The 105797-nt window shown below is 62.9% G+C and overlaps 9 protein-coding genes across 12 annotated transcripts; 4 read left to right on the forward strand and 5 right to left on the reverse strand.

Annotated features, from left to right (window-relative positions):
* The first annotated feature begins 6131 nt into the window (after window positions 1-6131).
* On the forward strand, window positions 6132-8920 carry LOC104554043 (homeobox protein box-5-like). The gene is made up of 3 exons (XM_062019043.1): window positions 6132-6423; window positions 7623-7816; window positions 8669-8920. Exons 1-3 carry the CDS (start codon window positions 6132-6134, stop codon window positions 8918-8920), a joined length of 738 nt encoding a protein of 245 aa, XP_061875027.1.
* A 6672-nt stretch (window positions 8921-15592) lies between these two features.
* DLX3 (distal-less homeobox 3) lies at window positions 15593-18369 on the reverse strand. Its single transcript, XM_062019105.1, has 3 exons — window positions 18051-18369; window positions 17486-17676; window positions 15593-15934 (listed from the first exon to the last, which is right to left on the reverse strand). The coding sequence occupies exons 1-3, from the start codon at window positions 18367-18369 to the stop codon at window positions 15593-15595; spliced, it is 852 nt and encodes a 283-aa protein (XP_061875089.1).
* Window positions 18370-22387: 4018 nt separating this feature from the next.
* On the forward strand, window positions 22388-38058 carry ITGA3 (integrin subunit alpha 3). Of its 3 annotated transcripts, none has more exons than XM_062018904.1 (26): window positions 22388-22645; window positions 28953-29074; window positions 29179-29261; window positions 29459-29708; window positions 30827-30910; window positions 31166-31373; window positions 31585-31778; window positions 32082-32170; window positions 32323-32459; window positions 32637-32723; window positions 32802-32869; window positions 33088-33224; window positions 33512-33658; window positions 33754-33851; window positions 34024-34189; window positions 34272-34340; window positions 34449-34528; window positions 34780-34857; window positions 34963-35065; window positions 35140-35310; window positions 35450-35560; window positions 35700-35813; window positions 35947-36045; window positions 36137-36262; window positions 36739-36896; window positions 37142-37233. In XM_062018904.1, the coding sequence occupies exons 1-25, from the start codon at window positions 22461-22463 to the stop codon at window positions 36847-36849; spliced, it is 3117 nt and encodes a 1038-aa protein (XP_061874888.1). In that variant the 5' UTR covers window positions 22388-22460; the 3' UTR covers window positions 36850-36896; window positions 37142-37233. The 3 variants fall into 3 exon arrangements, with proteins under 3 accessions (XP_061874888.1, XP_061874889.1, XP_061874890.1); XM_062018905.1 differs by having other exon boundaries at window positions 36739-36849; window positions 37142-37228; XM_062018906.1 differs by lacking the exon at window positions 36739-36896 and having other exon boundaries at window positions 37142-38058.
* A 490-nt stretch (window positions 38059-38548) lies between these two features.
* On the forward strand, window positions 38549-44422 carry PDK2 (pyruvate dehydrogenase kinase 2). The gene is made up of 11 exons (XM_062017449.1): window positions 38549-38691; window positions 39962-40103; window positions 41026-41097; window positions 41315-41499; window positions 42000-42089; window positions 42397-42474; window positions 42573-42649; window positions 42733-42831; window positions 42925-43047; window positions 43479-43592; window positions 43675-44422. The coding sequence occupies exons 1-11, from the start codon at window positions 38574-38576 to the stop codon at window positions 43813-43815; spliced, it is 1239 nt and encodes a 412-aa protein (XP_061873433.1). The 5' UTR covers window positions 38549-38573; the 3' UTR covers window positions 43816-44422.
* A 265-nt stretch (window positions 44423-44687) lies between these two features.
* On the reverse strand, window positions 44688-50452 carry SAMD14 (sterile alpha motif domain containing 14). 2 transcript variants are annotated; one of them, XM_062017451.1, is made up of 10 exons: window positions 50418-50452; window positions 49371-49422; window positions 48111-48262; window positions 47773-47872; window positions 47582-47669; window positions 47163-47237; window positions 46937-47024; window positions 46399-46512; window positions 46171-46326; window positions 44688-45354 (listed from the first exon to the last, which is right to left on the reverse strand). In XM_062017451.1, the coding sequence occupies exons 2-10, from the start codon at window positions 49408-49410 to the stop codon at window positions 45199-45201; spliced, it is 969 nt and encodes a 322-aa protein (XP_061873435.1). In that variant the 5' UTR covers window positions 49411-49422; window positions 50418-50452; the 3' UTR covers window positions 44688-45198. The 2 variants fall into 2 exon arrangements, with proteins under 2 accessions (XP_061873435.1, XP_061873434.1); XM_062017450.1 differs by having other exon boundaries at window positions 46937-47093.
* Window positions 50453-50862: 410 nt separating this feature from the next.
* On the reverse strand, window positions 50863-60035 carry PPP1R9B (protein phosphatase 1 regulatory subunit 9B). Its single transcript, XM_062017448.1, is given in 11 exon segments — window positions 50863-51999; window positions 53220-53316; window positions 53939-54168; window positions 54653-54706; window positions 54820-54972; window positions 55122-55257; window positions 55624-55728; window positions 55873-55993; window positions 56082-56214; window positions 58763-59141; window positions 59143-60035. Coding segments are annotated over 11 exon segments (2355 nt in total). The 3' UTR covers window positions 50863-51945.
* Window positions 60036-62879: 2844 nt separating this feature from the next.
* SGCA (sarcoglycan alpha) lies at window positions 62880-66396 on the forward strand. The gene is made up of 9 exons (XM_062017607.1): window positions 62880-62919; window positions 63412-63549; window positions 63996-64138; window positions 64232-64304; window positions 64390-64588; window positions 64696-64858; window positions 64940-65145; window positions 65304-65330; window positions 65804-66396. The coding sequence occupies exons 1-9, from the start codon at window positions 62880-62882 to the stop codon at window positions 65985-65987; spliced, it is 1173 nt and encodes a 390-aa protein (XP_061873591.1). The 3' UTR covers window positions 65988-66396.
* Window positions 66397-68878: 2482 nt separating this feature from the next.
* COL1A1 (collagen type I alpha 1 chain) lies at window positions 68879-84143 on the reverse strand. Its single transcript, XM_062017445.1, has 51 exons — window positions 83960-84143; window positions 82276-82470; window positions 82081-82115; window positions 81950-81985; window positions 81775-81867; window positions 81621-81689; window positions 81226-81270; window positions 80867-80920; window positions 80598-80651; window positions 80415-80468; window positions 80206-80259; window positions 80049-80102; window positions 79907-79951; window positions 79595-79648; window positions 79444-79488; window positions 79193-79246; window positions 78771-78869; window positions 78638-78682; window positions 78461-78559; window positions 78156-78209; window positions 77953-78060; window positions 77630-77683; window positions 77325-77423; window positions 77043-77096; window positions 76861-76959; window positions 76525-76578; window positions 76134-76187; window positions 75976-76029; window positions 75795-75848; window positions 75469-75513; window positions 75269-75367; window positions 74967-75074; window positions 74490-74597; window positions 74323-74376; window positions 74157-74210; window positions 73924-74031; window positions 73793-73846; window positions 73314-73367; window positions 72995-73156; window positions 72747-72854; window positions 72491-72598; window positions 72242-72295; window positions 72030-72137; window positions 71731-71784; window positions 71511-71618; window positions 71357-71410; window positions 71076-71183; window positions 70713-70995; window positions 70039-70229; window positions 69718-69960; window positions 68879-69639 (listed from the first exon to the last, which is right to left on the reverse strand). The coding sequence occupies exons 1-51, from the start codon at window positions 84039-84041 to the stop codon at window positions 69493-69495; spliced, it is 4362 nt and encodes a 1453-aa protein (XP_061873429.1). The 5' UTR covers window positions 84042-84143; the 3' UTR covers window positions 68879-69492.
* A 13917-nt stretch (window positions 84144-98060) lies between these two features.
* On the reverse strand, window positions 98061-104457 carry RETSAT (retinol saturase). The gene is made up of 12 exons (XM_062017609.1): window positions 104292-104457; window positions 104004-104186; window positions 102732-102961; window positions 102040-102235; window positions 100839-101036; window positions 100615-100740; window positions 100201-100339; window positions 99784-99893; window positions 99431-99597; window positions 98977-99136; window positions 98657-98833; window positions 98061-98107 (listed from the first exon to the last, which is right to left on the reverse strand). Exons 1-12 carry the CDS (start codon window positions 104455-104457, stop codon window positions 98061-98063), a joined length of 1899 nt encoding a protein of 632 aa, XP_061873593.1.
* Window positions 104458-105797: the final 1340 nt, after the last annotated feature.

The following is a 105797-nucleotide window of genomic DNA, read 5'->3' on the forward strand; positions in this document are numbered from 1 at the left end:
CTCTTTCCAGAGAAACACTGACAGGTGTTGCAGCCCTTGGGCTGTTTAATTCCTCCCACCCAACAGGCAGCAAGGTGGGCACCAGACCCTGCTGTGTGCATGTGGTAGGGCTCCAGGTAAGGGCTCTGCCAGCACCTGCAATGGAGGAGGATGAGGGGGAGGAAACACCTTTGTGCGCACCCACTGGGCACAGCTGAAAGGCAGAGGAGATTGTACCACTCCCAGGGTACCACATCAGGCACCTTTACCATCTCAAACCAGGGCATTAAACCCTCTTCCTCTTGGGCTGGTATCTATGAAAGAGGTAAAGTAGGTTCTGCCCATTTCAATCCTAATCCTAAAGTTTATAAAGCTGCTGTTGTAGAGATGTGTGCCTGCAAGAGGTTGTTTTAAAGCAAATTAGTCAGGTTCGTTGGGTCAAATTCTCTGCTGAGAGGCTGGCACTGGATGGTCCCTCTGTTTCAACGCTGCATCCAGCTACTACTAACAGTCTCGTTACACTGTTAAAGTTTCAAACCCTTAATGGTCTCACCAAGGGGAAAACAGCAGCTTCTTGAATTAAGCGCCTGAGATAGGAAACAAAAAGACCATTTGTGCCAAGAAGAGTCTGCTGGAAATCATGTAGAAAACCTGGACCAGGGCTCAACTGAGCTCATTGTAAAGCTCATCCTTAGGGAAGAAAACAGCCTCCAAACAGCCGTCCAAAAATCCAACCCAAACCCACACTGTCCAGTATTTCAATGCACGATACATTCCGGTTATTACAAAAGTAAATACATAAGAACCAGTATATCCCCAATATTTAGCTGCTCAGCTATCTGTCTTGCCAGATGTCAAGAATCAGTAGATTCAGGTTCTTCTTTTTATCTGCCCCACACGAAAAGAGGCATCTTTGCGCTGCCAGAGGCAGAGAAAGGGCAGAGGGAAGCACATCAGCTTAGAGAAGACAAGTAGAGCTTCATCCTGGTGCAAGTCCAGGCAATGGGGTTTGGTGTGAATGGGAAGAAAGGAAATGCCACTGGTTTGCAATGCTCCTGTATTAATGCCAGAAGAGGACAGAACACCCATGGGTGCTCAGGCCCGTTTCACCCCCACGCACACAGACCATCCCCTTCCAGCTCCGCACTGATGTCACTGCTCTCCAGCTCCCTGTGTTGAGGGCCGGGGAAAGCCAGGGGAGGGTTCAAAAGCCTCTTTAGCTGGTGCTCTTGTCAAATTAGCAGGGCAAGGCGCTGAGGCCAGGGCTAATGAATGGAATAATTGATTAAATCTGTCGTATTTCTGCCTAGCAGGTTCACACCTTCCCCAAAGGTTTCCAGATGGGGCATAATTATCCCCAAAACTGGCTTCACATGCCAGGGCACAAGAGGAGAAACGGTGACATGGGGAATTTAGACAGCAGAAAATTGCTCCCACAATTAATCCCAGGCACTTCATAAACTCACCAAAGAATAGCAGGGACAGGGTGATGCTGGTGGGAGTTTTCAGCCTCTGCGCATTTGAGTAGCAAAACTGGCGCCAGTTTTGTTTCTCTCCGAGCAAGATGCCCCTTCTCCTTTGCTCCCTCATTCATGCCTCAGTGGGGGCCAAGGGCTGAAGTGATGTAAATCACGGGCACTCTGTGCCCCTCAGTGAATTGCTGCTGACTTACATCAGGGTCCTTCTATTCCTTTGATTTCCAGCCGTCAGCCCTGTGAAAATCAAACCCAGACCAAACCTACATCCTGGGAAATACTTTAAGTTCTAAAATAAAGTATTTGCTTTATTGAGGGTGGATGAAGCTGATGGAGCAGGGCGGGGGTAGGGGGTGGGATATGATGACTTGTCGTAAGAATTTTCAGCATCTATATGATTTCATCTCAGCTCCAACCAGTGCCGAAGCTGGGCACAAATCCTGGCCACTGTGGGGGAAGTGCTCTTGGGGAAATGCTGATTTACACCACCTTGGATGGCACCAGGCTGACCTGCGCCTGATGCAGAGCCTCTGGGTGCTGGAAAGAGGAAACCCCCACACCCAAGCCAGGGAGCTGGATTGCCTGGCTGCCTTCCTGAGGGTGAGCCATATTTTAGCATCTTTTTACAGAAAAACCCTTTCAAATCCCTTCTGGAGATGCTGGAGCTCTGCAAAGATAAAGAGGGAAAAATCACTACTGTGAACTTTATGTTCCCTTGCATCTGTCTGAAACCTCCCTGCTGAAGCTGCATCCCAGACCCTCCTGTGACAGCCACATCACTGTCACCTCCTGGGTGCCTTTAGGTCACCTCCCCACCAGTAGTTCCCACCTCGCCTCACTCATCTGGGGGTGTCTAAACCAATCCAGAAGATGAATCCTGGTCTCTCTCTTGTTGGTGCTCCCTGCGGGGCAGGAGAAGGAGGGAGCACAGCCTTTCCCCTGCACTACGACCTTCTTTGGTAGATCTCCAGCCTCGTCCCAAGGGAAGCTCCCCTACACCCTCTCAGCCTCCCATTTCCTCTGGGATGCCTTCTGCTCCTGTCAACCAGTCTCCAAAAAAGGCTGGGGAGAAGCTGGGCGGGATCCTCGCTGCGCAGAGGAGCCCGGCTCCCGCTGGCACTCCGCGCTGCCCCGGGATTACTGACGGGCTGGAGATAGCGCGGTTGTTCGTTAGTGTGGCAGCGGTGGCGTGTGGGAGGGCAGACGCCAGGCTGTCTGCTCCCACTTTGTTCGGCTTGTTATTAACTTCTCCTTGGGTTGCCATTAACCCAGAATTCCTGTACTTGGCTTCAGGCTTTCCCCGCGCCGCTCTATCTCCAGCTCATAATTACAGCTGTTGGGATCTCCCTTTATCTTGGAGGATCTTGTAGGTTTGTTACCTGGCACACATGTTCTCCTGCACCCCCCGCCCCCCTTCCCTTCCCTGCACCTTTTTAATCCTTCCTGCTTTCATCAGCCTCGGCAGCCGGTGCTGGCAGGTAAAAGCGCGAAGCCGCATCCCGCACGCTGCGGGGGCAGCGGCGGGCGCGGGGCGGGCGGGCGGCAGCCGCGCTCCCGCGTGTCCCGGCGGCAGCGCCCGGCGCTCCCCGCACCGCCAGCGCGGGGCTCGGCATGTGTCGGCACCTTCCAGCCCCGAGACCGAGACTCTGAATTGGCTCCCAGCACGGCCTTGATTTATTTTTTTAATTTAATACGAGCTGACTCGATGTGTTGATCTTGGCGGCGCGTTACCCCCCTCAAACCCCAAACCCTGCTAAAACAGCGCGCTCTGTCCCCTGTCAGCCCTGGCCGACGCAAACAGGAGGGCTGGGACTTGACCCTCGGAGTGTGCCCTGGGCTCGTCCCCAGGCAGGTGCCTGGATGGCACCGGCTCCTGCCCTGGAGCTGCCGAAGCCGCCGGGAACGGCCCCCCGGAGGAGTGGTGGCTGGGAGCGGCGAGTTTTTGACAGCCTGAGGGTTTGCTGCCAGTGTCTTATCCCGTCTCCCAGGGGAACGTGGAGCGGGCAGTGCTGTCCCTGCACCCGCCCCGGTGTGCTCGGAGATAGGGCGTCCCCTTGGCACGGGATGGGAACGCTGAGACCTTCAGACCCAAAATTCCGCCTGTGCCAGGCTGGAATGGAGTCGAGGAGGCGGGATGGGCTGCCCCTTGTCTGATGTCACTGCCGTCTCGTTGCTCGTCCTGGGCTGCCCCACGCTGCGAACCCTCTTGTCGGACACCAAGATCTCTCCAGCCCCAAGGCGTGGAGGGTGGGATCCCTCCTTGACATCACCAATGAAACAGAGCTGCGGTTCCTTGCCCCGGAGGGGATTTGACCCTGAGGGTCCTCTTCCTCCTGTCAGAAGTTACATACTGTCCCAACACATCCACGGGGACACCATCCTTCCACCAGCACTCGGCACGGAGACTCCACCTCCTCTGATACGTGGTGGACATCTCGATTTCAGGTATTTATTATGTCCACCACCTAGCAGAGGGATGGGAAGGAAGTCCAGGTCCCCTCAGCACTTGAATCTCCTGAGTCCAGCCCTGGGAGCCTCCTGGCTGCCACGGGCAGCCTCTACTGTAGAGGCAGCCGCAACTCCCACTCCCAGCATCTCCCTTCCCCTCTCAGCACCGGGCCAAGGAGCACCAGAGGGAGCAAAGCCTCCAGTAGCTCACCCCAGCAAGCCAGCAGCACCCGTCCCCAAAGCTGCTGAGAGCTGAGTCACCCCAGCAGGGAAAGTGAGGAGCAGAGAGAAACACAGATCAGTGGAGGTTTACTTTGATACTAATGGCAGCTACGCTTCAACCTCGATGCCAGCCAAGCTGGGCTCCCTGGGGATGCCGTGGCCAGCCCAAGCAGGGCTCGAGAACATCTGCATTTCTACTTGTGCCTCTTTTTATTTGCTGCTTCATCCTCAATTTTGAGCGGATGAGGCTGAGGGATTTTCCATGTTGGCCTCTGGAGTTTGGTATCCTGGACAGAAGTGGCAAGACAGCTTCTCCCTGAGCCCAGATTCAGGGCTGCCAGAGGATTTTGAGCCCATGTTGCCCCAGTCCCGGGGACACTGGTGCTTTGCCCAGCTCCATACTGGGATGGAGGGTCATAGGCACTAGCACTGAGGTGCTGGTCTGTGGGTCTAGCTGCACTGGAAATAATCCTTACAGTGCTGTGAGAGAATGTTTAGAGAGGCTGTGAAGGAGAGAGAGGGCAGAAGCCACCAGCAACAGGGGGTGAGAGGTGGGTCAGAGGAAGGGTTGTTGGATTGGGAGTTTGGGGCAGGTCCCAGTGTGTCCTGGGGTTAGCCAGGAGCTCAGTTATTTATATCGCAGCTCCTGGCCCCTGCACGGAGTGACTCAGGCCCAGCATGAGCGCCAGATGGAAACATGTTTTGAAGATGGTCTAATGTGAGGGTGGGGACACAGACCCTCCCTGCCAGCAGCCTTGGCCACCTCTTATCCCGCTCCCTCGGGGCTGTTCCTCCTGGGCAAACCCCACTCGGGGTGGCAGCTGAGACTTTGTAGCCGATGCTCAGCATGGGCCACCCGGCCCCCTTCCCCTCTGTGTTACTCCAGGTGTCCCCAAACCCAACACCACAGTGCAGCGGGAGCTCATAGGGGTGCAAATCCTCCCCATCAGCGCTGCCTGGGGCTCTGTCTGGCTGTCCACAAAGGTGGTGGCAGTGTCCCCCAGCCCTGGCAGGGGAGTTTGCCCTCGTTTTTGCTCTGGCTGGCAGCCAGGGTGGAGGCTGTGGGGCTGCTGCGAGCCCCACGCACCCCACCGGGGTCAGGGCTCCCCGGGGTAGTGGGAGGGAGCGGTCGGGCAGGTCGGCGCCTGCGCCGGGAGCGGGGCCCCGCGGGGACGGGAGCTGGCGGGGACGGGAGCTGCCGGCGCCGGGGAAGGGGCCTCTCGCTTGCCAGGGCAGGCGCCGACGGTGGCCCCGGGGCTCCCACCCCCCCCGCCACTCCCAGGGTGTCCCCCCCAGCACCCGTGAGCACGAGGAGCGGTGATGCAAAGGGCCTCGACGCCCCGCGTGTCCGTCCCTCTCATGTCCTTCCCTCCCGTGTCCGACCCTCCCGTGTTCTCCTCCCGTCTCTTCTGCCTCCCCCGTCCCCGCAGGAGTGATCTGAGCGCGAACGGCCTCAGCTTCTCCCGACCCTCCGGGCTGCCCTGTGCCCATCCCTCAGGGGACGCCCCCTCCCTGGGCCACGTGCGGGGGGAGTCACCGTCCACTCCTACGCTCCGATGTTTCGGTGACCCTGAGAAAGGGTGTTCCCCCCAGCACCAGATTACCCCTTACCCAGCGGGGGCAGGAGCACGGGGGTCAATCCCTCCCCCTCGGGGGAGACTCATCCAGGACATGAGGAGTCTGGGGTCCCCCCCGGGGCTCCTCCCCGAGGGCGCGTTGCTCCGAGACGAGGCACAGACGTGATGGGGAACCTCGGGGGGAGGTGGAGGGACACACAGGGGTCTGCCCCCCTGGGGGCTGGGGGGGCAACCGCGAAGGGTGGGGGGGGGGGGGGGTGCCCCGGGGCGTGACGTCACGGCGGGCGGGGCGGGGCGGGGCGGGCAGGGGATCCCCCGGGCGCGGGGCCGCGGCGCGGCAGCGCGGAGCCCGTCGGGGGGCGGCGGGGCTCAGCGCGGCACTGCGGGCTCCGGGGGCCGCCCGCCCCGGCCCGGCCTGGCCCGGCCCACCATGACCATGAGCTCCGTGGCCGAGAGCCTGCTGGGGCCTGACCCCTCCAAAGCCTCTTTCCTGGAGCTCGGCCACCCCTCGCCGCCGCACTACCCGCTGCACGGCCTCCACCCCGCCGGCCACCCCCAGCACGACCCGTCGCCCTTTGCCTCCTACAGCCGGCCCGGGCCCTACGCCTACCCCGGCGGTGTCCCCCCGCCTGCCCACGGCAGTCCCTACCTGCCCTACCCGCCCCCCGGCGCCCAGCACCCTCCGGCCGGGCCGGCCCACGGCGCCAGGCTGCAGGACGCAGGTAAGGTGGGCGCGGGGAGCTCGGCGCTGCGCATCCGCCCCCGGGCACCCACCTGTGGCGGAGCGATGGGCACGCACCGGGATGCGCCGGGACGGAGCCGTCGGAAGCGCGTTGGGGTTGTGCTGGCCCGTCGGGGCGGCGGCGATGCGGGACTCGGCCCGGGGGGAGGTCCCCGAGAGTACCCGCAGGGACCAGGGGTGAAGTCCCGCGGTTCCCAGGGCACCCGGACGCGATGGAACCCCGTGAACTGGGCGGCTGTGTGACACCAGAGGGATGAGGAGCATCAGCCCCCTGGCTGCCCGCATCCAGCCCCCTCTGAGCCCCCGAGCAGCACATACGCTGCCCTCAGCCCCACATGCTCCCACCTCAGCTCCCTGCCCTGTCGCATCCCCACTCCCTGCTGTTTTCCCCTACAGCCGATGCAGTAAACTGCAAGCTGAGTCGCTCCAGAGAGAAGCAGCCTCCAGGCTGCCCCACCGAGGGGTCCCGAGTCCGGCTGAGCCCCCAGGCTCTGTTCACTCATCAGCTCCAGAGAGCCATCCATGTCTGTGGCCAGAGCAGACTGTGTATGTGGGTGTGCAGAGACACTCACACCCATGTCCTGCGCTTGCTCACATCAGCCCTGTGCTTCAGGGCTGGGGACCCCTTTGTCCCCAGTGGGTTTCAGCCCCAGTGTGTTTCTACCCCACACAAGCCATGTGGCCCTAGAGGGGACCAGGAACGCTGAAAGGCATCAGGATGAGGGAACAGACCTTGCAGTGAGGGGGCTTCCCGGGGGCTCACTGACACCCAGGGGAGCAGCATGCCCACAGCAGTGGCCATGGGGGCAGGTGGGGAGGGTCTGCCCTGTTGCACCCTCCATCGTCCCATGGGGTCACGCCTGGCCCCCACACAGTTGGGTGCATAGCAGAGGGGCCTGTGGCCTGCCTGCTTTGGGGCTAGAATAGTGATATTGAATGAGTAGTCCCATCCCTCTCTTCCTACTCTTGTTTTTCCCTTTGCTTTACTTGAGGCTTAGATGAGCCAGTGCAGCAAAAACAAGTTTCCCTCCTGCTTATTCCCCCTCTCCTCCAAAACTAACCTCCCAAAAGAAAAAGCCCATTGGCTCCCTCAGGACCGGGATGGGATGGTTTGGGGTTGGTTGGCGTTGTTATCAACCTCCCGGAATGTTTAACTCTCTGCTCCTCTGCCACCCCAAGAGCACGAGAAGCCCCCAGCCGTCACCAGCGGGGAGCTGCGCATCAACGGCAAGGGGAAGAAGCTGCGCAAGCCACGCACCATCTACTCCAGCCTGCAGCTGCAAGCCCTCAACCAGCGCTTCCAGCAGACCCAGTACCTGGCGCTGCCGGAGCGCGCCGAGCTGGCGGCGCAGCTGGGGCTCACCCAGACCCAGGTACGGCCCCTGCCAGCGGGCAGAGCTCTGGGCCCCAGGGATGCGCCGTGGCGGCAGGGGAGGCTCCTGCCCTTTGCTGCTCGGGCCGAAGGCTGCGCCAGGGTGCCGGGGCGCGCTGGAGACGTGCCGAGCCGTGCCGTGCCGCGGTGGGGGAGCCGGCGCCGGTGGGCCCCCGGGGCTCGGGTTCAGGGCGCCCCTGCTCGCACCTCCCAGCGGCACCGGGACTTTCCCAGCCCCGGAGCCTGGCTGCGGGCCCGGCCGTGCCCGGCGCTGGGCGGCCCTGGGCCGCGGGACGGGGTGAGTGGGTTTTTGAAGGCGATGGGGAGAGACAGGCAGGCGGCAGCGGTGCAGCCCGGAGCCAGGGGCGAAGCGAGCTCATAAAGCTGGGGAAGAGGAGACAAGTGGGAACCTGCCGGCAGCGCGGGGGGGACCGTGGGGAGGAATGAGCGGGGCCACCACCCCACCGCGCCGCACCCCAGCCCAGCCCCAGCACCCGGCTCCCGGCGGGGGGCGCAGCCCGTGCCGCGGGGGGGACGTGGGGACACACGGGCATGTGCACAGCTGGGGACTCCTGGGCAGCTCTCGGTTTGTTGCGTGTTGGTCCGGGCTCCCCGTGCCTCTTCCCACCGTCTCCTCCAGCTGCCCTCAGCGGAGTCTCTGATGGCTTGTAAAGGCTCAGAGCCCGGCTTGCCTCACAGACCCCCACACCCAATCTCCTATGGCTCTGGGGAAGGACAGGTGCAGATGGGAGGGACCCCGGAGGGGTCTGTGAGTATTGATGCTGGGGGTTTGGGGTGGGGTGGCATTGGCCTCACACCTCATTGTCCCTGCTCAACCCTCCCTGTCCCGCAGGTCAAGATCTGGTTCCAGAACAAGCGCTCCAAGTACAAGAAGATCATGAAGCAGGGCTCAAGTGTGCCTGATGGGGAGCACCTCCACACCACCACCTCCCTCTCCCCTTGCTCTCCCAACGTCCCCCAGCTCTGGGACATCCCCATGGCAGGCAAAGGGGCTCCCCTGGCCCCCAGCAGCTACATCAACAGCTTTGGAGCCTGGTACCAGCCGCACCCACAGGACACCATCCCCCGGGCTCCCATGATGTGACACTGCCACGGCTCCAGCACCCCCCGGGTGCGGGAGGGCCAGCAAGTGTGGGGGATGCTCCGCCACCACCTCTGAGGCACCGGAGAGCCCCGTGAAGCCCTTGAGGAGCCCAGCGAATGGAGTAGGAAAAAGAGGAGGTGGAGGAAGGCAGATACTGTCTGCAGAAAACTGGGGATCACCTGCTCCATCGCTGTCTGAAGTGAGAGAGCTCTGGCACACACCGCAATGCACCCGTCCCGGCGGAACAGAACTCGGCCTCCAGCCACTGCCACGAGTCCCTCTGCTCACGGACATGAGGCAGCGGGGCTCCGAGAGGCTGGGGTGTCCAGGGACTCCCCAGCCTGGCTTTATTTATAAATACTGTCCGTTATTGTACGTGCTCCTCCGTTTATAAATAGGCTGCACACTTGTAAAGTAAAGCCTGCTGCTTCCTACCTGCTGCTCCCTCTGAGGGTTGGGATCTGTCCTTGGTTTGGGGGAAATGCTTCGGCCCCATCCCTTGGAGACTGCTGTCTCCAAAAGCTCCTGGGGACAGGGGCACTGGAGCAGGGGCCAGGGGTTAGGGCTGTGGTCCCGTCACCTTCCCAACCCAGACATCTGTGTGGGACCTGCTGCTGCTCTCAGACACCTGATTGCTCCCCCAAAATGGAGGCGCAATTATAGTAATTGTGGACCCGGGCCCCTCACTGAGGGGCTTCTCGCCCCCTCCTCAGGGTAATTACAGGCAATTTGGAGCTGTTGAAGATGTCTCCTTTAATAGGAGCCGGGGAAGGAGGGCGAGGGACACAGGGCAGGCTGGGGACTCCGGGGCAGGTCAAGCCTGGGGTTCCTGCCCCATGTCTCCAGCAGCCCCCGTGGGTACTTGGCCTTGGGATCGAGAGCGTTTTGAGAGTTTGAGCTATTGCTCTGCTGCAGGTTTGACGGCGGATCACCTCTCCCCTTGTGCCTTTCTGAGGCCAGAACCCAGCTAGAAAACATATTCTCATTATTTCCTACTTTTCCCCATCCTGCTCGATGTGTTTGTCACTGCAATGGGGATGAGACCCTCAGTGGGGCAGAGATTTGCCGGTGCTGCCTGTCCATACTGAGGTTTGCTCCATTGCACAAACAGGCCACAATCCTCACTCCAGATATTCCCACCTCGTATTTCCACAGCTCCAAGGGTCCTTTCCTGCCCCAGGGACCACCCGTCTCTTTCCAGCTGGCTCGGTCAGGGAGGGAGTGGTGCTGGGCACAGCTCTGTGTGTTGCATCTTCGGCAGCACACAGGGACAGAGGTTTTTCTGAGTGCTTGTTTCTGACCTGAGGAGTTGGGTTTTGGGGCAAGCAATCGATAGCTGGGAGATGGACAGGGCTGGACATGTGATGCTGAGCATGGGCATGGTGTGTCATAGGGCCAGAGGTGTGTGGAATCGATCTCCTGCTGCCCTGACAGCTGTCAGCAGGTTTGATCCCTCAGCTCAGAGGTTTGGGGTGCTGACAGTGACCCTGCTGGCATGCAGGTACAGTTGTCCCCAGTTGTGTCCTGCAATGGCCTGGGCACACTGCAGCAATGGCACGTGGAGGGTGCAGAGCCCATGGGCTGGCTCAGCAACCTAGGGGACACGGTGGGCAGGACTGACTATGGTCCAGGACCAAGACGTGATGCATTGTATCCCCTGCGTGGTGGATGGTGTGCACAGGTCTGACACAAGCAGGGGGCTGTGCAGGACAAGGTTGACTTTATTTTCCCTGAGCAATAGAGCCCATCTTCCCCACTGAGGCTTTAGGAAGGAGGATGAATTTGCTCTGTGACAACACTGGAGGAAAGAGTGCCTCATCCCCTCAGAAACTAGTGAAAACCATGGATGGGCTTTACCCCAGGCAAGGGCTTTGGCCTGGAAGGGGCAATTTTCCTCCAGGAGTTACTCTCCAGCCAAGGAAGAGACTGAAACCTGGTGTGGTCCCAGCTGCAAAGGGCTCTTGAATGGCTTGGGGTGCTGCTGTGGAGGAGCTGATTGCTCAGCACCATCTCAGCCCCATGCATTTGGAGTAACCTCCTGCAGAGGTGGAGGGGGCTTGGTGGTGTGGTATGCCTGGGAGGGGAAGGATCCGACGGGGTGGGGGAAGCAGGAGGCAGAGGCCACAGTGCCTACTCGGCTTTCCTGATGGATGTGCTGCCAAAGGACCTGCAGCCAGAGCCACTCGCAGGTCCTGTCTTGCAGCAGGAGGGACGCAGCAGCCCTTGGCTCTCAGGGCTGGATCTGTCCCGCTCAGCATTCACAGTGCAGTTGGGACAGTGGCAGGGCCCCAACCCCGCAGAGGTGATGCCTGCGCCCACAGCTCCCACCTACCCCTGGCCACACATATGGGACCCCTGATGCCTGGGAGCAGTTAGGGCACCCTTGAGTGCTCCAGCCCATCTCTCAGGCACCCAAGGGAGCCCACTTGTACTTGAGTCCTGCTCAAGACACTCCTGTGGGATGGGGGTGAGGACAGGGATGGGGTCCTGTGCCCTGGGGAGGGGTTTTAGGGGTTGTTCTTCCCTTTCCTCTGCAGCCAAACTGGGTGGTGACCATCACTTTCCTCTGCACCTCGGGAGAGGGGTGGCATTGCCAGCATGGCATCACTGGAGCTGGGCTTGGCTGTCCTCCACCAGCCAAAAGTGTCCCCATCTGGGCACACTCAGAAAAGACCAAGAGCCACCCAGATATCCCAGTGTGGTAGCATTTAACCCCCTGGATGGAGAAATCCCACCAGGAACAGAAATGTCCAATGACTTGTTCAGGTCCCTCATCTCCAGTGGTCTTCTTCAGCTTGCCAGGGCAGGAATTAGGCAGTGGTGAGGGAGGACTTTGTGTCCCCTTCCCATCCCCAGCCTGGGTAGGGTGCTGGGCCATGGACTGGGGCAGACAGGGAGCAGGCATCCTCGAGGCCACTCTGAAGCTCTTCTGTCCTATTTTCCAGAGCTAAGGGAGACAATGGAGCCCCAGCTGGCATCAATGCCATGGCTGCCTGGCATCGCTGCTCGACTCTGGCTGCTGCACACCAGGTTAGCCAAGAGCTGGGGAGGGGATGAAGCCATGGTGGATGCCAGGCCAGGCCGTGGGCGGGCAGCTGCCCCCGCGCTTTGTGCTGGCAGCAGCGTGACGCAAGTGGCTGGAAGCAGCATGTTGCAACGGGGCAGGAACCGCGTGCAGCATGGAGAGGGCTGTACATCAGGGCTTGTGCATGTGGGGCAGAGCAGTGCAGAGACACTGCTGCCCCACAGCTTGGACCCATAGGGGCTAGAAACTACATCTGAGCTCTTGTCCTGCCCATAGTTACTGCCAAGATCCTCTCCAAGGGGCTGGATGTCCACAGCATCCCCATCCAAGTACTGCCCAGTGCTGCTCTCTATCCCTGGTGCTGGAAGAGGATAAAAAGGATAAATGGTGTAATAAAGGATGGTCATTTAATTCCTGTGCCAGGGCTGGGTGAGGGGTACTGGGAGGTGTGAGGTGATGGGGTGATGTTCCCACCCTTGGAGGGTCCAACTTCCATCTCTCAGGCCCTGCTCTGCTGTTGACAGTGCACTGGGGAAGCAGCTGCAGGCAGGGGGAGTGGGCTTGTCCCTGAAGAGGGTGTCTGGGTCCTGTACTCTGTTTTGGGGAGCTCTGGGGGTCTTGGCCACTTCTGGGCTGGAAGAATGCAGGTAATGCTGGTGGCAGACCCCACTGGGCTATTGGAGCTGGGGCTGAGTGAGGAGGAACAGGGGAAGGCAGCCGAGAGGGGCCATGCGTGGCTCTGCCACTGCTCAGTGGGCAGGTGCAAAGAGCATCTGCACCAGCCGTGGCTCCTGGTACCCAGCCCACCCCACGGGCTGTGGGTCTGTGACCCCTGGGTGCCCCCAGCCCCACACAGGCTCCAGGACACGGTCTGTAGCTGGGACCAAGGAGTGGGAAAAGAATGATGTGGGGGCTACATGTGCACAATGTCTCCCGTGGTGCCCATCCCCGGGGCCTCAGGGCTGGCAGCACACGCTGCCGGAGGAGAGCTGGATCAGTGCAGGTCCTCGGGCAGTGGTGCACCCGGCATTTATATAATCCAGGGATATGTAACCTTGTCTTTTTTCTTTTTTTCACACCCCCCCCCCCCGCCTCCTAAATTAAAAAATGCGAAAAATAAAATCAGCCCGCGCCAGCTCAGCCGCGCTCCCCACTCCAGGCAACGCCGCTCGCTCTTCCTCCTCTCCCAACCCGCCGCCTCCTCGCTCTTGTTGGCAGCTTCCCCTTAATAACCCCCGTGTCTCCAGCGTGTCTGCCGGCTCCGCGGCGGTTTGCACGCAGCCTCCAGCCCAACCCCAACCCCCCGCGCTGAGGGACGGGGACCGGCAGCCCCGGCCTAATCCTCTGCAACCGGCCCGGTGCCTGCGGGTCCGGCTGTGCGCTGGTACCCAGGGGTCCGGCTGTGCCCGACGGCAGCGCGGCTGGAGTAGGGGATGGGATGGGGAGTCGGCGGGTGTAGTCTGTGGGGGGATCTGAGTGCTAAGTCGGCCCTTCGTGGGCTTGGCTGTGGGAAGGGGAGACGCTGAAAGTTGTCCCGGCTTTGCCCGGGGTGCCGGTCCCCACTGTTCCGGGGCCGGCCCCGACGGGTGCAGGGGAACCATCCCCACAGCCACTCCACGGGAGGATGGGGGCTTCGTGGGGAGCAGCGCGGGGAGCTGGGGGGGGCCCTCCGTGACCATAGACACAGTGATCCTGGGGCCCAGATCCCCTGTCCCGAGCATGGCAGCACTGGGATGGGGGACAGAGCTTCAGAGCTTCCACCCCTGATCCTTTGCTGCACCCCTGCCCGTGAAACGATGGAAACAGCGGGAACAGCGAGGCAGGGTGACCAGCACGGTTCAGCCCCAAGGACTGTCACCGTCCCCATCCTGTGGCCCCACGTCTGGGGGAGTCTTTGGGTCACTCGTGCCCTCCTGGACCCATAATGCTGGTGGGGATGGTGAGTGCTAGTTCCGAGGGGTCGGTGCCACGGTGGAGGTCCGGTCCCCTGCCAAACTTTCCTCATGGTGTGTCCCCAAAAGAGACACCGAGGCAGACCAGCCACCCTCCCAGTTTGCATGGCTAGGCGCCTACTGGTCCCAGTACGAGGAGCAGGAGGGAAGCGGTAGGTCTCTGAAGGAAGACTCCGCAAACCAGCAATAAAAATCCCCCGTCCCCAAGTTCTCACTCAGGGGGCAAAGTGGGAACTGGCAGTGGCTGTGCCCACCGCCCAGTGCCACCTTCAGTCCCCATCCCCCCCCAAAAGGAGGCCGCAGGGTTTAACTGCATTGCCACAGCCAGAAAACCGCCGAGCTCCTCTCTCTTCCCCCCAAACCTCCCAAAAAACGCTGTTCAGAGCCGTCAAATTCAAAGCACTTTTATTAACGTTTCTAGATCAGCTTTGGGAAGCCACAAAGGACCTTCAGGGGAGCCCCCAGCCTTACGGGGTGCTCCTGTCAACCTGGCTTGATAGGGGGTTTTTTACCTTACAAAAACAGTGAACAAAAAACCAGACCGAAACCAGTTTGGTTTGGATCGACTTTATAGAAATGAACTTTATGTACACTCTTTTTTTCCCCCTACACCCCTATTTATATAAGGCAACATAAATAAGGTCCTCGGGACTGTACAACACATACGAACACTTCTTAAAACTGCACTTTCTGCGTTTAAAAAAATAGTGTCATTCTCTTAAAAAATAGTAAAGAGGGGTGTTTTTTTTGATTGGTTTTTTTTTGTCTTTTTCCTTAAAATGTGTTGTCAGTTTCTTTAAAAAATAGGCATTCTGCTCTGTCCGTAGCTTAACTGGCACAGATGGAAGCACTGCTAGAAAATGGACATGAGCACGGGTTTTCTTTCTTAAAAAATAACTTAAACTGTTCCTGAACTGTTTAAATATTAAAATATTTTGTCCCCACACACTCCTTACTTCGCTTTTAAATATCCACCTTACTGTCTGAGCATTGTCTCTGGGTGATTCCTGTGACGCTGTCACAGAAGCGGCCAGGTTGGGGGTCTAGGTTTGTTCCCATGGGGTGTCCGTAGCACACCCCTCATCCCCACCCCCAGCCTCAAACAGCTCCCCAGATTTCAGGTGCTGCGAGAATGAAGCGTGCTACACTCCTTCAGTGTCAATGATGGGCACTCACATGCCACGATGTTGCGTTCTCCACCCCACGGGCTCCATCCCAAGTGGGGGGCAGGTGCTCCAGGCGCCCCTCCTGGGTGCCCACTCGTGCTCGGGGTAGGGGTAGCATAGGATAGGGTAGCTCCCCCACACCACGGCAGCTTACTGGGGTGGCCCCAGGAAGCAGAGCTCCGGCGAGGGACCTCCGGTGGGATGTGGCTCCTCAGGGGCCGGTTTTATTAGGGGTGATGAAAAAAGGAAGAAAAAAAAAAAAGCATCAGAGGAACTGGGCACTTTTTCCTCCCCTGCCCTGGGCTGGGAGCTAATGAGCTTAACCCTTTGCAGTCCTCTTGTTCCTGAGTTGAGCTGGGAGAGGATAGGATATATAAGTGTATATCTAAGGGTGCGTGTACATGGGTGTCCTTTTGGGTTTTGGCAAAAAGAAGGAAAAAAAAAAAGCCAAAAATAGAGGGGAAAAAGAAAAAAAGGAGGCAAGGGAGTTCTGCCACTGTCTCTCTCATTCCTTTTGTTGCCGGGGCTGTTAGTAGACGGCGCCGGTGTTGGCGGGAGGCCCCGGGGAGGTGTGATGCATCGCGGTGGCTGGCGGCGGTTGGTGGGGTCCGTGGGGTCCGCTGAGGGTCTGGGGGTGATACCAGGGGTTGTGCTCCTCCAAAAAGCCGGGGGAAGAGCTGTAAGGAAGCGGCTGCGGGAGCGGGGTCCGGCCTGGCGCGTTCCCGTGCGAGTTACTGTCCCAGACGGCTGGGGAGGGGGGCGAGTTGCAGGCCATGGAGTCGCTGTTGTTGGGGCTGTGCTCCAGCGGCACCTCGCCGTTCTTGTACAGCTTCTTGAACTTGGAGCGGCGGTTCTGGAACCAGATCTTCACCTGGCAGGGAGGGAGAGGAGTCAGCGACCACCAACAAAAGCAGACCGGGGTGGGGGTGACACAGGGACCCCAGGCACACAGGAAGGAGCCAGGGACATCAGTGTCACGGGGAGCCCAGACACACAGCGCAGCATGGGAAGGGACGAGGGACGTAAGCTTCCCACACACAGTGCCGGTGAGACGGGAACCCCCTGGCACGTGGGTGCCACAGGGACCCCAGACACACGGTGCAACACAGCAAGGCACCCGGGGTGTGGATGTCAGGGGGAACCCAGACACGCCACGTACCGTGGGAAGGCACCCACGACACGGGTGCCATGGAGACCTCGGCACCACGGTGCATGGCAGGAAGGCCCTCCGGGGCCGGCAGCGCCGTGGGAAGCCTGTCAGGCCACGCAGCACAGGGCGCCGGGCGTCGGGAGCGGCGCTGGTGCTGGGCGAGGCGGCGGCGCGGCCGCCCTTGGCCCCTGGGGACAGGGTGGGGGTGGCAGTGGTTGTCACCCAAACAGGATGTCCCTCTGGGAGCGGGTGACGCGCTCCGTCAGCCTTTTGCCTACTGTCCCCGATTGCTTCATCGCCCAAGGGAGGAGGAGGAAGGCCGGGCGCTGGCTGGGGAGCGCCGCGCCAAGGGCGGCACAAGGACGGGGTGCGGAGGTGTCGCCCACTGCGGTGATGGTGGTGACAACCTGCTCGCCCTCACACCAACAGATCAGCAGGGACAATCTGTCCTGACGCCAGGCAAGCCCCAAAAGGAAGGGTTTAGCCCCAAACCTGGGTGCTGCAAGGGGAGAAGCCCTTTCCTGCCCTTCCAGTCCAGCCTAAACTGCCACTTGCAGCACAAGGTCCCTGGGGGGGCATGTGGCTCATGTCCCAAAATCCCTTCTCTCTGCCTGGTTCAAGCAGGATGGGGGAGTTGGAGCACCGAGAGGATGGACCCAAGGGAAGCTCCAGAAAGCTCGTCTGGGGCGAGCCAGATCCAGTCCCCAGGACCCCATATTCCTGCCGGACTTGGGGCCAGGACCTGCTGCTGGGATGGGGCCAGGACCTGCTGCTGCACCCTGTCTCAGGCAACCCATCCCCAGCACTGAGAGTGCTGTCCTGCCTGGGATTTGTTGTCCTGCGTTCCTGGGGAGCTGTGTGGGTTGCTGACCCAGGACTCTCCCAGGCACTATGGCAGGATTTGGACAGATAGAGATCCGGGATGGGGCTGGCTCCGGAGTGAGGGCAACAAACCCCAAAACCTGGGGAGTGGAGCACAGTAGGGGTCTGACCTCTCTGTCTGCTCAGTCCCTCCTCTCCACCTCTTCCTCAGCAGTGCAGATCTGCCCCACAGAGGGAAATTTGGTGGCAGAGACTCCTGTACCCGCGAGCAAGTGGGGAGTAGGGGACCTGCAGATCCCTTTCAGCTCTCACCACCCAGCTGTGAATGAATCTCTCACCCAAACCCCCACCAATTCAGGTTTTGCAAGGGGATTGAGCTCCAGCTCCCTCTCCTGCCGATCCCTCCTGCCCGTGGCTGGGAATTGGGGTGACCGGGGGCTGAGCCCTTACCTGGGTCTGGGTGAGCCCCAGCTGTGCAGCCAGTTCAGCCCGTTCGGGCAGCGCCAGGTACTGGGCTTTCTGGAAGCGGCGTTGCAGAGCCGCCAGTTGGTAGCTGGAGTAGATGGTGCGGGGCTTGCGGATCTTCTTGGGTTTCCCATTGACCATCCGCACCTCCGGCTCCGGCTCCTCTTTCACCGACACTGGGCAGAGAGCGGAGGTGTGAGGTCAGTGATGGCGAAGGGGTCCCAGCACAGACACCCCGCACCCCACTCAAACTCAGGCTCATCCCACTCTGTGTGGCGGCACTGCCCCATCCCCTGGGCACCACAGCCGCATCCAGCGCTGCTCCATCCCACTGCATCACCCCCCAGCAGCACCAGGAATGCAGGAGGGGGCTCAGCCCTGCCCCAACAGCCACCCCATCCTTGGATGGGGACCACAGCCCCTTCCCTGTGCCCTCAGCCAGCCCGTCCCCAACTTCAGAACACTTAGAGGGGTGCGACTTTGCAAAGTGCTCACTGCAGTCCCAGGGGACCAGCGGGATGGATACGGCCCCTCACTCCCTGCGTCCTACCTGCTTCCTGGGCTGGGAGCTGCTGGTCCCTGAAGTGGCTGTATTGGCGGTAGGAAGGGCTGTAGGAATAGTCGGATTTGGGCGAGTAGGTGCCAGCAGCGCCGATGCCGTTGAGGTTGAACTGGTGGTACGGGTAGTGGCTCACGGGCTGGCTGTAGGACTGGCCCGAGTAGTAGTCATGTTGGCTGGTGTAGTAGCCCAGATCGGTGACGGAGGACTCGGGTAAGGTAGGAGAGTCCTTGGAGGCGGCATGGCAGCTCAGCGAGCCCGAGAGGTCGGTGAGGATGCTGGTGAGCTTCTTGTCGAAAGAGCCACTCATCGCTGGAAGTGGGAGTGGGGGGAGTTGCCCGCCTGGCCGGGGACCCCCCAAGCCGGCGGCTCCGGCTGCCCGCGCGTCAGGCCTGGCGTGCCCAGAGCCGGCTCCTCTGCACCAGCTCTGCTGAGGAGCAACCAAGAGACTGTGCCCAAACCTCCAGCCCCGGCCGCCTGCTTAAAGCCTTTAATTAGGGAGCAGGGCAGGGTGGGTGCGCATTCCGATTGGCTCCAGAAATATTGCCTGGGAGGCAAAACAGGCTCCTGCCTCCTCGCTCGCTGTGTTTATGTTGGGTTTTTTCTTCTCTCTCTCTCTTTTTTTTTTTCCTCTTTCCCTCTCTCAAGAAACAACAAAGAGTGGGTGAAGGACAGAGAAGGAATAAATAAAGATCGCAGGCTCCTGTCTGCAGGAGCAGAGGTGGCGGGGGTGGGGTGGCTGGCAGGGCCCCTAGGGACACCCTGCAAGTCAGGGGAGGGCTCCTTTGCAAGGGGATTGGTGCCCCCCGCCGGGACTCTTGGTGTTGAGAGGGGATTTGGAGGGGGAGTGGGGGGCAGGGGAATTTGCTGGGAGTGGGGGACAGGAAGGGTTGAGGTTAGGGAGTAGGATGGTTTGGCACTTGGGGCTGCGTGGCTACAGGAGTATGTTTTGCAGCCATTCCCCCCCCCCACCCAGCTCCCCTTTTTCCCAGAAGTTCCCAGTGTCTCCCAGCTCAACAACCATTCCCAAGGCAGAGCCCTCCCAGCCTTATGGAGTGCAGGACCCTCATGTACCCCAAAACCTGCCGTCCTCCCCCTGCCCTGTGGGGACCTCGGGGTGGTGACAAACCCCTATTCTGAGGACATCCCACTCCCCCACAGGACTTTGTGCCACTCTCCCACTCATCATGGCCCTGGATCCCTCCGCTGCCCTAAGAGCCAGGCATCAGCAGCATTGCCCAGCCCAGAGCCCCGAGACACCCTCTTCCAGCCCCTGCCACTCGCAGAGCTGCCCCCAGCGACCCCCTCCACCCAGCACCGGGGCACGGCGGGGGGCGTAGAGCCGTGTGCGTGAAGGAGACTTTTATTTTGGTGGGGGTCTCTGCCTCTGTCGGCAGGTTCCTACTCCTGGAGGGGCGGGGGGACACTAGGAGGGGGCTAGGGGCGGACCCTTAAGCCTGGCAGAAGCTTTTCCCCTGCAGCCCCACTGTCTCCCCGCGGACTGTCCCCGATCCCTCCGCGCGCCGGTCCCCCACCCCGCCCCCCCGCCAAGGAGCGCGGCGCAGTGCGATGGCGCCACCTAACGGCCACAGTGGGAACCTGCGGCGCCGCCGGGACCGTGGGTTCGAGTCCCGGCGCCGTCACCGCGCCGCGAATAAAGGGGAGAAATGGTAGAAAATGTGAACAGAATGACATAGGAACAAAAATAGGAATAGGAAGAACAGGAGGAATATCAAATAAGAATAAGAAGTAGAAATCTATAGGCTCGCGATCAGTCCAGAGGAAGTGGCTGGAAGGAGGCAGGAGCGTTGCCCAGAGCTGTGTATGAGGGTGAGGGCCTTCCTACACGGGAAATGTAAATTGCAATTGTGGAATTAGTTCAGAGGGGACAGAACCGTCTGGGACAAGCCCAGCCCTGCCGCCAGTCCTGCGCACAGCTCTGCGTAGGCCTCCCTGGGGATGTTTCCCAAGGTGCCAGAGGACATCCCTGGTCCCCTGCCTGGCTGTCCCTCCGGCTGGACCATCACTGGGGCTGGTTCCTCATGGGAGAAGGGCTTCTCGGGCAGGAAAAGCCTGTTGGGAAGCTGCGGGTTCAGGAGCGCGGCTGAGGCCGGGATGCAGATGGGGAGCAGGTCTGTGCAGTCCTGAACTGTCCCAGTCTGCGACTGGGAGGCACTTGGGCCTCGAGCTGGCACTTGGTGAAGGCCCAAAAACTCACGGGTGAGAGGGCACAGGGGACTGCGGGTTGTCCAGTTTGAGTCAACTGGGACAGTGAAGGTGGCACAAGTCGCTGTTTCAGAGCACCTAGTGGCATGAATGGCCACACAGTGGCACGAATAGCCATAGCTAGCAGCCCCCCTGCCCCCTCCACAAGGCTGGAGTCTCCCCCACCGTCCTGTGACGGTGAAGTTCCTCCTCGCCCTGCCCCCCGCAACGCTGAGGAGGGGGCGCGTGTGTCCCCTCGATGCCGCGGCTGGAAACGGCCCCGCAGCCCGGCGGTGCCCGCGGGGGTCGCTCCGGGCGCTCACCACTTCCTCAGCGCGGGGGGGTTCGGGGGTCTCGGCACAGCCTCTGGCGTGTGTTTGTCGTCCCCCCCCAACCGCATCCTTGGGCGGACGGCTCCATCTAGTGTCCCTTGCAGGAAACGACACCTCTGCTTGGGGCCATGACACCCGCTCTGGGTGCTGGGATGCTCATACCCCTCCTGGGCGCGAACACTCCCCTCGCTGGGGGCTGAGACTCCCTCCCCGCGGCGGGCATACGCTTCCCTGGGGGAGGAGACACCCTCTTCTGGACACAAACACCTCCCTGTTGTGTGCCAACAGGCTCCCGGGGCGCTGATATCCGTGCTGGGTGCAAACATTGGGTACAAATGCGCCTCCTTTGAGTGCGAACACTGTCCCTGAGGTGCTGTCCCCCCCCCTCCTTGGGTACTAACACCCTCCTGGGTGGAACCAGCGCCACAGAGTGAACCCCTGGAACACTGGACATTCCAGTGGGCAGAGAGACGGAGCCATTGCACCCCAAAATGTCCCCAAGCCGGGGGGCGGGTCTGACCGCCTGGGCGAGGTTCTATGTGCCCTTGCCGAGGGCTGTGTCACCTGCCAGAAAGAAAACCCACCCGTCCCCAGGGAGACGGCGGGTGTTCGGAGTGCTCTGGGCCAGGATCGGGACCAACCCGTGCTGGGGAAAACTCGGGACGGGGACGGGGGGTGGAGGGGATAGGCGTCGGGAGACAGGCGACAGTCCCGGTGCCAGAGCCGTGTACCGGCTGCCGGCGCGGCTGTCCTTGGGCTTGTCCCCTGTGCCGTCACTCTTTCCAGTGACACGGTGCGGCGCAGGAGCGGTGCCGGGGCGCGGGGACATCGGGGCGGGGGACACAGGACATCCTGCAGTGCTCCCCTCCCGTGTTTCCTGTCACGGGTGGGAGTGGCGCGATGTCTCCCGGTGACCTTTGCCGAGATTGTAGACCACGGCAGCCGCTGCCGCCCGTTCCCCGGGGGGGGTGACGCGGTGATGCTGTGGCCGCAGCCGCGTCGCGGTGTCACTGTCCCCGGACCCGGCGTGGGGCGGCTGCCCCACGGCATGGCCGTGGCCCCCACGGCCCCAGCCAGGCCCTCACGGCGGGTGTCTGTCTGTCCGCTTGCACTCAGTCCCTTGTGCGGTCCCCGAGCCGCCGCCCCGGCGGAGGGGATTCTCGGGAGCCGGTACCGGGCAGGCAGCCGGCGCATTCTCCGCGTTCCCGGGCGGGCAAACGCCGTCGTGGGAGGCCGGGACTGTTCTCACTCCCTCGCATCCCGCCTGGCCCCGCCCCGCCCCGCCGGCTCCCACCTCTCAGCGAGGCACAACGCGGGGCTCAGCTCGGGGGCGGCCGTCCCGCGCGGCGGGGTTTGGGGGGGGGGGTCGCAGCCCACGGGTGGCCGATCGACGGGGGCCCCATCCTTGGGCGGTCTTCGCTCCTCCCGGGTCCCACCCCGTGGAGGGGGGTGAGGAGTCCCCTCCGCAGTGGGCCCAGGCAGGGGTGTCCCAGGAGGGGGGGGGGGGCCGTCCCGAGGGGCCGGTGGGGCAGCGCAGGGGGCGCGGGGCGGGGGGAGGAGAGCGCGGACACCGTTGCGTTTGCGGGGGACGGGGGGAGGAGCGGGCAATGCGGGCTCCTGGCCCCGCCGCCTGCTGTGCACGCGCAGGTGTGCCCGCGCAGGCGCGCGGCCGCCGCCGCCGTCCCCGCAGGTGCCCGGTGTGGGAGGGGCGCGCGCGCGCGTGTGCGCGGCCCCTTTAAGGGGAGTGCCCGGAAGGGCGCGCGCCCCCCGCCCGGCCCCGCCCCGCAGCGCACCGGCCCCGGTGGGGCGCGTCGGGTCGGGTCCGGGCGGCTTCGGCGGCGGCTCTGCGCGCCGGTGAGGGACCATGGCGCGGTGCCGGCTGCCGCCGCCGCCGCTGCTGCTGCTGCTGCTGCTGCCGCTGCTGAGTGCCGCCGCCGCCTTCAACCTGGACCTCGCCTTCCCGGTGCTCAAGGCGGGCGCGACCCCCGGAGGCTTCTTCGGCTTCTCGGTAGCACTGCACCGGCAGACGGAGCGGCAGGAGCGCTGCCTGTGAGTGCGGTGGGGGAGGTGGGGGTGGGGGTCTCAGGGGGGGGGCGAAGGTTTCGTTGGCCGCCGTGGGGGTGGGCTAGGAGGAGGAGGAGGAGGAGGAGGAGGAGGAGGGAGTGGCGGGGCTGTGAGGGCGGCAGGGGCCGTCCCGGGGGTCTAGGTGCTTGGTGGGAATGGGGGGGGGGGGACGCTCCTTCGTAAGGGGTGTATATGCTATAATGTGTGTATTTGTATTCTCTGCTGTGACTTTGCTTTACACTTCTGTATTGAATGTGGTCCCATCCAGACCCTGAGGTTCCCCCACCCTCATTCCCCTGGCGCTGAGCACTCGCTGCGGGTTCCCTGTGCGGGACCCCGGTGACACGGGGAGAGTCTGCAGCAGAGCTGGGACGTGCCTTGACAGCACCAGTGGGTGCGGAGCCTGGCAGCCGCCCCCGGAGGCAGGAGTCCCCCCACCCTGCAGGATCCCTGCTCGGTACTGACTGCCCTGACCCTCACTGGGGTGGGTGAGGAGCCCCTCACGTCCCCCCCTTCAGCCCCCTCACTTCCCTCCTGCCCAGCAGCCTCAGCTCTCCCAGGGAAGCCCAAGGAAACCTGTTGAACTGTAATTCCTGCTGCCGGGCAAAGCCCCAACAAAAGCCCTTTTCAGACAGTGCACTCCCCGTATCATCCCACTGCTGTCACTAGCCATGTCCCCCTGCTCAGAGGGGACACCTCCCACTGCCAGCAGCATCCCCAGTTGCTATCCCTCCTGGCCTAAGGTGCGAGATGCATGTGCGTACTGGGGAGAAGGCGTCGGCTCAGGGGCTGGATTGGGTTTTTCTCACCTGGGGGCACAGGTTTTTGCTGGCTCACCCTCCTGTGGAACTCCCAGCTACAGGGGTCCCAGCGGAGACCCAGAGGGTTCCCTCTTCTCCACTGTGCCCGTGGCGGAGGGACCGGCCAGCAGCTGCTGGATGAGGCATCTGCAGCTCTACATTCCAGAGATGCATTTTGGCTGCTCACCCTGCTGTGGGACGTCTTGTTGTTGCTCCCGTCCAGGAGGGAGTGAAGCCATCACCCCACAGCAGCTGCGGGGGCGCAGGAGCCGGCCCAGTGCCCGGGGGACCCCTCCTTCCCATGGGGATATGCTGGCTCCTGTCCATGGCCGAGTAACCCTGGCTCCAGTGCCATCACAGCAGCTGGTGAGGGGACAGTGAGGTTGAGGGTCCTGGCTCAGCTCATACTTCTTCCCAAGATTTTGACAGTGGCTGTTGCCTTGTCTTGGGGCTTTGGCCTTGGTGGGGGCTTACAATCCCCCAGCATGGGCCACGTGGCCCGTGCATGTCTGAGCGTGACGCTGGCGAGGCACAGAGGCTCTGCAGTCTGTAGGGGAAAGGCTTTGGAGCACAAAACCCCTGGGGGGTTTACACCCCCTTCCCCTGGGAGCCTTCCACTGCCTGTCCCTGTTGGGAGAAACACATGGGACTCTTGTGAGCATGGAAGGGCTGTGAGTGCCAAGCATATTCCTGCTTCTCTGTGGGGCCTTCTATGCAGACCTGGACGGGCTGCGCAGGCAGCTCTGGCTGTGTGCTGCGGGCAGGAGGGGGCCCGGACAAGTGTGGGCAAGAGAACTGGGGAACTGCCCGCCTCTTGCGTCCTACCTGGGGAGGACGACGCAGGCAGAAGTGGCAGAGGACTGGAAGGGCCACAGGGTTTTGCTCCCTCCATGGGTTGCCTGTCGTCCCCAGCCCGGACAGTGGGAGCTGTGAGGTGGGACAGGCGCAGGAGTGCCCCCGGCTCTCCCCATGCCCAGGCAGCCAGCCCAGGGCGGGTGTGCAGAGCTGGGCTGCAGCACGGCGGGGAGAACCCGCTCCCTTCCCTCACAGCGGAGGGTGGCTGCCCTGCCCTTTGCTCGCAGGTGCAGCCCTGCCACAGCAGGGTGGGGACAGGAAAGAGACGCTTCCTGCCACCACCGTCCCCGCTGAGTACGGGGGTGTCCCGTGCTTTCTAGGGGGCTCTAGGCCCTGACCTCACCCTGTGGCCATCGAAGGTGTTGGGGTGGCAGCAGGACAAGAGGGATGCTCCGGAGCGTGGTTGGCATTCCTCACCTCCCCGTGGGGTGGGGAGAGCCGCTTCCCGGCTGGGCGCTGGCGGGGGGCCAGGCTGGCACGGCACAGCCGGCATGACGCCCAAGTTCCCCCCTTCCTCCAACCCCCACAGTGTTTTTCATGTCCCAGAGCTGTGCCATGGTAAAGGTTTGTTTGCTCGCTCCTCCCTGGGCCAGGTGAAGGCGAGGTGGAAGCAGCAGCCTTATCAGCCTCCCCAAGATTAAGAAACTCTGGGTGCTTGTGCAGAGTCTGGCCACTCCTGCAGGCTCAGACGTGGCAGCGCTGGTGGAGGTGTTTTGGACTGTGGTTGTGCTGGCAGGATCTGGTGGTGCCAGGGGAATCTGACCCCTGTGGGTTTTAGGGGCGTCCCTGAACAGCACGAGGAAACTGAAGCATGCTGTATCTGTGCCAGAGAGGCTGAGGGCCCTCTATGTGTGGTTGGGGGTGGCGAGAGGCAGCACCCACATCTGTGGCCACCTGTGTACCTCAGTTTCCCCTCTATGTGTGTGGGACAGGAGGAGCAGGGGGTCTCCCTTGTGCTCAAGGGTCTTTCTGTTCTCAACTGGTTGGTGGGGAAGAGGAGGAGAGCAGGGCTGCCTGAATTCCCTGCTTTCCCTCCCCCTCGCCTGGTTTTCTGCCGATTGCCAGAGCTGGCCTGGCTGCGCTCCCCCCCTTGGCCGGGGTCCTGCGGGGCTGCAGCTCCTTGGCAGGCGGAGGGTGGACGGATATGCACTGGTGGGGCCGGCACCCGGGGGATCATCCATCCATCTGTCCATGCCTCCTTGCTTTGAGGAGCCATCTCCCGCCTCCTTTCCGGCACAGGCATCAGCAGATTTGCCTGCTCAGGACTCCCAGGGGGAATCGATCACTGCAGGGCCCCCCCCCATGCAAACATATAGTGGCACTGCAGGGGAGTATGGAGTGGTGATGAGTGGTTTGGGGCTGGCCTGGAGCATTGTGGGGGTGGACTATGCTGGGGACACCTCTCAGTTGCCTTAGGGACTGCACGGGGTCTGTTGGAGGCCCAGCAGCCCAGCCACAGAGCTGAGCTCTCAAACCTAGAGCTTACAGCCCCAGTATGAGGTGAGGTTTAAGGTGGGAAGCTTTGGAGAGCCCTACGGCACTGTCACTGCCTGTGACCAGGGATGGGGCAGGATGGAGCAGGATGGGGTGCTGTGCCAGAGCCCCCCACCCTTATGCATCTTGGTGCTTGTCACCCCTCAAATGTGCGGGGAGATGGATGAGGTGCTGCACTCACTGCCCAGATGCTCCCTGCCCAGCACCCACCCCGGGAGTGGGGGCTTTGGGGCTGTGGGGCTGCAGGAGGTGTGCTGCCGTGTTAGAGGTTGGTGGTTCCCCCACGGCACAGCCTTTTGGGGCTGAGCCCAGCCTGCCATGCGGGTTAAATTCGCTTTTGCCATCCTCATCAGCACTGTCTCACCCCAGAGGCAGCTGCATTTTGGGCCAGTCAAGGTCTATCCCCTGGCTGCTGCTCCTGGCTCAGGCAGCGCTGGCCGGGAACCCCCACGCTGCCGTCCTCCCCGGCTTACCAGGGCGGATTAAGACAGGGCATGGCCTCTTGCATTCCGGCACCCCTCCCTTCCCAGCCTCCCCCTCTTGCTGTTTGTCCATCTCGGCCTTTGCTCAGGACCTGGGCTGAATCCCCTCCCCTTATCCCCCCACCCAGCTGGGACCAGTGCCACTGACGTCCCCGCCTCCCCAAACTGGGAGCCCAAACATCTCAGCTCCTGAGTCTCCTGGCTCACCTTGGGGCACACGTGGGGTGGGGGCTGCCTGTGCATGTCCCCCCCTGCTCCAGTGGGGCTCTGAAGCCCCCAATATCCTATGACACCCCCTCCCCCCAGGAGCAGAGCCTGCGGGTAGGCTGCCATGCTGGGAAGTCTTGACTGGAGGCAAGGAGAAGCTGGAGCCGCTTGGCTTGGGTCAGCTCCCACTCCTGTGACCTGTGGGACGTGGCCATGGGGAGCAGAGTGGTGGTGGTTGGGAGCAGCTTCACTGGGCACAGGGGTCTGGCTGAGCCTGGACCACCCTGGAAGGCTCGGGGGCACATCCTGCCTGTGGCAGTCACTGGCAAGGGGCTGCATATGTGTTCTTGCCAAAGGAGCCATGCTGCTGATGGAGCAGCACCCAGGAGCTGTGGGTCCTGCTGAGGTTGGGATGAGAGGGCAGGACACCCCATGCCTGGGGCAGAGACAACCCCCCCCCCCCCCAGCTTTCCCCTCCAGCCCTGAGTCACAGTGTGGCTGCTCTGAGTCACTTCCCCTCCAGGTATGTGGGGACAAGGGGGCCCCTTATGTTATTTCCCCCTTAGGTGTGCCGGGAGGGCACGGACAGGAATTGGGAGGTGGGGGACATTCCTTTGTGCCAGGTTGGAAAAAGTCAGGAGGCAGCAATCTCTTCTTCAGACCCCGCAGGTCCCGCTTTGCCGGGGTGATGCGAGTGCAGCATCAGCAGCGCACACCCCCAGCGCAGCATTCCTGCAGGGAGCAAACCCCGCATCGCGCCCCCGCGGGGGCTGTTCTGCGGCGGAGCCGCGCCGTGCCCCCACCTGCAGCCGCGGCTGAGTCAGGCGGAGCGATGCCGCCGGCGGGGACGGGCACCGGGCGTGTGCGGGGGGGCCGCGGCGTGCCGGGGCGGGGGCTGCCTGGGGCCCCGCATTCCTCCTGCGCCTGGGCTTTGAGTCAGCCGCGCCGGCGCTGCCCGGGCGCGCAGCGCTCCGCGCTCCCTTCGCGCCGCTCCCTTCCCGCCGGCGGTGGGATGGGGACAGACAGACTTGTCCGTGTCCTCGACGGTGGCCCAACTGCCCACGCTGAAAACTGACCGGCTGGTTGCCCCAGCGCCCTGCGGGGAGGTCTGGGGGCTGCGGCAGCATCTTGCGTGCCCTGTTGCCCCCCGGCAGCCTCTTTCGGTCCTGCCTGGGAGAGGGGACGTGCTTCCTCTGCGGGCACGGTGCGGCCGTGCCTCCTCCACGCCATTGTCCTCGCCATCCCGAAGGACTTCCCAGCGGAAAGGCTGGCCTTTCCGGAGCCCTCCGGGCACACCGGGTCCTCCTGCTGTCCCCCCAGGCTGCAGATCCCGGGCCCTGCTGCTGCCTGGGGGTCCCCAGCGTCTTTCCTGCTGGGGGGCTGTCTGTCTTGGGGTGGATAGGGGGTGCAGGTGGGTGCCAAGGGTCCTTTTTATCCTTCAGCATCACCTTAAAGCCCCTGGGAGATGAGCACACTGGTGCCAGGCAGTGGGTGCGTCATCTCCCGGGATGCCGATGTCCTCCCCCATGCCTGGCACTGCTGTGACTCAGCTGGGACATCTCTGCCCCCACCCCCCTGCCCCCGGGGGCCTGAGTCACCCCCCGGACGGGTGCAGCTTCTCCTGGGACCCCCAGTGCTGCGGGGAGCTGGGAGGCAAGCCCAGACTCTCCTTGGAGCTGGATGCGCACGTGCCCGCCCTGGAGCGGGTCCCAGCTCCCCCTCCCCACTGCAGGGGGGGGTCTCTCCCTGCCGGGACGCCCGGTTCTTGGCGGCGTTCCGTGGTACGGCGGCGGGAGCTTGAGCCTGTCCGCCGGACACGCCGCAGCTGTGCCGCAGGCCCGGCCTCGCCGCCGGCTCAAAGGTTGGCTGGGAAGGACTGCGGGTGTTTACACAGGCGTGGGGGCCCCGGCAACCGCCGTCTCTGCCGAGTGGCTCCCGGCACAGCGAGCGGGGGGTATGAGAGCTGCTGGCGTCAGCTCGACCCCCCCCCCCGCCCCGTCCCCGCACCCCTGTACGCTGGGATGAGGGACTCAGCCATGAGCCCAGGCAGGGATTGGATCCTGCAAGACAGGGACAAAGAGCTTGTCCCTCGATTTGTGCCCCCACAAGTGTCTATCTTTTCACCGTCCTGTGAGACCTTTCAGTGTGTTTGTCAACTCTCATATTGACTGCAAGAGGCTGGTTGCTGCTAACCCCGTGCATGCCCATCCAAGAGGAACCTGCTTTCCTGCTTGGAGATGGGCTGAGGGTCCACTGCCCCCTGGTATTTGGGGGTGTTGATGTACGACATGCTCCAGGGAAGCAGCTCTCATCTGCTCGGAGCACCTCTTAGCCACCATCATACTCCGCCACTGCTTCCCCAGGACAGCTTTCCTGGCTTTGCACCTCCAAAATGAGATGAGAGGCACTGGGGCAGGTGGACCCACTGCTTTGCCCCCTCTTTCTGTCCCCCAGGCTGCTGGTGGGAGCCCCCCAAGATGTGGAGCCGACAAACAGCACGCGGACAGGTGCCGTCTACGCCTGTCCCCTCACCGCTGACACGGGCGACTGCCAGCGGCTCGACATCGAGTTGAAGAGTACGTGAGCACTCTGAGGAACCCCAAAATGCTCCCCCAACCCCAGCACCTTTGAGGGTGGGGAGGTGGTGTCCCCACTCTCAGGCTGCTTCCCCCTCGCGCAGGTGAGCCGGACAAGGCCATCATCGATGACATGTGGCTGGGAGTGACGGTGGCCAGCCAGCGGCAGCCAGCTGGGAGGGTGCTGGTGAGTGCACGTGCACCCCAACATTTCACACACACGTGCCGGTGCCACGCTGCCACCTCACACGGCTGCACTAGAGAGCTGTTGGTGGGCCTTTCCCATGGGCCTCGCACGTGTCCCCAGCACGGTGGCAGCAGGCAGGGGGTGTGGTGGCCCCTGTTTTTTGGGGTGCTGAGGCGGGCACGGCGCTGTCCCGGCAGGCCTGTGCTCACCGGTACACCAAGGTGCTGTGGTCGGGCAGCGAGGACCAGCGGCGCATGGTTGGCAAGTGCTACGTGCGGGGCAACGACCTGCGGCTCAACATCAGCGATGAGTGGCAGACCTACCACAACGAGATGTGCAACTCCAACACCGACACCGACGAGACCGGCATGTGCCAGATGGGCACCAGCGCCGGCTTCACTGCCAACATCATCTACTTCGGGGCGCCCGGCGCCTATAACTGGCAAGGTGCGTGTGCTGGGGAGGGACAGGGCTGGGCAGCCCCTTCCCTGAGCACCCCTGGAGCCTGTGCCACAGAATCTCACAGAATCATTACGGCTGGGAGAGACCTTTAAGATCATCGAGTCCAACCATGACCCTCACACTGCCAAGCCCAGCACTAACCTACAGCCCTCAGCATCTCAGCTGTGCGTCTTTTAAATAGCTCCAGGGACGGGGACTCCCCCACCTCCCCGGGCAGCCTGGGACAGGGGCTGACAACCCCCGTGGTAAAAAAGTTCTTCCTAACGTGCAGTCTGATCCTCCCCTGGCACAACTTGAGGCTGTTTCCTTGCGTCCTGTCATTTGCTACTCTCAAGTAGTTGTGCTGAGGGATCAATGTCTCCTCTCAGCCTCCTCTTCTCCAGGCTGAACACCTGCCCCCAGCTCCCTCAGCCCTTCCTCATCAGACTTGCTCTCCAGACCCTTCCTCAGTGCTGGTGCCCTTCTCTGGACATGCTCCAGCCCCTCAATGTCTTTCTTGTAGTGAGGGGGCCAAAACTGAACACAGCACTCAAGGTGCAGCCTCACCAGCACCCAGTAGAAGAGGACAATCACTTCTTTGGCCCTGCTGGCCACACTATTTCCGATAAAGCTAGGGTGCCATTTGCCTTCTTGGCCACCTGGGCACACTGCTGGCTCCCATTCAGGCAGCTGTTGATCAACATCCCCAGGTCCTTTCCCTTTGGGCATCTTTCCAGCCCCTCTGCCCCAGCCTGTAGCATTGCCTGGGCTTGGTGTGACCCGGGTGCAGGACCCAACACTTGGCCTTGTTGAACCTCATACAACTGGCCTCAGCTCAGTACCCTCACAGGGCATCCCCTCGTGTGTGCACACTGGAGCACGTCGGTGTGTGTCTCTGTGTGTGTGCTTATGTGCCCACGTGTGCATGGTGAGCATACACATCTGCGTGTTTGTGTGTGAGGATGTGCCTGAGGGTGCCCTACACTTATCACTGGTGTGTACCTTGGCGTGTGCTTATCTGCACACCCCGTGTGCGTGGGTGAGCGTGTCTGTGTGCGCACACATGTGTGCAGGCGGGTAAGGGCAGCAGGGCCAGGGTTAACCTCCCCTTCCTGCCGTTGCAGGTACCGACTACATGCTGCAGCGGGAGATGTGGGACCTTCACGACTTCTCCTACCCCAACAAGAAGAATGGCAATACCTATATAGGTATGGGAAAGCAGGGCAGAGGGCTTCGCTTGCAGGGGCCCTGAGGGTGTTTGGGGCGAGGAGATGGTTTTTAAGAAAACCTTGGGGACGATGTTAAAGGGGTTTAGGTGGGCTTGGAGACCCCCCCCAGGGATGCCATGAGCAGGGGCACAGTGGTTGACAACGCAGTGTTCAGAGGCTGGAGGGGATCACACGGGGCTGGGGGCATGAGGGGGCTCTGTGCAGGCCCCTGTCTCACCGGAGGCTTTGGCGCAGGGTACACAGCGGAGGTGGGCAGCGCGGTGCTGCAGCAGGATGCGGTGACGGTGGTGACGGGCGCTCCCCGGTACCAGCACACGGGGGCCGTGTACCTGCTGAGCCGCAGCCCCCAGCAGACGCTGCAGAGGAGCCTCCTCCTGCCCGGCCATCAGGTCGGCTCCTACTTTGGCAGCGCCGTGGCCCTGGCAGATCTCAACAACGATGGGTGAGGGCAGTGGGCCAGGACCCCCCCAGGTCCCATGGTAGGGGTCTCGCCTGGGGCAGCTCGAATGAGGTCTCTGTGGGTCGTAGCATGGGGAGGGCTTTTGGGGGAGTCATCATTTCATGACTCATGACTTTGTGAGTCCCCACTCATTCTGGGGTGTCGGGGGAGTTGTCTCACAGCCCCCAGCCCAACTGGCCCCTCGGCCCCGCAGGTGGCAGGACCTGGTGGTAGGAGCCCCCTACTACTTCCAGCGGAAGCAGGAGGTGGGAGGTGCGGTCTACGTCTACATGAATGAGGTGGGGGGCTTCCAGTCCCACCCCAGCCTGGTCCTCACCGGCCCCAGCTACTCTGCCTTCGGCTTCGCCGTGGCGAGCATCGGCGACATCAACCAGGACGGCTTCCAGGGTGAGGTGCTGGGGACCCTTGTGAGGGGAGCCATGGTGGGACGGTGGAGGGGGGCTGCATCCACGTGGAAGTGTCTCCAGGTAAGAGGAGATCCCACTGGAGGGAATGTGGTGGGTGTGTGTAGAGGTTTGGGGTGAAGAGAAAGAGATGGGGGACATCTTGGGGACGTGCATTCAGAGAGGAGAGGGGCTGGGTGAGAGTTAAGTGCAGGGAGGGTCAAAGGAGGGTTGAGGAGATGTGGAAGGACTGTTGGGCAGCCCGCACCCTGTCTCCATGGGGCTGATCCTGGTCTTTTCCCCATAGATATCGCTGTTGGGGCTCCTTTTGAGGGGCCTGGCAAGGTGTACATCTACCACAGCAGCGCAGAAGGGCTGCTGGACAAACCCCGGCAGGTAACAGCCCCATGGGGAGCTCCTCACCAGGACAGCAGGGCTCCAGAGCCCCTCTGAGCATCCCGTGCTGTGGCATGGGGTGCAGTGAGCAGATGCCCAGATCCACAGGGCTGGTGAACAGTGGGTGACATCCCCACCTCCCCCAAATGCAGGTGATCAGCGGGTCGGACTTGGGTCTCGCCAGCATGCGGACCTTCGGGTACTCGCTGAGCGGGGGGCTGGACGTGGACGGTAACTCCTACCCCGACCTCCTGGTAGGCAGCTTGGCAGAGAGGATTGTCCTGCTCAGGTAAGGGAGGGGGAGTGGAGGCAGCCTGCTGCCCCTTCCCTCCTTGCCACCTCCCAGGGACAGATTCTGCCTCTGCCAGCACCCCCAGGGCAGCGGGGTGGGCACAGAGCGATGTGCCGGGCAAGGAGGGACTTGTGCTGCTGGAGAGGGGACTCAGCCAACCCCATTTCTGCCCAGAGCTCGGCCTGTGATCAACATCTTGGACAAGACCTTCACAGTGACCCCCAGCAAGGTGGACCCTGCACGGTGCACGTCTGATTCCTGGTGAGCCCCGGTGCAGCCGGTTCTGCTCATGGCACTGTGGGGCCGGCAGCTCCGCTCATGGCCCCTTTCCCCCCACAGCATCACCATCACCATCTGCTTCTCCTACAACCAGAGTGCTGGAGACCCCCGGTACAAGGAGAAGATCAGTGAGTGCCCGGGGTGCAGGTGTGGGAGTGTGTTGTGGGGAGGGGGACATCCGCCAGCACTAGTGCAAGGGGATGTGCACTCACAGGGATGTGTGTGTGTGTGTGTACGTAACACACATTTAGGGGAGGGTCTGTTGTTGTGGGGGGTGCATGTGCACGCAGGGGTTGTGTTGGAGGCACACGCGTGTGCAACACCCCTTTGCTCTGCTCTGCCGCAGCCCTGGAGTACACCCTGGAGGCTGACAAGGACCGGCACCCTCCCAGGGTCAGGTTTTTGGGGACTCACTCTGCCACCTACCGCGGCACCTTCCCTATGCCAGAGACCCGCTGTGAGTCCAAGGAGCTCCTGCTGCTGGTGAGCGTGTGCAAGTGCACGCATCTGTCTGTGTGTCTCTGTGTGTGTGTGTGTGTGATGGAGGTTGCTCCACACGTGGCACCAGAGCTGTGGAACCGGCTGCTGGGAGATGGATGGGGAGAGGGATGGTGAGGAACAGAGGGGCTTGGGCAGGAAAAGAGGTGGAAATTCCCTTCCCTGATGAATTTGCTGGGTCTCAGGAGCAGCAGGAGCTGGTACCCTGGACGTGGCTGGGGGCTGGGGAGGGAGGGAATCAGGGCTTTGCTGTGATTTCTGCCACCCTGCAGGACAACATCCGAGACAAGCTGCACCCCATCGTGCTCTCCATGAACTACTCACTGGTGGAGAAGCCCAGGAGCTTCCAGCTGGGCCCCCACTCCCTCGATGCCTTCCCCGTCCTCAACCAAGACCAGTCCCACGAGAATGAGACCAAGGTGCCGGGGCCTGATGGAGATGCTGGGCTGCAAGAGGCCCGGTGAGCCTGGCCTGGGGTGGTAGAAGCCTCATGAGGACGTCTTTGTCCCTCCAGATCGAGTTCCAGAAGGAGTGTGGCTCCGACAACAAATGCTACAGCAACCTCCAGCTCCAGAGCAGCTTCGTCACTGACCAGAACCAGCCCCTGCCCAGGTGACAGAGGGTCCTCCACGTCCCCAGCCACCTCTGCCACCCGCTGTGCCACGTCCTCGGCCCCGGGTCACCGCTCAGCCCCTCTCAGGCTGTGCTGTAGGGATGGGGGGGGAGGTCTCCATCCTTGTGGGACGGGCCACACGTGTGCTGAGCTGCGCCGGTCTCTGCCCAGGCTGAACGGCACGCAGGTGCTGCAGTACAGCCGGGACGGGCGGAAGCTCTACCTGAGCATCAACATCACCAACGTGCCCACCACCCCGTCCAACGGCGAGGACGCCCATGAGGCGCTGCTCAACGTCACGGTGCCCGCCAGCCTGCTGCCCTCTTCCGTGCGCCCGGTAGGCTGTGGCAGCCCCCTCCCCATCTGCAGCACCGGGGCAATCCTCGCCAGCACCCTCCTCACCCTCTTCCCCTCCCCAGAGCGGAGCCTGCACCTTCGCAGAGACGGTGCTGTGTGAGCTGGGCAACCCTTTTAAGAGGAACCAGAGGGTGAGTGCTCCCCCTGCCCCTCCCCCAGCCACCCCTCCAGCCCTTTTAAGGGGTGAATAGGCAGGTGAAGGGCCAACTGAGCTGCTCCACGATCCTGCTGTGCCGCAGGCAGAGCTGATCATCACCTTCGAGGCCATTGGGATCATGCTGGACACACGGGAGATCTTGGTGTGGCTGGACCTGTCCACGTGAGTGTCCCTGAGTGGGTGGAAGTGGGCTGGGAAGAGGGTGCCAGGAATGGGTGTAGTTCCTCTTTTGCTTGGTGGTGGATTGGGATTGTATCCAGCAGCATTGCTGGTGCAGAGGGACTGCAAAGCAGGCAAGGCTCCTGGGATGGGCAGGATGGGGACCCTAGAGTTCCTGTTGGGGCTGGGGCCTGCCCCATGCTATCTGGGGGCTTTTCGATGGTGAGAGATGCTGACTTCAAGCACCTTCGCAGGCAAAGCACCCAGGAGGACCTGCAGCCCGTGCTGGTCAAGCTGCTGGTGGACTACAGCATCCAATCCTCACTGAGCGTGTGAGTGAGCCCACCATGTCCCAGGAATGGGCAGTGGAACACCCCAGAGGTGCTCCCTATTCACTTGGTCCCACTCACCATGCTCGTCCCCCATCCTGTCCCCAGAACCCCCTCCCATGCCCAGTCACACTTCAGCGGGACAGTGGTGGGCGAGTCGGCCATGCAGAGAGAGCAGGACGTGGGCAGCCCCCTTGCCTTCGACTTCCAGGTGAGCTGGGCGTAGCCAGTGCCTGTGAGGAGGTTGGGAGTGCTGGTCTCTTTATCTCTTGCTATGCTGTGCAGGTGACCACCAAGGGCGAGTCGCTGGGCACCCTGGGCACCATCCTGCTGGGCTTCGAGTGGCCCTATGAGATCCCCAATGGGAAATGGCTCCTCTACCCCACTGAGATCCTTGTCAATGGCAATGAGACCTGCCAGCCCCCTGGGGGGGTCATTAACCCCCTCAACCTCACTGTGAGTGACCTGATCCCTCCTGCTTTGCAGGGACATGTCCCTGCCCCACTGCATGGGTCCTGCCAGCCCCACCAGCCCGGCGTGGGGAGAGCTGCCCGGGCTCTGATGGGTCTCAGTGTGTTCCCCCCTCTCCCCTCAGCTGGAGGACCAGGCTCCATCCCGGCAGAGGCGGGAGCTGGAGGCCCCCGAACCAGCAGAGCCCCCCATCACCCTGGCCACTGCCAAGAAGGCCAAGTCAGAGGTGGTGCTGGTGAGTGGGCGCTGCAGGGGCTGAGGGAGGTCCTGCAGCACACACACGCTCCCCCAGAACCACCCTGCACACTGCCTCTGTGCACCAGCACGGTGTGCTGGGGTTCTGGTTCCCTCCTTAAACACCCCTTATCTTCCAGAGCTGCTCCAAGGGCACAGCTCGCTGCATCTGGTTCGAGTGCCCGCTCCTGCACACCCAGCACCCCACCACCTTCAGCATCCGCGCCCGCGTGTGGAACAGCACCTTCATTGAGGTCAGCACGGCCTGGGGATGGGGGGCAGGGCCAGGCTGCTCAGCGGGGGCTGCATCAGGGCTCCGAGTTTGCCAGGTCTCAGCTCAGCAGCTAACGGCCACCTCTTCCCCCGTGGGCTGTCCCTGCCCTGCAGGAGTACAGCGATTTTGACCGGGTGAAGGTGGATGGCACAGCGACGCTTTTCCTCCGGACCCACGTCCCCACCATCAACATGAGGAACCACACGGTGCGGGTGAGTGGTGCCAGAGCTTCTTACTGGGGCAGGCTGGGAGGGACTTGAGGCCACTGCGAGCTCTTTCCCTGATGAGGCTCTCCTCCTCCAGTTCTCGGTGGATGTGGACTCGGAGCTGACGGAGGAGCAGCCGGCCGAGATCGCGCTGTGGCTGGTGCTGGTGGCGGTGGCAGCCGGGCTGCTGCTGCTGGGGCTGATCATCCTCCTGCTCTGGAAGGTGAGGGGGTGCCCAGATGCGCCGGGCTCGTGCTACTGGTGGCTGCTGTCCTCCCCGCCCAGCTGTGGGACTGTCAGGAGGTGCCCCCCAGATGGAAGGTGCCCGGCTGCAGGGTGATGAGAAAGAGGAGCAGAGAGAATCCTGACTTATCACCTGCTGCAAAACATTTTGGGAGCTGCAGAAAAAAAACCCTAAAGTGGGACTGGGTCCCTCCTTGTGCTGTGGCTCTCACCTCCCACTGTGCTGCAGGGACTGGGGTTTTCCAGCCCGGGGACACCCTGGCTCCCTGAGGAACCCCCACTCTATCCAGGGTGGGTTATGTGGGTGTGTAGGGCCACCTCCCCATAGCATCTCCAGGGGTAAGGGTGCAATGGGGCAGCTTGTTGCCCCTCTCCCCTCACTCCCCAGGGTGCCCATGAGCTCCCGAGCCCCTCTCACATCTCCCCCTGACCCCCCCATCACCTCCTTCCTCGCAGTGCGGTTTCTTCCGGCGGGCCAACACACGGGCCATGTACGAAGCCAAGGGGCAGAAGGCAGAGATGAGGATCCAGCCGTCGGAAACCGAGCGGCTGACGGATGACTACTAGGTGGGGGGCAGCCCCCTGCCCCCCCGGGCACCTGTGCCACCCGTTTGGTAATGCCCCGTGGGGGCCGGCTGCAGCAGCATCCTCCTCCTCTTCAGCCTCCTCTCCTCTTTCTCACTGCCTCATCTCTCCTGCCAGACTCTATAGGGTCCCCACAGGGCATAGTGGGCTCCGTGGGTCTCCAAGCGTCTCCAGGACTGCTGCTCCCTTTGCCTCTGTTCTCACTGGCTCTGGCATCTCTCCCCACCACACTCCTGCCCCATGCTGACTCCCCTCCCTCTCTCCCCCTTCCCAGTGTGACTTCTTCCAGCGGACCCGCTACTACCGGATCATGCCCAAGTACCACGCGGTGAGGGTCCGGCAGGAGCAGCGCTGCCAGCCCGGCGGCCTCCTGCCCCACCGGCGCAAGAAACACTGGGTGACCAAATGGCAGGAGCCAGAGAAGTACTACTGACCCCCACACACCCGGCCCCGTGCCAGGGGAGCACCGGGCCGGCGTGTGACTTTGCACAAGCACCATCTCTCTCCCTGACCCAACCTGCCTCCTGGTGCTGGCTTCTGCGCGCTCCTTCCCGCTTCCCCGGGCCTGCCGGCATGCAGCCCGTCTCTTGCACGCTTGTGCCTTGCACGTCCGTGCCTTGCACGCTTATGGGGCCAAGCCCTAAATGTGCCCCTCGCCCTGTTCCCTGATGTGACTGCTGCTGGTCTCACCGAGTGCCTTCCTCCCGCACAGACACTCCTCCCGCCGTGGCCTTGCACACCGGGACACGCTCACGCATCTCCTTCCCTGGGCGCTGAGTGCAGGCCCCATCTGCTTTCGCTGGGGCTGCGATGTGCTACGGTGGGGAGGGGGGCAGGGGGAGCTTGTTCCTTCCTGCCCTGCAGCATAGGAGCCTTATCCTGCATGTTCACCCCATTCCCCTCAGTCTGTGTCAGAGGCAGCTTGGGCTGGGGGTGTGCAGTGGATGGGGCTGTGTTCTCCTACCCCACAGCCTTATCCCTTGGGGATCTGTCCCCCCCAGCCCTGGATGTTGTCCCGGGGTTAAGTTATTCTTTGTCTCTGGGTGGTGTTTTGGTGTTGAGCCCTGAAGTGTGGTCGGTACTGGGGGCTGGCTGCAGGGGAGGGTGGTTCCTGTGCCCCCCCCCGCCCAGGACCCTGCTCCCCCTTCCCCTGCCCAGGTCATAATAAAGCCTCGCTCTGGGATTTTGTAACTTCTTGTCAGCGTGAGGGGAGTGGGCTGGGGGAGGAAATGGGTTTTGGGAGGAAATACCCCGGGGAGGGCAGGGAGTGTAGTGGCAGGGGGCAGAGGGGCACAATACACCAGGAGAGCAGGGAGGGAGAGGTGTGGGGGCGATATCCCAAGAGCGCGAATGGCGGGCGATGCCGGGGGCTGTGGCGGGCTCAGTGTCCTCCAGCGACCCAGGAAGGCCGGGCAGCGACGGGGTAAGCGCGGCGGCTGCGCTCCGGGCCCGGAGGGGTTACGGCCGCGGGGGCGGGGCGGGGCGGCGCGGGCGCTGATTGGCGGCGGGGCGGGGCGATCCGGCGCTGATTGGCGGCGGGGCGGGGCGGGGCGGCGCGGGCGCTGATTGGCGGCGGGGCGGGGCGGGGCGGTGCGGGCGCTGATTGGCGGCGGGGCGGGCGGTTGCGCGCGGTTGCGCGCGGTTGCGCGCGGCGGGGCGGCGCGGGGCGGCGCGCGGGGGGCGCGCGGCGCGGGCCGGGGGGCGCCATGCGGCTGCTGCGGTGGCTCGGGAAGCGCGCGGCGCTGGCCGGCGTGCCCACCTACATCGAGCACTTCAGCAAGTTCTCGCCGTCGCCTCTTTCCATGAAGCAGTTCCTGGACTTCGGTAAATACACAACACAACCCCCTCCCCCGCGCCCCCCCCTTACCCTCAGCACCCCCCTGCGCCGGGCGGGAAGCCCCTCGCTCTCTCCCCCTCCCCGGGATACCCCCAGTGCGGGTCGATACAGCCCTCCGCGGTGAATTCCCGGCCTGGGGGCGGTGCTCCGTGCCTCCCCCCCCCCCGCCGGTAAATAGACCCCACCCCCTCCGCCGGTAAATAAACAGACGGGCGGGGAGGAGGGGGGTGGGTGTCCCCGGCCGAGACCTGCTCCGCGGGGGATCCGGTCCGGATAACTGTACCCCCTCCGATCCTGGGTTACTGTTTAAGGGGGGTGTTACCCTCGAGGTGCTCCCCGGGCCGGGTAAACACCTCGCCCCCCCGCGGAGGGAAGACCAGCTGCTGGATAAATAACTGGGCCTGGGAGCGTGGTCTGCTGGTGTGCACCTGCGGGAGGGGGGCTTGTCTCCCCTCTGCACCCCCCCCCACCTACAGGGGGGAATAATTGGGTAAATACTCCCCTAGGAAACGGCCGGGTGAATAGTCCCCTTTCCTCCGGGTAAATAACCCTGTGTGGGGGACCTCTGGGTAGGTAAATACCTGCCTGACCGCCCAGTACCCTCAGCGTGGGCAACTTGGGTCCCCTCCAAGCAAGGACCCCGGGTGAATACCCCAAGGAGGTGGAGATGCCCACCCCCCATCGCTGTGACCTGCCCTGGGCCCCTCCTGCTGTCCCTCCGCCAGCGATTTTAATGTCAGCGCTATATTTACTCACCACCTCCCTGGGCCCGGGCTGGCAGCTGCGCCTTGGGGTCCCCAGAGTCCCCTGTCCTCGGGGACGTGCCTCTCCAGGGCCTCAGGGCTGCTTTTGTGCCCTCCCACCTTGCTGAATACCAACTGTTGGTTCGGGACCCCCCTCCACCACCATCCTGGGGACACTTGCCATGTACCTGTGGCAGAGACTCTCAGTGTCCTGGTGCCACAGGGATGACGGTCTGGTTTGGGTTGTCCCCATGTCCTTATCCTCTCAGGGGAGGGAGCAGTTGCAGCCCCAGTTTGCACTGGGCACCCAGCCTGCTGTCGGCTGTGGACTGAGCCCCTCTGGCCATCCCACCCTCTCAGCATCCTCCCCCAGCCCAGGGCAGGGACCTGCTCCTGCCTCCCCTGCCCCAGTCCTCCCAGTGCCCCCAGTCCCCACCACAGAGGAGCAGGCATGGAGGCAGCCCTGGGGCTGAGGAACTGAGCCAGGACTCAGCCCGTGTCCCCCTCCCCACAGGTTCCAGCAATGCCTGTGAGAAGACCTCCTTCGCTTTCCTGCGACAGGAGCTGCCCGTCCGCCTCTCCAACATCATGAAAGAGATCAACCTGCTGCCAGACCGTGTCCTGCACACCCCCTCTGTGCAGCTGGTGCAGAGCTGGTGAGATGGGGGGGTCACTGCCACAGTGGGGGGCTGCCTCCACCACCATCCATTTGGGTGCTGCTGCCACCATGGGCCCCACTGTTATCACTCTGGAGGTCCCAGCTCCATCACCTGCCTGAGTGCCTCCGTGGGTCCCACCGCTGTCACCTGCACAGCTTCAGTTGCCACCACACTCCTGCCATCGTCCCAGGGGTTCCCACTGGCACTGCGGGTCCCACCACCGGTGCATGTCCCACTGCTGACACCGACTGTCCTCCCCACAGGAGCTGCTGGCAGCCAGGGGGGGCACAGGGAGGGGTGGCTGCAGGACAGCCCCCAGCTGGTCCCATGCCAGACCCTCACAAGGTGACACGAGCTGCAGGCCTTATGGGGACACCCCTATGCCAGCGAGGTGTCCTCAGCCATTGCAGGGTCACCAGTGGTATCTCCATGTCCTGCCCCAGCCTCCTGCCCCCTAACAGGGCCGAGCCAGCCCCAATGGCTGGAGTGGCTGTGTCCCCAGCACAAGGAGGTGTGAGCGTCCCTTTAAGCACCTTGTCCCGTTGCCAGCTCCAGCAGCGTGAACCTTCTCCCAGTGCCGGCACGTGACTGGTTGTTTGTGCAACATCCTGGGCTCTGCCAGCGTGGGCCAGTGGCAGGGACCGGCTGTGCCATGTGTACACTGACCCCAGCCTGCAGTGTCCCTCGTGTCCCCAAGGGCCATCGTGCCAGCAGGGTGTTGGGACAGCCTTGGGCTCCTTGCCAAGCACAGGGTGGTTTTGTGGGGCAGCAGTTTTTGGGGAAGGGAGGAGTGTCCTGGTTGAGGAGGTGCAGAGCCCCGGTCCCTGTGTGTGGGCAGTGCTCCAGGACACCCTGTACCCCCTGGTGTGAGGTCCCTCGGGTGTCCCCTCTTTTGAGGGGTAACCACTTCCTTCCCCAGGTACGTCCAGAGCCTGCTGGATATCATGGAGTTCCTCGACAGGGACCCTGAGGACCAGGCCACCCTGGGACAGTAAGTTGGTGGGTCTCTGATCCCAGGGTGGTACCTCCTCCCAGACTCGGGCTGGTGACAGCTGGTGTCACCGAGGTTGCACCGGCAGTGCCTTGGGCATCCCGCTGCCACTGGACTCTGCTCCGGGTTTTCCCCGGTGCCACCAGCTCCTGCAGACACCCGGCCTGGATCGGGACGCTGCTCGGACCGGGTGCCCCCAGCTCCGTCCTGTTCCCAGGTTCACCGATGCCCTGGTCACCATCCGCAACCGGCACAACGATGTGGTGCCCACCATGGCGCAGGGGGTGATCGAGTACAAGGAGGCCTATGGAGACGACCCCGTCTCCAACCAGAACATCCAGTACTTCCTCGACCGCTTCTACCTGAGCCGCATCTCCATCCGCATGCTCATCAACCAGCACAGTGAGCCCCGGCCCCCGCTGCCCCCCGCGCCCTCGGCAGCCCTGTCTCCAGCATCCTCATCAGCCCCAGCATCTCTGGGGATCCCCCCTGTGCAGGGCATGGCCCCACCCCATGAGCCCCATGGGTACCCCCATCTCCATCCCCCAAATCCCAGGGATCTATCCCGAGCACCCCTCTGCTCCAAATGTCCCCCCAGCCCAGGGGATCTGTGCCAAGCATCCCCCTGCCCCAAATGTCCTCCCCAGCCCAGGGGATCTGTCCCGAGCGTCCTCACCACCTCAACTGACCCCAGACCTATCCCACTCCTGAACCCTTGCCCTGCCTCCACCAGGCACCCCCCTTCCCTCAGATGCCCCTGTTCTGCCCCGCTGCATGTCCCTGTCCCCATATGCCCCCATGGGCCCCCATGTCCCTCACCCCCAGCCTGGGGCACAGCCCGAGGTGGGGGGGCCGGGAGGGTGTCCCTGAGTGGGGTCTCCACTGCTGCCTGTCCCCCCCAGCGCTGCTTTTCGACGGCAGCACCAACCCTGCGCACCCCAAGCACATTGGCAGCATCGACCCCCACTGCAACGTGGCCAACGTGGTGCAAGGTCAGTGGGGCTGGGGGTGTCCCACCCCTACAGGGAAATAAGTTGGGGAGGTGGGCTTGGAGGTCTCCTCAATCATCTAATCATCTCATCCATCTTCCCCCTGCCCTGGGGAGTACTGGAAACCATTCATGTCACGGGTTTGGGTGTGGGGTGGGCCTCACCCAAGGTGTCCATGGTGCCCTGTCACTCCAGAGGACCCCAAAAACCTCCTGGATCTGTAGGGTGGAAAATATTTGAGGAGAGGGGCCCCAAAGGCTCTTCCTGCCGTGGTGCTGGGGGTGCTGACCCCTCTGCCTTCCCCTCTCAGATGCCTACAACATGGCCAAGCTGCTGTGTGACAAGTACTACATGTCCTCACCCGACCTGGAGATCGAGGAGGTGAATGGTGAGGCCAAGGGGAGGGTCCTTACAGCAGGGATTCTTGGGTGGCTCGTTTGGGGCTGGGGAGGATGAGGATGCTGACAGCTGCTCTCTTCCCTGCAGCCAGCAACTCCCAGCAGCCCATCAGCATCGTCTATGTCCCCTCCCATCTCTACCACATGCTCTTCGAGCTCTTCAAGGTAACCCCATCCAGGTGTGGGGGTGGATGAGAGTTGGGGGGCAGAGGGGGTCCCCTAAACTGCAGCGATCTCCATGCCTGCAGAACGCCATGCGAGCCACCGTGGAGAGCCACGAGAGCAGCCCACGGCTGCCACCCGTCAAGGTGATGGTGGCCCTGGGCCAGGAGGACCTCTCCATCAAGGTGTGTAAGGGAGACCACCAGCCCCAGCTGGGGGAGAGTGAGGTCCCTGGGCCCGGAGTGGGGTTGTGACCCTCTCCCCGCCGTGTCCCACAGATGAGTGACCGGGGCATGGGCGTCCCCCTGCGTAAGATCGACCGTCTCTTCAGCTACATGTACTCCACGGCACCCACACCACAGCTGGGCACAGGGGGGGCCCCCCTGGCCGGTGCCCCTCTGGTAGGTGCCATGGGGGTCTTGCACAGCCCTAGAGGGCGGTGGTGAGGATGTGGGACAGATCAGTGGCTGGGGGTAGTGAGGGGATGTTTCAGGGTGGCTGGAGTGGCACACAGGTGCTTTGGAGGGGGCATGGGGGGTGTTGAGGGGGCAGGGGGTGGTATAGGGAAGTTTGGGCTTGGCATGGGTGTGTTTTTGGGTAGCTTGGGGAGATTTTGGAAATGCCTGTGGGTGGCGTGAGGACACGTTGAGGTGCCTGGGGAAGTGTGTGTGTGTAGAGACTGCTGTGGGTGCCCGGAGGTGGCACGTGGACACTCCTGGGTGCACAGGAGCTACTTGCGGTGCATGGGGAGGGTCAGAGTCCCTAGGGGTGCTGACTCCAGCACCGGGGACCCCCCACCCCACTTCACCCCACCTCCTTCCCCTTCCCTCAGGCCGGCTTTGGCTACGGGTTGCCTATCTCCCGCCTCTACGCCAAGTACTTCCAGGGGGACCTGCAGCTCTTCTCCATGGAGGGCTTCGGCACTGACGCTGTCATCTACCTGAAGGTGGGTCTTTACTCCAGGATGGGGGGTCCCCAGCCCTGGGAAGGGTGGTGCAGGGCCCTCCCCAGCCCCTTCTCTCCTGCAGGCCCTGTCCACAGACTCGGTGGAGCGACTGCCTGTGTACAACAAGTCGGCGTGGCGGCACTACCAGGCGAGCCAGGAGGCGGGGGACTGGTGTGTCCCCAGCACCGAGCCCAAGAACACATCCACCTACCGCGTGCCCTAAGGCCCCCAGGGGCTCCTCCCCTGCCTGCCGTAGCCCCCCGGGCTCCCTGCCTGCCCCCCAGGCTCCCCGGGGGGATGTTTGATGCCAACGTGGTGTTTCAGGGTCCCAGTTCTGCCTCTCGCCGCCGCCAGGGCTGTTGGGGCTCACTGGGAAGTGTGTGGTGGGGTCCCAGTGGAGTGAGGGGGTCCAAGCACCCACCCCCCTCCCCCTTGGTGGCACTTAGGTACGTAGCAGGGGGTGGTGCTGGGGCAGAATGGAGGGGGTAGAACCTCTGTTACCCCCTCCACCCCCAACCTTGGCACCCACCCCAGGGTGTGCACCCTATGGGGATCCAACAGAGGTAGGGGACTGGTCCTTTCCCAGTATAACCAGTGGCACTTGTCTTGCCTGCTCCTCCAGCCCTGACAGGGTGGGAGGACTGGGCCTGAGTCCCTTCAGCTCCCTGCACCGTCCCTGGCATTGCACTACTGAGCTGTTCTCACCTGCACGTGCCCTCCCCACTCTGCACCCCCAGGGTGGGTTCCCCACACGTGCTTTGACCCGCTCTGGACGCTCCCCTGCCCTCCCAGACTCCCCCACTGCTGTCACTAAATTGAATGTGGACTGAGCTCCTAGTGTGGTGTTTTGGGGTCCCAGGAACTGCCCCAGCTTTAACCACCCCCCCCACCTTGACTGGGTCACTTCTCTCGGCCCCGTGCCTCAGTTTCCCCACCCCAGGCAGTCACAGGATGGCACTTGGTAACATAGGTCCTGGGCAAGAGCTGTGCTCTGTGCCTCCTGCTCACATCATCCCCAGCCTGGCATCAACCTCTTCCCCCACCTCATCCTGTCTCCCAGCCCTGTCCCAGTGGGGCTCATGCTGGTCACTCTGGTTTGCACTGGCCCTCAATACCCTTTTATTTCCTGGGGTGCCCCCAGGGTCTGTATTTGGGGTGGGGAGGCAGGGAGGGGGTTCAGCGTTCACTCCCCACACCCCAGCTGGGGGATGTGCGTGTCTGGAGCAGGTGAGGCCATGCACTGTCCTCAGCTGGGGCTGCGCCACGCCGGGGGGCTGGGATGAGAGGGGTGGCTGTGACCTCCTGGACCCCTCAGGGTAAGGGGGTGATGGGACAGGGGCTTGGGGGGGGGGGGGGTCTAATGTGCCATTTGCATCCGGAAAATGGGCCCATGGAGGCCCTGGACTGTGCCCGTGGGGTGCGGGGGTGCAGGCAGGGAGGGGGCGGCTGGAGGATGGGGGCACGTGCCGCTCCGTGCCCATCTCAGCCTGGCACCGCCGTCCCTTGGCCGCGGCGGCGTGTCCCGTGCCGGAGCTGGGTGTCCCCCAGGTATCCTGGGGGGGCTGTGGGTGGGGAGGGGGTGCAGGGGCGCTCCCAGCCCCTCCCTTTAGCTCTGATGCTGCTCCTGGTCCTTTTTCTTCTGCTTCTCCCGCTGCTTCTCCGCCTTCTCCTGGGCCTTGCGCTCCTTCTCCACAGCCACGCTCAGCTCCTTCAGCTTCCGCTTCAGCACGGCGCGGTCCTGCGCGCTGCCCACGCCCAGCGCCTGCCCGCACGGGAGCACGGCTCAGGGAGGGCTCCACGGCCCTCACCGTGGCCTTTGGGCACCCGACACCCCTGCCCCATGGAGCAGCCCTCCCCTGCACTGCCCAGCCTCAGGAACCTGCTGCTGAGGTGCCCGCACCCAACCCCACGCACCAGCCCCTTGCACTGCACAGAACCTCTCATCCACCTCCTTGACTCATCCATTGGGATACCTGGAACCTCATCCCTACCTCCTGCCTTGAGGAGCAGCCAAATAGCACAAGAGGTTTTAGGTACCCTGTGATGAGCCCACTGGGGTACCTAGAACCTGCCTGCATCTGCCCCGTGGAACAGCCCACTGGAGTACCTAAAGCCTGTTGTCCTGTGATGAGCCCACTGGGGTACCTAGAGCCCCCCTGCATTGCCCATCCTCACAATCATCCTGCTGAGGTACCTGCACCCACTCCTGGGCATCACAGAACTTCCCATCCACTTCCTTGACTCATCCATTGGGATACCTGGAACCTCATCCCTACCTCCTGCCCTGTGAAGCAGCCAAATAGGATAAGAGGTTTTAGCTACCTTGTGGTGAGCCTATTGGGGTACCTAGAACCTGCTTCCATCTGCCACATGGAGCAGCCTGTTAGAGTACCTAGAACCTGCCTACATTTACTCCATTGGGGTACCAAGAGCCTGTTGTCCTGTGATGAGCCCACTGGGGTACCTGGAACCTACTCAGACCTCCTGTCCCCTTGAGCAGCCTGCTGGGGTTCCTGGAACCTCTCACCCTACAGCTGAGCCTGTTGGGGTGCCTGGAGCCCCCCCCCCAGCCCTGTACCTTGAGCTTGGCACCATCAAGGTGCAGGAGCCGTGGCCCATCGATGCCTTGAGCCGAGAACTCTTCCACGTACTGCTCCAGGTTGAGGCTCTCCAGCCACTGTCCCACCTGCCGGCACGTCCAGCCCGCAGCCGCACCGGGGGGCTCATCCAGGAACTGGGCACACGGAGGTGGGTGTTAACAGTGGGTCCTTGCAGTACCTTGAGGGTCCCTGACCACGGCACTCACCTCATCCGAGGACTGTGAGAGGGTGTGATAGGGGTAGGAGTACTTGGTGGCCGGGGGCCCGGGCAGGCGCGGGCTGGCACTGGGCGGTGGGGATTCCTCACTCAGCGTCGAGTCCTGGGGTGAGGGCAGAGCGAGGGCAGAGCTGACCTCAACACCCCAGAGCAGCGGGCAGCCCCTTGCACCCTCCCCATAGCCATCCTCCCCACAGGGCTTTGACTCCTACAGGGCTACTCGACCTCATGGGGCTTTGATCCCACCTGAAGCCATCTTGAATAGGGCTTTGATCCCTCTCCCCATACTTGTCCAACCCCATGGGGCTCTGAGCCCCCTCCTAGCTGTTCAACGCAATGAGCTCTGCCTCTGCCCCCTATCCCTGTCCTGACCCAATGGGGCTTTATCCCCATCCCCAGAGCTGGCTTTGACCTCTTCCTCTAGTTACCTCACCCATACAGCACCGACCTTCCCCAGAGCACCCTGGCCCTACAGGGCTGTGTGCTCGCCCACCAGGACCAACAGCCCCCCATTCCCAGGTACTGACCTGGGAGGCCGATTTGGCAGGGCTGAGCCCCTCGTGCCGGGGGGAGCCAGCGGGTGATGCAGAGCCTGGGGAGGCCGAGCCCCTCACGCTGTCCGAGAACCAGGAGAAGGGCAGGAAGGGTGAGCCCGAGGGGCGGCCGGGCCCCTCCGCTGCCTCCCTGGGGACAGAGCAGCGTTAGGGCGCGGGGGCTGTCCCCGTGCAGCCCCCCTGCCCCGCAGCCCCTCACCTGCCGCCCATGGACAGCCGGTTGCTGCCCTTCTCCTTCCGGCTCTTGCTGGAGGACGCCCGGCGCAGGGTCACCCTGGGTGGGAGGGAGGGAGGTGAGTTGGTGTGGAGACGGCTTCCCAATGGCTGTGCTCTCCCGTGGCCCCCAGCCCCACTTCCATCCTCAGAGACCCCTCTGTCACCTTCAGAGGTCCCTCCGTTTGTCCTTACAGTTTTCTGTCCCTCCAGGCATCTCTCCATCTATTCCTCCATCTTTCCTTCGCATTTCTCCCTCTCTTTCAGCCCTGCTGCCATGCTACCTGCATCCCCCTATCCCCCTCCAGCCCTCCTCTGTCCCCTCTCCATATCCCCCCTCCAGCCCTCCTCTGTCCCCTCTCCATATCCCCCCTCCATCTCCCTGCTCCTAGGGCTGCATCTCACCCCAGATCCAAGAACTTCCTCCGTGTTTTCTTGTCGAGGCCCACGGTGGGACTGGCCGGCTCGGGGGGGCTCATGTCCCGGCTGTCATCTGCAGGAGGAGGAGGAGGAAGGAGGTGTCCCCGCTGCCCCCCGTGCGGGTCCTGGGGGTGCTGGGGTCCACTGCGGGGGGTTGGCGGGGGGGGGGGTCTCACCTTCACTGTGCCGCTGCAGCCGAGCGTCACGGCGGGCAAAGCCGGGCGAGCTGTCGGAGCTGTGGCAGGACTTGGGCGAGGGGGTGCCCACCAGCCCCTCCTGGGATGAGGTGATGGTGAGGGGCTGGGAGTGGCTGAGGCGGGGCCAAGGGGACCCCCAGAGCCCACCACACCACCCCCACCTCCAAGGAGAACGCGGCGCAGCGGGAAAGGGGCGAAGGGGCCGGGAAGCACCGTGACCCTCGGCTCTAAGAGGGGGCACACAGCGTGGGGGTAAAGCCCTGCAGCCCCCCGGCGCGTCCCCATCCCCTCCCTCGGCAGCCCCCAGCCCCGCTCACCGCCTCGGGGCCCTCGTCACCCTCAGAGCTGGCGCTGTCTCGCAGGCGGGAGCGGGAGGGCCGGTGGCGGCGGCCCTTGGCCAGGAGCCGGGCTCGGGCCTTCTGCAGGCTCGTGTCCAGGCGCGGCGTCTCTGGAACCACAGCGGTAAAATCTGGGGGTGAAAGAGAGACCGGGGCAGAGAGAGAGAGAGAGAGAGACGGACAGACAGCGGGGATGGGAGAGGGGGCAGGTGGAGGGGGCAAGCAGGAGGGGAGGATGGAGGGATGGGCAGAGAGGAGGAAGGTGCGGAGGGAGGGAGGGGGCGACAGGGATGGTCAAACGGAGAGGCAGGGACAAGGAGATGCGTTGGAAGGATGGATGGAGAAGTAGGGAAGGAAGATGTGGGTGACAGATGGACAGTGGGTGGACACATGCATGGACAGACGGGTAAGGAAAAGGAAACACGGACAGACAGAGTAGGGGATGGGGGAGGGACAGGGAGACGGACGGATAAGGGTAGGTAAGGGAGATGGAGGGACAGATGGATGAGGAAGGACGGGAAGATGGGATGGAGGGACAGTTGGCCAGGCAGGGTCAGGGAGAAGGGGAGCGTTGGAAGGAAGAGGGCAGGCAGCCGGTCAGGGGCAGGCCAGGCCAGTGGAGGGGACAGAGAGACAGTGGGACACAGGGACAAGGGGGGGAGAGTCAAAGGACAGAGGAGATCCCAGTGCAGACAGGAGAGGGGGACAGAGGGGAGCGTTGGGGACACGGATAGACGGGACACCCCAGTAGGGTGGGACGGGACAAGAGGGACAGAGAGAAGTGTTCAAAGAGATGCCCCAGCATGGGGAGAGTAAGGTGTCCCCAAGGACAGGATGTCCCCTAGGACAAAGTGTCTCCATCCCTCAGGATCTGACCAGGCCCACCCCAACATCCTTGCTCTGCTGTGGTCTCCCTCATCTCATCCTCAGCCCAAGTGGTGGCTCTGGGCCATGTCCCCATGTCACCCTGTGCCCATACCCACCTGTCTGTGTGCCCTGTGCATGTCCCTTTGTCCCCCTGCCCCATGCACATCCCCATGCACATCCCCATGCCACCCCATCCCCTGCCCCACATAAGCCGCTCTGCAGGTGCCAGTCCCTGTGTCTGCAAGGACTTCTTGTCCCCAGGTCCAGCTGTGCCCCCACAGTCATTGCTGGCAGACAGGAGAGCACTGGGGGAGGGGGGCAGGGGCAGCAGCCAGGGGTATCTCTGTGCCCCATGGGCCCCGAGGAACTCACCAAAAACCTCATCCACATCCTGCAGTTTGGAGACTGACATGGTGGGACAGAGCTGGGGACAGAGGGGACAGTCAGGAAGGGGGGACCTCATGCTGGAGGAGTGGGGAAAGGAACCCAGACCCTGATGCACCGAGACTCTGCAAGTGGGGTGGAAAAGGCCACCTCCCATCCTGGTGTCCACAGCCAGGCACTCGGGGGCAGCCCCTCCATGGGGATGTGGGAGTGGTGGGGATGCTCTTTCCAGGCAGACAGGAAAGGGTTAACTCTCCTCTCCCCCCGCCCCGGTTCTGGGAAGCTGGTGGGGGTCTCTCCGAGGTGGGGGCTCCTAAAGCCTCGGCAGCATCACGGGAGGCTGGTGGGGTAAGGGGAGGCAGACCCGAGCCCAGCCCCCCCTCAGCCCCTCCCTCCCCCCGGGGAACCGGGGCCACCGCGGGCTGGGGGGGCGGGAGGGGGCCGCGCCGGGAGCGGGGACGGTACCGGGACGGCACAGCACCGTCGGGGGGGCGGTACCGGGGGAGAGCTCTTACCGGAGGTGTTGGGGGCTGTGCTGGTGCCGTACCGGGGATGCTGTACTGCGGGGGAGGGGGGGCTGTAGCAGGGATGCTGTAGCGGGGGTGGGGCCGTACCGTGACTATATCGGGGCGCCGGGGTTGGGCTGTACCGGGCCGAGCCGCGAATGCTGTACCCGGGAACGCTGTACCGAGGCACGGATGTTGTACCAGGGCGGGGGTGGGCCATACCGGGGATGCTGTAGCTGAGGATGCTGTACCGGGGTGGGGATGCTGTACCGGGGGTGCTGTACCGGGGTGGGGAGACTGTATCGGGGATGCTGTACCGGGCTGGGGAGGCTGTATCGGGGATGCTGTACCGGGCTGGGGAGGTTGTACCGGGGATGCTGTACCAGGGGATGCTGTACCGGGGTGGGGAGGCTGTACCGGGGATGCTGTACCAGGGGGATGCTGTACTGGGGTGGGGAGGCTGTACCGGGGTTGCTGTAGCGGGAGGGAACCCGCCCGGGGGTTACGCCCTGGTGTCCCCCCGACTCACCCGCGCTCCTCGGGCATCCTGGGCGCCTGCCGCTGCCGGGCCGGACCGGGGGGGGACACAGGAACCCGGAAGCGGCCGGGGGTGGGGGGGGGGCCGGGGTCAGCCCCGCCCGGCTCGGCTCAGCCCGGCCCGGGAGCGCGCGGCGGGGCCGGGACACGCGCACGCACCGTGCACCGCCCCCGCACCGATGCGGTACCGCCCTCACCCTCCCATTGCCCCCCATCCTCCCCACCGCCCCCGTGCCCCGGAAGGAGGAGCAGGCCGTACATAGGTACATATATATATCGTATATACACCCGCAGGTACACGTGTGAGATTAAATAACCCACAGCACCCCCCCGGGGCTCTCGCTCCCGCCCACCCCCTTAAATAACCCCCCCCCTCCCGCCCCCAAGGGGCTCCAATCCAGTCGGATCCCCCCCCCCCCACCTCCCCCATTCCCCCCCCTCCCGGTATAATCAGCTCTGGCTCCCAGTTGCCCCCACATCCAGTTACTGTCGGAGACTCCGGGGGGGGGGGCGAGGGGGCAAAACAGAAACGAAAAATAAAGGGGTTCCCCCTGGGCCGAGGGTCTGGGCCCCCCCGACCCGGCTGGGGTTGGCCAGTTGTGGGGAGTGTCCCAGCCCCAGAGAAATACTGTGATTTATTTTGGGGGGAGTGGGGGGAGTATTTACAGCCGGGGAGCAGGTGGGGGCATCGCCCCCATCCTGGAGAGGACCCCCATGTGTGTATGTCCCCCCCTGCCCAGGGAAGGCGAAAGCCCCAGGCTCAGGGAGGGCAGTGGCAGCTGCTGGGGAGCACTGGGGGCACCTCCCAGCCATGCCCCCGCTGCAGGGGTTGGCAAAGGCCGAGCGGGTCTCTCCTGCCCGGCGGTGGTGGCACTGGAGGGGGCGTGGGGGAGGGGGGTGGGGGGCACTTGGGGTCCACTCTTTACAGCGAAGGTCCTGGGCACCCAATTCGAGGGGGCACCTTGCTGTAGGAGGGGGTCAAGTCCACAGGGAGGGCCTAAAGGCAACCAGCCCCCCCCAACAGTGCTCCAGGTGAGTCCCAAGAGGAGGAGTTGGGGATTGAGGGGGGTGTCTTCCAGCGTACCCCTCCTTGCTCCCCGGTATGGCTCACATTTCGGGGGGCATTTCTGCCTCTTCCTCTCCCCTGCAGTGTCCAACCATAGGACCGGCTCAGTGTCTGGGGGGGTGGGGGTCACGTCGAGGGGAGAGTGTGCTGGAGGAGGGGGGGAGGCCTGGGGGAGGGGGGGTCGAGCCCCCCTCCAATCAGTCCATAACGTCACCACGAGACTCACACTGGACAGAGACATGAACGCGGGGTGTCCGCCCTCCCACCCCCCCCGATACACATCCTGACCCCCCTGCACCGTCTGTGCCCCTGGGGGGGGCTTGGGGGCACCAGGAGGCCTTGGTGAGGGTCTTGCCTCCTCCCCAGTGGGGAAGGGGTTGGGGAGAGGGAGTGGGACAGGGCTGGAGGGGGAGGACTGCCCCTGCCCCTGAAATCGCTGCGTTTTGAGGGTGGTTTAAGTCGGGTTGGAATTTTTCAAAGTCTGCAGCTTGGCCTCCAGTTCAGAGATCTGAAAAACAGCAAAGGGGAGAGGTCTCAGCGGGGGGGGGGGGGGGGCGGGGGGGCACGGGGACAGGGGACATGGGTCAGAACATGGGTACATACACAGGCCAGAAGGGACGACAACAGGATGAGGACAGGGCAGGGGGGTGACGGGACTGGGGTGGGGGAAACATGGGGGGCAGGACATGGAGGTGCTGGGATGGGGGGAAGCACAGGGTTGGGGGGCAGAGACACAGCACAGGTGGGGCAGGGGGCTGGTGCACACAAGGATGGGGCAGGCGGAGTGGGTTGCAGGTGGGTGTGGGGTGAGTCTCTGTGGGGTTTCAGCGGGACATTTTTGGGGGTGGTGAAGGGGTGTTTAGGAGGGGCTTTGCTGGGACCTCCCCCACTGCCCACCTGCACCCTGGCGCCCCCCTGGCCAGGCAGGTGCTGGCCCCCCACTCCGGGTGCTGCGGCACCCCGGGGATCGGGTGATCCCACGGCACTTCTGCTGTGAGCCAGCACAGCTGTGGCCCTGCTGCCAGGCGCGGGATCCACTGGGATCTGCCGCAGGATCCAGCACGGCCAGTGTAGGATACGGCATGACCAGTGTGGGATCCAGCCTGGCCAGCGTAGGATCTGGGTCCCAGCAGAGGATCTGGCATGGCCACTGTGGGATCTGGCACGGCCAGCGCAGGATCGAGCTCCCTGCTTGATCGAGCAGGGATCAAGCGCAACCCCACTGCCTCGAGCAGATCCACCGAGAGCCACCACAGGACCCTGTGTGAGCAGCCTGCGATCCAGCGCCCAGGGAGATCTCTTTTGATCCATTACGGGATGTCAGACCCTGAAGCAGGATCCACCATGACAGATCCACCACACGGGATCCAGTGGCTGGAGGAGGCTCGGGTGCCCGAGCAGATCCACCGCGACCCGGCGCAGGGCACGGCAGCGGCGGCACAGTCCGCAGGGAGCCGGTGCCCAAAGCAGATCCGCCGCGACCCAGCCCGGGATCCGGCGGCCACGGCTCAGTCCGGAGCGGGAGCCACTGCCCCGCGCAGCGCTGCTGCCACCGGCGCAGGATCCTGCAGCTGCTGTGGGATCCAGCGGCTGGTGCGAGCCGGTGCCCGAGCAGATCTGCTGCGATCCGTCCCTGGGATCCAGCGGCGACGGTGGGGCGGGGCGGAGCGGGGCCAGCCGTGCCCGCGGGGCTCAGGGGCAGCCCATGTCCCGGCGCCCGGTGCCCACCTTCTCCTGCAGCTTATCCATCTCCTCCTTGTGTGCCAGCTCTGACTCCTCCACCACCCGCCGCTGCGCCGTCTCCTTCTTCAGGAACTCAATCTCCCTGCGGGGATCAGTGTGGGGGGGGCATGTCACTCCCTGCCCAGCACGGGGGAGACCCGAGGAGGTTCAGGTCTGGGGGGCCCTGGGACGCAGCATCAGGGAGGGACCATGCTCAGGCAGGGTGGGGGTGTCTGGGTATCCCAAGGGACAGTCCCTGCCCAGGGATCAGATATGCCCCAGGATTTAGATGCCCGGGGATGAAGATGACCAGGGATGGGGGATGCCCAGGGATGGGGATGCCCAGGGATGGGGGATGCCCAGGGATGGGGATGCCCAAGGATGAGGATGCCCAGTAAGACACTGGTGCCCCAGGGGCGAGTCCATGTCAAAGTGAAGTTCCCTGCCTCAGGAAGGGTGCCCAGGAAGGACTGTGTGCTTCAGGCATGGGTTTCTGCCCAGAGAATACTCTGTGCCCAGGGAAGGGTTCAAGCCCAAGAGTCGGTCTATGCCCAAGGACAAAGGGTGGGCACACACCAGGAGCATGGTCCATGCCGAGGGTATGGCTCATACCCAAAGGACACTCTATGCCCAGGGACAACAGGTGCCCAGGAAGGGGACAGTGCCCCCGGGATGGGTCCGTGCCCAGGGCAGGATGGGTGCCCAGGGCCCACTGCTGCCCTCACTTTTGCTGGTACTCCTTGATGAGCCTCTTGGCCTTGCTGTACTTGCGCTCCAGGGTCTGGTACTGGGCCTGTGTCTCCTTGAGGTGCTCGTCCACAGCCTGGCAGAGGTTCTGGGCCTCCATCCAGTACCCCTCCAGCTTCTCCATCCGCTCCTTGTTCTCCTCCACGCTCTGCTCCAGCTGGGCCTTCTCAGCCCGCCAGCGTGCCTTCTCCTGCTCCAGGCAGTGCAGCTGCGGGACAGGGGGTCAGGGACCAGGCATGGCACAGGGCAGGGGCTGAAGGGAGATGGGGGCTGCTAGGAGGGTGTGGGGGAGATGGGGATCCAAAGGGATGGGTGAGATGGAGATCCAGAGGGTCAAAGGAGATGGAGATCAGGGTGGATGAGAGAGATGGAGATCCAGGGAGACAGGGGAGGTGGAGATCCAGCAGAAGATGAGAAAGATGGAGATCTAGGGAGATGGAGATACGGAGAGATGGGGAAAATGGAGATCCAGGGGGTAAGGGAGGAGAGAGAGAGAGATAGGGGGATGGAGATTTAGAGGAATAGGGGAGATAGGGATCCAGAGGATCAGAGGAGATGGAGATCAGGGAGGGTGGAGGAGATGGAGATCCATGGAGATGGGGAAGATGGAGATCTAGGGGGATAGGGGAGATGGAGATCAGGAGGATGGAGATCCAGAGGGATGGGGAGATGGAGATCCAGGACCTGCTCACCTTCCTCTTCAGCTGCTGGATCTCGGCCTCAGTGACAGCATGCTTGATCTGGAGCTGTAAGAGAGGCTGGGAGTTCAGATGGGAGGGCACACCCCTGCGTCCCTCCGGAGCCTGCACACACTGCCACGTGTGGGCACGCTCCCTGGGCAGCCCCATCCCCTGCTCACCTCCTTGAACTTGTGCACAAGCTTTTCGGGGTCCATCTCCACGGGGGAGAGCGTGTCCTCGTTCTCAGCCAGCTCAAACACCTCAATGGCCATCTCTCCGCTGGGGAACATGGGGCTCATCTCCTCCTCCTCATCCGTGGCATACTCGCCTGTCTGCAGAGAGCATAGAGCGGTGCTGGCACATGGTAGTCCCCAGCCTGGCACCCCCACCCCATCGCACCTGGGGAAAGTGAAGCCACCAGCCCTGAATGGGGTGGAGGGAACCCATCTGTCCCCTCCTGAGAGGGTGCTGTCCCACTCACCTCGTCGTCATCCTCGGTGTACTGGCCGTACCGCTGCTCCATCATCTCCCGCTGCCACCGCTCCTGCTCCAGCGTCTGCTGGATCAGCTGTGCCACCTCGCTCTGCTCCCCTGGCTTCTCCCGCCCGATGAGGAACCTGCGGGGCCGGGGGGCTCAGTGAGAGGGGGCTGCAGCTGCGGGGGCTTGGGGCAGGGACATCCAACCAGGGGACATCCCTGCTGGGACAGGCAGTGTTTCTGGGGGTGGCTGTGGGGCCCGGGGGTGATTAGGGGGTGGGTGGGCTGTGAGGGATCTTGGGCTGATGTGTGGACATTTGGAGGGGCACTAGGGTGGCACAGGAGAGGCAGAGGGCACAGGGACTGAAGGGGCAGAGGTGGTTTTAGGCAGGAGGACAGCCCAGCCTGGCAGCTAGGATGCTCTGGGGACAGGCTATGGAGCAGTGGGCCTAGCACAGGCTGTGGGGATCTCCCAGCCCCCCCAAACCCCCAGCCCCAGGCCCTACCGGACGCGGCCCTTGGTGTTCCTGAGGACGGAGGCAGCAAAGCTCTGCGTCACCCCTACCAAGCTGGTGCCATCCACCTCCACGATGAGATCGTTCACCTGGATCCTGGGGTCAAGGGCACCATCACAGCAGGTCACTCACCTCCCCAGCATCCCCCCACCCCGGGGAGACATCCAGCCTGTCTGCCTACTCCCACACCGGCGTGTGCCAGAGGGGTGCAGCAGGGGGGTTTGACTGGGCAGCCCTTACCTGCCGTCCCGATGGGCTGCCCCACCTTCCGTCACCGTCTTGACGAAGATGCCCAGCTTCTCGAGGCCCATGTCGGCCCCCGCGCCCATGCCGATGATGCTGATGCCCAGCCCTTCCGAGTCTGTGGAGACAGCACCCACCGAGCCACCTCCAGCCCGTCCCTGAGGTGCTGATGGAGCCCCAGGGCGCAGGATGCAGCCAGGACCCACCTTTCTCCAGCTCCACGGGGAAGAGGTCGAGCCGCTCCACACGCTTCTCCAGCTCATACTCGGCTGAGGCGGCCATGGGGTCGACATCTTCGTTGCGGCGGTCGTAGTCTTCATTGGAGTAAGTGCTGAAGACCTGTGGGGTGAAGGGAGCTCAGCAAGGCAGCGGGATGGGTGGGAAACACCACTGCCACCCACTGACAGCCCCCAGGGCCAAGGGGCATCCCTGGGCCAGGGGAGTCCCAGGCAGCGGCACTGCAGGTGTTACTGAGCCTACGAGACACTGGAGAATCCCTCCCCAAGTCGTGTCTTGGGGTGAAGGGAAGTCTGAGGAAGCACAGAGGGTTTGGGGGTGGCCCTAGGAGCAGAGATGGCACCATGCCCTGGAGCCCAGGTATGAACAGCCAGATGGTTGGGGATGGATGGAAAGACAGGGTGTGCAAGCACTGGCTGCTCTCAGTCACACAGTTTGGGGAAGGCAGAATGGCCTTTTTCCCCCTTCTCCTCTCACTTCTTTCCCAGGCAGGGGCTCCCAGGTCTCAGGCACCATCTTCTCATGGTCCAAACCTATCCAGGACAACAGGGAAGGGCTCTTCTCTTGGGCAGCCTCACCTCCTCTACCTTTCCCTGCACCTCACCCCTGCCTGGGCACCCCCATGCAGGCCTGGGCTGCCAGCCCAGAGCCCAAACCCCTCATTATGCCCAGGAGAGGTAAATCCCACCATTAAGTCCAGGCTTGGTTTATTCCCTGGTATTCCCATCTGCCAGTTTCAACTTCTGCTGTCATGTGCTGACCCAGAGGGATGTCTGGTCACAGGGAGCACCAACAACCCTGGCAGGCCTTGGGGGTCCATGGGTCACCCCCATCCCCAGATTTCCATGCCTCCCCTGCCAGGCACTGAGGTGCTCTGGGACAAGGTTGGACATGTCACTAGGATGATGTCCTGGGCTCGGAGCTGGAGGGAGAGGGGTGCCATGTCCCTCCCTGTGCCGGGAGGTTGCCAGCATCCCTTTCCAGATGGGCCTGGCGGCAGAGCCTGGCAGATGTCTCCAGAGGGGCTGCAGCCCAGCGCTGCCGCCGGGGTGAGTGGATTAGGGATAACCCCCCTGCAATAAAGCCTCGCCACAAAGGGCATTAGGGATCAGTGTCAACGGCCATTGCACAAAGCCTGGTGACACCCACAGACGGGCAGGACCCACCAGGACAGAACTCGCGGTGCCAGGGACGAGCAGGGCAGGGGCTGAGCCTCCATCCACCACCTGCACAAGGTCCCTGGGCAGCTGCACACACCCAGCTGTGCCCCCCAGCCCTGTCCCCTGGGTCCTGGGGGAGCTGGGGTGGGCTGGAGGCCTGGAGCGGGTTCCACAGGAGAAGCAGCAGACATCAGCATATGCCGTGGGGAAGGGACTGGCAGCGTGTGCTCAGGTCCCTGGGCACAGGGTGCCCGTGTTGGGGCTGGGTGAGGGTCCCCAGTGCTCCTGGCCCCAACCCCTACAGTGGATTTGGGGGGCCCCGCATCACCCATGCACCCAGGATGTTTGAACACTTGAGTCTCCCACCCACACGCACACATGAGACCCCCACTATCACCCTGAGGTGAGGCATGAGCCAAAGTGAGAGGCTGAAGGCCATGCTGAGGGGAGGAGACCCCAGAAAGCCCGGCTGCCTGTGCGCGGCAGGGAACATCCCTCCCAGGGCCCGGCTGCCCAGTTCCCACAGGACCACCCCCCCTGCAGCGTGCAGCCACTCAGCACACGGGCATCGCTGTCCCCTGCCCGGGACACGGTGGTCCTGTACCCCAGCCCCAGGAGGGGCCACCCACCCGCTCTGACTCAGAGCCAGAATATAGGCCGGGGCTCTAAAAATAACCCAGCTCCAGCACAAAGCAATCGCTGCTCCTCCAGTCGGGGGGATTCGAGCTGGAGAGAACACCCTGAAATAGCTGCACAGCTCCTTCTCCTCATCACCTGGGAAGCATCCCAGATGGGGACCCCAAACTCGGGGGGGTGCCTGTCTGGGAACGGCGCGGGGGACGGGCAATGCTGGCCCCCACCCAGCCATGCTGCCAAGGCACTTCCCCTTCCTCCACTTCCTGAAACCGTCCTGGGCATTGGGCTGGGCCCATGGCAGGGGGAAAAATATCCCCTCCACTGTTTCCACTGCTGCCTCATGCCCGAGAACCCCGGTATGGGAGGATCCTCAGCACCAAGGGATCCCCAGGGACCAAGGGCAGAGGGCGCCGCACCCAGCACCCCCAAGTCAGACCTGGCCATGCCCATAAATCATCCGGAGTGGGTCTCAGCCCGTTCTGGGCATGGTGATGGGTGGGCACAGCATGCCATGCACAGACCACCCCAGGGGCTCCCCCTGCCACCCCTCCCAGTCACACTGGCCCCAGGGTGGCCCCTCACCAGAGGGGCAGATGTCCAGGCTATACCAGGGCAGGGCCCTTCATCAGCCAGGCCCCAGTGGCCACCTCCAGCACAAGGCCATGCCCAAGTGGGATGCCATGCCCCACGGCTGAGGCACGGGGCGGCACAGGCCCCCACCCCACATCCCTGTCCCTGGCACCAGCCACTGCAAAAGGGTAGTTTTGGGAGGACACACAGCCCACCCCTGGCTGCCCCTCACCCTGAGGTGCCCCCTCCTCCCCAGCTGCCCTCGCATTCCCAGGCGGTCTCACCTGGATGGGGGCCGTGCTGAACTGGATCTTACGGTTGGGGACGGGCTCCTCTTCGTCAGACAGCCCGGGGATCTCCACGCAGCCCGACTCAGGCTCATATAGCCCTTCGGCCTCCTCCTCTTCCTCCAGCCCGCTGCCCCCCGAGTCCTCCCCGAGCCCGCTGTAGGCACTTATGTCCACCAGGTCTGCCTCGGAGAAGTCCTCCTTCTTGGCCTCCTCATAGGCATCGCCATCCTCTGCACGCTCGCCCTTGACGTCCTCCTCTCCCGCAGCCACCCCTGAGCCCCCTTCCAGCCGGGGGGCGGTGGGCGCTGGGCTGTCGGTCCCCTTGGCCGGCCGGGGAGCAGGCACCGCTTCGTTTGCCACAGCCGCTGCCCCCCTCCTCCTCCTCGGCCTCACCGCTCTCCTCCACCTCCACCGGCTTGATCTTGCAGACCTCCTGCACCCGCGGGGCAGCCGCCTCCTTCTCCGCCGGCCGGCTGCCCTTTCCTGCTGGCTTCTCCTCCTCGGCCGGCCTGGCCCGTGCCAGGGCAGCGTGGCCATCACCTGACCGGCCGCCCTCGGGGCTCGGCAAGAAGACTCGAGGCCGCTTGCTCACCACCTTGGCGCTGAGCGGCCCTCCCGCTCGCCCCTGCGCCTTGTGGAGGTTGTTACGGAGGTCGGCCTTCTCGAAGACAGCGCTGAGCTGGCTGACGGTGGGCGACACGGCTTCGGTGTCCAGCTTGTCCAAGGACTCGGTGCTGCCGTTGAACCTCACCACCACGTCCAGCTTACGGTCCTGGAAACCGGCCCGTTCCTTCCGCAGCAAGAGCTTGGTGGTGGTGGCCTTCTCCTGGGCGCTCCTCTCGAAGATCTTGCGTGTCTCCTGCAGCTTGGAGAAGGGCTTGTCGGGTTTGGAGTCGAAGCGGCTGACCCTCTCCGAGACGCTGGTGCCCAGCTTGAGGAGGCTGCCCTGGTCCATGCTCTCATTGAGGCTGCCGGCTCGGGGCAAGGAGAGACGGACGGGCTTCTCCTTGGCCTTGGCCAGGTCGCAGGCTCCCTCGGGGCCAGGTGCCGTCCCCATCTGCAGGAACATGTTCTTGATGCGGTGGACGTTGGAGCCATACTTCTTGCCCCGGCTTTTCTTGCCGTCCTCGCCATCGGCCTCCTTTGTGGGCGCCAGGGCCTGGATGGTGGCCTCGTAGGCGTTTCGGTGGGGGGAGGCGCTCCGCAGGCCGCCGCCGCCCGCCGCCCCGCCGGCGGCCCCCCCGCCGCCCGCCCCGCTCCTCAGCATGCCGCCGGGCCGCCCCGCCGCATCGCCCGCCGCCGCTCCCCGCTCGCCGCGGCCCCTCGCCCGCTACCGCGGCATGCGGCGCGGGGAGATGCCGGGCGCCGCCGGCACCGCTGCTCCGGCCCGCGGGGGCTGCGGGCCCGTCAGGCCATGTCCATCCCGAGGGCCCTCCGCCCCGGCCTCCTTCCTCCGCCTCCTCCTCCTCTTCCCCTTTCTCTCCGCCGGTGATGGAGCCGCCGCCGCCCGCGATCCGCCCGCCCCGCCGCCCGCGGAGCCCGCTGGGTCTTAGCAGCGCCCGCTCTTCCTCTTCCTCGCCGCCGCCGCCCGGCCCGGCCGCGGGGACCACCCCGAGACCCCCGCCAGCCGCCGCGATGCCCGCGGCCCCTCCCCGCACCCGCGCGGGGGTCCCCTCCCTCTGGCACGCTCCGCCCCCCCCGCATCCGTGAGCCGTGTGTCCCCCGGCTTGCCCGGTGTCGCTACCCCCCGCCCCCCAGCTCAGTCCCCATGCGCCCTCCCAGCTCTGTCCCCATGTCATTCCCCCCCAAACTGTCCCCATGTCTTCCCCCAGCTCTGTCCCCGTGTTGTTCTCCCCATCTCTATCCCTATGTGCCCCTCCAGCTCTGTCCTCATGTCCCCCCAGCTCTGTCCCCATGTCATTCCCCCCCCAGCTCTGTCCCCATGTTGTTCTCCCCATCTTTATCCCTATGTGCCCCTCCAGCTCTGTCCTCATGTCCCCCCAGCTCTGTCCCCATGTCATTCCCCCACAGCTCTGTCCCCATGTCCCACCCAGCTCTGTCCCCATGTCATTCCCCCCCAAACTGTCCCCATGTCTTCCCCCAGCTCTGTCCCCATGTTGTTCTCCCCATCTCTATCCCTATGTGCCCACCCAGCTCTGTCTTCATGTCATTCCCCCCACAGCTCTGTCCCCATGTCCCCCTAGTTCTGTCCCCATGTCCCACCTAGCTCTGTCCCCATGTCATTCCCCCCCAGCTTTGTCCTCATGTCCTCCCCAGCTCTGTCCCCGTGTCCCACTCAGCTCTGTCCCCATGTTGTTCTCCCCATCTCTATCCCTATGTGCCCCTCCAGCTCTGTCCTCATGTCATTCCCCCACAGCTCTGTCCCCATGTCCCCCTAGTTCTGTCCCCATGTCATTCCGCCCCAGCTTTGTCCTCATGTCCTCCCCAGCTCTGTCCCCGTGTCCCACTCAGCTCTGTCCCCATGTTGTTCCCTTCAGCTCTGTCAACATAGCCCCTCCTAGCTCAGTCCCCATGTCATCCCCCTCAGCTCTGGCCCTATGTCATTCCCAGCTCTGTCCCCATCTCCCACCCAGCTCTGTCCCCATGTCATTCCCCCCAGCTCTATTCCCACGTTGTCATCCCCAGCTCTGTCTTCTTGTCCCCTCAAGCTCTGTGCTCACACTGCTCATCCCCCACACTCTGTTTCCCACCCTGCCTATCTGCTTCTGCCCCTGTCCCCCCAGTTCTGTCCCCATTGGCCCCAGGCTGGTCCCTATGTCATCCCTCTCATATCCCCAGGTCTGTGCCCACATCCCCTGGATCTGCCCCTACAGCACCCCATGCTGTTCACATATCCCCATAATTTCGCACCCATGTCCGGCCATGCCATGCCATGCCATGCCATGCCATGCCATGCCACGCCACGCCACGCCATGCCATGCCATGCCATGCCATGCCATATCATGCCATGCCATGCCCATATCCCTTCACGTTTGTACCCACATCTCCCCATCCCGTCACCAGATCTCCCCTCCTGTCCCCAGATGACCCCCAAGTGTGTCCCCACATCCCCCCACCTTATTGCCGTATCCCCCCCAGGTTTGTACCCACATTCCCTCATCTTGTCCCCGCACCCCTCCAAGCTCTGTCCGCGTCTCTCTCATCCCCTCCTGGTGTCCCCTCCGTTTTGTCTGTCCCCTTGCTCCTACCACCGGGGACCCCCCACACCCATGACCAGAGCCGCCGCATCTCAAGTATCCCCCCAGGGCCCCTATTTACTTTCTATCCCCATAAATCTCCCCCTGGGGTGCAGCACTTTCACCCCCCCAACACCTTCACCCAGAGGTGGTGGGAGGGGACGCGGAGGCGGGGGGCGCCGGGGCCGCGGTGCTGCCGCCCGGCCTTCCCACGCGTGCTCCTGCGGGGGCACGTTTTGGGGGATTATTTGGGGCGTCGCTGTCTTCCCACCGTGCATGGGAGGGGGGGAGGGCAGAGGGGCAGAGCCGACAGCCTGGGGGTGCCGGGGGTCCCTGCCGCGGGAGGAGCACCGCGAGGAGCTGAGGGTCGCGGGGGGACCGTGCGTCCCAGGTCGGGAGCGGGCGGGCGCCAGGACCCTGCAGACGCCCCGCACCGCCCGGCGCCGGTCCCGGCCCTTTGTGCGTGACGCGATCCGACGGGACGTGACGCGGCGTGACGCGTCCCCCCCCCCTCCTCGGCCACCCCGCTTCCCCTTCCGCCGCCGCCCCCCGCAGGGCCTGCATCCCCCCCCGGCCCCGCGGACACGCGTGTGCCCGCGCGCGCTCCCGCCGCGGCGCCACACGAGGGCGCGCGCGCGTGGCGGCGGCGCTGCCGGCTGCCCGCCGTGCCGGGGCGGGGGGCGGCGGGGGGCGCCTCAGGCCGGCCCGGGGTGTCCCGCCAGCCCCGCCGTGCCCCGGCCCCACTCCCACCTCGCCGCCCGCGAGTGGCGGCGCCGGGACGAGCCGCCGTGGGGTCCCGCCGCCCCGTGTCCCTGTGGGACCCCTCCAGGCACACCCCACCCACACCCCCCCCCGCGTCCCCGACCCGCTGCCCCCGTCAATCAGCCCTGGCCCCGCTCCCGGCGCTGGCCAAGATGGAGGCCCCCGCGCTGCTCCGGGTCTGGGTGCTGGCAGGCGAGTGGCAGCCCCGTCGCCCCGGGGAGGGGAGGGGGACACGGCCGGGACGAGGGAGACCCCAGCGAGGAGGGGATGAGGGTGTCAGCGCGGGGTAGGGATGGGAGGTGCTGGCCAGAGGGGACAGGGGGGACAGGGCTGCGACGTGACTGAGCTAAATAAAGCTGTCCCGTCGCTGGTGCTGGATGGGTTTGGAACGGAGGGCACCGAGTGGGACTCCCACCGTGATCGGTCTAGGACAAGGGAAGGTGCTGTCTCCGTCCCCAGTCCCGACCCTGTGTCTGTCCCCATCGCCAGCCCCTCCTAAATATAGCCCACACCACTGCCTCGGGACGCCTGGCACCACAGGGACCGTTTCTGCCTCAGCCGGGTGTCTCAGGAGGGCTCTGGGCACCGGCGGTTCGTCCCAGGGTCTCTGAGCAATGGGGAAACTAAGGCAGGGAGCAGCTGTGTGCCCCAGCCCCAGCTCAAGCCCTGTGCCTGTGCCCACAGCCATGGCTCTGGCAGCGTCCTCGGTCACCCTCCCCGACCACCGTGTCTCCTCCGACACTGGGACTGTCTTTGTCCACGAGCTGGAGCAGGAGCTGTTCCAGGAGGCCTTTCTCATGGAGCATGAGGATGATGATGGTGGTGAGGGGCAGGCCAAGGGGGATGGGGATGGGGAGGTGCCTGGGTTGGGGCAATTAATGGGGGGCACTGGATAATTCCTGCTTCTCCGATGGCCATGACCCCAGCTTGAGGTCCCTCCCTCCATCTCCATCCCACCCTTCCACCCATTTGGGAACCCCAAGCACCACTCCATTGCCTGGTAAACCCATCTAGGAGCAGCACCCCTTCACACCCCCACACCCCTACTAAGGCCACGGGGGCACCTCCGTTTGGGGTCATTCAGCCCAGAAAGGGGAGCAGGACCCCTGGGGCACAGCTGGGGCAGGGACTGCTTGTGCCTCCTTGTTGGGATCTGTGGGATGAGGAAGGGTTTGTGGGGCAGAGGTCCACCCACGGCACAGCCCGGTGGCATGTGTCCCCATGTCTGTGTCCATCCTTGCTTGTCTGTGTGTCCTGGTGCCCTGCAGCCCCCCCCATCACCTTCCAAGCCCACCTCCAGGACCACCCAGACCTGCCACGGTGGCTGCGGTATGTCCAGCGGGACCCCCGCCAATCAGGCTACCTCTATGGCTGCCCCACGGCCACCGAGGTGGGCACCCACACCATCGAGGTAGGTGCCCACCCCACAGCCCCACGCCAGGGATTGATACGACAGTGGTAGGGGGGGAACCGGCATCTCTGAGGGTCTCTCCTTGGCTTGCAGGTGCTGGCGTACAACCGGCACACCTACGAGACGGTGGCACAACGCCTCGTCATCACCATCGTCCCTGCTCCAGGTAAGGGCTGTGCACCCCCTAAATGCACTGGGCTGTCCCCTGAGATGGAGAGGGGGTGTCCCCACGGGTCCTGCGTGTCCCACAGGCGGGGAGCCACCATACCAGGGCGAGTTCCTGGTGGGCAACAGGAACGTGGAGGAGCTGCTGCCGGCGGCCGTGCGGGACATCTTCCTCCAGGCCACGGCCGGCGTGTGGGAGCGGGATGACCTCCACGTCATCAACGTCACCTCTGCCCTGGACCGCGGCGGCCGCGTCCCGCTGCCCATCGAGGGGCGCAAGGAGGGGTACGGGCAGACTCAGTGTGCAGGGTGAGGGGCTGGGGCAGACCCCCAGCTCCCACGTGGGGGTTTCTGGAGGGGTCACCTCCAGCCCGTGCCCCGTCACCCCGCAGGGTGTATGTGAAGGTGGGCTCCCACGGCCCCTTTTCGCCGTGCCTGGCGTCAGCCGCCTCACCGCAGAGCAGATTCCGCTGCAGCCTGGGCCAGCAGCCCCTTGCCTCCTGCTACGACACCTTCGCCCCCCACTTCAGCATCCACTGGTGCAACCTCTCCCTGGTGAGATCCACGTCCCCCACCCACTCCCCCTTGCTCCTGCTCCCCGTGGGGACCCCCCCAATAACCATCACCCTGTTGCAGTTGCAAGTTGAGCCCAGCCCCACGGCACCAGCCCCAGTGTGGGGTTCTGGGGTGCTAGAGGACGGTGGGGATTTCCAGCCCCCCACCGAGGCTGCCCCCCAGGACCTGCTGCCTGGCTACCTGGTGACGCTGCTGGTGCCGCTGGCGGTGGCCGCGCTGCTCTGCCTGCTCCTGGGCCACCTCATGTGCTGCCGCCGGGAGGGAGTGTGAGTTGGGGGGCCCACTCAGGGTGGGGGTCCCTCACCTTACCAGGGCATGGCTACCCCAGGCTGAGTGCCCCTTCCCCGGTCATTATGGCCCCAGGACAACCTGGGGTGGTGAGCCCTGTTTAAATTTTTCTTTCCCTTTTTCCTCTGTATTATAGGCAAAAACGGGACTTGGCAACATCTGAGTAAGTCCCTGCACCTGAGCTGGGCGGTGGGGCTGCTGGGGTGCTGCTTAGGGGGAGCTTTGTTACAGCCAGGCATAGGGAGGGCCAGTGGAGATGGGGACTGAGAAGAGAGGGGGACGATCCACTATCTGGAGGATGTTATGGAGGTGCTGGTGCCTAAAGATATCCCCATCCCAAAGAGAGCCCCCAGCCCCACTCCTGATCTCCCCACACCTCAGCATCCCCCAATAACCCCCCACAAACACGGGCTGGAGCACAAGAGCTGTTTTACTTCTACAATAGTCTCGGCCAGGGTCGGTGCTGATGAGGAGGACCCCAGTGATGGGGAGCAGACCTGTGATGGAGGGGAGACCCCAGTGATTGGGGAATAACCCTAATAACGGGCGGGGGGCAGACTCCCCTAAAGCCCCACCCCCACAGCATGCAGATGGGAACATGGTGCTCAGCACCTAGCTATCCTTTCCTCCTTCCAGCATCCAGCTGGTCCACCACACCACCATCCACGGGGACACGGAGGAGCTGAGGCAGATGGCCACCAGCCGGGATGTCCCAAGGCCCCTTTCCACCCTCCCCATGTTCAACGTCCGCACGGGGCAGCGCATCAATCCCATGCCTGGTTCCCCGGAGGGTGCCCGTGTCCCCCTCCTCCCGCAGTGAGCTGGGGTGGCGGATACCCCAGTGATACCTGGATGATGCCAGGAGTGAGGAGACAATCCCAGGGATGGATGAAGAATGCTTTTTGGGGGATTTTGTGAGGGGACAAAAGCCCAGCAGCAGGCAGAGCCCAGCTGGACGGGCAGCCACTCATCCGGCTGGGCTCTGTGTGCTGCTGGGCTGTTTGCTGGAGTGTCTAGGGGATGACACACACACTACACCTCTCACCTCACCTGTCCTGATGAAACCCTTAAATAAGAGCCTTGGGAATGTGTCAGTCCTTTTTTTCTGAGGGGGGAATAAGCTGTTTTCTTCCTGCTTTTCAGGCAATGTGGGTGGCTGCACTGTTGTCATCTCCCTGGTGCGGTCCCCACTGCAGGATAGGGGCTGCAGGGTGGGTTTTAGCTGATAAAGTGCCTGTTTAGTGATGAAATGAGGCTTCCCTGCTTTGTTTTTGTTTCCTTGCAAGCGTCTAAGCCTGGCCCTGGTGACTGTGGTGGTCTTGCTGGTGGGAGGGGCATTAGAGTGCGCGACTCCTTCTGGCAATTGCCACTTCTCTGCCCCAGCTAGCCTCAAACCTCTATGTGCCCTGAGACTGGGGTAATACTGAGTGCTGGAGCTGAGTGTCCTGGTCTGTTCCTTCTGCTGAGGGATCCAGTTCCTCTCTGCCTGTCCCCTCCCACCCTTCAGCTGCTTTGCTCCATCTGCGTGCACTGCTTACACCCATTCGCACCCAGCTCCATCTGTGACACCCCCACACCAAAGACTTGCACCCCCTGCAAGGGCTTGGGGCTGACCCTACCAACCACCCCCCACGCCACAGAGGCAAAGGGCTTTGTGGAGAGAGGGTTGGGGACAATGTGGGGGGCTGCAGCCCCATGGGCTCATGATGGCACCCCCAGAGCATCCCAATGTCCCCCAGCTCACCTGGATGCCTGTTTCCAGCAGGATCCCCCCTGGAGCCTCTGGCTGCCCCGACCGCTCGCCCCTTCCACCGCACAGCCCTGGGTATCCTGCTCAGCATCCTGCTTGGCACCCCCATAACCCCTCCCCGCCCCCCCCAGGGGGTCTCCGCAGCCCAGCCCCGACCCCTCGCCTACAAAGAAAGAGCCTCTTTGATTCTTTACCCCCCCCCCCAACACGGGGCTGGCGCCAGGGTGGGGGTTAGGAAAACACGGGGGCCCGGGAAGGAACAAGAGGAGCCATTGATGGGCTGGGGCAGCGAGGAGAAAGGCAGCATTGAGGCCTCATCCCGCTGCCTGTGCAGCCCCCCCGTGCTTCTCTGGTCTCGCTGGTGCCCACCACAGAGATGCCCTGGGCAGGGGGAATGGCACACGGTAGGCAGGGTCCCCCCCAGGCACAGGTATGTGCTGTTTCTTTGCACGACTGAGTGTGCTCAGCGTGTCTGGAGCCGCTGGCACGCGGGGGACACCCACACACCGCCACACACCTCTTGCCCGCCCCGTCCCATCCCTAATATCAGTGCAGCTCTGTGCCCTCCCTCACCTAGCCGCAATATCTCTGTGCCACTTGCCTCCCCGCCCTCTCCCCACCTCTTCCTTTTTTGGGGCACCCTGGGCTGTGTGTCCCCTTTCTCCCCTTGCTGCCCGTGTCCCCTCCCACCTGGGAAGAGACACACTTCAAAGTCCCCTTCACCAGCAGCTCAGCTCGCCCCTGCCACCCCCCCACCCCGAATCCAGCCCAACTCTCCTTGCTGGGGGTGGGTCCCTCCTTCCTTCCTCTCCCCCTTCCCAGGGTAACAGAGGGGGAGGAGGGCTGGGGGAGCCGTAGTAGGGTGGGAGGACGTGTCGGTGGGAGCGCAGAAGCTCGGTGGGAGCAGCGCAGGAGCAGCTGGGACGAGAGCGGGACCGGGGACGAGTAACTGCCATCCCACCACACCCCCACCCAGCCAGGACTCCCACCTCGACCCCTGAGAGCCGCCGGTGAAGACCACCCCAGGTTTGTTGGATCATTTCACATGCTTTATTTCAGCAGTCAAAAAAAATATAATTAAAACAAAAAAAAAAACCTAAAAACCCCATTTCAAATTATTATTATTAATTATTATTATACATTATACAAACTAGTACAGAGTCCGGGAGAGCCCGGAGCACCCGCCGGGAGATGGGCAGGCAAAAGAGGATGGGTTCGTGCCCCTCCGTGCCTGGGGAGGGAGGGAGAGAGGGAGGGAAGGAGAAAAAGCTGCTGGAAGATGAGAGTGGAGCTGGAGATCCACTGGCTTACCCTGGGATGTGCTTTTTCCCTTTTGAAGCTTTACATTTTGTTCATTCTCCCTTACCTTTGCTGTGGGACTGGGGAGGGGGGGAAGGGAGGGGACGGTAAACAGCACCTTTAGAAATTCACAAGTTGAGCTGGGCAGCAAAGGGAAAAAAACCCATCAACATAGAGAGAAGTGAAATGAAGCTGAGTCGCTGCTTTGGAGGCTGTAGCACCAGGCGGCCCCGGGCTCGGGTGTTGCGGGACCACAGTAAAAGAGAAATTAACCCTAAAAACAAGCCACCCGGGATAAGAATCCTGGGGGATAGGAGGGTAAGAAACGTCAGCGACTCCCAAGAAACCTTGACTGGAGGAAAGTAAAAAGAAAAGACCAACGGAGCAACACAACGAGGTGGGGGAGGGAAAGAATATTAGAGGAAGATTAGCACCTTTGCTCTGAACCTGGCAGGAAAGTCCCGGCACGGCTGAAAAAAAAACACCAAATCCAAACGAAGCTAAAACTACCTGAAAATGAAACAAAAATAACCCCCATATTATTAAAAGAAGTGCCCCAAAGCAGAGCGGTGAGGTAGCCTTCCAGAAAAGGAGAGCGAAGGGTCGGGTCAGCGCGGCGGCGGCGGCGGCGGCTGCTCCCCTCGTGTGCTGGGGACGAGAGGCTTCTGCTGCCTGAATGGAAATAAAGTCAAAAATCAGCCAAAAACAAGAGGCAGGGGAGAGAGGGGGGAGACAACAACAAAAGGCGATTGATAACCGAGAGTTCAACATCTTCCTTGCAGCAAAAAAAAAAAACCCCAAATCAAACCAAAAAAGAATGTAGTGATGAGATGCGAGAAGCGCAGAGGCTGGCGGGGAAGGGCCGGGTGCGGGCTCGGTCGGTCCCGGCGCTGCGGGCTCGGGCTCGGCCCCGGGCAGGCGGTGGCGCGGCTTCGCTGAGCTGAGTCGCAGCGTCTTCAGGGATGAGAAGCGCCCGACCCCGAGGAGGAGGAGGAGGAGAGGAGGGCAAGCAAGCGAACCCACTTCCTGGTGATTTTATTTGAAAAGTCATTTATTATTTTTTTATCTTTTTTTTTGGTTTAATGCTTTTTTTTGGGGGGGAGTTTTTTAGGTTTTTCTTTTACGGCAACGCAAATGGTTTTAGAGACGCTGGATAGAAACCGACACAAATTGAAGTCCATGTGAAATTTTCTCCTTTTTTTTGGCTGTTTTTTTTTTGGTTTTATTATTATTATCATTATTATTACTCTCTCCTGTTACGCGTGGGGCGTCCAGTTTACAAGAAGCAGACAGGGCCGATGTTGATGCCGAATTCCTGGTCTGGAGCGCCAACGTCCATGGGAGCCAAATCGATGATGGGCAGGCGAGAGGTCTTCGTCGTCTTGTACTCGATGACTGTCTTGCCCCAAGCGCCGGTGTGACTCTGCGGGGAGGTCAGGATCAGCCCTGTCCCTGTGACTCGTGTCCCCCCCTCCCCACGACCACCCCCTGGAGCACTCACCGAGCAGCCGTCCTCGGTGACGCCGTAGGTGAAGCGGCTGTTGCCTTCAGCCCTGATCTCGATCTCGTTGGCACCTTGGAGGAGAAGGGCCTTCTTCAAGTTGCCGGTGTCCTGGTCCATGTAGGCGACGCTGTTCTTGCAGTGGTAGGTGATGTTCTGGGAGGCCTCGGTGGACATCAGGCGCAGGAAGGTCAGCTGGATGGCGACGTCAGCTGGGTTGGAGCCCTCACCACCGTACTCAAACTGCCAGAGAAGAAACGTTAGGCATCGCAGAGCTCGTTATCCGTCCTCCTTGCCCTCCCTCCTCATCCCCCTGCTCACCTGGAAGCCGTCGCTCATTGTCTCGCCGAACCAGACGTGCTTCTTCTCCTTGGGGTTCTTGCTGAGGTACCAGTTCTTCTGGGCAATGGTGGCCTGGGTGGGGTAGACACATGTCTCGCCTGTCTCCATGTTACAGTAGACCTTGATGGCATCCAGGTTGCAGCCTTGGTTGGGGTCAATCCAGTATTCGCCTGCAGGGCAGAGGGAAGGGGTTCAGGGGGACAGGGTAGGTGGCCATGATGGACAGAGGATGGAGATGAGGAGCAGCCATAGAGGATGGGAGTGAGGAGCAGGTGGGAAGGACAGAGGATGGAGTGATAGGTAAGGGGCAGCTGTGAGAGAAGGAAGAGAGAGGTGAGGAACAGGGAGGAGGGATCTGTGGGGTGGAGCATGGAGTTGAGCAGCAGCCACGAGAAACAGAGGAAGGAGGTGAGAAGCTGCGAGAAGGGATGCAGGATAGAGGTGAGGAAAAGCCACTAGAGGCAGAGAATGGAAGTCAGAGCTGCCATGAGAGATGGGATGGAGGAACAAAGGTGAGGATCAACCAGGATGGATGGAGGAAAGCTAGAGGTGAGGAAAGGACAGAGGCACGGAGGTGAGGAGCAGGTAGAAGGGACAGAGGCATGGAGGTGAGAGCATCCCAGAGGGATGTGGGGAGTGGTGGGGACACTGACCGCTCTTCCAGTCGCCGTGGCACATTTTCAGGTCGCGGCAGGTACGGGCAGGGTTTTTGCGGGTGCCCTCGGGGCTGCGGATGTTCTCAATCTGCTGGCTCAGGCTCTTGAGGGTGGTGTCAACCTCCAGGTCCCGGTCACGCATCACGTTGGCGTCATCAGCTCGGTAGTAGCGCCCGCCATCGTGGGCCTTCTCCTGGGGTGGCTGGGGCAGGAAGCTGAAGTCGAAGCCGCCGCTGGGGGGGCCGGGAGGACCAGGGGGGCCAGGTGGGCCGGGGGGACCCTATGGGAGGAGGAGCATGGTGAGCAGGAGATGAAGGCAGGTGGTTCTGGGCAGACAGCAGCAGAAGGGCTGGTACGTACGACAGGGCCGACATCGCCGGTGCGACCGCGGGGGCCGGGGGGACCGATGGGGCCGGGCAGCCCGTTGAGACCGTCTTTGCCAGCAGCACCAGCAGAGCCAGGAGGACCCTGCAGGAGAGGAGAAGGGATGAGCGTGGCCACCCTGTCCAGGCAGAGTCATTTTCCTCCAGCCTCGACCCACATCCCCACAAGAAACCCAGTGACAGAGAGACCCTCTCCCCACTGCACCCCCCAGGATTCTCCAGCCCTGGATGGAAGTTGAGACTCAGCTGGGGACTTACTCGGGGACCAGCGGGACCAGAAGCACCAGAAGGACCTTGTTCACCAGGAGAGCCCTGTTTAAAGCAAGAGGCAAGAAAAGGCCATGTCAGCATCTCACTCTGCCTCAAGGATGTGGGGGAGTGTCCAGGACCACCATCACCCCACAGGACTTACAGGAGGACCAGGTGGGCCCTGGAGACCGGAGAAACCTCTGTGACCCTTCATGCCTCTGTCACCCTGTTCACCGGCTTCACCTTTGTCACCACGGGGACCTTGTGGACCCTGGAGGAGGAAGAAGAGGAGTAAGATGTGTTGAGAAAGATCCAGGCCAGCAACTGCCTCTGCAACCATGGAGACACAGAAGCCTCAAGGAGGACAGGGAACACCAACTTACAGCAGGACCACGAGCACCAGCAGGACCAGGGGGACCAGCAGGACCTTGGGGACCCTGGGACAGCAGAGAGGGGACAGGTTAGAGCATCCTCACCATCTGCTGCCACTGGTTCACAGCAGCATTGCCCCAAGTTGGGTGGTGGGGTGTAGGGCTTCCTGGGGAGAGCCAAGTCTAGGGCCGGACCCTGACCCACTGTGGCTTTGCAGGATCAGTCCCAGCTCCAAAAGTGGGTCAAGCTCGGGGTGGCCCCTGAGGTAAGGAGGGGTGTGGGGGGATGTGCTGATCAGAGTATCACTTACAGTCTCACCACGATCTCCACTCTTGCCAGCGGGACCAACAGGGCCAGGGGCACCAGGGGCACCGGGAGCACCAGGGGGGCCGGCAGGGCCGGTCTCACCACGATCACCCTGTGAGGAAGAGGAAGGGGAGGAGAAAGAAGAAGAGGAGAGGTCAGTGCAGGCCAGCACAGCCTCCTTGCCCCCTCCTGCAGTCCCCTCACCAGCCCACTCACCTTGGGACCAGCAGCACCGTCACGGCCAGGGGCACCTTCAGCACCAGGGGCACCCTAGGGAAGAGCAGAGACCCCCATCAGGGTGGGCAGAGGGGTGACAAAGGCCCGGGGGCACCGTTCAGCTCAGTCCCCGCCCAAGCACCAGCTGCAGCAGCCCTGGGGAGTGCAGCGAGCTCAGCACAGTGAGCCCGGCGCTAAGGCACGGGAGGGCCGTGTCCCCAGAACCGACGGCTGCCCGCGGCTACTCACCTCACGTCCAGCTTCACCGGGGGGTCCGGCCAGGCCGGGAGGGCCCATGGGGCCGGGAGGACCGCGCTCGCCAGGAGAACCGGAGGGACCTTGCTTGCCGGGCTCACCCTGTGAAGGGGGGAGCGGAGGAGGGGTTTCAGGCTCCGGGGAGCATCCTCCGATCCGGGCCTGCAGCCGCGGGGGCCACACGGGTGGGTCGGACCCCGGGGGTGGGTCCCAGCATCGTCTGTTCCCGAGGAGCCCCCCGCGTACTCACAGAGGGACCGGGCAGCCCGGGGAAGCCTCTCTCGCCTCTCTGTCCGGGCAGACCGACGACACCGCGCTGGCCGGCAATACCTTGGGGTCCGGGGGTGCCAGGAGCGCCCTGGGGGGGGAACAAACGGCCCCTCAGGGGGATGGCGGCGGCGGGGGCCACCCTCCCGACGGAGGGGACAGCCTGGGGGGGAGCAAGATGCTGCTCGGCATTCCCGGCTCCGCAGAGGGACTGCGATGTGGGGGACTCACGATGGGACCGTCAGCGCCAGGAGAGCCTTTCTCGCCAGGGGGTCCGGGGGGGCCGGCGGGGCCGGGCTCGCCGGGGCGGCCAGCGGGGCCGGTTTCACCGCGGGGTCCTTTGCCGCCTTCCTTCCCGCTGGGGCCGGGGGGGCCGGGGAGGCCGATGTTCCCCTGGGCAGGGCGGAGACGACGGCGTCAGACAGCGGCCGGCGAAGCCCCGCCGACGGGCGGGCCGGGCTGCGCAGTGCCCGCCGGCACACGGCACCTCCCGCCCCTCCCCACCGGCGCCCTCCCGGCCCCCACCTCCCGCCCCGGCGGGGACACTCACAGAGGGGCCGGGGGGACCAACTCTTCCGGCAGCACCAGGGAAACCAGTAGCACCCTGGAAGGGAGAAAAGCTGGAGTCAGTAGGGGCTGGGGCCGGGATCGCCTGCCTGCCGCGGAGCGGGGCAAAGGGATGGACGCTGCCTGAGGCCACCACGGGAAGCGCCGGGGCCGGCGGCCAGGAGGAACGGTCCACCCCGGGCAGAGCTGGAGCTGACTGAGGGGGCATAAAAGCAACCCTCCCACCCCCTTTCGTTCTCTCCTTCATCCCTACCGGGGACGAAGCCACCCCAGGCTGATGCCATCTCCCCAGACCATTTTAAGGGTGCGGGATGGAAGCGTAGCAGCTCCTCTCTGCCCCACAGCACTGGGAGCACGGAGCAAGACACAGCGGGGATTTAAGCCACCTTAGGTGTGTTTGTGTCCGGGGGTAAACCCCTGGGGGTCCCAAACCCCCATCCTCAGTAAGAAACTGGTACTTACAGGGGGTCCAGCGCTACCACGAGCACCTTTGGGACCAGGAGCACCAACAGCACCCTATGGAGGAGGAAGAGAGAGGTGAGTCATGGCAAGGCGATGGACTCCGAGTGGGTGGGAGGCGGGGGGCAACTTACAGCGGGGCCAGGAGCACCAATGGGGCCAGCAGGGCCGGGGGGACCGGCATCACCCTTGGCTCCAGCATCACCAGTTTCACCTTTAGCACCAGGCTGGCCGTCGGCACCCTGAGAGAGAGCAGAGTGGGCTGAGCCAGAGCAGGGGGCACAGCATCGCCTCGAAGAGGCAGGATCAGGCCCTCGGGGCAGGATCGGGCCCCTGGGGCGGGATGGAACCGGGCCTTCACACTTACGGGGGGGCCAGCAAATCCAGCAGGACCGGGAGGGCCGGGCTCGCCGCGGTCACCCTGGGAGAGACGGCGAGAGAGCGGTGTGACGCCAAGCAGGGGACGGCTACCGGCGGCCACCACGAGGTGGCCACCCGCGGCAGGGCCGTGGGCCGCGGGAGGGGACACTTACGGGAGCACCACGGGCACCAGTGGGGCCAGCAGGACCGGGGGGACCGGCTTCACCCTGGAAAAGGGGAGGAAAACCAACAAAAAGGAGGTTACAGGCGTGGCGAGGAGGCGTCGGCGGGTGCCAGGACGCAGGTTCCCGGCGCGGTGTCTGGCCGGGGGTGGCCTTACCTTGTCACCGGGAGCACCGGCGGGGCCGGGGGGGCCGATGGGACCGGTCAGACCTCGGAGACCGTCTTTGCCAGGAGCGCCGTCAGCACCTTTGGGACCGGGGTCGCCCTGGGAGGGGAAGATGATGGCAGGTTACCTGAGGAGGTCCCTACCAGGGAGTCACCCCACTCTTTCCTCTCCCCTTTGCACAGCAGCACCGAGGCACCCCTGGTTCTTCATCCACTTTGTGAGAGACTGGGACCATCCTCCTCCTCCTGCCAGGCTCTAGGGAGGAGCTGGGCTCAACTCCCAGCAAGGGACTGTCCCCAAAGGTTACACTCAGATGGGGACACTGGAAATCCCCTCCCCAGGGGCTGCTGCCCACCTGCTTTGGCTCAAGGGAGCACAACCAGCCCTGAGGGGATGATGTGGGGGGGGCAGGGACGGTCAGGAGCAGAGGACCAAGGGGGCAACATCAGGACTTTGGGGGACACGTACTCTGTCACCCTTGGCACCTGGCAGGCCAGCAGCACCACGTTCTCCGGGCATACCCTGCAGACCGGGGGGTCCTTGGCCCCCAGGGGCACCGGGAGCACCAGCATCACCCTGGGCAAGAGAGACAGAACAGGAGTGTTAGTGAGAACCCAGCACTTTCTCAGCACAGCAAATTCCTCCCTGGCTTCAGCACCAGCCCCAGCAAAAGAGGGGTGAAGCCAAGCCCACCCCTGCCTTTCCAGCTGCACCCCAAGAGCAGAAAACAGTCCCAATGTGACACAGTAGAGCTGAGCCCTTGCACCTACCTTAGCACCATCGTTACCGGGAGCACCGTTAGCACCGCGAGGACCTTGTGGACCGGGGGGACCTTGGACACCACGTTCACCAGGGAAACCTCTCTCACCCTTGGGAAGGAAGGCAAGAAGTGGGGCAGGGCCATCAGGGGAGGTGGCAGGCACTGGGGGGTGCCAAGAGCCAGCTGGGGAGAGAGTGGGGTTCCACTTACCCTGGCACCAGCGGGACCGGGGGCACCGGCGTCTCCGGGAACACCCTGTGTGGGAGGGAGAAGGTGCAGAGTCAGGGCAGGAAGGAGTGGCCCTGGGAACAGGCAGAGGGATCCTCAGGATGCCCCCAAGGGTGGGGAGGGAGAATGTCCCACAGTCCCGGAAGGATGGGGCAGGGCTGCGATCTCCACTGCTCCCGAGGAAGAGGCTACATGGAGCACGTCACCACAAGGGCACAGGGGTCACCCCATCAGCAGCCCCCAGCCTCGGCTGGGAGAGAGGCAGTGAGTAGGGGACAGGGACAATCCTGTGCTGCAGCCATGCTCACCTGCTCACCGGGCTTGCCAGCCTCACCAGGGGGGCCAGCGGGGCCCGGCAGACCCTGGGGAGGAAGAAGAGGAATGATGAGACATCACGAAAGTGAGTGACCAAAGGGGATGAGGAAAGGGGCAACATCACCTCCACCCTGGATGGTTTGTCCCTGGGCAAGGAAAGAAGATGACCCTCACCTGGAAACCAGGAGCACCAGCAGGACCTTGTTCACCTCTTTCTCCAGCAGGACCCTGGGGGAGACAGGACAAGCATGAGAGGGGGGCAGTCAGCTCCCAAGCCGCTTCCTCAGGGGCCGAGTGTGGCCATGGCTAGCCAAGGACTTATTGATACTCACGGTAGGACCAGGAGGACCTTGGGCACCAGCTTCACCATCTTTGCCAGCAGCACCCTGTGGAAGAGGGAGAAGAAGATGCTCAGAGCACAGCTCGGACCTGTAGCTCAGCAATCTGCACCCCAGGGACTCTGCACCCCCCAGCTGAGATGTGGGGCTGGATGCGCATGATCCTTCAAAAGATGGGAGAAGCCACGGCCAGCTGCCCACAACCACGTCACCTCCCCGCTGTCCCTGCTCCAGAGCTGCTGGCAGCCACCAGGCTGGAGCCACAGCCACCTCAGCCTGCTGCTAGCCTTGGCCTTGGAGCCTTCCCCAGCTCCAGCACCACCCCACACCCCGTCCCTGCTGACACTCCCCAACGAGCCTCCACCACGCTCTGGACAATACTTACGACAGCACCAGGGGGGCCAGGAGCACCTCTCTCACCAGGTTTGCCAGGCTCACCCTGAAAGCAAGGGAGCAGGATGAGACCCATGACGGCACCATGGTGCCAATGGGGTCAGGCAGGCTGGAGGATGCACCAGCACAACCCTCCCCAGGTAGGGAACACATCCTCTGAGCCTCCCCTCATTGGGGTCCTGCTCCAGGGGAGCCACATGCCCACTCACAGCACGGTGATGGCAGTGGCTGATGGGGCAGGAATCCCCCACAGAGCAGGACTCTGGCCTCTGCTGGGCAGCAGCATCTCCAGCAGCCCCCCAGGGAGGCAGCTCCTGATCACACTCACCGCAGCACCTTTGGGACCAGGGAAACCCATCACGCCGGCTTGGCCTCTGGCCCCAGGGGGACCAGGGGGACCAGGGCGACCATCTTGACCAGCAGGACCCTATTGTGGGGAGAAGCCAGAACCTTGTCAGCAGAGCCCATGGTGAGCCAAGGGAGGAGCAGGGCATCGCAGGCACAACTTACGGGAGGGCCAGTCTTGCCATCAGGACCAGGGCTGCCAGGGCTTCCAGTCAGACCCTGCAAAGGAGAGTGAGGTGAGTGAGGAGCTCAGGGATCCAAGAGATGCTCCAGCAACTGTGAGCATCCAAGCCAGGAGCTTCTCTGCCAGCATGGACGGCACAGCAGCCAGTGTCAGTCCCTGGAGCAGGGCCACTGCCCGTGGCATGAGCCATGCTGATGTGGCTTGCTGCTCCTCATAGGCACTCTGCCACTCTACCACCACCCCATCACCTTGCCCACATTCACCTTGGCACCAGGGAGACCAGGTTCACCGGGGCGTCCAGCTTCACCAGGAGATCCTTTGGGGCCAACAGGGCCAGGGGAGCCACGTTCGCCAGGGGGACCCTGGGGAGGGGTGGGAGAGGGACAGAGGTTACCCCAACTGCAGGATGTCACCCAGGGACAAGGAGCAGAGGTGTGTCACCAGAGCTGGCAGTAGCATAGAACCAGCCTTGCCACTGCATGGGGACAGGTGACAAATGCCTGGTGCCCCCACTGCCCTGTTAAGGCTCTCTCGCCCAGACAGGCAGGAGGGAGATGTGGACACCCACCTTGGGACCAGCGATGCCATCAGCACCAGGGAAGCCACGGCTGCCAGGAGCACCCTGTGAGGGACAGGAGAGGGGTCAGTGTGGAGACACAGAGTGATCTCTGGGGGTTTGGGGGTGCAGGGGAGGGATGCGCTGATGTGGCACCCAGCCAGCGCTGGCAGTAGCCTCGTGTCCCTGCTGAGATGCTCTGTGGGACACAGGGCTTGACAGGGGGCTGGGGATGTCACCACAGTGAGTGCCTGTCCCCAAGCACCCAGGAGGCTCAGCTGCTGGATGTGGGGAGACGGCAGGACAGGGCTGGGACAGGGACTGCTCCTACTCACACGTTCGCCAGCGGGGCCAGGAAGCCCAGCAGGGCCAGGCTCACCACGAGCTCCTCTCTTGCCTTCCTCACCAGCTGGGCCAGGGGGACCTTGGACACCAGCAGGACCCTGGGGAGGGAGGCAAAGAGATGAGGAACCATGGGGTGGGTGGGAGCCAGGAGGGGCTGGGCCCCCCAGGAGACTGGGATGGGGAGGTCACTCACGGGTTCTCCTTTGGCACCAGTGTCTCCCTTGTTGCCTGGAGCACCAGGTTCACCCTGGAGGTGGAAGAAGAAAAGAGAGGAAAGCCATTTAACCTCAGAGTGTGAGCAGAAGGACTCCTGGGCCCATTCTGCCAGGCTCCTTAGCACCACGGTGGATGCTCAGCATCTACCAGCCCCCAGCATCACCCTGCACTTGCAGGGCTGGAGGGCACAGGGCCACTGGAGGGACAGCAACACGCTGGAGCAGAAGGGATGTGACCTCAGGAGTGTGTCCCAGGAGGATGGAGGTGTCTGGGGATACTCACGCTGTTGCCCTTGGGGCCGGGGGCACCGCTGGGGCCCTGTGGTCCGGAGGGACCACGGGCACCGGGGAAGCCGGGAGCGCCAGCAATGCCAGGAGCACCCTGGAAGAGGCAGAGAAGGCGGTGAGGGAGCAGCAGGGCCCCTCATCTCAGAGCCAAGCAGGGCTGAGGGACACTCACAGTTGCGCCTTTGGCACCAGGTTGACCATCAGCACCGGGGTTGCCCTGCAGGGAAGAAAAAAGAGGAGAAGGGTCATGCCAGGGCTGGCAGGAGGTGAGGCCAAAGGACAGGGAGCAGTCAGATGCCACTTACAGCAGGACCAGCAGCGCCAGCAGGGCCGGGGGGACCGGGCTCACCACGGGCACCTTGGGGACCTTCACTGCCACGAGCACCCTGGGGACCGGTTTCACCCTGGGGAGGAAGAGGAGGGAACAAGAGCCATGAGCACAAGAGCTGCCATGAAACACAGCTGATTTCCCCCTCATTCACAGCTGTTTTCCCACAGAGGCAAAGCCAGGAGACGTGTCCATGGGACACGGCTGGGGATGTGCCCATCCTCCCCACCATCCCAGGCAGTCACGAGCCCACGGCACTTTGGGCTTTCTGATTTTTGGGCCACACGGGAAACCCATTTGATGCTCCATCCTTCTCCCCCACCCCATGCTCCCAGTTTCCACCAGGTTGTCGCAGCCCTGGAGATGCCACCTGTGAGGAGATGTTCAGGCAGATCCTACCTTAGCACCAACAGCACCAGGGAAGCCAGGGGGACCAGCAGGACCAGTTGGACCCTAAAAGGGAGAGAGGACACTTGTCAGAGGAGGGATCCCACTCCCACATCGGGGTCTGTCAGGTTTTCCAGGCGGCAGAGCTCAGGCCCTCAGCCAGGATTTCCTGGCCTGGCTGGAGCTGCGATGGGATTTCCCTCCATCAGCTGGAGCTGATGGCAGGCACTGGTGGAGTGTGGATGGGTTTGGAGGTTACTTACGGGAGGACCAGCAGCGCCAGGAGCACCGTCGTTACCACGAGCACCCTGTGGGAGAGGATGCAGACATTAGTGATGCTCATCAGCAGGAGAGGTGTCCCGCAGTCCCATGAACACTAGGGCAGAGGTTGCTCTGCCCAAAACAGATACTCACAGCAGGGCCAGATGGACCAGGACGGCCTCTCTCACCGGGAAGACCACGAGGACCCTGAGGAGAAGAGAGGACACATTTAGGTCACCAGCAGAGACACTTTCCCCTTTCAGGGCTTCCTCCCATCACTCTGCTCACCCCTGCTCCTGCCCACATTGATATTTCCAGGGAGTTAAACCTCTTGCCACTCCTTTCCCCAGAGCATCCCTGGGGAAGCATCTCCAAGGACGAGCTGTTTCCCTGTCACATCCTGCCACCCATCCCCATCCCCTTTTGCTGACTGAGGCCAGATCCTTCCACGGTCCCAGAACTCACCATCTGCCCAGGAGCTCCATTCTCCCCGGGGCTTCCAGGCTCACCCTAGGAGAAAGGACAACATTGAGGGACCTATTCCAGACAGAGCGAGCAGCAATGACTTTACTCAGAGGATGGAGATCACACTGCCACCACTCCTCACCTTGGGGCCAGCAGGACCAGGCTCACCCTTGGCACCATCCAGACCACTGAAGCCCTGATAAGCAGGAGAGAGAAGAGGGGGGCATCAGGAGAGGATCCTCCAGAAAAGTTGGCCTCCCTTTTCCCCAAAATCATGCAAGTGTGGCAGCAGGACTCACTCTGTGTCCCTTCATTCCTGGCAGACCAGCAGTTCCTGGGAGACCACGGGCACCCTAAGAGAAAAGGGGAGGTGTGATGGAGATGCTCAGGGGGCTGTCCCCCCACTCTTTACCCCCGACTCCAACAAGGGCCAGCATCTGCTGTCACATCCTTGCTTTGCCACAGTGGGGATGTCCCATCCTGTGACATCCCCTCCTGAGCATCTCACCTGGGGCCCAGGGGGACCACGCTCTCCGGGACGGCCGGGCTTTCCAGCTTCACCCTAAGGAGGACACTGGGTTGGTTGAACATCCCCAAGGCAGGTGGATCCTGCTCACCCTGTGGGTTGCCAGGGCCACCATGCCCCAAACCTGGGTGGCATGTGAGGAGACCCCAGCCACACATCACTTACATCATCTCCGTTCTTGCCAGGGGGGCCAGCGGGACCACGAGGACCCATGGGACCCTAGGAGAGATGCAGACCAGGGATGAGGATGTTGCAGGCAATGACTGTCCCCTGTTACCCTGCCACCTGGGCTGGGCAGTGCCATTCCCACAGATCCTGGCTGAGATGCCTGGCATGGCCAGGGGACAGCATGGATGTGTCCAGGGTCAGGAACAGTCACTCTTGTCCCCACCCCTGGGGGACATCAGGCTGGAGGAGGAGGTGGCAGGACTCACAGAAGCACCAGGCTCTCCAGGTTCACCAGGGGGACCTTGGAAACCTTGAGGACCCTGGAGATCAATGGGGAAAAAGAGAAAAGAAAAAGGACAAGTAGGTTAGAGGATGAGAAAATTGGGCCTGAAGACACTGGTGTCAATGGCCATGCCCTGAATGGCAGCGTGAGGACGTGCGTCCCCACGTGCTTCCGCAGACATCAGAAGGGAGGGCCCTGCCCTCACCCTCACCCTCACCCTCACCCTCACCCTCACCCTCACCCTCACCCTCACCCTGTCCTGTCCCATCCCACCCCCCCTCCCCACCCCAAGAGACCCTCGAGGCTGCTTGTCCTCAGGGCAGGAGGGAGGGGGATACTCACCGGGGCACCGGGAGGGCCAGGAAGACCACGGGGACCTGCTGGGCCCTGAGAAAGAGAATGGAAAGTGGAGATGAGTGGCTGCCATGTCACCCTGTCCCCATCCATCTCTATGTCCAACCGTTCCCTGTCCCCATCACCACGCTGTTGCTGTACTTGTCAAACCCACGACCACGCCACCCCTTCCACTGCTGCCCCCACCACCACCCCATCCCCATTGCCACACCATTCCTGTCCCAAACACCTGCAGGATTGACATCCCTCCTCATCCCTCCCACCTGCTCCCACTCAGCAGTATCACCCGCACCACTGGCACGGGAAGCTCTGCCAAGGCTTCGCCAGGCTTCACACCTCGCCCCGTGCCCCCCGCAGGGACCCATGTCCCCCTCGGTGCTCACCATGGGGCCAGGCACAGCCATGCCACCAGCTTTCTCATCGTAACCGTAAGACATTTGAGGAGCGAAGTTCTGTGGGCAGGAAGGCAGAGGGGGGTTAGCAGGGAGCAGGCATCCCCGTGGGGGGCTGCACCACCGGAGAACCCCCTCTACTCACTCCGCCGAGGCCTGGAGGACCTGGAGGGCCTGGGGGTCCTGGGAGGCCAGGCTGTCCAGGGATGCCATCTCTGCCAGGGAGGCCTGGGAGTCCCTGGGGGGCAAGAAGAGGAAGGTGAGCCCCACAGGCCAGGGGGTCCCAGCAGAGTGGGGGCTTCTGCAGGGCCAATACTCACCCTGTCGCCTTTGGGGCCGGTGTCTCCCTTAGGACCCTGTTGGGGAGACACGAGACGGGCGGTTAGAAAAGGGGTTCTCCAAAAACAAGTGGGGGATGTGACTTGGGGTGTGCAGGCGAGGGAGCCCTTACCTCTACTCCAGCACTTTCTGGGTAGACAGGGGAGGCTGCGGGAGAGAGGAGGGATGTTCAGAGGAGCCCGGGGTCACCCACCCACCCAGCCAATCCCACACCCACGACACCCAGGGGAGGGTGCTGAGCCGGCCCGCGGCCCAGCCCTGCTGCTCCCCGGGGACGTGCGCCGGGGTGGCGGCAGCGAGTCGGTACCGTCGGTGTCGGGACAGATGGGGCAGCACTCTCCGAAGGGGATCTCAGCATTGGGGCAGTCCGAGGTGTCCTCGCAGATCACCTCGTCGCAGAGGATGTTGCCGCTGTCGCAGACGCAGATCTGGCAGGGTTCGGGTTTCCACACATCCTTGTCGTTGTACGTTAGACCATCCTGTATGCAGCTTCCAGTTTGAACTGGGGGAGAGGGGCAGGGCGGGGGAAAGCGTCAGAGAGCGGCAGCGGCGGCTCCCAGCGCGGTCCTTCTCGCGCTCTCCCCCCGCCTCAGTCCCCGCTTTGCTCCTGCAGTTTCTCCCTTCATCTGTTTCTCATCAGCCCATCGCGGTGACACAGGAAAAGCTCCACAATAAACTCTTCCCACATACACTGGAATTTAAACAAAACCCTCCAGCCAGTTGCTGCGTCCCACGGCGGCTGGGGCCAAGGCAAACACCCCCTCGACGGGCAGGGGGGTGGCACGGGGGTCCCCGCCGCCCGCGGAGGACAAGGAGGGGACGAGACGGGGATGGGACGGCATGGGGAGGGTTGGCCCCGACGTCGGAGCTGAAATTAGATCCGGGAGGCTGCGGGTTGGGGCTGGATGAGACCAGCTGGGCTGGGGAATGAGCGTCCAGGACGGGAGCGGGGGCGAGGAAGGGGGGAGGCGTGGGCAGGGCAGGGCTGTGCGCCAGGGCCGCGGCCGGCCCCGCGGTGGGGAAGGGTCCGGGGGGGCGGGGCTGGTCCGGCCCAAGGCCCCCCACTCAATAACGGGGGCAAAAACCAAAAACTAGGCAAAATCCAGACTGCAGAAGGCGAAATGTAGGATGTGGAATGCGGAAGGTGAAGTGCAGGCTGCGGATCGTCACACGCAGAGTTGGGAAAAAAAGAGAAAAAAAGAACCAAAAAGGCACAAAAGCCACCCCCAACCAAACTGCAAAAATGGGGTAAAAAGGCGCCGAGGTCTGGCCCCGTCCCCACGGTCCCCCGGGTCCCCAAGCCTGCAGGTGACAGGCGCAGGGGGTCCCAGGGGTCTGTGACCCTAGGCGTGTCCCGTCCCACCGCAGCCCCACGGGGAGGCCGTGGGTGACATCCCCATCATCCTCATCGCCATCCCCATCCATCGCGGGAGCTGTCTGGCCAGCTCCGGCTTTACGGGCTGCCCAAACATTTTCCTTATGAATCATCCGAGACTTTTCTAATTCTTTCCTGATGGCTTTTGCAGATCCCGGGGCCAGCCCCCCCTTCCCTCCCTCTCCCCTCTCTCCCCCTTCACCACTCTCTCTCGCGCTCTTTCCCCCCTTTCCCTTCCCTGCCTCCTCCTCCTTCTCCTCTTCTTCCCCGGCTCTCTCCTTTCCCGGCTCTTCTCCACCCCTCCCTCTCTCCCGCCCTGCTCTTGGCAGGGAGCCCCGACTCTCCGTGCCGGCACAGACCCCCTAAAACCCCTTCACCTTCCATGCGCAAATCCACTACCACCCTGATCCACTTTTTAAATATCTTTCAAAACTTTCACCTCATATCCCCCAATTTGGGTTTTGTTTTTTCCTCTCCGGTTGCCAACCACTCCTTTGTCCTTCCCCAGCCACACAGCTAGCAGGACCAAGCATCAGAGATGCCAACCCGACCCTGTGCCCATCCGCCACCCGCACCCCACCGGCGGTGAGGACCCTCACCGGCGCCGACTACTTACTGTCTTCTTCTCCTTGCCCGCGGGTGAGTAGTACAGTCGCTGCTATCAACAGCAGTAACCGAGAATCCACAAAGCTGAACATGTCTAAATATTAGACATGTAGACTCTTTGGGGTCTCTTTTGTTCTTAGGTTGGGGTCATACGGGGCCGATCCGACTCTGGAGCTCCCAATCCAGACCCCAGCAGAAACTTCCTTCTGCCCTTGCCCACTCCTTTCCCTCCCCTTATATACGATGCGGTGGCGGGGAGAGGTGGGACCCATCGTAACCAGGGAATTTTGGACGGCCCCTCGGCCAATCAGCAGCACCCAGCGAGTTGGGGGGCACCCCGCATACACATACACCCCCCCTCCCCGTTCATGCACACGCATACAGAGCCATGCACACGCGTGTTGTCCCAGAATGGGACTGGGAGCTGTGGTTGGGAGTGGGTGGGAAGAGGATGCTGGGATGGGTGGGATGGGGTTTGGGAGGGGGATTTGGAGGAGTTGGGGGCTTTGAGGGGAGGGGTGAACATCTTGAGGTGCTTGTGGGGCTGGATGTGGTTGGGTGGGGTGGGGACAGGCGATGTGGCACTTGGCGTTTTGGAGACCCCGGAGCCACACGACGCTGGGTGCTGCACTGGGGGTGAGCCACGGCACTGCAAATGCCTGTTCCCACCTGTAACCCCCACACCCAGGGCTTCCCAACATCCACCCACCCAAACTCTTGTGCAGCAGGACCAAATCCCTCAGCATAGTGCGAAGGCCAAGGGCAGGAGCACCAGGTGCCCATGGGGAGCATCCTCACCATGAGGATCCCCACAGTGAGACCCCGACTCCCAGGCACCACCAGAACACCCCGAAGAACCACTGCCTTCATTTCCCCCCCCCCTCTTTCTTTCCCTCTTTTTCCTTTCTTTTCCTCAGCCATCTCCCTCTTCGCCGTCCCACTCCCCTCTCTCCCCCCCTGGCACGCCTCCACAGCCATTTCCACATTTGAAGGAGCCACGTTGGTTGGAAAAAGCAAAAGCTCGTTGAGGATAATCCACAATCTACTGTGCAATTTGGGGAGGGTGTAATTACATGCCAAAAAATACACTTATTTACCGGGGCCAGGGCAACTGCCTGGAGCTGGGGGCCAGGGTGAGGAAGGAGCCCTGCCAGGGCAATGTGGCACCGGAGGTGAGGGGGTGGGTCACACCTTCTTTTAAGGGGTAGTTTTTAAGGAAATGGGTCTGGGGTCTTGCTGGTTGGGGGAGCAAAGAGCTGGGTCCAGTCCTCATGCCTTTGTTTGTCCCCTTGCTTGGCTTGCAGGCTCATCGGCATACTGGGAGCACTGGGAGCACTGGGCTCGCTGCAGAAGGAAACCACTTCCAAGCAGGGAGTTCCCACCACGTTACTGTTTTCATCATTTCTCTTTTGTTGTTCCCAGCAACAAAATCAATCAATGCAATCCCACAATGAAATAACGGGGCTTGGGGAAGGGGGAGAGATACTTCGAAAGAGCAAAAAGAACCCCACTAAGCCCACCCTCGCACCAGTGACCTCTCCCTCTCTCTCTCTTTCTCTGTCCAGGTCTTTTTTTTTTTTTTCCAGCCTGCAATTAAATGTAAAGAACAAAAAGAGAACAAACCCCCAATCCCACAGGCCAGGAGGAGTTCTGTGTGCGAGTGTTGCACACCCAGACAGGCACACACCCGCAGCCGGGGACCCGCGTGTGCACGGGGAGCGCTTGGCCGCCTCTCAGGGCCTGTATCTCTGCATCCGAGACACGTTGCAGGCGAAGGCTCCTCCAATCATGCTTCGGCGACTCCAAAACCCCTGGCTGAGCTCCAGCCTGAAGATGTGTCTTTAATTTTTGCAGCATGACAGAAAAGAAAAGAATGTCATCGGGGTTTTTTTTTTGTTGGGGGGGGTGTTCTTTCTCTTTTCTATATGCATGGAGAGGGAGGGGAAAAAAAAGAAGGAGGGAGGGGGGGTGATGCCACCTCATCAACCCCCCGGCAGCCCGCCCCAGGAATGCAGGAGGGCTCAGTGCAGGGGCTGGGGGCTGGGAGGGGAAAGGGAAGAAATCCCACCAAAAAAAAAAAAAAAAAAAGAATAAAAAAAAAAAGATTTAAAAGAAGGAAAAAAAAGCCTGGAAAAGCCATTAGGATCCAAGGAAGCAGAATGGGAGAAGCCAAATGTAGGCCTGGACTGGCTCCTGTGGGTATAGACAAGGGATGCCCGGGATGCTGGGTCCTGCCTGGGGTGCTGGTACCCACCTGGCACTGTCCCACTCCTCGGGGACATCAGGACAGGGTGTTGTCACCCGCAGCCACCTCTCACCAGTTCCAGCCTTTGGGGGACTCTGAGGCCCTTTCCCACACATCTTGGACTGGTTTCACTGGTGCAAACTGGGACTTGCAGCTGCCAGTGTGGGAATGGAGGTGTTTACCCCCAAAAGAGCACAGTCACCCCAAAAATTTGGTAGTCACGCCAGAAAGTCTGTGGATGCTCCAAAAGTGTCAGTAAGTGTATGCAGGGTGGGGGTTGCCCCATGGATGGGGGTAAAAGAGGCAGAGGAGGGCAACCCCTTTTAGGATAGGACCTACTGAAAAGCAGAGCTGATGGGGCCGGGGGCTGGGGGGGGAGGGCACTGGGGTTTGTTTGCCTGCGCCGAGAGGAGCTGGAGCAGACGCCGGCATCTGGTGTGAGTTAACTCCCCTCGACAGCACAGACACATGGATCGGATTAAATCCCTTTTTTTCTCCCCTTCTTTCCCTGTTCCCCCTTCGGCAGCCCCGGCAGCCAGCCCCACACCACCCTCCACCCATCACCCCACTCCCCAGCCCGCACCCGGCCCTAGTCCCACTGGTTCCCCCCAGGGATGACTGGGCACCCCCAGCTCGGCAGCTTCACCCCAGGACAAGAGGGGGATGGTGGCATCTGGTGTCCTGTGAGTTGGTGTCAAACACACACAGGTGTTTGTTCCCATCGGGGAGGAGTGTGAGTCCCATCAAAGTGTCCATTGCAGAAGCTCCCCCACTAGTGTCACCAAATGCCAACACCGAGAAGACCTTTGGGGGCGGTGGGGGGTTTGTCTTTCCCCATCACTCTGTCCTACTGGAACCCAAACCACCTCGATCCCCCTTTTTCATCCCCCATGGGGACGTGGTAGGAGCCCCGTGCCTCAGTTTCCCCCGGGCCGCCCGCAGCCCGCAGCCGGCACCGCCCCGGCTATTCCTGGTGGCCATCCGGCCCGCGGCACCCTCAATTGTGGCAGCCAGGGCAAAACCCGTAATCACGGCAGCGACTGCCCCGCCTATTGCCAGCCACTCAGGCAAATTGCTTAATTGGCCTCGGGGCTGCCAGCGCCACGCCGCTCCTCGGCGCTGGCACCGGCCGGCGGCACGGCCTCAAAAATAGGATGCTCGTGTCCCCCGTGGGGAACCCCATCTCGGGAACGGGGCGTGCAGCTGACAACCTCCTCCTGCTCCGCAGAGTGGTGGTCCCTCTGTGAGGGATGGGTCCCCGGGGTGTTGGGCTTTCAGCTTTGCCCCCTTTGCCCCCTATGCCTCATCGTTCCCAGAGGGAGCTCATCCAGCCTCATCTGCACCCCCACACCCCAGGGCTGGAGTCTGGTGAGGAGCTGGGGCTGGAGGGGAGCAATCCTCAGGGACCAGTAGGGCTTTTGGGAGTAGGAGAGGTTTTGGAGGGGTTGTTCCCAGGTGGGGAGCAGCAGCCCAGCCCGGGCCCCCGCCGTCTGGGCTCACAGAGCCGGGATGGAAACTCTGAGGGCTGAGCTCCACGCTGAACATTTTCCGTTGCCAGTTTTGCTTCCCTTCTCACTCTTTTTCTTTTTTCTTCTTCTCTTCCCCCTCCCTCCAGCCCCCCCCCCCCCCCCACTTCTCCCTTTCACTTTCATTGAAGAATTTGCCGCTCCCACCCTCAGCCCCCTGCACTCCCCAGGGCCACCCAGGGTCGGGTGATGCTCCCCAGCCCTGTCCCAGACAGACCATGGGCCTGGGAAGGGTGCAGGGCTACCCTTGCACCTCACCTCCCTACACCCCACAGCCCCCCAGCTCCCTTTGAAGAGACACCGACTCCTCTCATCACTTTACCCCCAGGGGAAGCATCCCTGGGGGGCTGCTGGGCTGACTCCTCCAGGGATGGGGATGTGTCTGGGGCTGGGGCCGCGAGGGCTCCCTGCGCTGCCGGCCGGCACCAGAGCCTGGCTGGGATTTCTCCCGGCATGGCTCCTCCAGTGACCTCATCTGCCGCGGGCTGGGCAGTCGCCCAGGGCCTGGCTGGGATGGTGGCTCCAGTGCCACGTGGCCGGGATATGGGGCTACCAGCACCCGGCCCTCATCCTCCACCATCAGGATGCCAGCTTGTGGGAGGCACCCTTGGGGGCTGCTGTACCCCAAAAATCTTTGGGGAGGGGAATGTTGCAAACTCCAGGAGTTCCCTAGAAGGGATGGCGGGAGCCACAGGCATGACAGGAATGAAGGTCTGATGGCGTTTGGGAGGCAGAGCTGCGGGGTCTCCCCTGCCAGCACGGGAAAGGGCAGCTCCCCGGTTCCTGAAGAACACTGGACACATCTGGCACCAATCTCTGCCATCTCCAGTTCTGGAGGGTCTTGCACTCAGCGGGGAGTTGGGCACCTTTGGGGCTGTTGGTTTGGTTGTTGGGACTGTTGTGTTGGAGTTGTTGGCTTGGGGCTGATGTTGCTGGGTGGTTGGGCTGGAGGTGTGGTCTGGTGCTTTATCTCATTAGGGGTGGTTTGGTTTAGATTAAGGGGTTGGGGTCCTCAAGCCATCCAGCGGGAGGTGGCAGGGGTGGGGGTGGCAGGACTGACGCATGGCTTGAAGCCAGGCAAGCAGAATGGGGGTATCCCCTGGGAGATGAGGGGATACCAGTGCTCTGAGGTCTCACAGCCCAACCTCCACTAACCCTAGTCATGGGCACCTCCTGCTCCAGGGAGTTTTGTGTCCCTGGGAAGGGGGAGTGCTTCCCAGAGCTGGGGATCCAGGGGTCTGTGAGTCTGTGAGGTTCTGAGGTGTGGGAGGCCTGGCCTGGCTGTGGGGGCAGGATCTGTCCTCCCCAGAAGAAGGCAGGGCTCCCTGAGGCTGGCAGGGGGAGAGGAGATGGTGTCCTCAGCCCAGCCTCACCCCCCAGCTCCATTGCCCCTGACGAGGGGTCCCTCCAGCTGGAGCTGGGCCTAAGCAGCAGCGATGCTCCAGCCTTGGCCTCAACTCTTCCTCCTGCTCCTCCTCCTCCTTCTCTCCCCCTCCAGACACTTCCCAGCCCCACGTCAGCACCTTCCTTCCAGCCCTCCCCACTCCCTCCAGTTCATCCCAGTTCCCTGCCTCGGGGACCAGCACGGATGACGGGGAGTTAACTCTTCCTTCAGTGTGTTGCTCTTCATGGAGTGCCCCCGCACCCCCGCGGTCCCCCCAGCCATCCCTGCCACGTCCCGTCCCTTCCCCAGCCGCTTTGGCAGGAGGATGCGGCCGTCGTGGAATTATAGAAGGCGAGTGGGGGTGGGGAGAGGCGGGGCCGGGGGTGCGAGGGGCGGGGCCGCTCAACAAAAGGATTTCAAAGGAATGAAATTAGGGCAAAGCCAAAAAAAAAGTTTAAAAGTCCTTTCCCCCCCCGCCCATCCCCCCAAAAAAGAAAAAAAAACCCCACCCGCCTCCGACCTCGTCCCATCCCTATGCGAAAGTGTGCACACGCCTAGGAGGGGAAACTGAGGCACGGCGGGGCGAGAGGGGCCGTGACGGAGCCCATGGCATTCCCAGGGCAGCGTCCAGCACCGGCGTCTCCCCTTGGCTCCCACGCAGATCCTCAGGAGAGGCAGCAGCGGGGTGCAGGGGGGGTCCTTCACCGCAGCTCGCCCGGCGTGGCCCCTACCATGAACCCGGTTTGGAAGCAGACGGGATGGGGACGGGCACGATGGACGGCGGGTGCGGGGCTCCGGCGAGCGGTAACGGTGCCCGGCACATCGCACTAGCCCTGCCGGCCGGTGCCTCCTCCCTTGGCGGGGCGACTGCGGGCGCCTCCGCTCCCCCCGAAGCTGGGGGCAGGCAATGCCCTTGGCTCCCACCCCACGGCTGACACGTCTCCGGCACAGCCTCCACGTCGACAGGCGGGGGCGGGGGGGTGCGCTGGCAGGGGCTGCGCCGCTAGCTGGGGGTTCAGGGAGAGCCCCCCAACCCCGTACCGGAGTGGTCCTCACCCCGCTCATCCCCAGTGGGCTGCAGTCCTGTGCCCCCCACTCCGGCATCGCCGCGCGGTGCCGCCAGAGCCTGGGCAGAGTCGCGACGTGCCACGAGCCCGGCGTGGGGACATGGCCCGGTAACCCCCGACGTGCCACCACCGGCCCCCGCGTCCCGGCGCCGTCCGCCCGGGCCGTGCCCGTCCCTGTCCCCGGTGCTGGCGCAGCCGGTGGTAGCTCCGCCAGTCAGGGGGGATGAAAGCGCATCCCCCAGCCCTGCCCGCGCAGGGGTCCCTCGGGGATGTCAGTCCCCGCAAGCCCGGGCACGTGGGGACACTCGTGGACGCCGTCCCCAAGAGCCGGTGGGATGTCGCTGCCGCCTACAGCACGTTTGCAAGGGCGGGGGGTGTTAGCGGGAGGGGCTTGGGGGACAAAGAGGGAATTGAAAAGGTTTCCTGGTGAAACCCAAGGTGGCTTTTTAGTTTTAGGGTCTGCTGATGCCACAGCACTAATTGTCCCCCTTGGCCATGATATGGCTGTCCTCTGGCCACCCATCTGTCCTCTACCGTGTGTCCCTTCTCCCCTCCATCCATCCATCCATCTCCATCCATTCATCCCACCATCCTACTGCTCTACATTCCTTTATTTATCCCTCCCTTCCTCCTGTTTCTCCCCTCCCTCCTCATGCCCACACTCTCACTTTCCCTCCCTCTCTGCTCCATCCGTTCCCTCTCCTCCATCAGTGCCTCCATCAGTCACTCTGTCCATCCCCCCACATCTGCCCTCCCTGTCCATCCCCCTGTCCACTGTTCCCTGTCCCTCCTCTCACCACCACCCCCCCAGCCCTGCATCCTCATCACCTTCCCACAGCAGCATCCTGAGGTGCTTCCAGTTGGATCAGACCCCAGCTCCCATCCCAAGGGAGCTGATGGGAGCTGTCTGGACACTTGCCCAGGCTGAGCTCCCTGAGCATTCCTCCTCTATGCTGATGCTTCTGGGGAGGTGGTGGGGATGCCCCAGCCCCTTGGCCTCACGTCTGGCCTCCTGCAGGCCACAGAGCATTTCAGACTGGGAAATTTGATGTCTTTGCTCCCAAATGCTTCCTGGTCAGAGCCTGGGGGCATCTGGAGCTCCCCGGGGCCACGGTGGGTCGTGTTGGACTCTGCTTCCTTTCTCCACTGTCACTGGCCATCTCCAGCCTGGCCGAGATGCTTGGTCCCTGGGTGTGCCACTGCTGGGCCCCACGACACACTGACCCCTCTCTGGCCCAGGGCTGTGTTGGGGTTAGCCCAACCCAGAGAGAACAAAAGCACCTCCTATAGCCCTGGGGAGTCCCTAGGGGTCCTTGGGAGGGTCTCTGTCCCCGACCTGGACTGCTCTGAGGGAGCACGGTGAGGATCCCAGTCTCTCAGTGCAGTCCCCTGGTGACATGGAGACACCCCCAAGAGACACAAGTCTAGAAGCAGGTGGGGACCATTGTGACATTTTGCTCCCAGTCACCCCAGTGGATGGAGAAAGGGACAGAGAGGGGCTGCGGGATTGTGCGTGCAAGCCCTGCACCTGCAAACTCGTGTGTGCAACTAATGCACCTATAACCCCTGTGTGTGCAACCTCCCTTGCACATAATCCCTCCACGTGCAACCGTGTGCACGCAACTGCAGTCTGTGTGACCCCTGCTCACGCGTGTGCTGGGCAGTACCAGCCAGATTCACACCTGTGTCACACGTGCGCACGCTCCAGGCTGCACACACAGCAAAGCCCCCGTGGGCCACTCTGCCTCTGTCCCCCCTTCACTCTTCCCGTCACCAGGAGGAGACTCGGCCCTTGGGCCTGTGTTGTGGTGACAGAGCTGCCGGCAGCCGGTGCTCAGGGCTCGGCGCTGGGTGGGCCGTGCTGCCGGGTGTGCGCGGTGTCCGGCTCCCGGCCTCGCCGGCCCCGTGCCAAATTCCTCCGCCCCCACAGGAAGCCATCGGCGTGCTCAGCGCTCGCTCTGCACCGGGGCCAGACAAGGCCGGAGGGATGCCGGAGGGAGAAAGGGCTGGAGGAGAGAAACCAGGTCAGCCCTGAGCCGCCAGCGTCACCCTGGCAGGCAGCGGCCGGCTCCTTCGAGGAAGCAGGGCGAGGATCCGGCTCCGTGACGTCCCCTCCGGCACGCGCGGCACGCGCCAGTCACGCCTGGCCGCTGCTCGCTCGCTCGAGGAACTGACCCGGCCCCACGGTCCCCACCATGGGATGAGCCCCAGATAAGGGCATTCACCTCCCTGGGGCGCAGGCAGCCTGAGGGTGAGGAGGGGGCTTCAAGGGAAGACACTTGCTAAGGGGTCACCTCAGCTGTTGCCGGTCTGGGAGCCTCAAGGCTGTGGTGAAGGGCAGCAGAAGGACTGGGCTCATGTGATGCCTGCACTGTGTGGTGCTCCCATCCCCAGGTACCACTTCACCCCTGGGTGCTGCTCCCCTGCCTGGGTGCCACTGCCATCCCCAGGTGCTGCTCCCCTCCCCAGGGACTGCTACCACCTCTTAAGTAATGCTCTCAAATTGTTGTCCCACCCCCAAGTCGTGCTCCCACACCCAGCAAATGCCCCTGTCCCTGGGTATCACTCACATCTCCAGGTGATGTGCCCATCCTGACCCTGTCCCATCCCAGGTACCACTCCCATCCTTGATACTTATCCCTTCCCTGGTTGCTGCTCCCTTCCCTGGACAATATTCTCTCCTTGAGCAAAAATCCTCCTCCCATCCTTGCCTCCATAAATGCACCTTCCCCCCTAGCCCATCCCCCTCCCTGTGCTGCAAACTCGAGGGGGTCTCTGCCCTTCTCCCGTGCTCCTTCCTCTCCTCCCGGCTGCCTTTCAAACACAAACACCACTCAGTGGAAAATGTGACCCGCTGTGGAGGAGCTGCAGATAACTCGGGGCCAGGCTGGGGCCAACTGGAACAGCACAGGCTTGGCTGCAGCCCCAGCAGAGCCCATGGCAGCTGGGGGGGGCGGGGGACCCGGCAGGGGGAGGGGCACAACTCGGGACTCCCTCGCACCTCACTGCCTCCCGCCTCCAGCATTGCTCCTGCACCCAGCCCCATCCTGTGCACAGTCCCAGCCACAGCCAAGTCCCCACGGGAACAGACACAGTACAGGAAGATGCTGTGGGGACACACAGTGCTTGGGGGCTGGTGGGACCTTCCCTTGGCCCATCTCTGCACTGCAATGGGGTGGAGATGCCCAGGCATGGTGGCACGTGGATGGGATGGAGATGGCCTAGGATGACGCTGAATGGGCAGGATGGAGATGCCTGGTGAGGCAGCTGGATAGAGAGGATGGAGATGGCCAAGGCATCACGGCTGGTGGCAAGATGGATGGGACAGAGACTCCTGGGGCTCGTGGCTGGATGGTCAGGGTGGTGCTGCCTGGGGACAGCAGTGCATGGGCAGGGAGGAGACGGCCTGGGATGGTGCTGGGAGGGCAGGGCAGCGGTGCTCCCAGCCCATCCGACGGGCAGCCGGAGGTGTGTGGGCTGGGAGCAGCAGCGGTCGGAGGAGCCCGTTTGTTTCTCATTAGCGGCTCTTGGCAGGAGCTGTGGAAAAAATAGCTTCAAACAGCAGAGCTAGAAGGGAAAAGGCCAGGCTGAGGGAGGAGAGAGGGGCCGCAGTGGGGAAGGGGGGCACTGGGCCAGGCAGGGGATGGGAAGGGGTCAGGGTGACGGTGGTCTGGGCAGGACACAGCAATAGGGTCAGAGACACACACAGTTGCCTCTGCAGTGTCCCTGTCCTCAGGGAGCAGCGGTTGGATCCGTGTCGGAGACCTCCAGCTTGTGTGCGCTTGTGAAGGGCTGGGACACACAGCCGGGCTCATCCCTCTCAGCCCTGGCCGTGTAACCCCTGCCCCCACCCCTGGAGGCTCCCACTGCAGCCCCAGTCGATTCTCACGTTTTTGGGGGGCCCTCGGCAGAGCCGCTTACGCAACCACGTGTCTGCAAGTGCTGGCAACTCCGCCAAGTCAACCAAAAGCGAGCGGGGGACGGGGGGAAGAGAGGGAGAGGCTAGTGAGGATCTCAGAGAGTCCACCCCGCTCCTCCTGCCTCGTGGCACAACAGGGATTTGGCGTGTCCCTCCCTGGCATGGCTGTGTTGGGGTGGCACTAGTGCCTGGTTGGGCTGGGAAACCAGCAGCGGCAAGACGGGGTCATCTGAGGACGCTGCTTCTCCCTACTGCCAAGGCAGGGCTGTGCCCGTGGAGCAGTGGCACCGTGGCAGCCGTGGCAGCGGGCACAGTGATGGGACGCCGATCCCTGCAGGGGCATCAATGGGAACGGGGACATGGACATATATATGTGCACCCCCCATATCTGTGCCCATGTGTCCGGCCAGGCTTGGCCACCAGCACCCACCTGGTTTTGTGGCTATTTCTGCCTCCAGCTTGGATTTAATTCTACCCTGCCCACAGCTGGTGTGTAATTAAGAGCCAAAAAAAAAAAGCCCTGGCTGCCCTCTCATCCTCAGGGATGTGTGCACACCCATTGCCCTGCCCTGGGGTGGGCACGGGTTGCAGGCACCCATGGTCCCAGCTCAGGCGGCCCCGACGGAGTGAAGGAGCCCCATGGCAGAGAGCTGTTAAACTCAGCACAGCTGGGAGGCCTGGGGTGTGGGACGGGGTGTCTTGCCTGGCTGGGGTGGCTCTGCCTCAGCAGGAGACCAATGTGGGGGGATTTCCCTGATGTGGGACCCACCGGGGGCACAGGAGGACATGTGGCGACAAATCCTACGTTAAGCCCTTGAGCCAATTACGCTGCCGGAGCCACCCTGAGGCCCGTGTGGCAAAGGCCCCGTGCCCTGGGCAGCTGTAAACTCCTTAGGAGGATGATCCTGCTTAGGCCAGAGCCCCATGACCCCCTCACCTCCAGCCCCCCATGTCTCTGAGCCCCCCTTCCTCCCCAGCATCCTGTCTTGATCCCAAACTGTCCCCTTGTGCCACCCTCAGCATGCCCTCTGCCACCGCCTGCCTGCTTGCCCTTGGCAACTCACCCTCTTGCCAGCTGGGGTGTGGGGCACGCTGTGGGTCAGCCCCCCAGGCACATCCCATGGCAGGGCTGTCAGCAGCCTCCCCAGTGCAGGGCTCAGGGTGCTGATCGGCTTTGGAGAGCTTATGGCCCTGAGCTGGATGCCCAGTGGCTCTTCACACCTGCCAGACAATCCTCCTCCTTCAGCCTCACCATCAGCTCCTCATCTCTGATACTGCAGTAGGGCATGACCAGAGGGTGTGCAAGGCCAGATGTCCCCCATGCCACTCTGCATACCCCATGTGCAACGCTGGGCAGCCCCCGTGCCACCTCCTACACCCTGAGAGCCACCCTGTCCACCGCCTGTGCCAGCCCCTGCACCCTGTGAGCCATCCCAAGCATCCCTTGTGCCCATTCCTCACCCTGAGTGTGCACTGCACACAATGCTGTGCACACAAACAAACATTGCACACAAGCTCTGCACACCCCTTGCATCGCAGACACCCCCTCTTGCACCCCCACTACTGAGCAGGAGCACAGGACCCCACTGGCCACTGCTCTGGGCCCCACGGGAACATGGTCCTTTCCCTGCCCAAGGGAAACAGACGCCTGTCCCTTGGGAAGGGGAGCATGCAGCCTGGCCAAGGCCCTAAATCCTGCCCTGCCCAGAGTCCCCAGGGCTCAGGGCTGTCCCATTGTCACCAACGTGTCTCACACAATCACTGGGAATGAATCAGTATCACACAGCCCTGGCACCTCCCCAGCATCCCCCCCCCCATCAAGCATCCCCTAGTCCCTGTAACACCCCCCAGCCCCCCTCATCCCCAGCATCCCCCCCAAGCTGTCCCCTCAGTCCCACCATCAGTGTGAGGCCCCCTGAACACCCTCCCCACACCAGCCACAGCCGACACCCCCAGACTGCGGAGAGGGTCCCGGGGGGGCGCGACCGGGGAAAGCCCAGCCCCAGACGGGGAGCAGCCGCAGGGGCCGGGGTGGCCGTGGGGACACGGGGACGTTGCCACATCAGCAGCAGCGGGAAGGGCCCCAGCCCGCAGCTGGCAGCCAGATGGGGTGGGGAAAGGCAGCGGCCGGGGCCGGCCCCGTGCTGTCCTCCTGGCCGGGGACCCCCGAGGAGGGAGAGCGAGCCGTGGGGGTTCCCCTGAGCTCCGCGAAACGGGGGAAGGAGGGATGGAAGGGGGAAGGAGGGATGGAAGGGGGAACGAGGGAGAGCTGAGAGGGATGGGCGGAGGGACGGACCGGGGGCGGAATGGAGGAGGGACGGGTGCAGGTGCGGGGGGTGACAGGCTGCATCAAGGGGAGGAGCCGGGCATTTAACAGACCCCCCATCTCCCTCTCCAGCCCACCCCCGGGGGGGACATCGCTCAGTCCCTGGGGACCCTACTGCACCCCCTCAGCCTGGGACCCCCATCAGCTAGGCACCGGGGCTGGCAGCAGGACACCCCCGAGGTGCCATGACACCCCCGCCACACGCAGCACCGAGCACCAGTCAGGCCAGGCCAGGCCACGGCGTCCCGGGGGTCCCCGCGCCAGCAGCAGGATGACCTCAGCCCTCACCACAGCCAAGTGCCAGCACCTCTCAGCCTGGCACCAGCGCCTGTCAGCCTGGTGCCACCCCTCAGAAAGACCCCGAAGTGTCCCAACTGCCCCACGGCGGGGGTCCCCCAGGGCCCCTACCCAGGGCAAAGTCCACAGTGGGGCAGGGTGCGTGCAAAGGGCAGCGGGTGCTGGCTGCAGGGAGCGGGGTGCCCCGGGCACCCGGGTCCAGAGTCCAGCTCCAGCAAGGAGAGTGGCACGGCCATGCTGAGGACGCCTGGGTTTGTTGGTGAGGGGATGGCGGCTCTCCGCAGAGGGACCGTGCCCAGGGAGGGTCCCTGGGGCTGGAGGCTGTGGGATGGGGATCTGAGAGTGGCCCCACATGTGGGGGGACAGGGGTTGTGAGGGGTGCCAGGGACGGGAGACCTGCCAGCCCCCAGCACACGCCTCTCGGTGTCCCCAGGGCCATGTTCACCCTGATGATCATCATCTTCATAGCCATCATCTTCCTCATCCTGAGCTTCCACCTCTGCCAGAAGCTCTGCCACAAGGAGCCTGTGCCTCCCCCGCCCTACACGGACCCTCAGGCCCCCGTGCCTCCCCCGCTGACAGCGATGCCCACCCTCCCCAGCCTTCCTGGTGGGGGCATCCCCATGGGCCTGGAGCCCCCACCCTACAGTGAGGTGGGTGCCACCTGGCTGAACCTGAGCATGGGGGAACGTGTGGGCTGCGGTGGGTGTGGGGGCTATGGGGTGCTGCATGATGGGGCTATGGGGTGGTGGGTGAGAGGGGTAGAAGATGATGGGTGTTGGTGGTACGGGGAAGCCGATGCTGGAGATATGGGGTGGTGGGCCTATGGGGCGATGGGTGCTGTGGGCATGGGGTGCGGGGTGCTGGTGGCAGCAGATTTATGGGATAGTGGGTCTACAGTGTGGTGGGTGCTGGGGCCACAGAGCGATGGGTGCTGATGGCAGTGGATCTACGGGGTGACGGCTGCTGATGGTATGGGGAGATGGATGCTGGGGCTATAGGGTGATGGACACTGGGGCTATGGGGCTCAGCAGGGCATGGGGGGACTATGGGGGCCCACAGGACCCTCCCCATCCTAGAGACATCCTCCTTTACTCCCATGCACTCTGCCTTGCCACGTCCCAAACAGGGTAATTCAGTTTTAGTATCCTAAGGTCACCCTGGGGTGGGGGTACTCTCTTTCCTCTGGGAGCTCGAGAGGGGGTGCCACATGCCCCCCACTCCACTGACCCCCTCTCACCCTTAGGTTGCAGCAAAGCCCTTCCTCTACCCGCCGCCACAAGGACCGTGCCCTGAGTGCGGCCACAGCCAGGGGGCTCAGCCCCCCTTCACCAACCAGACCAGCTTCTAGGGGTGGCCCTCCAAGGACAGTCCGGTGACAATGCTGCCCTTTGCTGAGGGGGAACAGAGACCCAGGCATTTGGGACCATCTGGATGCCCGGGTCAATATTTCCCCCTCCAGATGCCTGAGTCCAGGCCCCCCCTGCCCATGCCATCAGAGCACTGAGGGGTGTCTCTATTTATTGTTTTTAAAGTGTAAAAGAGCTCCCTGCTCTGCTGGTTTCGGGGGGTTGGGGAGGCTTGTGGGGGGATACAGGGGAAGAAGGGGGAAATTTAGGGGTGGGCTCCAAAGCCTGCATGTACCCACAGCTGTCACTGCATGAGCTTTGCCAGACAGGCATGTGAGCGTGCAACCGCCGGGGCCCTGGCACCTTGTCCCTATCTCCATCCCCACTCCATCCTATTTCCAGTCCTGTCTCCATCCCCATCCCATTCCTAATTCCATCCCATCCCTCCCCTGTCCCCATCTCATCCCTATCCCATCTCCATCCCAAGAGATAAACCCAGGCCAGTGGAACCTCAGTGTTTATTGAGCTGGGCCCATATTCCCTGACAAGAGGCTGTCCCAACGGTCCCTGGCCCCGGCCACTCATGCCACTTGCCGGCCCAGGCGCCGCTTGATCTTCTTCTTGAGGAGCAGCAGGTCCAGGTAAAGCAGACGACCCAGGACGGCAGAGGCGCAGAGCAGCCCCCCGTGCAGGGCTCCTGCCAGCCCACAGCTGAACACGTCCTGCCCTGGGGATGAGCATGGTGGGACACGGCCACCCCCGAGGGGGACACTGCCACCACCACAGGGGACACGGCCACCACTACCATGGGAGGACGTCCCAAGCTGCAGGGAGCCCATGGGGACACTGCCTGCAGCCTGGAGTTGGGCACAGGGACAGGGGGACACGGGGACATGAGGATGCAGGTCCCTTACCTGTCAGGTAGAGGTTCTTCACAGGCGTCTCAGCTCTCATGGCAGCCACCACAGCCGGGCTGAAGCGGGCAACGTCGTGCTCGGTGCCGTACATCTCCCCGCGGGGAGCCGCCAGATAGTGCTGGTTGGTGAGCGGCGACGCTGCCTCCACGAACTCTACCTGCCCGGGCAGGACATGGTGGGTGCTCGGGACACGTTGGGGTGCACAGGGCACAGGGGGCATGGATGGACCCATCCCACCAAACAGCAGGTCCCACCATGACAAGTCCAAGTCTACCTGGGGGATTCCCACCCCATGCAAAGATCCTGGGGGCTGTGACGGCCGTGGCTTTGCAAGGCACCTTGTCCCTGTCCTCACCGTGCACCCCATCTCCACTCTGCACCTGTCCCCATGGCTGTGAGCCCCCCTGTCTCTGCACCCCGCGTGCCTGGGGATGGTGGGGGACCCTGTCACCTTGTCGCGGAGGTGTGGGAAGCGCTGCAGAGCCCGCTCCAGCAGGCGCTGGGCGATGGCCATCTTGTACTGCTGGTAGTCGGGGCCGCGGTGCTTGGCACGGGTCCCAGCCCACTCCTCAAACCACTCATACCGTGCCATGGTCAGGATGGTCATGCACGACCGGCCTATGAGGTGGGGGACAACCGGTGACACTCCCAACCTATGGTGTGGTACCCCAGCCTGGGACACGGCAGTGCTGGTGCCCTCCCAGATCCCAGCTGGTGCGATGAAGGTGTCTCTGAGCCTGCAAAGCTGAGCAGATCAGGGCTGCAGAGCTGGGGGTGGCACACGGGGACCCCCCTGCTCCATACCTGGGTGCCGCTGCTCATAGGTGGGGTCCTTGGCAGCAGGGAAGGTGATGAACATCATGGCCAAGTTTTCAGGGACGTCATCACGGCTCAGGGCAGAGTAGTGGGTCATCCTGCAGGCAGAGCGGGTAGCACTGTGTACCCAACCCCCTCACCCTGTACACACCCCCCTCACCCTGCACACACTTCCCTCACCTTGCACACACTTCCCTCACCCTGCACACACTTCCCTCACCCTGCACACACCCCTCACCCTGCACACCCCCCTCACCCTGCACACACCCCTCACCCTGCACACCCACCCCTCACCCTGCACACCCACCCCTCACCCTGCATACACCCCCCTAACCCTGCACACACCCCCCTCACCCTGCACACACACCCTCTGCACCCACCCTGCGGTGCCCAGGGGCCCCTTACATGGTGTCCAGGTCGTTGTGGGGGTAGATCCAGAAGTTGGTGGCAGGCAGGGCCAGCTCAGCAGCGCTGCCCCGCAGCCCTGCAAACACCAGGAAGGAGCCCATGCCGTGCCTCACCATGGCCAGGCGGGAGCGGATGCCTGCAGGACATGGGACATGATGCCCTAACCTGGGGTTGCTGGGGACACTGAGGACACCAGGAACATGAAGACATTGGTGATACTGGGGACACAGGAATGCTGGGGACACTGAGGACATCAGAAACACTACTCAGGGATGCTGGGGACAGTAGTGATGCTGGGAACACAGGGGACATCAGGGACATGGGAATGCAGGGATACTGGGGACACTAGTGATGTTGGGGATACAGAGATGCTGGGAACACTGGGATGCTGGGGACACGGGGAGAGGGTACCTGGGTGGCTGCGGAGTGGGGTGGGCAGCAGCTTGCCAAAGGTGTTGAAGACGCCAGCGTCGGAGATGACGATGGGGGCAAAGATCTCCACCTCCTCCTCACTGGGCCCCTTCTGCACCACCACCCCTGTGGGCACAGGGTGGTGAGAGGGCGCAGGGCACTGCCACCCCAACCCCTTGCGTTGTGCCCCCGCAGCAGGGAGGCAGCTGGGGGTCAGCACTCACCCACGGCAGCGCCAGCGGGGGAGGTGAGGATGCGAGTGACCAGGGCACGCACCAGCACGGTGCCCCCGGCGCGCTCGATGAGTGGCACGATGTGGAAGGCGATCTCGCTGGCCCCCCCCCGCGGGTACCAGGCCCCGCGCTGGTAGTGATGCACCATCATCACGTTCACTAGGAAGCTGGAGTCCCGTGGGGCCGTGCCTGGGGATGGGGGACAGCGGGGCTGACTGGCAGAGATTTTCCCTGTCGTGACACAGCTGTCCCCTGTTGTAGCGTGGCCCTTCCATACCATAGCACAGACTGCCCTATTGCAACACAGCCCTCCTCTGTCACAGAATCATCATAGAATCATGCAACCATAAGGGTTGGAAGGAACCTCTAGAGATCATCCAGTCCAACCCCAGGTCTCACAGCCTTTCCTCACAAGAAAGATGTTCCAGTCCCCTGATCGTCTTTGTATCGTGATGGTGCCAACCCCTGCTGTGACACGGCCCTCCCTTATCATGATACAGCCCTCCCCTATCACAAAGTAACCCCTGTTACAACAAGGTCCCTCTCTGTCACCATGCTGATGCTGCCCTTCCCTGTCATGACATCACCTCTTCTCTGCCCTGGTGGGGCCTCATCTGGAGTCCTGTGTCCAGCTCTGGGCTTCCCAGCTCAAGAGGGACAGGGAACTGCTGGAGACAGGCCAGCACAGGGCCACCAAGATGATCAGGGGACTGGAGCATCTCCTTGCCAAAGAAAGGCTGCAGGACCGCAGGCTGTTCAGCGTGGAGAAGAATGAGAGGGATCTTACCAATGCTTAGAAATCCCTAACGGGTGGGTATTGAGAGAATGGGGCCAGTCTTTTTCCTGTGGTGGCCAGTGACAGGACAAGGGGTAACAGGCTCAAGTTGGAACACAGGAAGCTCCGCTGGAACACGAGGAGAAACTTCTTTGCTGTTGAGGTGAGGGAGCCCAAGGCACAGGCAGCCCAGGGAGGGTGTGGAGGCTCCTTCTCAGGAGGTTTCCAAACCCACCTGGACATGCTCCTGTGTGACCTGATTGAGGGGAACTTGCTTTAGGACGGAGTTGGACTGGATAAGCTCTGGAAGTCTCTTCCAACCCCCACCATTCTGTGATTCTGTGACATGGCTCTTGTCTATTGTAACAGTGGTCTCCCTATTGCACCAGCCCCCTCCCTGTCTCACAGCCCCCTGACCGTAGAAGAGGTAGCTGAGCAGGGCGCGCAGGTCACGGTCGCCCGTCAGCCGGGCCACGGCCTCGCTGTGGCTGGTGGCTGCCATGCGGAAGACGGGTGAGATCCAGTAGATGAGGCCGGTGCGGACAAGGACGGCGGCCACCCACTGGGGCACCATCTTCAGCAGCGCCAGCAGCGCCACGTGCCGTGAGGCCATCTGCGTGGGGACCATTCCGTGTCACCCAGGCCACTGCCACAGCCCTGCCACCACCACAGCTTCATGACTGTCACTGCCATGGCCCCAGCATCCCCTGTGTCCCCAGCATCCATCCCCACCATGCCCAGCGCCTGTGTCCACACCACGACCATCACTCATATCTCCACCATGGCATCACACCTGTCCTCAATGCTCCTACAGCCCTTTCCCCATCATGACTGTCACCCACATCCCTATCATGACCATCACATTTGTCCCTGATGTTCCTACAGCCCTCTCCCCACCATGACCATCATCTGCGTCCCCACCATGACCATCACACTTATCTTCACAACGTTACTACAGCCCCTTCCCCACCGTGACCATCACCTACATCCCCACCACCCCTCCCAGACCCATTGATGCCACTACCATCCCCACATCCCAAGCTGGCCAGTCCAGCACCACACTCTGGGAACATGCTCTCACACAGGGGGTGGCATCCCCAAGGACCCACCTTGGAGAGCCTCATGAACTCCCTGATGGCTGCCTTCTCAGCCGGGAACTGCTCCTCCAGGGCAGCAGCAAAGGCAGCCTTGCCAGCACGGAGATGGTATCGGTGTGGGCCCAGGCTCACCTCGTCATAGGGGTCAGGCAGGCGCTGCCAGCACAGTTGCCCATCCGTCAGCTGGTCCAGCGCCACGCGCAGCATGCTGCCCTCGTGCATCTGCCCCACGTAGTGGATGCCTGCAGGATGGGGTTCAGGCAGAGGGGCTGCAGACAGGTCCATTCCCCCACAGAGACACGTGGCAGGAACCCCCAGGGTGGCAGGTGAGGAACTGTGTGTCTAACCACTGTCTGCTGTGGGAGGTGGCAGGGCCTGGGTTGGGTGCACAGCATGCACATAGACTGCACACAGACATGCTGCATGCAAACGGCACGTGCACTGCATGCACACACTCTGCATGCAAACGGTGTGTGCCCCCGCAGCATGCTGCAAACACAACTGGTGTGCAGTGAGGGTGCTCACTGCAAAATCACTACAGGTGCTGCATGCAGACAGCATGCACGCAAACGGCGCATGCAAGCAGGTCACACACAAAGGGCACATGCGCTGCAAAAACAGTGCAGGTGCTGCACCCGGCCAGTGAATGCAGTAACAGGAACGAGCTGATGGAACGCACAAGCAGGACACGCTGCACACACACAAGCAGTGCATGCAACACATTGCAAACACATCCACCTGCAACACTGCCACACAGGGATGGATGCAGGTATGCAACCTGCCTGCAGGCACACAGCAGGGAAGGGAACACCTGCCCTGCCTGCACATCCCAAGCTACACCTGCATGCTGCCTGCACACACACACACATGCTGTCTGCACAGGGTTGCACACGGCTGCACACACACAGGCATACTGCACATACCTGCATACCCCTGCACACACAGGCACATGCTCCCTGCACGCACCTGCACACAGAGGGATAGATGCTGCGTGCACACACAGGCACGTGCTGCCTGCACACACGGGCACACACTGCCTGCACACATCTGCACACACACAGAGGCACATGCTGCGTGCACACAGAGGCACACACCTGCACATATCTGCACGCACAAAGCACATGCTGCCTCCAAACACACAGGTACACGCTGCCTGCACACACAGGCACACACTTGCACATGGCTGCACACACAGAGGCATATACTGCCTGCACACATCTGCACACACATAGGCACACGCTGCCTCCACACACAGGCACAGGGGGTGCCAAGGAGGGTCCTTACCCACATCAAACTCATTGCCCTGCTCCTGGAAGGTGTGGCAGCACCCGCCAGCCTGGTCATGCTGCTCCAGCACCAGCACCCGCTTGCCCGCTTTGGCCAGTGTGCCCGCTGCTGCCAGGCCCCCCATGCCGCTGCCGATGACCACAGCATCCAGTTCCCGTGGCACCCGGCGGGCGCTGAAGCCTGCACACACACATGGGCCTCAGTCCCGGAGCATTGCAGGGATACAGACACGCAGCAGCACACCGAGCGCAGCGGGACAGGCAGACGGATGCGCCCAGCACTCACCCTGCTTCAGCACCTTGTCGCGGGCGCGCGGGTCCATCACCAGTGGCCGGGGGGGACCCGAAGGGGGCTGGGCAAAGGGGTTGCCAGCAGGAGCCAGGAGCCTGTAGGCCACCAGCCCCATCACTAGAGTGCCCACAGCCACCAGTAGCAGCAGCGTGGCCCACATGGCTGTCACTGTGCACAGCACGCTATAGACACTGCACCGTATAGCCCAGGCAGCTTATAGCCAGAGGAGCTTAGCGACACGGCACTTTATCACCACAGCAGCTTATAGTCACCACAGCTTAAAGCTACAGGAGCCTATAACAATGGCACCTTATGGCCACGGCATCCTAGAGCCATGGCATCTTATAGTCACAGCACCCTATGGCTGAAGCACCTTGTAGTCACAGCACTGTAAGGCCGCAGCTCAGGGCTGAGCAGTCACAGAGGAGGGTCCCAGGGTGGGTATCCCCCCCGCCCCAAGCCTCCTTGGTGACAGTGCTGGGATGTGGCAGGACATGGGCCAAACCCTGGGGTGGCAAGAGGCATGCACATGTGTGTGGGTGGTGCATGAGGGATGCATGGTGCTGCTACGAGGGGAGCTGCAGACACACGTGTGCTTGCACACAAGCAGCCATGCAAACACATACACAGCCACATGCATGTGGGAAAGCATGTACCCACCTCCACACCTGTGCAATCAAACTGTACACACACACACACAGGCAAACACATGGACCTTCAACACGCACATGCACCCACACATTCTTCTGTGCAAACACATCCACACCTCTTTCCCACGCACCCCATTGTGCAAACACATTGCACACTCTTACCCCCTGCCCACGCTCCCCCTTGCCCACCCACGCGTGCCCACCCCTCCAGCGCCCCAGCTGCAGCGCCTGCAGCTCTGCTGACCTCTCCCGGCAGCACCAAGCAAGGGCCTGTGCGTGCAAAGTCACACACACATGCACCCCAACACACACAAACAACTCCCTGACCGCACCCCCAAACCCGCACCCCCCCAGGCACCCACAACCACCAAACCCCAGAAACAGACATATCTGCACGTCACATGCTCAACCAGCCCCACACAGACCCCCCCCAGCACCAAACCGGGGCAAAACACAGATTTCCAGAGAAACCCCTCGGTGCTGGCTGTGTGGGCAGGGGGGGCACAGGAGACCCCAAGTGACCCCGGTGCCGCTGTGTCCCCAGCCCGTACCCCCTCCACTCGTAGGACACGGAACCCTCCCTCAGCTTTTCTCTCCTTTAATAAAAGTCACAGCAAAGTACCAAAAAGGAACAACCCAGGGGCAGGGGGAGGAGGGAGGGGGCGGGAGGGAGGGGGACAGCACACCCCACCGACACTGGAGCACAGGGGGGTGTGTGCACACCTGCACGTGTGTGCCCCACACTCCTGTGTCCCGGTCCCATGGCAGCCCCCTTCCACGACAGCCTCAGCAACACCCCAGTGAGGTCCCAGCCTCAGCCTTCCGCCCCCGGGTTAATTAGGGGTTAATT

Source organism: Colius striatus, chromosome Z (assembly GCF_028858725.1).
Source record: "Colius striatus isolate bColStr4 chromosome Z, bColStr4.1.hap1, whole genome shotgun sequence".
Taxonomy (NCBI): Eukaryota; Metazoa; Chordata; class Aves; order Coliiformes; family Coliidae; genus Colius; species Colius striatus.

Bases quoted from the DNA above. Each gene is read 5' to 3' on its own strand.
- LOC104554043 (XM_062019043.1), top strand. From the start codon at position 6,132: ATGACCATGAGCTCCGTGGCCGAGAGCCTGCTGGGGCCTGACCCCTCC. The intron at 6,424-7,622 runs GTAAGGTGGGCG...TGCCACCCCAAG, and splicing joins CGCCAGGCTGCAGGACGCAG to AGCACGAGAAGCCCCCAGCC. The intron at 7,817-8,668 runs GTACGGCCCCTG...CCTGTCCCGCAG, and splicing joins TGGGGCTCACCCAGACCCAG to GTCAAGATCTGGTTCCAGAA.
- DLX3 (XM_062019105.1), bottom strand. From the start codon at position 18,369: ATGAGTGGCTCTTTCGACAAGAAGCTCACCAGCATCCTCACCGACCTC. The intron at 17,677-18,050 runs GTAGGACGCAGG...CTCTCTGCCCAG, and splicing joins GCTCCCAGCCCAGGAAGCAG to TGTCGGTGAAAGAGGAGCCG. The intron at 15,935-17,485 runs GTAAGGGCTCAG...CCTCCCTGCCAG, and splicing joins TGGGGCTCACCCAGACCCAG to GTGAAGATCTGGTTCCAGAA.
- ITGA3 (XM_062018906.1), top strand. From the start codon at position 22,461: ATGGCGCGGTGCCGGCTGCCGCCGCCGCCGCTGCTGCTGCTGCTGCTG. The intron at 29,709-30,826 runs GTGCGTGTGCTG...CTGCCGTTGCAG, and splicing joins CGGCGCCTATAACTGGCAAG to GTACCGACTACATGCTGCAG. The intron at 32,171-32,322 runs GTAACAGCCCCA...CCCCAAATGCAG, and splicing joins TGCTGGACAAACCCCGGCAG to GTGATCAGCGGGTCGGACTT.
- PDK2 (XM_062017449.1), top strand. From the start codon at position 38,574: ATGCGGCTGCTGCGGTGGCTCGGGAAGCGCGCGGCGCTGGCCGGCGTG. The intron at 42,832-42,924 runs GTGTGTAAGGGA...CGTGTCCCACAG, and splicing joins AGGAGGACCTCTCCATCAAG to ATGAGTGACCGGGGCATGGG. The intron at 43,593-43,674 runs GTGGGTCTTTAC...TCTCTCCTGCAG, and splicing joins ACGCTGTCATCTACCTGAAG to GCCCTGTCCACAGACTCGGT.
- SAMD14 (XM_062017450.1), bottom strand. From the start codon at position 49,410: ATGTCAGTCTCCAAACTGCAGGATGTGGATGAGGTTTTTG. The intron at 47,670-47,772 runs GTGAGACCCCCC...CTCCTCCTGCAG, and splicing joins GCTGCAGCGGCACAGTGAAG to ATGACAGCCGGGACATGAGC. The intron at 47,094-47,162 runs GTGAGGGGCTGC...CTCTGTCCCCAG, and splicing joins CGGCTGTCCATGGGCGGCAG to GGAGGCAGCGGAGGGGCCCG.
- SGCA (XM_062017607.1), top strand. From the start codon at position 62,880: ATGGAGGCCCCCGCGCTGCTCCGGGTCTGGGTGCTGGCAG. The intron at 63,550-63,995 runs GTGAGGGGCAGG...GGTGCCCTGCAG, and splicing joins GCATGAGGATGATGATGGTG to CCCCCCCCATCACCTTCCAA. The intron at 65,146-65,303 runs GTGAGTTGGGGG...TCTGTATTATAG, and splicing joins TGCTGCCGCCGGGAGGGAGT to GCAAAAACGGGACTTGGCAA.
- COL1A1 (XM_062017445.1), bottom strand. From the start codon at position 84,041: ATGTTCAGCTTTGTGGATTCTCGGTTACTGCTGTTGATAGCAGCGACT. The intron at 79,489-79,594 runs GTGAGTATCTGT...CCTCTCCCACAG, and splicing joins CTGGTCCATCTGGCCCTGCT to GGTGCTCGTGGTAACGACGG. The intron at 72,138-72,241 runs GTGAGTGGGCTG...TCTTCCTCACAG, and splicing joins ACGGTGCTGCTGGTCCCAAG to GGTGATCGTGGTGAGACCGG.
- RETSAT (XM_062017609.1), bottom strand. From the start codon at position 104,457: ATGTGGGCCACGCTGCTGCTACTGGTGGCTGTGGGCACTCTAGTGATG. The intron at 100,340-100,614 runs GTACCCTCTCCC...CATGTCCTGCAG, and splicing joins CCCACTCCGCAGCCACCCAG to GCATCCGCTCCCGCCTGGCC. The intron at 98,108-98,656 runs GCAAGTGGCATG...GTTCCCCCTCAG, and splicing joins ATCAAGCGGCGCCTGGGCCG to CAAAGGGCAGCATTGTCACC.